General features: G+C 41.6%; 1 protein-coding gene across 1 annotated transcript; it reads right to left on the bottom strand.

Annotated features, from left to right (window-relative positions):
- Window positions 1–31354: 31354 nt before the first annotated feature.
- On the bottom strand, window positions 31355–110261 carry LOC126184413 (segmentation protein even-skipped-like). The gene is made up of 4 exons (XM_049926797.1): window positions 110099–110261; window positions 51632–51825; window positions 38756–38994; window positions 31355–31574 (listed from the first exon to the last, which is right to left on the bottom strand). The coding sequence occupies exons 1-4, from the start codon at window positions 110259–110261 to the stop codon at window positions 31355–31357; spliced, it is 816 nt and encodes a 271-aa protein (XP_049782754.1).
- Window positions 110262–144179: the final 33918 nt, after the last annotated feature.

Raw genomic sequence — 144179 nt, 5'->3', positions numbered from 1 at the left:
TTACTATTCTTAATTGTTCAAAATCATTAATTCAAGTTAAGGTAAAATCTCTTATTTCTAAATTGCGTAGATTCAAGTTGCTTTGGAGATGATTGTTGAGGTAGCCCAAGACTAAACTTATTTTATTTTATTTCGTAATGCTTCAGAAACAAAGTTCACTATTAATTTCAGTCACTAAATTAACTTCCAGTTTTCCGGTTTTATTAATTCTTTTGCTAAATGAAGTCAGTGTGTAGCGAAATTTATTACTACTTACAAACATTCAGTTTTCACACAACACGTGTCAACCTTCAGTTGCCAACCTTTCTGTTTCAGTTATTATAGTAGTTGTCCATAGGATTGGCGACCGTAATTTTCCCCAAATCTCAAATATCTAATTAACGCCAGTTAATTGTTAGCGTTACGACCGTACATTTACTTTCTTTATTAACTTTACGCTTTTTCAAAATTAATTTCCACCAATTTCATTTGCATTTTTCCTTTCATATAGATGTAACCCTTCCTCCCACTTTACCGACAGATTAACTTCGGTGACGATTGCTTTTCCCAAATTTCCATTAGGTACACGCGGTTTAATTTTCCACTGTCGTTAAAGTCGATAAGTGACGGGGGGAGGTTACAGTGTGACGTCAGAGCAGTTTCGGAACTTATTAACGAAAGGAAGGCGTATTATGTGAAGCACACAGTCTTCTGTGGTCGTAAAAACTTCAGTGGAGGTACAGCCAGATACATAACTTCCGTCCTCAGCAACTACTTCGTGAGACATAATAACTGGTTCCGCATTTCTGGTGCGATGTGTAGACCGATCTTAATTTTTAATCTGAAAGTTGAGGGATTGTTGTAGAATGCCCGAAGACCACAAACTATGGAAAAAAGTTCTCTACATAGTCTTGGTTGAAAATAACAGTCAATATGTAAGCCGTGGCCATGATCCGTATATAGCAAGGAATGCAGTGAATGAATTCACGGCCATCAAAAAACCGTTCTAAAATGTTGGAAGGCATGCTCTTTTTCCTAAAGTTGTACCTAAACCAACTTCAAAACTTCTTAATATATACTACTGATTTTTAAGACTGAGATACGCGCTTGTCGCGTAAACCTTCCATCTTAGGGATATTTCAAGTTTAACACACAGTCTTTACTGACTGAATAAAAGTACCTTCACGGTTCCGTTAACGTATATTTCACACTTGTGCAGGGAGACGTGAAAGTGACTGTGCAACCATTCTCCCAAACGCGGATCCAGAAATAATCAGCTGCGCCTCTGAAATATGAAAGGCAATTGAAAGATCTGCCTGGTGATCCAACAGGTCTTGTATTAACTTCTCTTTCAGGAGCATAACATCTGAAAAAACGATTATTTGGTGTAGTATGTGGTTACTTATAAATTTCAGCGAGGAACACATTAAAGAATATTCATAACATCCTTCCACATCTGTGGCGTTAGGGAAATACGTTTTATTTGAGCATAGCTCAACTTAATTACATACTTCCAGTTTTTTGCTCTTATGTCGTAAGTCACACCTATAATTCTTAGAACAGCTCCTTTTAGTTCTTTTCTAATTCTTACTGATCACTCACTAGTCATTGTGATGTCGAAGTAGTCAAAACTGGCTCCTTCAATGACGCAAATAAGGTTCAGGATATCACTTCCTGAAGTATCACATCAGCAAATTTAACTTATTCGAAAATCAATGTTCATTTTACAGAAGGTAAGAACAGATAGCTCCTCGAGGGCTTTAAACAGTTTTTCAGCCAGCGATGCTATTCATTTTTGAAATACAACCTACGACCAGCTTAGAGACAGAAGTGATGACACTTTCTGCAGGGCCTGACCATCATTTTGCAGGAAAATGCTCAAGCACGTACAGTGCAAGCTGTTACTGATTTGTTTGACTGATGGGGCTGATAAGTGCTATACCACCTACTGCACTCCCCTGACTGAAGCCCTCGTGAGTTCAACTCAATTTCCTAATGGTTCAAATGGGTCTGAGCACTATGGGACTTAACATCTATGGTCATCAGTCCCCTAGAACTTAGAACTACTTAAACCTAACTAACCTAAGGACATCACACAACACTCAGTCATCACGAGGCAGAGAAAATCCCTGACCCCGCCGGGAATTGAACCCGGGAACCCGGGCGCGGGAAGCGAGAACGCTAGCGCACGACCACGAGCTGCGAACTCAATTTCGAAACTGAAGGAAACATTTCACGGCATTCGCTTCAAAACTGGTACAATTTCGTCGGGCAATAGACCGCGCCGCTCGAACTGTCAACACAACTGGCTCTGCTAAGAGTATCCTACGACTTCCACATCGCTGGCAACGGGTTATATACACAATGCTGGTGACTACTCTGAAGGTCAGTAAAACGTTGAAACATGTATCTATTTTGTACGAGCTGTAAATAAATAAATAGTTGCCACTATTAAAGTTCCAGTCCTCGTATGAGTCACGTACGGAAGAAATGCGGCAGGTGATAGCATGCGAACTAAGCCACCGCGTGCATTGAACCCAGCTGTCCATCGTGCGGCTGTAGTAGCGGCAGTAGGAAGAGATAACGACGCAAGCGAATTCAGTAAACCTGTTTCGGTGGAGAATGAAAGAGACATCGGACAAGTTATTAAGAAAGAGGGGAAAGACAGACAATTTGTGCGAAAAGGAGTCGTCAGCGATCGCAGAAGGGCGTGACGCTTTGTTTTACAGCATAAAGCAATATGAGCGGGAAAACTTTGAAGAGGGTTATACGACCAGAGACTTAATAAAAGAGAGAAACAAAAATGGAAACGTCGGAAAGACGGCGTTGTCCGAAAATGAAAAGGAGGTGGAAGTAGTTAGCGCCACGCAAGATGCGCGAGCAGCAATTTTAGAGGAAGAGGTTGGTAAGAGAAAGGAAGGCGCAGCGCAAAGCACGCCAGCTGCCAATGTTAGGGAAATTGGTGCAAAAAGTAGAAACGTGGTCGGTATAAACAGGGATCTGGAGGAGGATGAAATCCTCAATACTGTGGATGAGGCGATCCTGGCTGACGAAAAACTCGTCCAAGTAAATATTGTTGATAGTCGTGAGAATATAGATTCAGATGAATATATTCGAACCACTAAAATCCAAGACGATTATACTAAATATGAATTTAAAGTTGACGTCATCCAAAGTGATACTGAAGAAACGCCTGTGACTGAAAATGAAATAGAAATTTTAGGAATGGATCGGAAAATTGAAATTGAGAAAACTAATGGAAGATCAAAAGAAGAGCTGGCTCGTTGTCTAAGAATAGCGTTGATGCTAGATTCAGACAGTGAATGTGAAATAAGTGATAGTTCAGACAAAAGAAACGTAGAAATAGATGAAAGAGAACGAATCATAACGGAAAATATATCTGAAAAGAAAAATGAGGTATTTTCTAAACAAAATCCGGCGGTAGATACCGAACCTAAAAAGATAGAGCCACCTGACGATACGATACCGAGGCAAGATTTGATTAGAGCCGTGAAAGACTTCGAAATCAGAAAACCGAAAAAGTCACCAGACCATACGATACGGTGGAAAGAGTTGACAAGAACCGTGCAAGACGTAGAAATCAGGAAACCGATGAAGTCACCAGACATAGGTGAGTTGCCTGTAAATAAAAACTTACTGCCACCACAATCATAAGGCATGGGGCAGGTTTATTGCGGACTTTGAAAATGTAATGAATTACCTACACAATGAAACTACAGAATTTACATCCGAGGAAATTCTACTTAATTATAAGAGCAAAAGTATAATTGAAGAAGCCTTCCAATTTCCACCCCACGTAGAACTAGATCTGAAAGAAAAAAAAAAGACTTGGTAAGAAAAAGAACGAAAGAAAAAGCGGAAGCCAGATGTAAAAGGCACGATAAGGGCCTTAAACTGACCAAATTCAAAAATGGTGATGTTGTTCTCTAAAAAACTCACGAAAAATCTAGTGAAATAAACCAGGAAATTTCTAAGTTCAAATATATTTATAATGGTCCCTTTGAAGTGGAAGGAGCTACACACACTAATGCCTATTATCTTGTTTATCCTAAGTCAAAGCAGCCATTGGGTGTTCGTAATATTGTAGATTTAAAACCTTATGTCCACAGAAATAAGTAATAAGGGGCAAAATTGAAAAAAAGCATATGTATTTGGTCGAATAGTATTTTACTCTATATGTTCTTTTTCTTGATGTTGTATTTGCAAGTGTTGTTATGTTGGGTAAAACTTTTCTGTTATCAGACTACTGATGCATGTCTATAAGTTTCAGATTCAGTATAACATAATGGGATATAGATACATTACATGTAAACCCCAGGACTGCAATAATGGAATATTGCAGTATAATCAGAAGGACTGCCAAATGTGTCAATAGGCAGATAAAGTGTTGATGTTGTAAATAACACAGGATTGCCAAAAGTGTCAACAGGCAGACAAGTGTTGATGATGAAGATAACGAAGGACTGCTAAATACGTAAATAGGCAGGCAAAGGGTGAAAAGTTGATATAGTGCATTCAGTATTGTGTTTTCTTAAAGACTTGCATGTGTATTTCCAGCAGACAAAACATAAATTCTTAATGATCACACAGTGACAAATAGGTTTAAGGTAACCATGTGTAATGAAAACTGTGTATGTAAACTATATGTAAATCCCTGTATATACAGTCCATTAAATTTCGGGCATGCAGCCGTGCAAATAAAATTTCCCCCACTGATATTTCGGCCGCGTATCGTCCGGCCATCCTCAGAGTGAGTCACAAGACTGACGACAAGATGCCAAGCGCGGCCTGTTATGCTCCACCGCGACGGTAATGCGCATGCGAGTCACAGATGCTGGTCGGCGGCAAAGAAATACGGTTACACATGCGCCGCCTGTGGCGAAGGCTTACAGACATTCGATTCGCTTATCGATGTATGATCGGCGGCGGTGACACCATGACGACTTCTCTGCAGTTTTTTTACCCCAAGAGTCGGATTCCGTGCTTTGTCCAAATTAAAACCATTATCTCTATTTATTAAATTATTAGCCAATATTATCTCGATTGCTTCCTTGAAGACAGATTCCCAAAAGGAATAGATGGATGTTAAAATCTTCACATCACTGAAATTCATGGAATGCCCTGTATCAATACAATGTTCGGCCACAGCTGACTTCTCTGGCTGTAATAAGCGTGTGTATCCTCGATGCTCCACACATCTCTCGTGAACGGTGCGTATTGTTTGACCCATGTACGACTTCTCACAATTTCCGCAAGGAATCTGATACACACCAGCTTTACGAAGCTGTAATTCGTCCTTCACAGAGCCGAGTAAAGCTGTAATCTTCGTGGAGGGCCGGAAGATAACCTTAACACAGTGTTTCTCAAGAATACTGCCTATCTTCGAGAAAAGAGCTCCCACATAGGGCAAAAACGCACTAGATCTGAAGGAATTACTGTCTTCTTCCCCATCACATACCTGCATTCTAGGTTTTTGCATTGAATGCTCTATGAATTTGTTGCGGAGAAAATCCATTCGATTAAAAAATGCTCTTGAGGTATGTGAGCTCTTCTTGCAAACTGTCTTTATCGGATATACAGTGCGCCCTATGCATGACGTCTTAAGGACACCTATGGTCTGTGAAGGGCGATAGCAGCTACTCGCATGAAGATATAGATTTGTGTACCTTGGTTTCCGGTGTACGGCATGTCCTAATGTGCCAACAACGTTACGGCGAACGACAACAGCCGTCCGTGACAGATTTGTCCGTCGGGTGACATCCAATGACTAGTGATCGTTTGCCGTCACTGAGCCCTCCTGCCTGGCCCATTCTGCTCTTAATGCTTCTCTACTGTCAGCGCCGGCCGGTGTGGCCGTGCGGTTCTAGGCGCGTCAGTCTGGCAGCGCGTGACCGCTGTGGTCGCAGGTTCGAATCCTGCCTCGGGCATGGATGTGTGTGACGTCCTTAGGTTAGTTAGGTTTAAGTAGTTCTAAGTTCTAGGGGACTGATGACCACAGATGTTGAGTCCCGTAGTGCTCAGAGCCATTTGAACCATTCTACCGTCAGCGCAATATTCCTCAACTTCTTTCATATTGGCAGTTTCACCTTTCGTGACATCTAGTGGCCAATTCTGCATTACTTTTGATCAGATAATGTAACTACTATTTTCAGTTCCTGTCCCCCGCTTGGTAATCAATAAAAATGAGCCATTCTGCATCCAGAAAACAATGGCCGCAATCTTTCCTGAAAATGAAGCTGACTCCATCCTATACACTACAGGCGTACCAGCTTCGACAAAACGCATGTGATTGCTGTTACATTCCTGCTGTGTTGTAGACCCACGCCTCACTGACAATAACAAATTGTCGGAAAAAATCACTCAGATGTTATTAAAGGTCCAAACCTTGCTGAGAAGTTCGTTTTTGTAATTGCTGTTGCTCAACAAGAAGCAGTTGCTTCATCCGTCTTGCACAAGCCGTTGTCATGGTTAACACTTGAAGTAAAATAGGCCTTGATTTTGACCAGCTCATATAGCGTAACACGTAGAGCCATAGCTTGTGAAAGAGGAAGATAAGTCGCAATCCGGATCGACTCCGCGCAGCGGAATAAAGACCGTAGCTTGTCGACCTACCAACATGAGAGTGGTTTTTAGGCGGTTTCAACGCGTGTTCAGGCAAATGCTGGGCTAGTACCCAGTTTCTGCCTTATAAAATACGACACACAAACAGTTATAATACGATCATTCTCAGAACCATGTTTACACAATTCACTGCAGAAGTGCGTGATATCCCTAAGTCGCTCCAGGCAAATTCCGGGATCCAGAACGAGATTTTCACTCTGCAGCGGAGTGTGCGCTGATATGAAACTTCCTGGCAGATTAAAACTGTGTGCCGGACCGAGACTCGAACTCGAGTTCGAGTCTCGGTGCGGCACACAGTTTTAATCTGCCAGGAAGTTTCAAATGCCGGGATGTTTCCTCTGAAAGGGCACGGCCGACTTCCTTCCACGTCCTTCCCTAATCCAATGAGACCGATGACCTCGCTGTTTGGTCTCTTCCCGCAAACAACCCCAACTGCAGGGGCGCACACGACTTCATCGAAAGGAAGGGCATCTGTCCACAAAGTTAAATAAAATAACGTTTCCAAGTCTTAGTAGTGAACTCCGTACTAGAAGGGATTAACGCTGAGAAGTATAAACTATGTAGTATTTTTGCTCTTTCGGTATGTTCATAGCGGCAGCTATTTCACTCACATTTAACTGTCGAAATAGTTCAAATGGCTCAGAGCACTGTGGGACTTAACATCTCAGGTCATCAGTCCCCTAGAACTTAGAGCTACTTAAACCTAACTAACCTAAGGACATCACACACATCCATGCCCGAGGCAGGATTCGAACCTGCGACCGTAGCGGCCACGCGGTTCCAGACTGAAGCGCCTAGAACCGCTCGGCCACCAGCGGCCGGCCATTTAACTGTCGATCGTCCAGTACGATACTGAGTACTTTTTCTTTGAGTTTCAGCTGTGGTAGTAGTCTTGGGATGTCCTTCACATGAGTAGTAGGACAACGTTCATATGGCCCCACCCTGCATTGTTGCCAAATTTATTCAAGATGGCGGCGATAGATGTGGGAACATCGCAATGAGGTCATGGTGGGAAGTTCAAATTTTGGCAGGAAAATAGGTCAATTGGGCTACCTCCACTATCCTAACCCCCTCCCCTCCCCCCTCCCTTCCTTCCCCATAAAATGGTGGGAGGTTCAAATTTTAGAGGGAAAAAAGGGCACTTGTGCTACCTCCACTAACCTTCATCCGACCACTACCTCTTCCTTGGAATTCAGTTCTTAACTGTCGAAAATGAGGAATTGTGCACCTTGTAAACCATCACTGACTTTTTTTTGTATGTCCATCCTTGTAATATCTGGTTACAATGACTTCAGCTGTTCAATGTGAAATGGAAATTAAAACACCTGGAGCCATCTCTTTTGCGTTTAATTTATTTATGCAGCCAATTTCGGTGTTCTGTTACACCATCTTAAGGCCCCTTTACCAACGTAAAATGGGTGGAATCCCGTCTCGTGTGCTGTTATAACAGGAGCAGTATTAAGCAACCAGTACCCGTAGATCTCTGGTTTACACGACACTGTCCCTTTGTTGATCATTGGGAATGTTGTCCTGATACTCGTCGGTTGATGAATGAAGGGATAGTGTCGTGTAATTTCGAGACCTACGGACACCAGTTATTTAATACTAACTCCTGTTATAAGTACGCATGTGACTGGATGCTTCCCAACTTAGTTACTCAAGATGGTGTAATGGAACACTGAAAATGGTAGTGTAAATGCAAACAGGTGTTTTAATTTTCATTTCATTGACTTTGGTTGAATAATAATAATAAATAAAGAATTTTATTCCATTTTATCCATTTGAGATACGTGTACACAGCACGAATATTTTAAATTAATATACAAATGGTCCTACTCTGTAGATACGCTATAGCTTTTTCAAATAATTGCACACTATGAATCAATGTACTAAAAACAAAAAAATCAGTGATTACATAGCAATGACGGAGCAAGGCCGGGCAATTTACATGTTGCCCCCCAAAAAACGAAAACAGCACTTTCCGTGTTTATATATATTATGTTGTTGTTGTTGTGGTCTTCAGTCCTGAGACTGGTTTGATGCAGCTCTCCATGCTACTCTATCCTGTGCAAGCTTCTTCATCTTCCAGTACCTACTGCAACCTACATCCTTCTGAATCTGCTCAGTGTATTCATCTCTTGGTCTCCCTCTACGATTTTTACCCTCCACGCTGCCCTCCAGTACTAAATGGGTGATCCCTTGATGCCTGTGAACATGTCCTACCAACCGATCCCTTCTTCTAGTCAAGTTGTACCACAAACTCCTCTTCTCCCCAATTCTATTCAGTACCTCCTCATTAGTTATGTGATCCACTCATCTAATCTTCAGCATTCTTCTGTAGCACCACATTTCGAAATCTTCTATTCTCTTCTTGTCTAAACTATTTATCGTCCACGTTTCACTTCCATACGCGGCTACACTCCATACAAATACTTTCAGAAACGACTTCCTGACACTTAAAACAATACTCGATGTTAACAAATTTCTCTTCTTCAGAAACGCTTTCCTTGCCATTGCCACTCTACATTTTACATTCTCTCTACTTGGACCATCATCTGTTATTTTGCTCCCCAAATAGCAAAACTCCTTTACTACTTTAAGTGTCTCATTTCCTAATCTAATTCCCTCAGCATCACCCGACTTAATTCGACTACATTATATTATCCTCGTTTTGCTTTTGTTGATGTTCATCTTATACCCTCCTTTCAAGACACTGTCCATTCCGTTGAACAGCTCTTGCAAGTCCTTCGCTGTCTCTGACGAATTACAATGTCATCGGCGAACCTCAAAGTTTTTATTTCTTCTCCATGGATTTTAATGCCTACTCCGAACTTTTCTTTTGTTTCTTTTACTGCTTGCTCAATATACATCGGCGATAGGCTACAACCCTGTCTCACCCCCTTCCCAACCACTGCTTCCCTTTCATGCCCCTCGACTCTTATAACTGCCATCTGCTTTCTGTACAAATTGCAAATAGCCTTTCGATCCCTGTATTTTACCCCTGCCACCTTTATAATTTGAAAGAGAGTATTACAGTCAACATTGTCAAAACCTTTCTCTAAGTCTACAAATGCCAGAAACGTAGGTTTGCCTTTCCTTAATCTTTCTTCTAAGTTAAGTCGTAGGGTCAGCATTGCCTCACGTGTTCCAACATTTCTACGGAATCCAAACTGATCTTCCCCGAGGTCGCCTTCTACCAGGTTTTCCATTCGTCTGTAAGGAATTCGCGTTAGTGTTTTGCAGTTGTGACTTATGAAGCTGATAGTTCGGTAATTTTCACATCTGTCAACACCTGCTTTCTCTGGGATTGGAATTATTATATTCTTCTTGAAGTCTGAGGGAATTTCGCCTGTCTCATATATTATATATATTTTTATTCCACTTCAAAATGGATGCAATATTTCCGTCACACACTATAGTGAACACTGCAGCTCCACCCAGTGTAAAATTTTAGGTTCGTCTCCCTTACTACTTTGACATCGACAGGGGATTGAATCCCAAGCGGGAAACATTTACTGCTCCGAGATAATATTTCCAAATTAGAATGAGCCTCTTCACAATCAGTCACTGACAAATAGCCCAGTTCCTTCAGAGCGCGTGGGGCGCATCTGTTTCACGGGGTGGGCGGCTGGTGGCGTGAATATAGAATGCAGTGCCGCGTCCAGTCAATAAAGAAGGGGGCTGCGAGTAACGATGTGTGTAATCCGGGAGCAGCCGGCTGACCCCGCCCGTCCCCGGGGAGCCGCGCAAGGTGCATTGTTTTCAGCACCTCCCCCTCCCCCGTTCCGGCCGCCCCTTCCGCGACACACACCCTTACATTTAACGATGCAATTTTCAATATGGCGAGAAGCAAGTTTAATGGCTAGTCACTCCCCCGCGCCCACGCACGTCACTCCGCCAATAACTGCTCGACATTCCATCAACGACCGCTTTAGTGGAGGACATTATACACCTACTCAGCGTGATTTGTAGTCATGTGTGCTGCGAGACACTTTAATCTACCGCTTTGGCGCGTGTTTACGTGGACTGTTATCGTTGTCACTCACGCGTACTGGCTCGGCTTTATAGCATCGGCTAGTCTCAGCAGTCCCCTACATGAAATCTCGTGCCCAGTTCAGTGTCACTGCTTCCTATGTATATACATTGTCCAGAACCAAAAACTTATTTGGGGTGGTAAAGATAAATCGGGCACCGTGTACATGAGAGGTGTAACTAATCAACAGCGAAAACTGACACGTGTGAAAATATACGTTACGATGAATACTGGCTGGCAAACGAAAAAAAATGGTTCAAATAGCTCTGAGCACTATGCGACTTAACTTCTGAGCCCATCAGTTGCCTAGAACTTAGAACTAATTAAACCTAACTAACCTAAGGACATCACACATCCATGCCCGAGGCAGGATTCGAACCTGAGACCGTAGCGGTCGCTCGGTTCCAGACTGTAGCGCCTAGAACTGCACGGCCACTTCGGCCGGCCTAGCAAACGAGCCGTTCGCGATATATTAGTGAAAGTGGGACTGTGAGCAAAGGCTGACTTCACTATGAAATAGTGTTGTAATTATCAAATGTGAAATGTGAACTTTTAGATTAATTCCCTATCTACACTGCCTGATAAGATACTGAAGCACCGAGAAGGGGAAGAGGAAACTAAACGAAACTTCACAAGTTTAGAGAGTATGTGATGTTATTTCGATGATTACAGCATCGAGGCAAATTTGCATAAAACTTAGCAGTATAAACTCACTTATCAGGATGATGTTGCACCCCCGCTGGCCTAGATGCGTGCACTTATTCGGTCGGGAAGCGTGTCTTAAAACCATTGTATCCTCTTCTGAAGCAAACTGTCCCATAACTGTTGTAAATGTTCCTTGATATCCTGGATAGTGGTGCCGTGACGGAGTTGACATCCAAGATGGTTCCACGCATGTTTTATTGGAGACACATCTGGGGAGTACCTCAACATCACGAAGACAATTCAAACAGACACATGCTATGTACGCGCAATAATGATCCTATTGAAAAATATCAACACGATACTGTCGCATGAGAGGAAACACATGAGAACTCAGAGTGTTCGTGACATACCATTGTGCCGTCAGAGCTCCCTCAGTCACTACCAGCTGTGGCTGAAGGCATACTGATGACTCCCCACACGATGGAAATGGAAAAGCCGTGTGGCTAGGGCCTCCCGTCGGGTAGACCGTTCGCCTGGTGCAAGTTTCTCGAGTTGACGCCACTTCGGAGACTTGCGTGTCGAGGGGGATGAAATGATGATGATAAGGGCAACACAACACCCAGTCCCTGAGTGGAGAAAATCTCCGACCCAGCCGGGAATCGAACCCGGGCCGTTAGGTATGACTTTCCGTCGCGCTGACCACTCAGCTACCATCCCCACACGATGACACCCGAGTATCACCGCTGTACCTCTCTAAAGAATTGAAAGAATGGGTCCTCTCCCCAGGTCGCTGCCATACGTGCCGACGATGGTCATCCGGGGTAGTGTTCAAGCCGTGACCTATTATTGAACACACTGCGACGCCATTAATCAGTGGTCCATTCTTCACGGTCGAGGCACAACTTCAAACCCATCCGTCTGTGTTGTGGTGCAAACGGCAGCCTATGAGGGAATGGTAATACCCTAGTCCGTCTGTTGCTAGTCTCCGACCAATGATGCGAAGTGACACTGTCATTTCTTGTTTCCGGATGGCGGTTGCAGATGTGAAGGGGTTTTGATGTGCTTGATGCACAATATGGCGACCGTTCCTCCTGGCGGTCAGATGTGGTCGACGAGAGCGATGTCTTGTTCCCATACGGTCCTATTTCGAGCCACTGTCACGTTCGAATGCCCCACAAATCCGGATGTATTACGATTCTACAAATGGAGTTACACAATTAGACTCCTTTCTAACTCTTTCGGCTGGTGATAACGCTGAATCACACGCGTACGCGGCATCTTAGTGTCTTTCATAGTGCTCACTCAACATCTGACGCTGTTCACTCCCCATATACATCTTACCAGACCTGGTAACCATACTAAACACGAAGAACAGTAATGTATTGTTATGACGGTTCTACTTGTCGCAGAAATCATCCGACCTCAATATTCCCGCTTTTTTTATCAGTGGCCATCTCAAAAGTGAAGCGTTCAGTAATCTCAATCATACAGTTGAAGAACTCTAGCAGCAACTTTTACAGTCTTGTTGAGCTTTATGAGATGATTCAGAGGTGTTCGAAAGAACTGGCAATTCACCTTAGAGACGGGTGCAATATTACTCCAAATGCTATCTTGAGCACCTAGATGATCCGACCTCGCGCCTCTGAATTTTTCTGTTTGAGGCCATCTCAAAAGTGAAGGGCTCAGTAATCCTGATGGTACGGTTGAAGAACTCGAGCAGTAATTTGTACAGTCTTATTAAACTTTACGAGATGGTCCAGGAGTGTTTGAAAGAACTGGTAATTCACTGTAGACACAGGTACAATTTTGCATCGAAATTCTACGACGACGTGTGGAACATCTCCTTTCACATGTACGAGCTACAGTTAATTGCAACATGTAATGTGCTGAAGCAGTATTATATTCATTGTTGGTATAGAGCGTGGGTGAAATTTGAACCCAGTTAGATGGGAAGTTAACCGTAAAGTACAAATATCCAATGCCTTTGTTCTAACTGGGACAATATTTCATGCTGCAGTCAATGGCGGCTCGTACCCGTGCACTCGCAATTATCTCTCCAACGCTCATTTGTGGACCTATGTTTTCTGGAAAGTTTTTGCATTTAGTAACATATTCTTTCACCCGTGTCGGTTTCCGCTATTAAGTGTGATGCACCCTCTACGTAAAATGTGAACCGAACTCCACTGACAAAATTTCGTAAGTTGTTCTGGGATATTTTCAGAGTACTTTCATACAAGTGACTTGGGGTCTCCATTGATGCTTTAAAGAGTAATTGCGATTCCTTTGGATTTTAACCCAACTCTGATTCGAAATCTGGTAGAAAACTCAAAGAGATTCTGATCGTATGGAAGAATGCACCAGTGGCAAGACACAGTCAATACCTTCAGTGCGTGATACCAGTGGTAATGTTATTGATGATAGTGCCATTAAAGCCGAGTAACTAAACACGGTTACCCGAAATTCCTTCACCAAAGAAGACGAAATAAATATTCCAGAATTAGAATCAAGAACAGCTGCCAACATAAGTAGCTTAGACATCTTCGGTGTAGCGAAGCAGCTTAGATCACTTAATAAAGGCAAGCCTCAGGACCAGATTGTATACCAGTTACATTCATTTCAGAGTATGCTAATACAGTAGCAATTACACTCCTGGAAATGGAAAAAAGAACACATTGACACCTGTGTGTCAGACCCACCATACTTGCTCCGGACACTGCGAGAGGGCTGTACAAGCAATGATCACACGCACGGCACAGCGGACACACCAGGAACCGCGGTGTTGGCCGTCGAATGGCGCTAGCTGCGCAGCATTTGTGCACCGCCGCCGTCAGTGTCAGCCAGTTTGCCGTGGCATACGGAGCTCCATCGCAGTCTTTAACACTGGTAGCATGCCGCGACAGCGTGAACGTGAACCGTATGTGCAGTTGACGGACTTTGAGCGAGGGCGTATAGTGGGCATGCGGGAGGCCGGGTGGACGTACCGCCGAATTGCTCAACACGTGGGGCGTGAGGTCTCCACAGTACATCGATGTTGTCGCCAGTGGTCGGCAGAAGGTGCACGTGCCCGTCGACCTGGGACCGAGCCGCAGCGACGCACGGATGCACGCCAAGACCGTAGGATCCTACGCAGTGCCGTAGGGGACCGCACCGCCACTTCCCAGCAAATTAGGGACACTGTTGCTCCTGGGGTATCGGCGAGGACCATTCGCAACCGTCTCCATGAAGCTGGGCTACGGTCCCGCACACCGTTAGGCCGTCTTCCGCTCACGCCCCAACATCGTGCAGCCCGCCTCCAGTGGTGTCGCGACAGGCGTGAATCGAGGGACGAATGGAGACGTGTCGTCTTCAGCGATGAGAGTCGCTTCTGCCTTGGTGCCAATGATGGTCGTATGCGTGTTTGGCGCCGTGCAGGTGAGCGCCACAATCAGGACTGCATACGACCGAGGCACACAGGGCCAACACCCGGCATCATGGTGTGGGGAGCGATCTCCTACACTGGCCGTACACCACTGGTGATCGTCGAGGGGACACTGAATAGTGCACGGTACATCCAAACCGTCATCGAACCCATCGTTCTACCATTCCTAGACCGGCAAGGGAACTTGCTGTTCCAACAGGACAATGCACGTCCGCATGTATCTCGTGCCACCCAACGTGCTCTAGAAGGTGTAAGTCAACTACCCTGGCCAGCAAGATCTCCGGATCTGTCCCCCATTGAGCATGTTTGGGACTGGATGAAGCGTCGTCTCACGCGGTCTGCACGTCCAGCACGAACGCTGGTCCAACTGAGGCGCCAGGTGGAAATGGCATGGCAAGCCGTTCCACAGGACTACATCCAGCATCTCTACGATCGTCTCCATGGGAGAATAGCAGCCTGCATTGCTGCGAAAGGTGGATATACACTGTACTAGTGCCGACATTGTGCATGCTCTGTTGCCTGTGTCTATGTGCCTGTGGTTCTGTCAGTGTGATCATGTGATGTATCTGACCCCAGGAATGTGTCAATAAAGTTTCCCCTTCCTGGGACAATGAATTCACGGTGTTCTTATTTCAATTTCCAGGAGTGTATATACAACCGCGCGCTCATCGAAAGATCCGTACGTGAAGACTCAAAAGTTGCGAAGGTCACGCCAATATTCAAGAAAGGAGACAGGAGTATACCGCTGAATTACAGACCAGTATCACTAACGACGATTTTATGAATCTGGTATATCGACTGCATTCGATAATTATGAATTATCTCAAAGAAAAGATTTATTGGCAAATAGCCAACATGGATTAAAAAAATATCGTCCTTGTGAAACACAGCTAGCTCTTTATTCTCGCTAAGTGCTATCGACAGCGTATGTCAAATTGATTCCATATTCTTAGGTTTCCAGAAGGCTTTTGACACTGTTTCTCATACGGGACTTCTACTTAAATTGCATGCCTACAAAGTGTCGCCTCAGTTGTGAGGCTATATTCATGATTTCCTGTCAGAATTGTCACAGTTCGTAATAGCTGACGGAAAGTCATCCAGTAAAACAGAAGTAATATCTGGCGTTCCTCAGGGAAGTATTACACGACCTCTGCTGTTCCTAATCTCTACAAGCGATTTAGGAGATAATCTGGGTAGCCTCCTTAGTTTGTTTGCAGTTGATGCCGTCATTTCCCGTTGAGTAAAATCATCAGAAGATAAAAAACAATTGCAATATGAGTTAGACAAGATATCTATAAGGTGCGGAAAGAGGCAATTATCTGTAAATAATGAAAAATGAGGTCTTCCACGAGAGTACTACAATCAATTCGTTAAATTGCAGTTCTATGATTAATCACAGAAACCTAAAGGTTGTCAATTCAACTAAATACCTCCGGATTGCAACTAGAAAGAACTTAAATTGGAATGATAACTTCGTTAATGTTATAAGGAAGGGGAACCAAAGATTGCGTTTCATTGGCAGAACACTTAGAAGATGCTACAGATCTGCTAAACAGAGTACCTACACTATACTTGTCCATTCTCTTCTGCAGTACTGCTGCGCTCTGTGGGAACCTTAGCAGGTAGGATTGTCGAACGACATTGAAAAAGTTCAAAGAAGAGCAGCTGATTTTGCATTATCGCGAAATAGGGGACAGAGTGACTCGGATTTGATACGCGAGTTGGGGTGACAATCGTTAAATCACTGGTTGCGGCAGGATCTTCTTATGAAATTTCAATTACCAGCTTTCACCTCCGATCGCGAAAATATTTTGTTGGCGCTCACCTACATAGGAAGAAATGGTCGTCATAATAAAATAAGAGAGCTGAGAGCTCGTACAGAAAGATTTAAATGTTCGTTTTTCCCGCGCCTTGTTCTAGAGTGGAACGGTAGAAAAATAGGTTGAAGGTGGCTCGATGAACCCTCTTCCAGGTTGAGTAGTCATGCAGATGTGGATGTAGAGCTCCCTCTACTGTCGTATCTGTGTTAGACCCAAAACAACTCCAAAATTATGCAAATGTCAGCAAATCAACAGTTTAGGCTGTTTCATCATGACGGATCGTCGGCACACTTTGCACTCGATATTAGGAACCACACTGATGTATAGTTTAGCCAACGATGAACTGGTCGCGGTGGTCCTGTTGAGTGCCCATCTCGGTCCTCAGACATGATACCAATGGAATTTCTATTCTGAGAAGTTATGAAGAGACTAGTTTACAGGGCCTACACGAACCTACTTGACTGGATTATCCCAGCCGCAGACATAATGGATCAAAATCTTTGAATTCTTGAGCGTATAAGACAGTCGATATTGCGTCGCTCTACATTTTGCTGTTATACTGGTGGTTACCACTGTAATCATGCCTGTAAGGGAAACGTTCTGCATTTGCTACATACTGTACTGTATACTGACAGAACAGATTATTACAAAAGTTTACAGGTTTCGTCTGAAAGTTGTTACATCACGCTGTATTTTCTGTTTTAGGCTTTTGTGATTGCGTATCACTGTCTTTTTCACTGTATTGAAGATATTTTCACAGAAACGCAGGTGACTAGGATAACAAAACCCAATAAATCGTAACTATGTTATTTAGGGAAGATTGCTATAGATGAGCCGGCTCCTTCGATGGACCGCCTCGATTTGTCTGTGAATATTGACAGTAGGCGCACACTACCGGTCATTAAGTGTACCCTTGTTGCCAAAGATTCGTCACCTTAGCCATGAGCTGTTTCACGAAGACACAAAGCAACAGTGAAAAAGTATGGGATTTGCCCTATATTCTTGTAATTGACTAGTGTTAGTGACTGAAACATCGTACTGATATGGTAATACAGATTAAATTTCTGCAACCCTTATCAGAAAGTACTACCAATGCACACCATTTCGTCATATTCGCAATGTAAAGTTACGTTCTGTGGACGGAGACTAGGTATTGCTAAGCGTTGCAATGGGAGTAGCATTCAATGGTCAACGTCTAATTTTGTCTAAACTTAGGTCTAAGTACGTCACTATGAACAAAATTTAAGTAATGGTTTTCATTGTGTTTTCTAATAGCATGTAAAGGTTTTGATAACCAGTTTCTTAAAAAAAAAAAAAAAAAAAAACTTCGAAGGTGACATTTCTAGTTTTATCCGCCTTGGTTTCGGATGCATATTATTTGGTTTCGGATGACTCAAAAACTCCTAAAATAAAATGCATGAAAGGTATTGACACTTCTTTAGACGTGTACAGTATTTAACAGCTATTACACTATTTCCCATTCAGGGAAGCTGCCTGGGACAATGAAGGAAACTAGTCGCCTTGACTGGGCCGATGACACATGTTTTTATTTTTCAAATCTTTCATTAACGATGAATATTTATGACTTCTGTGTCTCCTACAGTGAAACGTAAAAGATGAAGTTCAAGTCATACAGAAAATAAAATATTTATTACAATATCCGACAATATCATTACACCTTTCCTTAGGTGGCCCATTGACATCAACCTTCCTCTTATCTGCAACAAACTATCGGAGACCAATAGGCCCTTGCACCAGAATACTCACAAAATATCCCTGTATAATCTACAAAATCTTATCAGTGGAATACAGGTTCAACCTGTATAAATATAATGACTTTTCGATGTGTTTGGAAAATCAAACGACGTACAACTGACACTAAAAAGATTGGAACACATTTGTACCATTTTTCATGCAGATCAATATTTAAGAAACTATAGTTACTTTCCTGTAGCTCACAAACGCCAGTCAGAAACAACAAGAAAGAGTAACTATTTTATACGCAAATAGACCTCATTACACAGATTTCGAGGAGCTGCTCCCTCTAAGCGAAGTACATTGCTGAGAGCACGAAAAATGTCATCCATGAACCAGGTAAAATAGGATAGTAACGTGGAAAACCACATACTTCCTCCTGGCTTGGCTAGGCAACGCTACACGGCGAATGAAGTTCAGCAAACGTCGCATAGTTTTACTTGAACATGAGCTTCGCGCGTCTCCCTCTTCCGACATGCGCCACGGTTACATTTTCAGCAATAGGCTATTTGCTAAGGCCGTTACTACAAATTAAAAAGTTTCGCGCTAATTATTGACTCAATCGTTGGCGAAATGAAAATAAATCATCGTATGGCATTACTGGCAGGGAGACCCCTGACGCGTTGTCTTTCTATTTGTCGCCACCTCGGCGACTTAAGCGCCGGTAAAGCTAAGATGAAATGATTAGAATACCGCAAACACTCAGTCCACGATCGACGAAAATCTCAGCACTGTCCGGGAATGGAACCAGGGGTCCCACAGTCTAGCGGCAATGACAATAATCACTTTTTTCTTTTTTATCGTCTCTTTGTTTTTCTTTCTTTCTCTTTTTCAGTTAATCACAATTCCGTATGTTATACTTCAAAAATGGCAAAGAAAAGTATTCATATTAGCAGTATGTTAAAGACATCCCGTAAAAACTACGGAATCACAAAATAAATGCCACGACCAGGAATCGAACATGGACCAGCGGGTTAGTAGGCTAATGTCTTGAGCGCTTTTCTCTTTCTTCTTCTTCTTCTTCTTCTTTTTTTTTTTTTTGAAAGACGCTACCCCCTGTTTTCTGTGGAACTATTTCCTTGTCTAGGTAAGTTTAGTCCCTCAAAAAGATGAAACGAAAATCAAAACTACCCCTAGTTGGCAAGGCCACTTTTACCCTATCGCGAAAAAAAATAATAAAATAAAATAATTGAACTGTCCCTCTTCAGGCGTTGCCGCTAATTGTTCCCGAAAATTCTCCCACGGCGATAGGCTCAAAGGGCCTTGCATTAACAGTTCGCCTTAAATCTACAGAACAGAAAAGACTGCCTGAGAGACTTTTTTTGGCATTAGTGCTGCCATATGTCAAGTTTGAACTGCGCTTTTTGGACTGCTTACGATAATCGCTTATATAGTACTAGTCTAATTTCTAATTGTCTTCTCAAATAATGTCACAAGAGCGAAGAAAATCGGGATAAAAATTTCCCGTAACATTTTATAGTCATCTTAAATTGATGCACGTTGAGAAAAAGCTTAATGTTGCTATCGGTTCTTCACCGTGATGCGGATTTGACCTTTTCATTTGGCATTTTTTGTAGGAAGATTTAAAGATGTGCCATTTCATTTATACTGTTAACAATTTATCGTAATATTTGATGTGGTGAAATTTAGAGACAAGCGATCTATTATGTTAAAGCTGTGGATTTAGAAAACCCCTTAATATTCAAGATATCAAATATAATTTTATTGATTATTAGTTTAGACTTATCTGCCAGCCATCTACAGATCTGTATGTGGAAAATGTCATCTAAGAAGTACATAAGTGTAAATCCAAAATATAAAAGTTCCATTACACAATACATACCATAACAAAATACACTGATTAATGTACAACTGCCAAACGGTGGGACACTTTGTCGTAATTTGTGTGAATAGGATCGTTTGTTATGCAGTCCAGTGGAACAATGATGTAAATTATCATAAAACATATTACAATCATGACAATAATATTATAGTGCAGGAATACGTAACAGGGAAATATAAGCTGAGACCACAATCCTTACCCAGAATAGAAGTCGTAGTCATATGTAATACACGCTGACAGAATCAGACAGTTTACATATGAGGACGTAGACGTCATGCTTGCCACGTTTTGTTTCCGTAAAGTAACGCCAGAAGCAGTTATTCGTGTGGAATCTGTAGAACCAGATGCCAGTTCCATACGAGAAACTACTACTATGTAACTTCCATATATGAACATAAACATCCTGTGTCGCTCATGACATAAGCTTCGGCAGACAAAGAAATGCATGTGCTGCGACGGGCAGAGCACTGACCGATGCTATGTTTCAAGGCCTATAGGAAAACAAGTTCCACCTGATGGCGCTAATAACTAATTTTTTTGTTAGTGGAAATGAAGGACAATTAATGTAATGATAACATGAATAATTAATTACACAAAAGGAAAGACAAAATATGTTTGATATTTGATAACTGAGTGCCATTAACAAGGCGGAATGAAAGTGTTGGAAGTACCATGTGTAAGTTTAACGAAGTATAATTACACCAGTTCTTTCAGTATTGATCTCAAAATTACGGCACATTGACGAACGCCTTGCTTTTTAACGGTTACATATTGCATTATCATAAGAGAAAGTACTATGGATTTCTGCCTGTATTCTCCTATGCTTTCTTATTTGTTTATAGTTCAGTTGAAGTGTAATTATACTTTGTTGAACTTACATACATAATATATATCTTTACTGGTACTTCTAACACTTTCATGCCACCTTGTTTATGACACTCAGTTATTTAATATCAGGTATATCTCATTCTTTTGTTCTGCATTATTAATTATTCATGTTACCATTATTGTTATTGTTCTTCAGTTCTGCCAAGTGAAAAATAAGATACTAGCGTTATGTGGCTGAACATGTCTTCCTGTAAGCCTTGAAACACAGCGTCGTTAACTTTTGCCTTCCGCAGCACGTGCATTTCCGTGTCTACCGAGGTCTGTGTCATGAGCGACGCATGATGTTTATTTTCACTTATGGAGGTTACTTAGTACTAGTTTCTAGTCAATCATGACCTCCGTGTCCACATATATAAACTGTCTGTTTCTATCAGTATGCGTTATATATGACGACCTTTACTCTGGGTAATGCTTGTAGTCCATCTTATATTTCCCTGTTATGTATTCAGCACTACAATATTATTATCATGATTTTAATACGTTTTTGAGATAATTTACATATTTATCCGTTGGATTGTCTAACGAACGATTCTGCTCACGCAAATTATGACGAGATGTCCCATCGTTTGGCAGTTTTACACTAATCAGTGTATTTTGTTATAGTATACATCGTGTGACGCAACTTTTATATTAACAATTTACCCTTCCGTACTTCTTAGATTCCATTTTCTATCTTACAGATCTGAAGATGGCCAGTAGTCAAGCCGAAACAAGGAATCAATAAGATTATATTTTCGATCTTGACTGTTAAGGGTTTTTATGAAACCACAGCATCAACTATTCACTATTACCGGAAAAGTAACGTCATATCTGAGAACTGGTTGAAAATAGTTTAAATAATGAATGACAGCGAATGACATGTATTACGGGACGGACGAGTTCACGTAGCATGCATTCTTTGACACATCTCTTTCACTGATCAAGACGTCTGCTGCAGCGTAACAGCTTCAAGGGTATTAATTTTTGTAACCAAAATGGAATTAAAAAAACTGGCCGTCCTCGGTGGCCGAGCGGTTCTCGGCGCTTGAGTCCGGAACCGCGCGACTGCTACTGTCGCAGGTTCGAATCCTGCCTAGGGCATGGATGTGTTTGATGTGCATAGGTTAGTTAGGTTTAAGTAGTTCTAAGTTCTAGGTGACTGATGACCTTCGATGTTAAGTCCCATAGTGCTCAGAGCCATGTGAACCATTTAAAAAAAAAGAAAACTGTTTCTCTCTTATTTTATTACCACAATTATTAGCACACGAAGTTTCAAAGAGATACGAAAGCAGATAAAATGACAGGTAAAACGAGAAATTAATAAATTTGCTGAGATGTTGTACAAGAGACGCTATAGGAGAGCAAAAGATGGAATGAATTTCTGCATGGTGTAGAGTGTGGACAAAACAATACTGCCAGTAGAAGTAAAGAGGTATTGATAAATCAAGTATACGTAGAATATGGACCGTGGAATGTAACGAATAGCGTAATGCGTAAAGTGAAGAAGGCTGTGTTAGCATAATGAATGATGTAACGTAACTGTCTTTCTGATAAGATTATAATTTTAAAATAACGTTTCACACAGCAGTTGCCACACTTCGGATACCTTTAGATTGTCAAAACGTTTCGCGGGAAATTGATATATAGTTTCCTAAAAACAAATTACTCAGCAACCAAATTTACAGCAACGAAAAGATTTCGACGGTCACATGGAAACTCGATAACCATCTCATTTTAATAATGGATAATTGAAGAGATTTATCGATTAAATAACTGCTTATAGTTTACATTTATTAAAAGTTGCTATAGAACTCTTGAGTGATTAAAACCTTATTTATGAAGTAGCTGACCTGCTGCACGTTGAATCGGCGATGGGGGGAAGCAGAGTGAATTACTGCGGGTTGTCAAGAGCCGAGGGTGCGAACAAAGCGTTGTGATCGCTGTATGAAAACCAGTCTGCGGTGTTTACGAGGGGAGAAGTCGCCCACCAGCCACGAGCAAGGGGTACACACGCAGAATGAAGCTCGCCCCTTTGCCACCCTAAAGTCGACACCTGTTTCCCTTAAATCTCTCGTCATGCCCTTCCGAGTCCCAGGATTAGCAACAATGTTTGACGCGCTTCTCCCTAATACCTTGAAAAGAACATAGAAGTGTAGTGTAATTTATGCCCTGTGTTCTCGCCCGCAAGGGTTAATGGTATTTTTGCAGTAGTTTTCCTCGATTAAAGTATATCTCTTTTAGCCCGCATCTCATGGTCGTGCGGTAGCGTTCTCGCTTCCCACGCCCGGGTTCCCGGGTTCGATTCCCGGCGGGGTCAGGGATTTTCTCTGCCTCGTGATGGCTGGGTGTTGTGTGATGTCATTAGGTTCGTTAGGTTTAAGTAGTTCTAAGTTCTAGGGGACTGATGACCTAAGATGTTTAGTCCCATAGTGCTGAGAGCCATTTTTGAATATCTCTTTTGTTACTTTGTCATTTTACAAATTTACGAATATTTGGCTACAGTTTTCCTGTGCTCTAAACTAATTCGTCTAAAATTACGTACTGCCCTTTCAGTTTTTCAATGTCTTCACTAATGCAAATCGACAGCAATCCATAAAGACTAGAAAAATACAAGGCAAGATACTACTTGAATATTTTGTGAGCGATTAATTTTCCACACACTGTATTTTTGTATCATTATCATAAAAAACTTTCGGTTGTCGCTTCATTTCTTTCCTGCGTGAATTGTATAGTTTCTTAATGGCTACTTCGATTAATTTTACTAACGTGAAAGTTTACAATCCTTTCTCACTCATTTTCTACGCAATCACTTTTGAGACTTGTGTAGTTTTGCTTATTTTATGTTGCATTTAACCGGAAATTTCGTTGTCATAGCAATTTTTGCATGATAACGTCGCTATCACAAGTGTGGTACCGTTGCCACTCGGATTGAACAGCTTAGGCATTGTTTACAAGATCATTTAGCCATAATGTGGAAAGCATAGCTCGTTTCACCCTTCATTCTCTCCGATTTAGCGTATGCCTATGATGAATTGTAATTATATCAATTTAGTGATTTCTAACATTGAGCAAGTGGTCACCCTAATTACAGATAGGCATGGAATACTTGATTCTGAAACAACATAGTAGGAACAGCGTATATAACACGTTTGTTAATATGGTATGGTGTTTTTACCACGAATAAAACGTGATTTGTGACAGTTCTTAATATTTCAAGAACAAGAGAGCTGTTCCTAATTTCCTGTCCGCAAAAATCTCCAGTTCTTGTACGTTAACTGTTGTTTCCTCGAAACACACATACATTCTTTCAGATTTTTACCAATGGGCAGTTTCATCGTGACAAGTAATCTGACTAGTCACCCGTTCATTCGATTTTGATAGTTTTCACGGGTTGCTTCAAACTCCGATCTTCCCGCATACACGCATGGATTACAAAAATTGCAATGTCTTGTAACCGTGCTATAATATCTATATTTTGTAGCTCAGTTTATCAGGCATATTCAGACTGCATTTCTTCGTATCATCTCTCAGTGGCAATTGCGCAAACTGTTAAATGCACACTACGTGCTATATAATAAATATTTCATATCGTTACACCTCTTTGTCAGTCTAACAATCGCTGACTACAAAAAAGGGAAATTGTACACTGGAAGAGAGAATGATTTATGCTGCAGACTATGACTGATCGAAGGTATTCATTCTGTGTTAGCGTTCGTAAAGAAAACAAGCTGAGTTTCGTAGCTTTAGAAAAGCATCTTAATTAGTATTGTGGACTTCAGTTTACTTACGGTTACCGCCATCTTTGAACTCAAAATTATACAGCACTTAAGCATCAATTATATGAACTAGTAATGTTGCGGATGTCTGCTTAAATAAGTGTTACTCTTGCTCGTTCTTTTTCTATAGAAATACTGTAAGTCTACGGTTAAGATGTCTACAATAAATCGTCAAACGTTAGACAAAGTTCCATCGCTGAGTGCAAGTTGGCTTTCTTTCATAAAGAAATGCAGTCTTGTTCTGTATTATAGTCTGCTCTTGCGTATTCGTAATAAGCAAGTTAATGAACAGTCTTAATCATCTCCGAAAGAACACTGCAGTATAGACTAACTCTTTTGTTAGTGTGTTTCGGTGACATTTTTGATATACGATAACCCATAAGTATCTACATCAAAATCTACACCATACTTAGCAAGCCACCTAATGGTGTGTGGCGGAGGGTACTTTCGGTACCACTATGTGATCCCTCCAACCCTGTTCCACTCGCGAATAGTGCATGGGAAGTATAATTGTCCTTAAGCCTCTGTATTGGCTCTAATTTCTCGAATTTTCTCCTCGTGGTCAATACGCGGGATGTATGTGTGGGGAAACAGTATGCTGACAAACTGCCTATTGGCTTCTGTCTCGGGTTCTTCGGCCGACGTTCATCTAATGATTTTCCTGACGTGTCGCCAGCACGAGTGGGTGGCATTGTCAAAGCTTCACCGTCCATTGCCGGTGGTGAACTGGAGGCGAGCTCGCGGCCGCAGACTATATGTACCTGGCGCGCCAACGTCCGAGGGCTTCTCCGCGGTCATTTCCGGTGCGGTTCTCCTCTTGCTACCTACGACGGTCGTTCGCTGCAGTACGGGAATCCAGGATCCGTTTACCTTAAGGCTTTCCTCTTTCTTGTTGAAACTGTTCGCGTGTTTTTTGGATTTCTACAGCTTCTCTGAATAAGCGCGTATGATAGTGCTTCTCTACAGCCAGAACTTCAGTATGTTGTCTGACTCCTCCTGAAAAGTGCTGTCCCGAAATTTCAGTAGTAAATCTCTCCGTGCCGCACCACGCCTCTCTTGTAACGTCTGCCATAGGAGTATGTTTAGCATCTCCGTAACGCTCTCTAGCCAGCTAAACGATCCCGCAACGAAATGGGCCTCTCTTCGTTCTCTATCTCCTCAATCAGTCCTACTTGATAGGGATCCAAGATAGATGAACAATACTCAAGACTCGGGCGAACAAGTGCCTTATAAGCCACTTCTTTCGTGGATGAGTTACATTTCCTCAAGATTCTTCCGATGAATCTGAGTCTAGTGACTACATTTTCCACTATCTGTTTTATATGGGTATTCCCCTTAAGGTCGCTCTGGATAGTTACGCATAAATATTTACGGCAGACGCTGTCTCCAGCTGTATATCGTCAATAATGTAGCTGTTCAGTGGTGGATTTCTTTTCCTGTGTATGCGTAGTATGTTACATTTATTTACGTTCAGGGTCAACTGTCAGGGTCTGCACCATTCATCAAATCTCTGCAGGTCGTTCTGCAAATTCTTACTATCTTCTGGCGTTGCTACTTTGGTACAAACAACTGCAGCATCTGTGAATAGCCTTAAAAAGCACCCGACGCTTTCTACTAGATCATTTATATGTACTGTAAACAGCAACAGTCCTATCACACTTCCATGTGGTACTCCGGATATTATCTTTACATCTGTCGATGTAGTTCCCTTAAGAACGACGTGTCGAGTTCTGTCTGCAAGAAAGTCTTGAATCCAATAGCAGGCCTGCTCCGATACTCCGTAAGCTCGTATTTTTTTCATCAAACGGCAATGCAGGACGGTGTCAAATGCCTCACTGAAATCAAGGAACACGGCATCAACCTGAGCGCCGTTGTCCACTGCGCTGTGGATCTCATGGAGGAACAGAGCGAGCTGAGTTACGCAGGATCTCTGTATGCGGAATCCATGTTGATTTTTATACAGGAAATGTGCATTTTCCAAAAACGTCATAATTCTTGAGCATAAAACATGTTCCATAATTCTACAACATACTGACGTCAACGATATAGGTCTATAATTGTGTGGACCTGTCTTACAGTCTTTCTCAAAAACGGAAATGACCTACGCTTTTTCCAGTCGTTAGGTACCTTTCGCTGCTCAAGCAATCTACGATAAATTACTACCAGAAGGGAAGCAAGTTCTTTTGCATAATTTTTATAGAATCTTATAGGTATCTCATCTGGTCCTGAGGCCATTCCACTACTAAGCCATTGTAGCTGCGTTTCAATTCATCAAGCATCTGAAGCTCAGTTAATGGTTAGCGAATAACTATGCAGAGGTTATTTTGTAGAACCATTGTGTAATTTGATCTTGTTTATCTTGGTTAAACTATAATTATTGGATCCAATTATGTGTCCTGTAGGAGAACAAGAATTTATTCATAGTCTCAAACCTTGGCCATAAACACTAGAGTAACTAACCTCGGATTTCCGCAACAGATTTCTTGCTATTCGAAAGCACTTCTACATATGTTACTTGCAAATCTCTGCAAAGAGTGTGACATACCAAAGCTTTGAATTGCACCATATACCAGGTTAGTTTCTGTTTCTTTTGCGGATGGACAATGTAGGTGTGTGTGTGTGTGGGGGGGGGGGGGGGGACAAGGCATAAGAAGTTACGACAATTCTCCCCTAGAAACCGGTAAGGATTTTTTAAAAGTAAGTTTTCATTGGAAATTAGATGTCTGTTTTTGAATGTTTGGAAAATTACATGTTTCAGCATTTCCGTTATTTCCCCCCGTGAGGGAAACAAGCCCTTGACTATCACTCTGAACTTCTTTGCATACGGTCGATAGCCGATGTAGCCCACCCTGTTGTTGATCCCACTGACGTGAACAGCACTCCAGTATTTCTTCAACTATCTGTAATTGGCAAACTGTTTTAAGTTTAACAACAAGTACTGTGGCAATGTGAGATAAGTAGTTTTCATTTGAGAGCGATTAAGTAAAGATTCCTCTCTCTCAAAAAAATTAAGAGAGTAAAGTAGTTTAATAACGATTGCTCCCTCTACATGTCGGCAGAAAAGGTGCCTCTATCTTTGCGGTCTTTTCGCTTTACCGATATCAGCCCCTGTCAGGAGTGGGAGAGACCAGGTTACTATCGTCTATACGTTATATTTTCAGACTGTTCAGCCTTATGTAGTGTATTTAACTGGTGGAGAAAAGACCATCAGAAACAAATTAGTAACTTTGTTTATACAAGGATAGAGGAAGAAATCGATCGTGACCTTGTTAAAGAAACTATGAGTAATTTGATTCTACTTTTATTTAAGTCTTAAATCATAAGTCAGTATGGCTAGACAGAATTTTGACTACGTATCATTTTGCTTCCTCGAGGGTTTCAGCACTCACGTACTGTGAAAAGAGATGGAAAAAACCCTGCATGAGAAGTTGATTTCTGCACATAGTTCCCTGTATTGCGACTTTTTTGAGTGACATTAACCATGATCTGGTGTTCTGTTTTTGCGTAATGGAATATATTTGTAATCAAACGCTTCAGTATTGTGTCATGATAATAGAGTATGAAACTACATAGACTTCTATAATTGTCTATGATTACTATTGCTGAACACTATCAAGCAGACTGCTGCCACATTTCCACTGTTATGACAACGTTCGTGTTCTCTTTCTTCTACCAAAGTATCTGTAGATACTTTTTTGTCAAATTTTCTGTTACAGTGTAGCGTACATTGGGTTTATGGATGCATGAAAACCTTTTAAGTATCCCTACTCCCGTTAAATGTTAAACGCATTAACTGTATGAACCATATGTAATTTAACAGACATAGAGAATACTGTCACATGTTTATTCTACTATTTTCAATAATTATACCCACACATAACAGGTCTGAGGTCAAGGAATATAATGACCAAATTTGTAGTATTAAAGAGCCATGTTTATTCACTCCCATTCGATTTATGGCTACATCAACTGAACTCAATATTCGATAATTACATTCAAATCCAAACAACATTAAACAATACTTGTCCCATGACATTCATCATAAATACATTCCCACAATCACATACTCAAGGAAAATGAATTTTCTTATCAAATTTCAAAGCTTTATGGAACACAGAAATATTAACTTCCAAATTTTTGATAGTCAACAGTTCACTTCATTTGTGTCTTCCAAATGTGAACAGTTGTCAATTTATTTTACTGTCACTGCCTCATTTTCCAAGAATCTATTCTAGGACAGGAAAATGCCACCAGAGAAAAGAATAATCTAAATCCATTTAAATGTATTTTGACCTGCAATTATCGCAATTAATATTACAACTACACAGTAACATTATTTACAGTATGTAAATGATATAATTGTAAAATATAGTAACATATATCAGAAGGTTCATTTAATAACAAATACAATGCAATATATTCTTTAACACACATATCTAATGTCCATTCTCCTCCTCATCACCATTTTCAATAGCATAAATGCAAAATTCAATAATACAATAAAACAGATACAAAAGATTTAATGCTAGAACTTCTTATCGTAAAAGCATCTGTAAGAAAGAACTGTAAAATAAAAAAAAAGACCACAGGAATCTTAAATCATAATTTAATATCTTTGGCACATTACTGAAATATGACAACGCCATATATTACACAACTTACACGATGATTATCCCTATGATGTACATAATATAGAGTCATTTACGTATTATCTTCTTTCTATATACAGCACAATCAATGAACAGGAAAACTCGAATGACGTACTCTGATAGAGCTCATATGGACAACTCGGTGTGCTTCAGTCATAGTAAGTATTTATAATAATAAAATTAAGCAGAGAAGTAAAAAATACATAGAAGTACTGTTGTTCAGTACAAGTACCATATTGTCACGTTTCGGTGGCATTGAAGTTTTACAGGAGAGACTAATTCCTGTGAAGCGAACTTATTCAAACTGGATATATAAAAACAGACAAGCATCCATAAAGAGAACTTGGTGAGACAAAGCAGATAAGGTCCGCTATGTAGCTATGTAGTTCTCATAACGATTTTCCTTACCTTTAGCGACAGAGACGATATTCGCATTCGAGTGTAGATGGGCTGTGGACAAGGTTGGAGAGGCAGTTACACATAGGAAAGTGTCGAAATCGCTATTTTTAGCTTGATGTCACTGTAGAAGGTCGTGTTTACAACATTCACACTCTCGCTCTTTTATATGTTTCTGCTTTCGCGAACTGTATTAATTTCCTTTTCTATATAGGCGTGATTGTATCCTCATCACTCCTTGCTTACCATATAAAATATAAGCCTATAAACATATGTTACAAATTCTTACATATATTTCAACGGAACTATTATACGAAGAAGTCCTTTGTAAGGTAAACTTGAACAAAAAGAATCCACATGAAGGTACACAATACTATACCCTGTGGGCCTAGCGAAGCAAAGCTTCCCTAATGGTAAGAAATACATTCAGCAGGAGATAAAACACCGCGTATTTTTCTGAGCACGGTTTATGTTTAGACGAGGCAGTTTAACACACAGGATCGCAGCGACAGTAGAGCAACAAGAAACCTGTTTTTCATAGATTTCTTTCCAATAAGCGTCTTTCAGTAGCAGTGTTGTATCATGAACACACGCACAACTTTCTAACAGACTGGAGCAAAGTGGGACAAACATTTTGCTGTCCTAGGAAACCATTTAGTGTTCGTTATTGGCAACTGCTGAGCATCAAAAATGGCCCAAAAAGCACTGTTGAAGAATTAGTCTGCCAACAGTTCATCACGTTTCACCAGACGTCTACCGCTTCCCGACACCACCGAATTGTGGAAGATTTAAATACTTATTATGGTGTGAAGCTGCTGCGCATAGAATGCCATCTATTGCCACTCCTATGTTAGATCTTCGAGAAAAACTGAAACGCTGGAATGTATCTAACCGTTGACTGACATCTGTCGTACGAGTTGGACCAACAGTAGTACTCATCTCAGTGCAAGGGGTCTTCAGAGTAATGCGAAATTCGGTAAGCGGGGCGCTTTTGCTATACTTAACGTACGAGTTCCGTCTTTGACCAGTTGGACCTATGACTTCTACATTGAGAATTTCACAAAAATGGATGCACAACATCTTCAGAGATGTTATCCTCCAGCTTTCCGGAGGAAAACTTCGTGGTTAGACTGTTGAGCCTTGTTGCAAGCGTACATGCTGTAGAAATAAAGGAAATGGGTAAATGACTCACTGGTTCCACGATGGAAATATAATCTTGAAGGAAACCTCAAAAAGCAGACAGAACGTTTTTCCTTTATGGTTGTAACTGAGTTCCGATCAGCTACCACCCTTCTACAGTGACGTCATTCCAACAGATAATTACAGTCCGTTAGGAATCGAATCATTGCTTTGGTAGAATACTCTTCGGTAAAATCTTTGCAGTCCACAACAAATACCATACTCTCAACCAGCCAAGCGGGCAGTATTTTCCAGCAGCAGGTCCGAGCTATGTCTAGGAATTTGCCAGAGACGCTGCCCTGAGTGTCCTTATCACACACGCGCCGCGAGACACCGCGCTGGTTCCCGCGCCTTACGTGCGGTCGCGGTCGCGGTCGGCGTGCGGCGTGACGTCACTCTTGTAGGGCTGGAACAGCTTGGGAGGCTGGCGCGCCAGCTGCGTGGAGCCGGCGCCAGCAGCCGCGCCAGCCACAGCCGCGCCAGTCGCGAACAGCGGCGGCGACAGAAGCGGCGAAGGCGACGGCGACGCCGTGGGCAACGAACTCGCCGCCACGCAGTTCACGATGCCGCATCTGCCACACACGTACAGCCGCGCTCAAAACAAAATCTAACAGGGATCGCTGACAGTCCACGTTCCAGCTTGACAACTTGGCTTATTAAAAGACACACTTCACACAATATAAATAAAGATATAGTATCTAATAGTAGAAGCAAAGGTCGCTTGATGTGAAGTTGTTAATTTCATGATCAGATTAAACAGTTACTATCTGTCATCTTTGAGATTCTCAGATCTACAGCATACGGTAAAAACAACGTCAGAGTAATAACGTGCATGATCGTACAACAATTATACACAAGGAACCATGTTATCTGAATAATAATAATTACACGCTTCTCAGAAATAAAACTACACTAAGTCTCGTCGACATAATGTGAACATGCTCGAAGTACGATAATACATTATCTGAATAATAATAATTACACACTTCTCAGAAATAAAACTACACTAAACCTCGTCGTCTTAATGTGAACATGCTCCAAGTACGATAATACAGCCCAACACTGGTTTGTTAAACATATAAAACTTGCTAAATAAAAGATCCATGTGACCAATATGGGGTACATGAATAAAAACAGGTACATCAGGAAAGATGGTGCGTCGACGATAATTCAGGAGGACTGAGCCGATGCGCTTTAGAGCCCAAGTTAAGTAGTTAGAAGCTTGGTCGCCAGGCAGCGCCACCGCACTAAGGCGGCGTCGTGTACACGATTATTTCGAAAATTGTACAGACCAACTATGTACATGTAATGCCTGTATATAATAATTATAGACATGTGTATATTCGATTCTATGCCTGATTATATGCTTGTTCGTGTTGTGAGTCGTGACAGTGTTTATCGTCCAGTTGGAACTACATTCCTCTTTATATGTTTGTATGGTCTTCAAACTAATCGTATACACATCGTCGCCTTAGTGCGGTTGCGTTGCCTGGCGACCAAGCTTGTAACTACTCAACATGGGCTGTTAAGCGCATCAGCTCGGTGTTCCTGAGTTGTCGTCGACATCATCTTTACTAATACACTATCATCTTTACTAATATACCTGTCTCTGCTCCTGTACTCCTTATTGTTGCCATAGATATTTTATTTAGCAATTTTTATAGGTGTGACAAACCAATGTGGGTCTGTGTTATTGTAACTGGAGCATATTCTCAATATGTCGACGAGACTTACGTACAGTTCCTAGGAGATATATTCTTTTTATTATTCAGGTAATATAGTCCCTTTTGTACAACATTGTAAGAACATGCAGATTACTACACTAACATTGTTTCATCCGTACATTGCAGAACTGAGAATCTGAAAATGATAACTAGTTACTGTCGAAACTGGTCATAAAATAAACAATGTCACATCAAGCGATCTAGGTTTCTCATGTTACAAATTACAATATTGACTGCCCCAACATTATGTGTAAGTTATATAAAAATATAATTAAACGAAAATGGGACTTGGAAATAGAAAAGTGAGAAGAAAGAGTGTGATACACCCGAGAGCATAAAACACACAACGAGAAAGTGGAGACTTATATTTTATTGCCACTTAAAGAAAATAGATAACAAGAGGCGGACAAAAGATTTACAGGAGTAGAGAATAACAAAGACATACAAAAGAGATTAATTAACGGAAAAGATACAAAAATTTCAAGGGTTTTCAGAAGAAAACACAAAAGAAGAGACGAGGGTCATGAAAAAAAGAAAAAAAGAGAACAGCATTGAACAAGAATAAAGAAGTATTGGGAAGCCAAACAAAGGTAAAGAATATGTCGTCATCAAGCAGCTGTTTCACGTGGTCCTGAGTTAGCCAAATCCGAATAATAATAATAATAATAATAATAATGAAATGAAATAAAAACAGTAAACTGCAACTGTGGAACTATTATTTCCATAAAAATAATTTATCAGCTATGAAACCACAAACAAAATTTCTATTCAAAAATAGCGGAAAGTTTATGAAAAAAAAAACCTTCCCTGTGTGGTGTTTGGCATTTAAAACAGCATGAATTCCGTTGGGAATCGGTGAGTGATCTCTGGGGATCGAACCGAAAGTTTCGCTAAAATGCATATAACAACTGTGTAATTTCCGTTTTTCTCTAAAATTTATCCTAATAAATACTACACTGACTAACTACTAAAGGGAAGAGAATTGCTTTCTGTTGCTAATTTTTCAATTAGCGGGATCTTTTTATGAAGTACACGCAACAATATTTGCTTAAAAAAATGTTGGGAGAATTGAAATTGAGAAGAGTTCTTCTGAATACATTTTTTTGGGCAAAAGACCCATGATACGAGTAGAAGCGATGTCAAAGTAGTAAGAACATTAAAATAATAACGTGTAAGGCCAATATTGGTCTTTAGACACCTTGAATCCTCCTGAAATTCGAATTACACAAATTTTGAATCGTAATCTATGGAATTTCATACAAATTTTGCAGACAAACGTATCCAGTTCAGTTTGCTTAAATATACTGAGGAACGCAGTAGACACTTAACTATTTTTCTAGCACAGATCATAATGGATCAGCAATATGCAAATCCACTGATTAAGGAGTTATGGGACTATGTGTTGTTGCATCAAAGTATTCGCGAAACAGTCACTGAAATTCCCGAGCAAATAATTTGGGGCATTATCAGCCCAGTAAACGTAAGTTCCATAGGGAACAGTATCTGCCCCACGAATTTCACTTAACGTAAGAGTCATCCCTCCTTTCAGTGTGACAGGAGAACCCACTAAAACCAACGTACGACTGCCTAACTATCACAAAACAGTATCTTCCAAAATTTTCCCAAAAATACGATCTATTTTATGCTGAGAGATAAGAAGACAGTGGGAGTGGTAAAGAGACGGAAAAGTAATAAATACTGGAAGATAGTACAGAGTGACCGTGTTACAGAAATAGCGAAGGAGGCAATGGTGATGCGAGAGAGAGGGACACAATGACGATCGAACGTAGTTGACAGCGACAGAACCGTGCTAAGGAAAGAGTGAAGGAGGCAGTGCCGGGGGGAGGAATAAAGAGAGAGAGGAAGTAAGTGCACATCGGTGAGAGCCAATGACAATGAGAGACAGAATATGTGACAATGACAACGAGGAAGAGAGAGACATTGACAGTGAAATGAGGCAGCAGAAGTAGGAAGGAAGAAATGAGACATTAGCAGTGATAAGGACCAAGAGGGAGAGGGCAACAGTGAGACGCGACTATAGTAGTGGGACAGAACGAAGGGAACTGTGACTGTGACACAGGAGACAATGGCAGGGAGACACAAAGAAATAATCACAATGATCTGGGCTGAATCATTGAGTGGAAAAGGCCAACTGGGAGTGACTGAGTATGAGCGACTTACAGTGATGGACTAGTGGGTGTGTGCGCATTACAGTTGGGCTTGCTTGTGGGAGTTTGAGGTGAGTTTCATATTTTAAAAAAAGCACGAATATGCGGGTGAGTTTCATATTTAAGGGGACGTTTACTATCTTTTGGTTCAAAAAATCGTTCTTTTTTAATTGCATTTTTGGATCCATAAAAGTGTTTAGAATTCACCCCTGAATACGAAACGGAAATGTTTGTTAGTCGCCGGCCGCAGTGGTCGTGCGGTTCTAGGCGCTACAGTCTGGAACCGAGCGACTGCTACGGATGCAGGTTCGAATCCTGCCTCAGGCATGGATGTGTGTGATGTCCTTAGGTTAGTTAGGTTTAATTAGTTCTAAGTTCTAGGCGACTGATCACCTCAGAAGTTAAGTCGCATAGTGCTCAGAGTCATTTGAACCATTTTTTTGTTTGTTATTCGCGGTTGAACAAACAAATGCACCTGCTTGAAATCGACTTTTTTCACACACCAGTTTTTTATTTTCTTTCGGAGGACGAGTTATTGTACCGGTGCTTGGGAGGGAACACACAAAATTCAAATGAAAGTTTGAACGCGTGTGTTTGGAAGTGAGCCCCCAACCATTTGCATTCTGGTGCGAAGACTGTGGAGATTGCGACTTTCCTGCCAGAGAGCAGCTTCAACGAAGGGTATTCAGCAATTCTGAAAACCTTGACAACCATGGACGTCAGCCCGGGACTCTATTCGACGCAGTCCGTCAAGCATTCGGGCGACCACCGGATTCAAACGGCCGAAAACCTCTTGTCACCGGCCGTACGAGCGGCTCTGGAGCAGCGCAGGATAGCCCGGATTGAGCAGAACGCCCTCTATGAGGAAGAGGAAGGACTAGTTTATGGACCCAGAATAGCAGATTGAACGTAAGTTGCATAATACTGCATTTACATGTAGTCAAAACTTCAGACGCGTTTTTCTCGAAGTGACTTTTTTTATCGCGCGGTAGGTTAACTTCAAATCTACCGAACCGATTGGGATGATTCTTTGTTTCCGACGAAGCTAACTATATTGTCTAGGAGTTGTACCACTTTTATTCCGATCCATCAAATATAAATAGTTTTACTTGGCCGACAAATTCGAAAAAATTGATGAAAAAAACTATTTTTTCAAATGGCTGCCATTTTGTTTCCTATGGTCCAAATAACTTAAGCGAGGTACAACTCCTAAAGAATCTTGTATGCTTTGATAACGTCAACTCAGTTTTAATTACAGACGAGCCGGCTTTCTTTCGTTCCGACGGCACTTCTGCCTTTGCTCTTCGACTTTTCCGGTCGAAAAAATTTCAGTGTAGAGAAAATATCAATAAGCATATTGACCAAATTTGAGATTGATATCTATAACACAGTCGTAGAAATATTGGAACACGTGAGGCAATACTGACTCTACGACTTATCTTAGAAGAAAGATTAAGGAAAGGCAAACCTACGTTTCTAGCATTTGTAGACTTAGAGAAAGCTTTTGACAATGTTGACTGGAATACTCTCTTTCAAATTATAAAGGTGGCAGGGGTAAAATACAGGGATCGAAAGGCTATTTGCAATTTGAACAGAAAGCAGATGGCAGTTATAAGAGTCGAGGGGCATGAAAGAGAGGCAGTGGTTGGGAAGGGAGTGAGACAGGGTTGTAGCCTATCGCCGATGCTATTCAAACTGTATATTGAGCAAGCAGTAAAGGAAACAAAAGAAAAGTTCGGAGTAGGCATTAAAATCCATGGAGAAGAAACAAAAACTTTGAGGTTCGCCGATGACATTGTAATTCTGTCAGAGACAGCGAAGGACTTGCAAGAGCAGTTGAACAGAATGGACAGTGTCTTGAAAGGAGGGTATAAGATGAACATCAACAAAAGCGAAACGAGGATAATGGAATGTAGTCGAATTAAATCGGGTGATGCTGAGGGAATTGGATTAGGAAATGAGACACTTAAAGTAGTAAAGGAGTTTTGCTATTTGGGGAGCAAAAGAACTGGTGATGATCGAAGTAGAGAGGATATAAAATGTAGACTGGCAATGGCAAGGAAAGCGTTTCTGACGAAGAGAAATTTGTTAACATCGAGTATAGATTTAAGTGTCAGGAAGTCGTTCCTGAAAGTAGTTGTATGAAGTGTAGCCATGTATGGAAGTGAAACATGGACGATAAACAGTTTGGACAAGAAGAGAATAGAAGCTTTCGAAATGTGGTGCTACAGAAGAATGCTGAAGATTAGATGGGTAGATCACATAACTAATGAGGAGGTATTGAATAGAATTGGGGAGAAGAGGAGTTTGTGGCACAACTTGACAAGAAGAAGGGACCGGTTGGTAGGACATGTTCTGAGGCATCAAGGGATAACCAATTTAGCATTGGTGGACAGCGTGGAGGGAAAAATCGTAGAGGGAGATCAAGAGATGAATACACTAAGCAGATTCAGAAGGATGTAGGTTGCAGTAGGTACTGGGAGATGAAGAAGCTTGCACAGGATAGAGTAGCATGGAGAGCTGCATCAAACCAGTCTCAGGACTGAAGAGCACAACAACAACAACAACAACAACACATCGCAAGAAAAAGATTCTCAAACAACATGGTTTTTTTCCGGTCAATGATAGTAAACCTCCCCTTTAAAAAAGCACAAATATGTTCGCATGGGTAAATTTTCGGGAAAATTTTTAAAGGTAGTGAGGAAGGTAGAAAGAGGTAGCTGGTGCCCCACATTTCAGTCACAGTCTTTTAAATAAACAGGAACATATTCACATTTTTATGCTCCTATAGGAGCATTTTTCTGCTGGTTAAGAATTGCCAAATTACTTTAAGGGGGGTAGGACGTCAAACGGGCCGACTTGGAGCAGGAGAGGCATCTCAGGACATTTTAATTTCCAGTGTCTATACTTTTACAAATAAATTCATAAAACTTTGTCAGCATGACCAGGAAGGATTCAGAATTTACACACATAGCAGTGGAAGTTCTAAAACATAACGAAGTAATCTTTTTTTACATGTGAAATTTCATCCTTTTTTTCACTTACTAATGGCAGCATTTGTTGCTATAGGTACACTTTTCTTCATAAGTTAGAGAGATTCTTCGATGAATTTTGCACAGCATACATACCATACTCACAGGTGTATGAAACTCTAGGATTTATTTAATTTATGAGAAAACGAATGAACTGTTATATTTTAAACTTCATGTTTAGAAAAAAACACAAATTTTATAGATAATTACCTCAATTTTTACCACAGTTTTTAATAGATTTGGAAAATTCTAGAGTTTCATACACCTTTAAGTATGGTTTGTATGCTGTGCAAAATTCATCGAAGAATCTCTCTTACTTATGAAGAAATGTGTTCCTATATCAACAAATGCTGCCATTAGTAAGTGAAAAAAATGATGAAATTTCACACGTAAAAAAAAAAATTACTTCGTTATGTTTTAGAACTTCCACTGCTATGAGTGTAAATTCTGAATCCCTCCTGGTCATGCTGACAAAGCTTTATGAATTTATTTGTAAAAGTATAGACATTGGAAATTGAAATGTCCTGTGGTTCCTCTCCCGCTCCAAGTCGGCCCGTTTGACGTCCTACCCCCCTTAACTTGTTGTTGCAAGAGGATATTACTGTTCTTGCCGTTGGATCAGTGCATACTGGTGTAAGTTTCCTTGAAACAGCTATCGGTTGAAAATTAGGAGCTTTTTTCCACCAATGTTTTCAAATCTGGCTTGGCGAAGCCAAGTGGTCCCCACGGCAGTCTCTTGCAGTGCAGAGTGAAGAAATAACTGAGGGAGTCAGTGGGAATGGCAGAAGCCAGGGATGCCGTAGGTTAAGCACTAGCTGACGCGGCTTACCTGCAGCTGGGCGAGCCGTCGCAGTCGTCCTGGCGCTGCGGCTGCGCGGGGCTGGGGCTGGGGCTCGGGCTGGGGTACGGGTAGGCGTAGCGCGGCTGTGGGTAGTACGGCGGGCACGGCACGTACATGGCCGCCTGCAGCAGGCTCGCCGCCAGCGTGGGGTCCGTGTACACCGCGTACGGCCACGCCATCGCCATGCGCTGCCGCTTGTCCTTCATGCGCCGGTTCTGGAACCACACCTGCGCCGACACATCCACTTAGCACTCGCGCCAAAATAAATCACCAAAGTACGAGGTCTTTGGGAAAGATTACTCCCATTTCACAACATTACATCTTCTACAACTACCAGGCGTACCGGTATGAAATGAGCGTTAAGATACAAATGTGTCGATAGGGAACATTTGTTGTGAACGAGCCTTAATTTTTTTTGTTTGGTTGGTATGACATCTGTCAAAGATATTTAGTATACATCAACTCATGGAACAAACAACATCATATGTTTTCATCGCGTTAACAATGTCGAATTTTGTACCAGAAAGGGATGTTTTGCTGAAAGCATTAATTTTTTTGTTTTCATTTGAAAAAAAAAGTGCTGCAGAGTCGCATTGAATGCTTGTCGAGGCACATGGTGATCATGCTCTATCAGAAGCAACGTGCAAAAGATGGTTGCAACGGTTCAGAAATAATGATTTTGATGTAAGAAATGAAGAACGTGGAAGACCACCAAAAAAGTTCGAATACGCCGAATTGCACGCAATATTGGATGAAGATGATACTTTGAGTCAGAAGCAAATGGCAGCAACGCTAAATGTTGCACAACAAACAATTTCCGACCGTTTGAAAGCTATGGGAAAGATCCAAAAATGTGGAAAATGGGTACTACATGAACTGAATGAAAGACAGATGGAAAACCGAAAACCCATTTGTCAAGTTTTGCATGAAAGACATGAAAGAAAATCAATTTTGCATCGAATTGTTACTGGCGATGAAAAATGGATTTATTTTAAGACTCCTATACGGGAAAAATCATGGTTATTCCGGGACAACCATCAACATCGACTGCAAAACCAGATCGATTCGGCAAGAAGACAATGCTCTGTGTTTGGTGTTATCAGAAAGGTGTGGTGTGTCATGAGCTTCTAAAACCCGGTGAAACTGTGAATACTAATCGCTACAGACAACAAATGATCAATTTGAACTATGCATCGATCGAAAAAAGACCAGAATGGGCCAGAAGACATGGCAAAGTAATTTTTTTACACGACAATGCACCTGCACACAAAGCAAAACTGGTTCAGGATACAATAAAAACACTTGGCTGGGAGCTGCTACCTCACTCGCCGTATTTACCAGACTTAGCCCCTTCCGACTTTCATTTGTTTTCATCAATGGGACACGCATTGCCTGAGGAACACTTCGATTCCTACGAAGAAGTCGAAAATTGGGTGTCTGATTGGTTTGCTTCAACGAAGATTTCTATTGCCGTGATGTCCACAAATTGCCAGAAAGGTGGTCAAAATGTATAGAAAGCAATGGTCAGTACTTTGAATAAAATAATTTTACTTTTCTATTCAAAATTAGTGTTTCATTTTCACAAAAAAAGCTCATTTCATACCGGTACACCTGGTACATCTACGTCTAAATCTGTACTCCGCAAGCCACGTGGCGGTGTGAGACGGAGGGTACTTCGGGTATCACTATTTGATTCCCCAATCCCTGTTCCATTATCGCGTGGGCAGATTGATCGTCGGTAAATTTCCGAACTAGTAATAATTTCTTCAATTTTCTCATTGCGGTCATTTCGTGAGACGTGTTTGGGAAAGAATAACATACTGTCCGACTCTTCCTGGAACGTACTCCCTCGGAATCTGAATAGTAAAGCTCTCCGCGATGCATAACGCCTCTCTTATAGCGTCTCTCATGAATTTCGTTGAACATATCCGAAAAGAAACTCCCTGGCAGGATTAAAACTGTGTGCCGGACCGAGACTCGAACTCGGGACCTTTGCCTTTCGCGGGCAAGGTTCGCAAGAGAGCTTCTGTAAAGTTTGGAAGGTAGGAGACGAGGTACTGGCAGAAGTACAGCTGTGAGGAGGGGGCGTGAGTCGTGCTTCGGTAGCTCAGTTGGTAGAGCACTTGCCCGCGAGAGGCAAAGGTCCCGAGTTCGAGTCTCGGTCCGGCACACGGTTTTAATCTGCCAGGAATTTTCGTATCAGCACACTCCGCTGCAGAGTGAAAATCTCATTCTGGATATCTGTAAGGATTTCCCTCCAACTAAAGGATCCTGTAAAGAAGCGCACTGCTCTTCATTGCGTCTTGTATATCTTTTTTATTAATCCAACGTTCTTTATTAACCAAGACTGACACACTGGGTATATTTTAACTTGCGTATCGAAACTGGAAGTTCACGTTGGCGCCAGCTGTAGGCTAATGGTGCATGTGGTTGAAGTAGAGGGCTCAAAATGCCTCTGAGCACTATCGGACTTAACTTCTGAGGTCATCAGTCCCCTAGAACTTAGATCTACTTAAACCTAAGTAACCTAAGGACATCACACGCATCCATGCCCGAGGCAGGATTCGCCGGCCGGAGTGGCCGTGCGGTTCTAGGCGCTACAGTCTGGAACCGAGCGACTGCTACGGTCGCAGGTTCGAATCCTGCCTCGGGCATGGATGTGTGTGACGTACTTAGGTTAGTTAGGTTTAATTAGTTCTAAGTTCTAGGCGACTGATGACCTGAGATGTTAAGTGGCACAGTGCTCAGAGCCATTTTGAACTTAGCAGGATTCGAACCTGCAACCGTATCGGTAGTGCGGTTCCAGACTGTATCGCCGAGAACCGCTCGGCCACTCCGGCCGGCTGAAGTAGAGGTCTTCCTGCTGCAGCTAGCTCACTCGTTCATTAGCCAAAGTGTATCGAGTCGAGGTGGAGATAACACAACAACAAAAGTCATTTTCCGTTCTCAGTTTCAACAGGTGCAATTCTGTCTCAACCGTGGGGTGTGATTTTCTTGTGAATGAGCTATCTCCGCACTGGAGCGGCCGTAGATTAAATGTTCCAAATGGCTCTAAGCACTATGGGACTTAACATCTGAGGTCTTCAGTCTCCTAGGCTTAGGACTACTTAAACCTAACTAACCTAAGGACATCACACACATCCATGCCCGAGGCAGGATTCGAACCTGCGATCGTAGCAGCAGCGCGGTTCCGGACAGAAGCCACCGGCCGTAGAGGTAGTATGGATTTTGCGTAGTACCATTGACTTCCAAGGTCGTATGTTCTGACGGTTTGTTCGACTCTGTCTACGTGCCTTCCCTTGGAACAACTTAGGGTGAAGTGCAACGCCGCATAATGACAGCAGTGAATGCACAACTCCAGACACGCTGGGAAACGTATGGGACGTACTTGACTATCAACTGCATGTCTGTCGTGGGCTCGGAGAAGTGCGCTTTGAACTTTTTTGAAAGGTAAATGAAAACGTTGATCCTAAACGTACTTGTAAAAAGTAGGCCAAATCTGTATCGCATGAATGTGAAAGGTGCGCTTTTATAAAATCAGGTGGATCTTTCGAAAATACAGATTTGTAGTCCTATGCGTACGATAAAGTTTTCCCCAACTTAATATCTTCTTTCATGTAGAAGATACATTCTTGTGAAATGGAATTAATCATTGTGAAACACCCTGCTATATCCATTAAACTCACAACATCCTATCTGTAAACAACACATGCACCACAAAGATACAGGATATATATATATATATATATATATATATATATATATATATATATATATATATATATATATATATACTAACACTATAAGAAAGGAAAGAAAGGAATATTAGGGTGTAACGTACCGTCGACATCGAGGTCATCAGAGAAGGAGCACAAGTCGTGTTAAGGAAGGATGGGGAAAAAAATCAGTCGTACCTTTTCATATGAACCTTCCCTGCATCAGCCTTAAGCGATTTAGGGAAATCATGGAAAACCTAAAGCAGGACAGTCGGGCAGATATTTGAGTCTTCGTCCTCCCGGATGCGAGTCCACTGTGCTACCTCGCTCGAACAAACACTACGAAGAGAGCAGCGACACAGCTAATTTAGTTAGAAACATGACCAGCTGTCCATCGTTCGTACTTTACTAGCAATATTACAAGTTAATCTTATACACAACATATGCGATAATGATACTGATGACCGAACTCATAAAGCATAAGTTATTTTGAAGCCTTACTGAGCTGTGTGCGTCGAACTTCAAACTGTACTAGGCGTGTAACTGCTAGTGACGTGTGTAAGTTTATTTTATTCCCTCAAACGTCATGCGTGGATCAAATTTCGCCTTTTTAAAAAAAGTAACGAAAGTTCTGATAAAGTTATGGGACAAAATTTGTGATTTTTCGTAAAATTTTACTGGCTTTTCTAGAATGAGGGAATACATAAATGATTACCCCAACTGTGCTCTGATGTCTGCGTTAGGGACGTATTTTTATCAGCATCTTATATTATTCGGAAAGCTTTGTTTCAGAGAATACCTAAGGAAGTGAACATTCAGTATTCTTGAGAGATAACTGTTTCCTGCTCAATGAACTCTGGTGACTACACCAATCCACATTGTGGTTCCAAGTAAGATTTAAGTGGAAAAGGTTTCTCATTTAACTTTTCGTTCGTGGGTATGGTGTGTTATTTCTACATAAGAAAAAGTCTCTGGCACATTGAAGCTTGGAGGCGCTGCCAGCGACTATGCACCGTATAACAGAAAATACCTCGTACCAACATTAGCCATTTGTTGTCCTGCTAATTTTGTGATATGTATGAGAAATGTATCATATACCTCGAGAACAAGTCCTCTAAATTTATCCACCAAAGTTTCTTGAGTACCATAATTACACTTTTGTATGGACTACACCGACTTAGTACCATCCTAGGAGTGCACTTTTGGTTGTGAAACTGCATGAAAACGATGCCTGATAAGTATTTACGTATTGCAATGTTTGTTTCGTTTTGGAGGAGGAGGAGCAGGAGAAGGAGGAGATTAGTGTTTAACGTCCCGTCGACAACGAGGTCATTAGAGACGGAGCGCAAGCTCGGGTGAGGGAAGGATGGGGAAGGAAATCGGCCGTGCCCTTTCAAAGGAACCATCCCGGTATTTGCCTGAAGCGATTTAGGGAAATCACGGAAAACCTAAATCAGGATGGCCGGAGACGGGATTGAACCGTCGTCCTCCCGAATGCGAGTCCAATGTGCTAACCACTGCGCCACCTCGCTCGGTGTTTCGTTTTGAGTAAGTACAAGAAATAGGTGCACATAACTTATTTTTTTCTGGAAACATCAAAGGGCTGCTACGCTTAACGTACTCATTGGACATACAGATCCAAGTTGGAAATGACTACTGTCCCCATTCTGTGAAAATGTTTCGAATTTAGGTTAGAACATTGGCGCCCTTGTCGACCAAATTCTGAAAATTAAATTTGCTGGCTGAACACCAAGCACAGCCAACTCGGAGGCACTTTGCGACATAACGGCAAAGCGTAGTCTGCTAAAGTAAAGTTCCAAGTTCGAATGGCGAGCGGCAAACATTTGATGTGACAGGAGCATTCATCAACGCGTACTGCGCTGGAGGATGAACCTTTCATTCGTCGTTATGTACAATCTTTCCATTCATAAACTTGGCTCTGTGAAGATGAGTTCAATAATAGCCCAAGGCACGTGCTTGTTAATAGTTTCAGCTGTTTACATTATTTAATGGCACTAAAACGTGGAAAATCGAAAGAAATCTCAGAACTACAACGAAAACTAGCAGAGAGGAGATGGGAGATACAGCAACGTCAAGACTCGCTGATCAAATATGAAATTGCCAGATTTATCAGCAATTGTAGATTACACATTAGAAAGACAACAGCTTGACTCAAAAATATAATCTAAATGTTTAGAATTAAAATGTAATATTCAAGAAGCAAACTACCTCAACTATACTCGAAAGAAGAGTCTGAAAGTAAATTAGGTGTATTGGGAAAATAGAGTAATTATTTAATAATCGAACATTTTAAGTGTATTAGTAGCAATAGTAGTAGTAGTAGTAGTAGTAGTAGTAGTAATTTTATTCATTTGTATATCAGGTTTACAAGGATATTGGGAATGTCTTGGTATTTCAATTCAAGAACAATAAAAATAACATAATTCTTATATATAGGCATTTATATACATACAGATCTAATTTGACAAGAATGGAATCGGAAGTTTGCCGTAGCCTTATAGCAGGAATCATCCCGGTATTTGTGTGATGCAATTTAGAGAAACCACATAAAACGTAAATCACATTTTCTGGGTAAAAGCTAAAGTCCCAAATTTCCCGAACACAGCTCTAATATGTTTCAAACCGTCCTGCGTCACTCGGTTTGTCCCTAGTGTACAATACTGTTTTACAAAGAAGTTATTTAATAATGCAAAAGGGTAGTGTAACACTGCATATTCATTTCTGATTCCCTGTCACTGTACACTCTATACACACATTGCTTCATAATGTTACACTGCACTATCGGCTGATTTCAGGACTCTAGCGACGATCTCTGGTTTCCATTTTGAGTAACGAAACTTCTCATTTGCTAGTCTGAAAAACTGAGTCAGCATCTCTCTATAACAGCTGAGATGTATAGCCCAGAAAGAGGATAAAGTGTTGGTATTACATATTGCATAGCTATGGAAGTACGTTTTTCCATATAAGAAAAATAGGAAGGAATAAACATGCTGTGAAACTGTCATGTGAAATGACAGATGTTTTATTAACGCTGTTACTACTTATATGTCTTAAATTTTTTACCAAGCTCCTACTCTGTGTTGTGTAAGCAATCTTTCAATGTATAGACTGTACTGTTTAACAGGTTGTTTTTAATTGTCGTTTTAAATAAGTTTGTTTCAGTAATGTCTTTAATCTCCTTGGACAATTTATCGTACAGTTTTATTAAAGTTCACTCTAGTTCTTGTTACACGGCCATGGACAGAGCGGTTTTTGCAATAATTATCAATGTTTTTTTTATGTGTGCAAGTGGTTGGTAAATGTACTCGCACAGTGTAGTTAAAATCCCCAGCGTTTTGAACAGATCTTTACAATGGACTCCATTACCGCTTTTGGTTATTATTCTGATCGTCCTTTTCTGTAATTTGAAAACGGTGTTTACATTTTATGCATTTGTTCCCAAAAGGTGTCAAAGTCTGTAAATCGTGTACAGGTTTTGTATGGCATCTTACAACAATATTGATGGTTTGAGTTAGGTTGTTTAGAGGAACTCATGCGATAATGGTACAGACAAACAAGTTTACTGCAAAGGAAGTAGCACATTTACAGACGTGGATTCACAACCGACTGAACTGACCGGTTTCAATGACAATCATATTCTCTTCTCAGTACTTACTACACAAAACTTATATATAACAAGAAAATTTTAAAAATTAAATCATACAATTCTCAAATTAGTTGTCGGCTGCTGAATACATAGGCAACACGTAACGCTGTTTTTTTCTGATATCTATTTCGATCAGAATCACACCTAGATTCGTATGCTCTTTTTTAGGAACACGCCGAATTTCTGATGATATTTCTTGCATAACGGAAGTAACTAACTGATAAATGTCTTACTGAATTAGTGATTAATAAAGCACATGCTAGATATTTTTCCCATAACAAGAACGTATTTAATAGGCTTACATTCCAATCTACAGACCTGAAGACACGTATCTATAACTGTAAAGGATGCAAATGGAAGTCGAAGGTATCGTGGAATACACAGATCCTCTTAATGAGGCTATCCGGCAGAACGTTTATTCAAATCCTCATCCAGATGGAGGCTCTCCTCGGTTTTCCTAAATCGCTTAGCCCGAATTCCAGGATCGTTCCTTTAAAAACATACGTCTAATTTCCTTCTCCATTCTCCCCCTAATCCGAATCTGCCCTTAGTCTCTAATAACATCTTCCTTGACGGGACGCTACACCCTAGTTTTCTTTCCTTTTCTTAAAGAGATGTTTAAAAGCTTCTGGATTTATGAGTTGAAAGAAACAGACAAGTGTCTGTAATGCAATATAGCTTTCCTTCTAACAACAGAAAACCCGAGCTCGTAATATTTCCAGATGGGCTACAGGAAAGGAACAAACATTAAAATCATTCACTAGCATGTACTTGAGAATTAGTTAATAACAGAGATTTACTGATTTACTGATATCTAGTGGCGCAGTTACAAAAACAGAATAACGTTGACTACTTTCATAATGAATTAAAGAGAGATTGCCTTTTTTCTAGTAATCAATTATGGTTCTGCTTTAATACCCAAATACGTTTCACCACAGTTATGACATCCTCAATGGGTCTTCCCTTTTCTTGTTCCTGAAATATATACACAGAGATTTATTCATGTATTTCTGTATACATACATAATTTGTGTAGGGTACATACGTATTTCAGGAACAATAAAAGGAGATAAAATCCTCTGAGGATGCCACAGTTGTGGTGAATCATCTTTGGGTATTAAAGCAAAACAATAATTGTGACTGGCAAATAGGTGGACCCTCTTCAATTCATTATTATTTTTGTGCAAGCATGGGAACAGGTTAAAATTCCAATATGGTAGTTGACTACTTTCGTTATCCGTCTGCAAGAGTTAACGGAATGGAATGATTTACACAATATCTACGCCATTTATTGGTAATCACGAACCTTGTAAACGCTTTGTAATACAAGCTTCTGCTATTCTGCTCTGTTTACCATGAAAATAATTTCCAAGTGTTTGCAGATAATTTTACTTTTGCGATCTTAATTTTCACAGCAATGAGAACATAAATACTTATACTGGAAAAAGTGTTGGAAATATCTGCTGGAACTGATAGATGACTTAAAGCTAAAATTAGGGCAGATGCTTCACTGCTGTTGTTAGGAGTGTTATAATGCGAGATACGTAACCTGTCAGAGCTTACGGTGCAAGTTTCGTCACTGAGTCGGGATCGTGAAGTAGCATTCAATTAATACCCACACTTATCACAGGAGGGTCTGAATGGCTTCTTGCTCAAGCGTTTTACTTCTTGTTGTAACCTGTTACCATAAAACAATTATCACTTTTCTCGGCTGCCGCATACACGGCGTAAAACACCGACAACAGCTGTCTAAAAGGTTGTCTTCTACGGCCAATAAAAGCTACTTTTTCGGATAACATTTTATAATGTAATGGCAGAGCGGCAATCTCGTGTTGTGTGTGTGTGTGTGTGTGTGTGTGTGTGTGTGCGTGGGCGCGTACGTTTGTGTGAGCGATTGTCCAGTTATTGTGTAATGATGGCAGTAGGGGCAGCAGGCACACCGAAACTTTTATCACGGCGATGCTAATTGTGCCAGCTGAGTTCGCGGGTTGTAAAATCCTTTAAGAGCCATCAAACAAAAATAACAACATTAACACACACACACACCCACACACACACACACACACACACACACACACACAGACGGAGAGAGAGGGAGAGAGAGGGAGAGAGAGAGATACTGGAAGAGAACAGGGCGGCATCCCTTTGAACCTTTCGGAAGCTCGGTCCGTGCGGTTTTATTTCACCTTTCGCCCCCTGCCTTTCTTCTACACACAAGTGGTGCGTCCCAGGCTACCGTTATACACTTCACTTCACTCCACCACCGTGAAAGTTGACTAGTTTAGAAAGAACATTTACCGTCCAAGGGGAGCTTTATTTCGACTCTCCTTCCTCTTACTTTAGTTCCTATCAGAAGTTACCAGCAGTAATTAATTTTGCTTCGATGAAACACCACCCGAACAGGAAATTCATGCAGTACTCGTTTACAGAACTTCGTGAGTCTTCCGGTTGGAAATCCTTCAAGAGACAACTAAAACTGTTCTTTGTATTGAAAAATGTGAGGTCTATCATGGTAGGGCGCGAATTCGGATGACGTTCACTTTCATAATTTGTATAAAACCTCAAAAATAAATTATTGTAATACCTACAACGTATCTCAGAATTCATCTGCGGCAGGAACTCATTGATATCTTCTACCTAAAAACTTTAGACAACCAGCTTCTGTAGAAAAAAATCCAATTTTTGTGTCTGTTGTGTGGTCAAATGGAAACTCTACGAATCACATTCAGGATATTGAACGACAGCTTCATTATTCATTGCGAGAATAGAGGACAAAATAGTTAACCATCGTTCGGCTAGGCCTTGCTCACTACTTGGTCTCTCACTTGTGACCGTTTCGGCATTGTCCAGCCTAAGCATAAATGTTCTCTATTATTATCAAATAACACTCTAAATAGCATTACTGTACCATTTAGTACACAAAAAGTCTTCATTCTAGAAGTTTTTTTTAGCAAAGAAAACATTAGGTCAACGGTTCTAGCGCTGAAGTAAACCACCGGATTGTATAGTAAATACACTGATGAGTGGAGCAAAGACGGATAAATGCAGTAGATTTTATGAAATTACACGATTTCCATGAAATACAAGAACCAGGCTGTGCTGAGTTATTAATGTGGCATTTGATCCTAACTAAAAATCATGTGCGGAATATTCATCACGTGACACAGGTGACTGCAGTTTTAGTCTTTAGTTTCTGTCGTGAAGTTGCTTTACCCAACAACACTGTTACTATTACAAGATAATTCCCTTAAAATAAGACCTTCCGATATCACGGCTTTCTTACTGAAACATCATGTATTAGGCCATTAAATTACGTGTACATGGTGACGATTATTGAACTATGTGAAAAAAACGTAAATGAGATGCAAACTATGGCGTGCACGTCACTACAGATATTCGTATTTAGGTTAGGACATGTTTAATATGCCTGTCATCATTGGCGATGATGTGTCGCAGAGGAGTAGCGAAGTTCTGCATGACCCGCTGAAGTGTTGGAACATCGATGCTGTCGATGCCCTCCTGAATGGCTGTTTTCAGCTCAGAAATGGTTTTGGGGTTATTGCTGTACACTTTGTTTTTAATATATCCCCACATAAGAGTCGCGTATGTTCAGATCCGGAGAATATGGCGGCCAATCAAGGACCATGCCAATGGCCTCTGGGTACCCAAGAGCCAGAATGCGAGCCCCAAACTGCTCCTGCAGAACATCAAACACTCTCCTGCTTCAATGGCGTCGAGCTCCATCTTCCATGAACCATATACACTACTGGCCACAACAACCACCTCTGGCCGTAATAATGGCCTTGATACGCCTGGGCATTGAGTCAAACAGAGCTTGGATGGCGTGTACAGGTACAGATGCCCATGCAGCTTCAACACGATACCACAGTTCATCAAGAGTAGTGACTGGCGTTTTGTGACGAGCCAGTTGCTCGGCCACCATTGACCAGACGTTTTCAATTGGTGAGAGATCTGGAGAATGTGCTGGCCAGGGCAGCAGTCGAACATTTTCTGTATCCAAAAAAGGCCCGTACAGGACCTGCAACATGCGGTCGTGCTGTTTCGCAGGGATCGAATGAGTGGTAGAGCCACAGGTCGTAACACATCTGAAATGTAACGTCCACTGTTCAAAGTGCCGTCAATGCGAACAAGAGGTGACCGAGACGAGTAACCAATGGCACCTCAAACCGTCACGCCAGGTGATACGCCAGTATGGCGAAGACGAATACACGCTTCCAATGTGCGCTCACCGCGATGTCGCCGAACACGAATGCGACCATCATGATGCTGTAAACAGAACCTAGATTCATCCGAAAAAATGACGTTTTGTCATGCTTGCACCCAGGTTCGTCGTTGAGTACACCATCGCAGGCGCTCCTGTCTTTGATGCAGCGTCAAGGGTAATCGCAGCGATGGTCTCCGAGCTGATAGTCCATGCTGCTGCAAATGTCGTCAAACTGTTCGTGCAGATGGTTGTTGTCTTTCGAACGTCCCCATCTGTTGACCCAGGGATCGAGACGTGGCTGTACGATCCGTTGCAGCCGTGCGGATAAAATGCCTGTTATCTCGACTGCTAGTGATACGAGGCCGTTGGGATGCAGCACGGGGTTCCGTATTACCCTGCTGAACCCACCGTTTCCATATTCTGCTAACAGTCATTGGATATCGACCAACACGAGCAGCAATGTCGCGATTCGATAAATCGCAATCGCGATAGGCTACAATCCGACCTTTATCAAAGTCGGAAACGTGATGGTTCGCATTTCTCCTCTTTACACGAGGCATCACACTTTCCTCATGTCAGCACGTTGTAGGTTGCGCCACCGGCGCCAACCTTGTGTGAATGCTCTGAAAAGCTAATCATTTGCATATCACAGCATCTTCTTCCTGTCGGTTAAATTTCACCTCTGTAGCACGTCATTTTCGTGTTGTAGCAATTTTAATGACCAGTAGTGTATTGTCGAAATTAGGGTCACATTGGATAATGGGGATGAAATCATGTTCCAAAACCTTCACGTACCGTTCGGTAGCCATTAAAGCGTTTAGTAGATCTGAGAAAAATCGAGAAACGTCCAGTGAAATCTTTGATAAAATCAGTGCATACTTATTACTTTCGATATCATCACTGTAAATAAGCAGGACGAGAATTCACCCTGGATTTCCTGATCGGATGTACTCCGTCGTGGGAGGTGCTCGAACGAATGTTCCTACTACGTCCTGCCGTTGTTCCTACTATTACACAAAAATTAGTGTCATCAGTGTTCAGGTTTTTGTCGACGGAAAAATCCTTATAAAAGGAACAATACATCATGTAGAGGAGATTTGGGGAATGTGATTGACAGTGTGTCGTTGAAGCAAGCATTCTGGCCATCGCGTGATTAGTAAAATCACGGCAGTGTTATTCCAGGGCGGCCGGATAGCACCTGAACACAGCTCAGAGCATGCGCTTGATAGAAATAAAAGTGCAGGGAAGGTAAATTACCTTGATAGTGGACTCCGGTAAGTTGAGCTGTGAGGCGAGCTCGCAGCGGCGCGGCCTGGACACGTAGTTCTCCTTGTAGAACTCCTTCTCGAGCCGCGCCAGCTGCTCGCGGGTGAAGGCGGTGCGGTAGCGCCGGATGCTCTGGTCGTTCCCGCTGCTCGTCGCCGTGCTGCCCGTCGACATAGCCGGAGTCTCTGCGATCAGAAGACTTGTGTTCGCTGCTGTCCCCACAACTACTACTTCAATTGTCCTATCATAGTGCCACTGAACGCTCATTAATACTTCTTCCAATGAAGCGTAGGAAACATTTGTAGTATACAACCCTCACAGTTCAGTGAGAAAGCCTCTGAAAGGGTCGGAGAAGAGCTAGTGGTAAATTGATGTTCTGAACTAGTCCGTGAAGCGTGCGAATGGTGCAGCTGGCAGTGTACCGACAGTGACAGGTGGGGATCTGGGTTTGAATGCAGGTCATCCGCACAGTTTTAATTTTACGCTCCCAGTCAACGGAACAAACGCTGAGTTCATTCTGTTCACAGTAAAATAATTGATCGCCAACAAACATACATTAATCAACCTCACCATGTGAGACACTACATTACTGATTGAGATTACTGCATGTTTTGTTTTAACTGAACGGTTCCCGTGAGATCACCGAAGTTGCGCTGTCGGGCGTGGTCGGCACTTGGATGGGTGACTATCCAGGCCGCCATGCGCTGTTGCCATTTTTCGGGGTGCACTCAGCCTCGTGATATTAATTGAGGAGCTACTCGACCGATTAGTAGCGGCTTCGGTCAAGAATACCATCGTAACGACCGGGAGAGCGATGTGCTGACCCCATGCCCCTTCTATCCGCATCCTCCTCTGAGGATGACACGGCGGTCGGGTGGTCACGATGGGCCACTTGTGGCCTTTAGACGGAGTGAAGTGGTTGTTTTAACTGACTCGACTGAAGCGCACGAAGCTTCTGCAGAAATAGGTTAACCACAGTATGGTTACAGGTCAGCTTTTATTAAATCATCGCCGTCGTTGTGGTACCGCTCAAGGAAAGTCAATGCACTGTCTAAACGTTTGGTTTTGTGCACATCCGTCAACATTTTCGGTACTCAACGTGAGCACAATTTTCGGTAATTCAAGTTGTCGGTCACAATGCCATACAAAACACTGCGAGAAACATTTGGAAAGTCATCCCGCAAGGAGGAAATCGTAAAGCATCTGTTTCCTCTCACCTTATTGTCCACTTCCTGCACCAAACTTTCATTAACGACCGAAGGACGCCCACTCCGTTGTTAACCATGCACATTTGTGGGGCCATTTTTAAATGCTCTCACCCACTTTCGTACCATTCCATCACTCATAATGTTTTCTTCGTAAACTGCACAGACCTCACGATGAATATCGATCGCTTTTAGGCCTTTAGCACTAAGAGATCTTATAACAGCCCGTACTTCACAGTCGGCGGAACTCACGATTATCGGAGGCATCTTAAACACTCAGTACACAATGGCATCAGTGCGTAGATTAAGGTACAGGTTTTCATGTAAAAATAAAATTATTGAGATATCTTAGCACGTATTTTTTTAATTTCAGAACGGTACTTACTTAAAAAACAAGCCTCGTAGGTTTGCGGAACGTGTTAAGAGTGCGCTGTACGAGACGTGATCCAAAATAAATGAGAATTATACGGTTACGCATTTTGTACTTCACAGAACATTTACAAAATTGCAGCACGTTTATAACAGTGTCCAGTGAGCATTTGTTCCAGCGCCTAACCCAGCTGTGTAGTGCCTCAAGAGATTTTTTTCATCTTTTTATGTTCCGAAAATGCTTCTCCTTTCCGCGTGACTGTTACGGTCGCAGGTTCGAATCCTGCCTCGGGCATGGATGTGTGTGCTGTCCTTAGGTTAGTTAGGTTTAAGTAGTTCTAAGTTCTAGGGGACTGATGACCACAGATGTTAAGTCCCATAGTGCTCAGAGCCATTTGAACCATTTGCTTCTCCTTTAAGATTCTTTTTATTGATAGGAGACGAGAAAAAGTTACGGAATCGACGAGTAGGGGAGGTGCGAAAGTGTTATTTTGTTTTTCGCCAAAAATTACACAACACTGTCGCGTTGAAAGATACAATACCTTACCATCGCAATAAAAGCCATAGTCCCACCAGTGCCTCAGGTAGTCATTATAGTGCCAGAATGTACTGTTGCTGGTTCCTTGGGGAACAAATTCATACTCGCATATCTGAAAATAAAGCAATTTTGCTTTCACGTTGATTCTCACCAGTTTTAGTTTATTCGGCCGCAGTGATGAACAGGTCTTCCACGCTCTCAATTGTTGCTTGGCTTCTAGTAGCATATCCATAACATCAAGACTCGTCGTTTGCAATAATTATTGACGTCCTTTCATGTTTGCAATTTTAAAATCGCCGAACTTTCACAACAGTGTTTAAAAAATTAAGGACTCCAACATAACCGGAGGTTCTGCACCGATAATGGTTGGTCATTTTATAGCAGGGCACCTACCGGGAGAACCAGCCACTACCGCCACTCCGCCTGCAGATAACGAATACTGCCGCTCTTTTCCCTACCAAATATCCATGTTTTCGCATTATAATTTCAATGAAAAACAGGCTTGAAATACTCAGAATCTCACAACAGGTGACCCAATGAGACTGAGTAGATCATGGGGAGTTAACACTATTTTTGTATCCGATATAATGTACTGTGAGAATAGCGTGGTTTTCAGTTTAATAAAAGAATAAATATCGAGTTACCGGCTTCTAGAAGCGTTCAAAATACGCTGTTGACTGTTACTGACTGATTCGTGTCTTCTAAAACCCTTTTTTCAACTAAGACTTCCATTGTGGTCCATATAATTTTTAAGAAACAAAGTTAACGTTCATCGACAAGTCGATATGGAGGTAATTCTGGACGAAACGGTAACTTGGATGGCTAAGTATTGGGAAGAAACCGTCGATGATCGTAGCAGAGGAACAATTGTGGCATGGGATCGTTGTATTACGGAGCCAGCCGGAAACATAAATAAATATGGTAAGAGAGTACACTGGTGCGCAAAACTTAAGGACGAAAATAACTTTCTCATGTTGTGTCACTGCTAAGTAACATATCTTCATTAAGGTTGCACCATGCATAGAAAACTGCTACAGTACAGATCAGAAGGTAACTGGAGGACGTACGAAATGGGATGAACAGAAAAGACACTTTTATTCAAAGACAGTAATTACACTGAAGTCTTCGCGATTTATTATGGTCCCCTGGACATTACAGAAGGTGGATTGTGGTTCTTAATAGTGTGTGTGTGTGACCACGGACGACAATACATGCTCTGCACCTTGCTCCCATTTTGGCCACAAAGTCGGTAAGGAATTCTTGTGGTAGGGCGTTCCACTCCTCTGGACGTACCCTCATATGACGAGAGGTGGCCAGCACCCAGGAATATTCTCGAACATGACCGTTTATGGTGAGGGAAGGCGTAATGTTGCGTGGGCGTGCTGACCTCCAGATCTCTGGTCACGGTACACTCACGGTTCAACGTTATTGTGACACTGTATTTCTTCCCCATGTGCTTCTTTCCCCGGGAGCATTCAACCCTGATTTAATTTTTATGGGTGACAATGCGGACCGCATCGAACTTCGCACGTGGAGGAGCTCTTGGATCGAGAGAATATTCGGCGAACACACTGGCCTGTCCGTTCCCACTACTTAAGTCCGACGAGCACGTGGTGGGATGCGTTGGGGAGAAGTACGAGGGGCGTTTGAAAAGTCCGTGCAAAGTCCGAGAGATGGCACCACCCGCGCGTATCGAAGTCATATTTAGTTAGTAGCATCTTTGGAAAGAATGCACACCAAATTTCAGTCATACTGGTCTATTTCTTTGTGTTTGGCATTCGTGTGAATCAAGGAAGTAGAGTGATTGTCAAAAAATGGACGAAAAAGAATTTCGTGTGGTGATTAAACATTACTTTATGAAGGGCAAAACGCCTTAGGAGACTAAAGATAAGCTTGATAAACATTACGGTGACTTTGCACCTTCGATTATCACGGTTTATAAGTGGTTTCAAAATTTTCAGAGTGGCCATATGGGCACAAGTGATGCTGAACGTTCTGGACGCCCTGTGGAGGTTACGACTCCAGAAATCATTGATAAAGTCCATGATATGGTGATGGATGACAGAAGAGTTAAGGTGCGTGAGATTGTTAGTGCTGTGGGGATCTCGAATGAACGGATACATAATATTTTGCATAAACATTTGGACATGAGATAGCTATCCGGAAGATGGGTTCCGCGATTGCTCACGCTTGACCAAAAACGGAATTGTGTGAAGTGTTGCAAGGATGGTTTGCAGCTGTTCAGGAAGAATCTGCAGGACTTCAAGCGTCGTTTCGTCACTGTGGATGAAACATGGATGCATTACTATACTCCTGAGACCAAACAACAATCTAAATAATGGGTTACCAACGGAGAATATGCACCAAAAAAGCGAAGACCATTCCTTCGGCCGGAAAGGTTATGGCGACTGTCTCTTGGGATTTGCAAGGGATAATCCTCATCGACTATTTAGACAAGGGTAAAACTATTTCAGGTAAATAATATTCATTGTTATTGGACCGTTTGAAAACCGAGCTACAAGAAAAATGCCGGTGATTGGACCGCGAAAAAGTCCTTTTCCATCACGACAATGCACCAGCACACACCTCAGCAGTTGTGGTCGCAAAATTAATGGAAATATGATTCCAACTCGTTTCACACCCCCCCCCCCTATTCTCCATTCATGGCTCCCTCGTACTACTGTTTGTTCCCCAATTTGAAGAAATGGCTGGCAGGGCAAAGATTTCATTCAAACGAGGAGGTGATTGCAGCAACTAATAGCTATTTTGCAGACTTGGACAATTCCTATTATTCGGAAGGGATCAACAAATTAGAATAGCGAAGGACGAAGTGATTAAGTCTAAAAGGAAACTATGTCGAAAAATAAAAAAAAGGTTTACCCCAAACACGTAAGTAATTTTTATTTTTGCACGGACTTTTACAAACGCCCCTCGTACTGTGCGGCAGAGAACGCCTTACCAACATTGTGGCCAGCAACGGAGCACGTTGCAGAGCTGGCAGTGCCGTCTGTGGCGATCACACACATGTCCCGCCTTTTATTAATGTCCACTGGATCATCATGAATCGTGGTGACTTCAGTGTGATTACTGTCCTTCAATAAAAGTATCATTTCTGGTCGTCTCACTGCGTACTTTTTTCAGTTACCTTGTGTACCACAGTGCAGCATTTTTTTCTACACATAGTCTCAGTTTAATCGAGCTATTCTACTTGGTAGTAACATGTCAAGCGGAAGTTACTTTGTAAACCAGCGTAGTTTCAGCACGGTACCTCCCCAACAGGCAGACTGGAGGAAAAATTAAGAGTTCATTACCTGGACATCGTAGAAATTATTACAGACGGAGCATTATTTCAGTTGGAGAATGACAGGAAAAGAAACGACCTTTTTCTTCTTAAGGGATTATTTCAGTATCCATCACCGAGCGAGGTGGGGCAGCGGTTAGCACACTCGACTCACATTCGGGAGGACGACGGTTCAATCCCGCGTCCGGCCATCCTGATTTAGGATTTCCGTGATTTCCCTAAATCGCTCCAGGCACATGCCGCGATGGTTCCTTTGAAAGGGCACGGCCGACTTACTTCCCTAATCCGATGAGACCGATGACCTCGCTGTCTGGTCTCCTCCACCACAACAGCCCAGCCAGTCAGTATTCATCCTAAGGTTCAAATGGCTCTGAACACTATGGGACTTAACATCTAAGGTCACCAGTTCCCTAGAACTTAGAACTACTTAAACCTAACTAACCTAAGGACATCACACACATCCATGCCCGAGGCAGGATTCGAACCTGCGACCGTAGCGGTCGCGCGGTTCCAGACTGAAGCGCCTAGAACCGCTCGGCCACCCCGGCCGGCTCATCCTAAGGGATACAGGAATACTACAGGCAATCTAAATGAAGGTAAGCTGCTGTTGCATAACGGCGTAATCGACTCGTATTCAGGAAACGGTGGTTAAACTGCCCGTCTGCTCATCCACAATTACTTTTTTCGTGATACACCTAAATGACTAAAGCTAATACTCTGGGACGGTTCCTCTGAGATGTCAGAAGTGATTTCCTTCCCCAGAGAGGGCTTGAAGTCCGTTTATAATGAGCTCGTAGTCAACACGACGTTAAACCCCAAGCTTGCATCCTTTTCCTTTCGAATTCAAGTTACTACTCATTGCTTCAGCACAGTCAGTTTTATACTTACCGATCAGTTTAGCCTCCAAATACATTGTCCAGTCACACTAATGTGACCGCCTGTCAAAAGCCTTAATAATTAAATTTCTGCAGGTAGAGAGTCAATGAGGTTCTGGCAAATGCCGGCAGGTATGTGGACCCAGTCCGACTCCAGTACCATAGCCAGCTGCGCCAGGTTTCTCGGTTCAAAATGGTTCAAATGACTCTTAGCACTATGGGACTTAACATCTGAGATCATCAGGTTTCTCGGCTGAGGATCCAAGGTTCGAACGGCCCGATCGATATGGTCCCACAGACACTTGATTGGGTTTAAATACGGGGAGTTTGGTAGCCACGGGAGCACAGTACAGTCATCCTAGCGCTATGCGAAGCACGCACGTACACTGCGTATTGTGTGACACGTTGTACTGTCCTGCTGGTTGATGCCATCGTGCCGATGAGAAACAAACAACACGTAGTGGTGGACACGGTCCCCAAGGATAGATGCATATTTGTGTTGATCCACTGCGACTTCCAGAATGACGAGATCACCAAGGGACTGTCACGAAAACATTCCCCAGACAATAATTAACCGTCATTCGCCGTAGACACTGTCGACGATTGTCGACGTTTCACGCCGTACATGCCAACGGCCATCTGTCCCATGGAGCATAAAACGTGATTCATCTGAAAAGGCCGTCTGTCGCCACTCAGTGGACGTCCAGCTGCGGTATTGGCGTGCAAATTCCAGCCATCGTCGGCGATGGACGACAGCGTGGGTGTATGAACCAGGCGACTGCTTCGTAGGCACATACGTAGCAACGTTCGCTGAACGGTCGTTGAGGAAACACTGTTGGCCACTCCTTGGTTCATCTGGGCCGTCATTCGCTCAGCAGTTGCACATCTATTCGCCAGTACAAATCTCCACAGCAGTCGTTCACCCCTGTCATCTATAGCCCGTAGTACACCACAGTTGCCTCGTCGCCAGTTTTGGAAAGCACCATTTTGCCAAGCACATTGTACTTTAAACACGGCTGCACGCTAACAGTTTACTAACGTAGTCGTTTCGCCGGCCGCGGTGGTCTCGCGGTTAAGGCTCTCAGTCCGGAACCGCGCGACTGCTACGGTCGCAGGTTCGAATCCTGCCTCGGGCATGGATGTGTGTGATGTCCTTAGGTTAGTTAGGTTTAAGTAGTTCTAGGTTCTACGGGACTGATGACCACAGATGTTAAGTCCCATAGTGCTCAGAGCCATTTGAACCATTTGCTTCTCCTTTAAGATTCTTTTTATTGATAGGAGACGAGAAAAAGTTACGGAATCGACGAGTAGGGGAGGTGCGAAAGTGTTATTTTGTTTTTCGCCAAAAATTACACAACACTGTCGCGTTGAAAGATACAATACCTTACCATCGCAATAAAAGCCATAGTCCCACCAGTGCCTCAGGTAGTCATTATAGTGCCAGAATGTATTGTTGCTGGTTCCTTGGGGAACAAATTCATACTCGCATATCTGAAAATAAAGCAATTTTGCTTTCACGTTGATTCTCACCAGTTTTAGTTTATTCGGCCGCAGTGATGAACAGGTCTTCCACGCTCTCAATTGTTGCTTGGCTTCTAGTAGCATATCCATAACATCAAGACTCGTCGTTTGCAATAATTATTTGTAGTCGTTTCGGAAATGCTTCCACCTTGTTCCAAAAGCCAATGGTTACAGCCTTTTGGACGTCAGGTAAATTGCTCCGTTTCCACATTACAACAACGACTGCACTGTTTTCCGCGTCCCCCCGTCACCCTTTACATGTCCTCCACTGTCAGTGCTGCCACCTGCGTCAGTGAGTGGCTATAGCACGTTGTGGTCGAACATAGGAGGTGGTCATTAATGTGGTTGTACCGTGTAAATTTGAACAGCGGTAAAGCTGGAAACATGGGCAGTATACAGGGTGATCAAAAAGTCAGTATAAATTTGAAAACTTAATAAGCCACGGAATAATGTAGATAGAGAGGTAAAAATTGACACACATGCTTGGAATGACATGGGGTTTTATTAGAACAAAAAAAGTTCATAAAATGTCCGACAGATGGCACTGGACAGCAAAACGTCAGTGACTGCGCGTGACAATCGTGTATAAAAGGAGCTGTAATGAGAGAGAGAATCAGATGCGCCAGCAGTCGTAGCATGTTGACATTACCTGAAAAGGCGCTTTTAGTTAAGCTGTATAATAAGAATGGGGAATCTGCTAATTCAGCGTTACGATCCTATCACCATAGGAAGGGGATTCTAACGGATAAAGGTCCGCAGCTGTGGCGAGAATGATTTCGAAGTTCAAAGCCACGGGTTGTTTAGACGATAGACCCCGTAGTGGCCGATCGAGCACAAGGCGTAATGCTGCTGAGACAGTTCAGGAAGAAATGGAGACTGTAGCTGGTTCGTCTATGCACGGGGAAGTCAGCGCTCGTGCAGTCGCACGTCGCACCAGCATTCCATACACTACTGTCTGGTTGGCACTGAGGTGTACCCTCCGATGCTATCCGTACAAAATCCATCGGCATCATGAACTGTTACCTGGCGATTTAGTGAAGCGGAGGGCACTTGCGGTGTCGGCGTTTCAAAAGATGGCGGAAGATGACGATTGGTTGAGTAACGTGTTGTGGACCGACGAAGCTCATTTCACGCTCCGAGGGTCTGTCAACGCCCACAACTGCAGAATTTGGGCTAACGAAAATCCTAGAATTGTCGTTGAAACTCCATTGCACGTCGAGAAAGTCACGGTATGGGTTGGCTTTACCAAAAAAATGGCTCTGAGCACTATGGGACTTAACTGCTACGGTCATCAGTCCCCTAGAACTTAGAACTACTTAAACCTAACTAACCTAACGACAGCACACAACACCCAGCCATCACGAGGCAGAGAAAATCCCTGACCCCGCCGGGAATCGAACCCGGGAACCCGGGCGTGGGAAGCGAGAACGCTACCGCACGACCACGAGATGCGGGCTGGATTTACCACATCTACCGTTATCGGGCCTTTTTTCTTCGAGGGAATGCGTGATTCTGGTTTTGTAACTGCTACCGTGACGGGTGAGAGGTACGCCGATATGTTACAGAATCGCATCATCCCCAGCCTGGCTGATAAAACACCTGCTGGAACGTACGATGTTTATGTAGGATGACGCTCCAGCTCACATTGGTAGACGCGTGAAAGATCTCTTGCATGCATCGTTTGGTGATGATCGTGTGCTCAGCCGCCACTTCCGTCATGCTTGGCCTCCCAGGTCCCCAGACCTCAGTCCGTGCGATTATTGGCTTTGGGGTTACCTGAGGTCGCAAGTGTATCGTGATCGACCAACATCTGTAGGGATGCTTAAAGACAACATCCGACGCCAATGCCTCACAGTAACTCCGGACATGCTTTACAGTGCTGTTCACAACATTATTCCTCGACTACAGCAATTGTTGAGGAATGATGGTGGACATATTGAGCATTTCCTGTAAAGAACATCATCTTCGCTTTGTCTTACTTTGTTATGCTAATTATTGCTAGTCTGATCAGAGGAAGCGCCATCTGTCGGACATTTTTTAAACTTTTGTATCCTTTTTTTTTGTTCTAATAAAACTCCATGTCATTCTAAGCATGTGTGTCAATTTGTACCTCTATATCTACATTATTCCGTGATTTATTCAATTTTCAAACTTATACTGACTTTTTGATCACCCGGTATTTGAGAGACATGCCGCAGCGAGCATTAGACTAGCAATATTTATTGAACAGTGTGTAGTAATCGTCACTACGAGCACTCGTCTTGCAACAAGACAGGATGAGCGCACGTCGGAGGCGGAGGCCGGGTGCGGCTTGAGATTTCATAAGCGCCGACAGCGTCTGCCGATGTTCAAGTACTGAATGGCCACATGGCGGTGTGATTTAGTGCGGCCGGGATGAAAGCGGCCGCGCGATAAGGCTGAGTGCCCGGCCAGCCGCCGGACAGATACTAGTAGCTAGCCGCCGTCTTTTAGCGGGCATTATACCGCCACCATTCAGCTACCTGCCGTGCCGACGTGTCTTAATGCGCCGCCGGGCCCTTATCGCCCGCTTCTTGTACAGTATATATTCGGGCGGGGCCCGCGCCCGTGCCCGACGCAAGTACCGCTTGTAATGCAGATAAGCCACATGTGTCTCCTTAACTAGGCGGGAGGTGCTACCCGTCTGATAGTTAGCTACCGGAAACACTTATTTACGGCCGCGATTTGGAGGAACATCTGTGCGTTCTCCGGAGCAGCGGCGCCGACCGCAAGCGACAAATGAGAGGTCTGCTAGTTCCCTAGGCGCTTCACATGCCGCTTCCAGTCCTCACGTACATTATGATCTTTTTTTGTCTACTGCAGTTCTCGTTCTCACATCTTATTCTTTTTCCTGGTCTTTATCCCGCTTCTTCACGGATTCAGCCTGTTAATTTTCGGATTTGGCAATATTCACGTTAGATCGTGGTTGTATGCCCTTCACGTCACCACTCCTTTCCCCCGAGACGAAATTTGTGCACCCCAACAGTCTACGTCTGTTGTTATCCGCTGTAAAAGTGTGCAAACGTTTTTCTAAATGTATCGTGTAACTGAGGCAGGACGCGAGTACAACTCTGGTATTCACCAAGTCGGATGTGGTAAACCGAATATAAACTACATCCAGGCTGACCAGCACACCGACGCCGTCGTTAATCCGTCGGGTGGATTCGATTCGGGGCCGGCGCGGCAAACGAACGCGTGCAAACGAACGTGGCTATCCGGGCGGGATCTCCCGTTCCCACATACAGTGAATTTTCCGCTTCTTAGGAAGCAGGATTTCTTTTCGTTTTATGCTTCAGCTATCCTGAATCGACACGTATGAGGATGGGTCCCAAGTAAATATAATTCGTCCTCTGAAGCAGGCTCGGCAGAACAGGGAGATGTCAAGTGGTTGCCGACCTGTAGGCGTTAGTAATCACGTCACATGTTTTCTCTGTACATGTAAATTTTTAAAGTGCTCAACAGACGTGGGTAGATACCACTGAGGGTGTTTCCGAACTGGGGGCGTCTTAAAGGGACCCTTTGCCGTTTCATTCACACATGTGTCAATGTCGCACTCTTCCATGATCACGCCACACGAGGGCTAAAAATAGGAGAGCTAGAAAAGCATCTGCAGTCTTTGTTGCTTCGGATTGCGTTCAGATTTCTTGGAATGGTTTTAAACGGTGCCTAGTGTTCCACACCGTTAAAAAATAATTTGCGGTCACCCCGCTCTCTAAAGCGATGCGCCCACATTCAGTGGGGCTGCTGGTCCACGATGTCTTTAAAGAAGGGTTGAAGAGTCCGTGGGGTGTTAGCCATGTCAAAGACTGTCAAGGACGTAGTCCTGTTGTTCACTGCACAGTGAGGTGTGGTTTCGACCTTTTTTTTTCACTAGCTGCTTATATTTTATGACTCACCGTCTAATTTCTTATGGTGGGTCGTATGTTGCCACTTAGCCGCTGTGACTGGGTCCGGGGTCCGGAGTGACTGAAAGTAACACCACACCGGCTCCCGTCCCCACTCACACCGTTGCCCGTGTCCCGCCACGTGGAGGCGGGCTCTATTTGTTTAGATCCATTTGATATCTTTTTTCTGTGTGCAGCATTAGAAAAACTTATAACTAATACAAAATCAAGTAAGATATTAATAAACGAAACGAAATTAAATATTTAGAAAGAAGGAAGGGAGAGAACTGAATAGAGAAGGGACTGCGCAATGTGTGGGAATCTGTGACTCAAGAGAAGGGGAGGTTTCATTGACGGCCAAACGAATGAAGTCCAAGGTGAACACTGGTCGCCGCACGTAGCTAAGATGGTGAAGGGTTGACTTCCATAGAGAAAGTGGTAGGTAGCGTGAAGCGAACCTGTCGGAGCAATAGCTAAAAGCAAGCTCTATGAGGCAGTAGAGAAATGGGACGCGCCCCATGCTGGTGGTCAAAGCACTCATTGAAGAAGGAGACATGGGTGGGTGGCCGGGCATGGCAGACAAACTGCATGTGTATCCACTGAGAAGAACATCACCCCAGATTTAGAAAAAAATATCTGAATGGTGCGAGAAGTGGCAGTTGACACTAAATAACGGAAAGTGTGAGGTCATTCACATGAGTACTAAAAGGAACTCGTTAAACTTCGGTTACACGATAAATCAGTCTAATCTAAAAGCCGTAAATTTAACTAAATACCTAGGTATCACAATTACGAACAACTTAAATTGGAAAGAACACATAGAAAATGTTGTGGGGAAGAATAACGAAAGACTGCGTTTTATTGGCAGGACACTTAGAAAATGTAACAGATCTACTAAGGAGACTGCCTACACTACGCTTGTATGTCCTCTTTCAGAATACTGCTGCGCGGTGTGAGATACTTACCAGATAGGACTGACGTAGCACATCGAAAAAGTTCAAAGAAAGGCAGCACGTTTTGTATTATCGCGAAATATGGGAGAGAGTGTCACTGAAATGATACAGGATTTGGGCTGGAAATCATTAAAAGAAAGGTGCTTTCGTTGCGACGGAGTCTTCTCAAGAAATTCCAATCACCAACTTTCTCCTCCGAATGCGAAAATATTTTGTTGACACCGACCTACACAGGGCGGAACGGTCACCACGATAAAATAAGGGAAATCAGAGCTCGTACGGAAAGATATATGTGTTCATTCTTTCCGCGCGCTATACAAGATTGGAATAATAGGGAATTGTGAAAGTGGTTCGATGAACTCTCTGCCAGGCACTTAAATGTGATTTGCAGAGTATCCATGTAGATGAAGATGCATTGTGTCACCTCCTGAAACCTTTTCGTGTCGATTCCGAGCGACGTTGTGTCTGAAATGTTTTCCTCGGTCACAAATAAGAAACCGCGTGATTTTAACGCTAGGCATCGCTGTTATAACCTCATCGCGGAGACATCAAAAGAAAGGGTCAAATGTGAGTAAGAGGGCGTCCGATAACCTTCCCACACTGTGACACGTCCACGGTGGCTTTGGGCAGAATTGCCATGAAATTTGGTGTCAATGTGACATCATTAACACACCTTACACCTCACAGGAACATCTGGGCTCTGGATGTATCGACATCTCGTTCTTTAATGCGTCGCCGAGCCCGAGGACGACGTCGTCGGGTGCCACGCTTTTGCTTCATTATAGAGAAAGATACTAGGCGCCTTTGAGCCCAATTTCAAACTTACAAGTCGCAATGGGAAATGATTATGGGGTCTCGAAAATGTGATCCTTTAATTCTGTTGCGCTGTGTACTTCGTGGGGCAGGGTGGGACCCTCCAGCACAACGCTCCCAATCAGACAGCGCACGAGTGTTAGGTAGATTTTGGCATAAAAAAGTGAGAATGCTTTGGCACCAATCCTACTCACTGGGTCAGAACCTTTGGAGCTTTTTGCTCCTTCCAAAAGGTGAAGCGACCTAAAAGGGATTTGTTGTCAATGCGTAGAAGCTGAACGAAAACCGCCTAAAGAGTGAAACATTTTATGTACACTGGAGATGGAGGGGAAGGAAAGGAAAGGAAAGGAACTGATGATGTCAGCTGCATCCGGACTTATACAGCATCAATGGCGACGAGAGAAAATGTGTGACGGACTGGGATTCGAACCGTGGATTTCCTGCTTACTCGGCACTTGCGTAAACCATTGCGCCAATCAAATCCAGTGATCATCGACATCGCGCGTACTGTCTCGGGACTCCTCCTGGCCGACCTAGCGACACCTATCCCATGTCCTCCGTGCTCGCTACTTTGAGATTCCGGCATGAGGTCGAACATAATTGTGCGTCCGCATTGAAGGTGGTGGATTCATTGCCATCGAGGCGGATCAACTGTGCGACTGCGTGGTCTCTCTTCTTTCGGATCACTCGTTCTCGTGTGTGAAACATTTTTATGAAAACTAGTATTCCAAACGAATGATGGTTGATTAAACTTACTCAAGGAAGGCACCTAGCTGGAGAACTCGTAACAACCAACCCTCCGCTCGCAGAGAAGAAATTTTAGTTACTTTTAGTTTCTCCTTCGAAAGCTTTCTCGTGTGTACTGTACTCCTATGCACTGCGTTCATACTCTCAAACAAATTTAATTTCTTCAGTTTTTACTTTGCTTTCCCAACTTTACAGCTGGAACGGTCTGCAGTGAAAGGGCGCCTCAAGGAAATATGGACTGTTGCTCAGAGTACACAGATTCAGAGTCAGAGTATGGTTCAGCACAATGTTTGTCTCGTTTTCCGTGTGAAACATGAAGCGCAATGACTATGTGGCGAGCTCAGGTAGGGGAGAAATAAGAAAAAACTCGATCGCGTGTTTTACTAAGGAAATATCGCGGAATTTTCCTTGTGCTATTCAGGAGAACCACGTAAAACCTAAATTTGGGTGGCCACACGGGATTTGATTTTCGCTCTTCTCAGAAGCGTTGTCAATTCGGCATATCGGCATTGCGCTCCTGTTTCACATGGCTCCTAATGACCTCGTTCTTGACGGGACATTAAACCCACATATTTCTTCTTTATTTTCGAAGTGACAGAAGGGGACGATTAATTTACACTGAAATAAGTTGCAGATATGTGGAGCATATTGTATGTAGTGCACAGCCTTTCGAACTCGATGGCATACATTTATATCACCGAGGAGAGTTGAATAAGTAATGCAAAAATTTTTTTTTGTTAGGAAGTTGATTCCGTTCAGGAATCCGGTACTCCATATTATTCCCCACTGTTTTGGCTACAAAACCTTATTTTCCAACATAATCACCGTTCAGTACGACGGCCTTACGCCACCTTACTGGAAGGGCTAGTAAGCCCGCATGGTAACACTCTACTGGTCGACGTCGGATCCAATGTCTTGCTACATCAATAACCTGTCTATCATACATATACTGCTTCCCGAGGAGTGCATCTTTCACTGATGAAGTCGGAAGGCGTGAGGTCGGGGCTGTACGGCAGAAAAGGAAGAACAGTTTGTGTGACTTTTCTGCGATGATGACAGACGCCTCGCCCAACGACACACCATGCTTTTGTTCACTGTCAGGTCTCCGTAGACATTCTGCAAGCGCCTATGAATATCTATGATGCCCTGGTTTTCCGCTAAAACAACTCAGTGACAGCTCTCTGCCTGGAACGCACTTCCATCACAGACGCCATTTTGAAAACTACGTACAGCGCCGCCACCTATCGGAACTTCATAAAGCTATCGTGGCCGAAGTAGGAGCATTCCACGATGTCCCACAGCAAATTCCGAAATTTTTAACCAATATTGGGCGAGAAAAAAATGTATTGCATTTTTTATTGAACGCCCCTCGCAGAAGTATTAGACGACCAAACCGATTTCGAGAAATCAGCTCTGTTGCTTTTCGCAATGCTGGCTACTATATCTTTCGTGCATCTGTCTTTTTTTTTCTATTGAATGTCCGAGATAGCACACATTGTTCCCCTCTTCTAGAGCGTCTTGTTGAAGTTTCTCATTTAGTCTCCATCGTGTTACCAGCTGTGTATACCATTACCTTCACTAACTTAGTTTCCTTTTCCTGAATGTGCATATTATATCCGTGTGCTAGTACAGTATCACTGCTACGACATCTACATCTACGTCATACTCTGCAATCCACCTAATGGTGTGTGGCGTAGGATACTTTCCGTGCCACTAAATGAGTCCTCCAACCCTGTTCCACTCAGGAATAGCGGGCAGGAAGAATGTCTGTAAGCCTCTGTATCGGCTCTAAGTTCTCGAATTTTCTCCTCGTGGTCATTACGCGAGACGTATGTGGGAGGAAGTAATATGTTGGCCGACTCTTCCCGGAAAGTGCTGTCACGAAACTTCAATAGTAAATCTCTCCGTGGTGCACAACGTCTCTCTTGTAACGTCTGCCAATGGAGGTTGTTGCCCATCTCCGTAATGCTCTCGCGCCGGGTAGACGACCTCGTGATGAAACGGGCCGCTCTTTGTTTGATCTTCTCTATCTCTTCTATCAGTCCTACCTGGTAGGGAACCCAGATAGATGAACAGCACTCAAAAACTGGTCGAACAATCGCCTTATAAACCGCATCAGCGAACTGTATCATGCTGATTTTCTATTCGTGAGAAACAACTCCAGTATCAACTCCTGTACATCCCCCGTTGCGTCTTCGATACACATTGATGAGCTAAAACATTATGTGAAAAAGGCTTTCAAATATCGCTACCAGTCACAAAATTTGTTGACAGCTAAATTATTTATTTAACGACACTTTTAGGGATGGTACCTCATATCAGGCTATATTAACATTATAAAAACATTTAGCACGCGTGCCATCAGATATTAAAGTTTCTTGGCATGACCGATCTGATTATCCTAAGGAGAGAGAGAGAAGGATAACGTAGTGCCGCGCAGGATTAGCCGAGCGGTCTAAGGCGCTCCAGTCATAGACTGAGCGGCTGGTCCCGGCGGAGGTTCGAGTCCTCCCTCGGGCATGGGTGTGTGTGTTTGTCCTTAGGATAATTTAGGTTAAGTAGTGTGTAAGCTTAGGGACTGATGACCTTAGCAGTTAAGTCCCATAAGATTTCGCACACATTTGAACATTTTTTTGATAACGTAGTAAATGGTTCAAATAGCTCTGAGCACTATGGGACTTAACAACATCTGAGGTCATCAGTCCCCTAGGACGTAGAACTAGTTAAACCTAACTAACCTAAGGACATCACACACATCCATGCCCTAGGCAGGATTCCATCCTGCGACCGTAGTGGTCGCGCGGTTCCAGACTGCAGCGCCTAGAACAGCTCGGCCACTCCGGCCGGCTAAAGTAGTAATATGCGATGTTAGTTTGTGTATTGGTCTTCCGTTCACAAGAACACTTTTTTTATATATAAAAAAATGACTCACTTTATTGTTGTGGCGTGGCAGTTTTCTTGTGATGTACTGAGGCCCCATTATTTCCATGGCTCTTTTGGACTTCTTTACCACTGTTCACAAACGTCGCAACAGTGTCTTTAAAGCACGATACACAGGATGATCACAGCAGTCACGACAAGAAACTTTAATATCGGTATACACTTGTGTTAAATGCTTTTTTAATGCCAATATAGCCTGATGACGAGGTAGCACCTCGAAACATATCACAAAATAAATAATTTAGTTGTTAACATATTTTGAGACTCGTCGCAGTATTTGAAAATCTTTTTATATTTTTGAAATAGTCACGGTCGATTAATTGTCAATGTGGCTTAAAATTATTACAGTATGACCACTACTGGTCGTTAAACTGAATGGAGCCTGGCGGTGTTGCAGCCACGTGAGGCGGCAAGGGAAGTATATATGTAGAGGCGAATGGAGAATCACTCTATCGAAGAAACAAATCGCAAATAGGGAAATCGATCCACATAAGCAACTTAGACAAGGGGCAGATTGTTATGACCCGGCGCCAGGGAACGAGTAACTCGGAAATGGAGAAGCTAGTTCGGCTATTAGCTTGCTGCTGCGGTGAGCATCTATGGAAAGTGGCTGGAGGGCGGTGAAACCATGTGTAGGCGACAAGGTGTTGGACGTCCACTACTCATCACACCTTGTAGAAGTCGGAGACTTGCCCGCCCTGTAGAGCAGGATAGGCGACGGTCTGTGGCAGATATGACAACAGAGTACAGTGCTTCACAGCAGACGACCTCTACGTGTTCCCTTGCTGACGCAACAACCTCGTCAACTGTGATTTCTGTGGGAACGGGATCATCAGACTTGGAGCGTGGATCGTGTCGTCTTGTCGGATGAATCCCGTTTCATGTTACTTCAGGTCGACGACCGTAAACGGATACGCTATCAGCCAGGAGAACGGCTGCTCGATACATGCACCTCGCCACCTTCTCACAAGGGAACCTCCCCATCGCACCCCCCTCAGATTTAGTTATAAGTAGGCACAGTGGATAGGCCTTGAAAAACTGAACACAGATCAATCGAGAAAACAGGAAGAAGTTGTGTGGAAGTATGAAAAAAATTAGTAAAATATACAAACTGAGTAGTCCATGCCGAGATAGGCAACATCAAGGACAGTGGGAGTCAGATAGCGCCGAGGTCCCGTGGTTAGCAAGAGCAGCTACGGAATGAGAGGTCCTAGGTTCAAGTCTTTCCTCCAGTGAAAATTTTAATTTTTTATTTTCAGTTTATGTGAAAAACTCTTATGTTTTCATCACTTTTTTGGGAGTGTTATCACATCCACAAGAAAACCTAAATCGGGCAAGGTAGAAGAATCTTTTTACCCATTCGCTTACAAGTTAGGTGGGTCGACAACATATTCCTGTCATGTGACGCACATGCCGACACCATTGTCGTATAGAATATATGAGACGTGTTTTCCTGTGGTGGAATCGGTTGACCTATGACTTTGCGATCAAATGTTTTCGGTTCCCATTGGAGAGGCACGTCCTTTCGTCTACTAATCGCACGGTTTTGCGGTGCGGTCGCAAAACACAGACACTAAACTTATTGCAGTGAACAGAGACGACAATGAACGAACGGACAGATCAAAACTTTGCGAAAATAAAATTTTCAGTCGAGGGAAGACTTGAACCAAGGACTTCTTGTTCCGCAGCTACTCATACTAACCACAGGACCACGACGCTCCTTGATGTTCTCCTTGATGTTGCCTATGTTGCGCATGGACTACTCAATTTGTATATTTTACTAATCTTTTTCATAGTTCCACACAACTTCTTCCTGTTTTCTCGATTGACCTGTGTTCAGTTTTTCAAGGCCTATCCACTGTTCCAACTTATAACTAAATCTGAGGGGGGTGCAATGGGGAGGTTGCCTTGTCAGATGGGGGAAATGTTACATTATGGATCGTATTCACCTGGGCTTCCAAGGGACTTGTGGTCGTAAGCGAAGGCACCATGAAAGCTGTGGACTGCGTGAACATTACTGAGGACCGTCTGCATCCTTTACTGCTTAATGTCGTCGCCGACAGCGATAACCTCTTCCAGTAGGATAACTGTCCGTCTACAAGACTATGTTATAGTGGTTTGAGGAGCGTGAGAGTGAACTCACGTTGATGTCTTAGTCACCAAATTCGCCTGATCTGAACCAAATTAACACGTCTAAGACGCTATTGGGCACCAGCTCCCCACCCGCAAACCACCGGTCGGTAATTTATGGGAATTGCGTGAACTGTGCGTAGATATCTTGTGTCACATAACTCTCGAAACCTACCAAGTATCTGTCGAATCCGTATCACGCAGAAGTGCTACTGTATTGCGTTCCAGAAGTGGACCAAACGTTTTTAAGCTGGTAATCATAATGTTTTGGCTCATAGGTGTATAAATGAAATATTAGCGGTTGCAATGAGCTTTCCTGATTTTGCCCTCTTGTACCACTCAGTCCGTAGCTTGTGTTACATAAATAAAAAGTATTCCTCTTCTATCTCTTTAATTAATACCACATTTTCTGTGAATGAAAAATAACCATTTTATTCGATTCGACAATAGAAAGAGTTTCTCAAATCTGTGGGTGTGAAGTATGTATCCTTTTTTACTAAATTTGTCCTCTATAAAAACTGCAGTTCTACAATTAACTTCTCGCATTTCAACTGGTGTTTCATTAGTAGATCCTAATAGATTATGGTCACTATCAGTGTAAGTATATGGACAACTTTTACTGTTCTTAAATTGATTTCTTGAACCATTGTTTTACCAAAATACGTTAATATGCTAAGATGTGTACTCAAATTCGTATATTTAGTTAATGAACATTGTTCACAGCTGTCGTAGGATAAGTATAATGATATGTAACTTCCGTTTGCTGATCGACCTCTAACAGCACCCATGAAATGCCACGATTCTTGAGTTTCTGGTATCAAGATGAATTCACTTTAATATTTCAGTCTAGCTTGGTGCCTATAGAGATAAGTGTCCATGTATAGATCTAGATGTCTTGGCGTGTTTCATACGTTAGTTCTAACAGTTTTCTGGGAACTAACAACTTTCATCCCTAGTCATATGCTGCGAAAAGAAAAAAAAGAAAAGAAAAGAAAGAAATAGCTGTGTTTCAGGCTCCGTTGCCCCGCAAACTCTCCCAACTGGGAGGACGACAAAATTGTACAGGAAATATGACCATGCCTTTGAAAAAGACTATGAACTTCAACCGAAGTGTGTGCTTGCTGATTGCTTTTCAACTCAGTTTAATAAAAATCTAGCGCCTATGATGCAGAGCAGCAATAATTGGCTTTTTACACTATTTGTGAAATTTCAGCTCTTACAACACCGTTCTAAATGTTCCGTGACTGTCGACACACATGTGTCTTAGGTGTTCATGAGGGTATTTTTGATCCGTCGTTGCAACTAAAAAAATGCGTGATTTTTTCACCAGACGCGTTTCGCTTTATTGAGGTAAAGCATCATTAGTGGTCTGTAATTAAGTTTATTTACATTTTGATTTGCTTTTTAGATCGAAAACAGTTCGTTAAGAATAGATTGGTTTGTACATACGGTGATTTATCGGCTGATTTTCCGCTTACATCGGGAAATGCCGTAAGTGAGAAAGCAGTCGAAAAATCACCGTAAGTACAAACCAACCTATTCTTAACGAACTGTTTTTCGATCTAAAAAGCAAATCAAAATGTAAATAAACTTAATTACAGACCACTGAGATGCTCTACCTCAATAAAGTGAAACGCGTCTGATGAAAAAATCACCCATTTTTGTAGTTGCAACGACGGATCAAAAATACCCTCATGAATTATAAAGCAACTACTAACTCTACGGCCACACAAATGAAGAATCTTAGGTGTGTTCGAGTGGCGTAGTACGGCCGCATCACCATGTTATATAAGAAGCAGTCAAAGGAAAACGAGACAGAGGGGAGAAAGTAAGTAATCTGTTTATTATTTCAAAAGTAATTGCCATATCTGTTAATATATTTATCGCGCCCGAGACGGTCAATGCCTTCACGGAAAAATGTTTGCAGCTGCCTATGGAACCGTGATTATACTCAGGCGTGCACCTCTTCGTACGAAGCAAATCAACGGCCACGAATTTGTTTCGTCGGGGCTCCAAAACTGTAAAAATCGCTCGGGAACTGTGTGGAGGAAGTGCACTTCTGCAGCCTAGACGAAGCAACCTTGGCAACAAGTGAGCCCGCCCACTGTCGATTTTCTTCGATCTGGGTGCAATCATGGTTCCGTAGGCAACCGCAAACATTTTTCATGAAGGCATTGACTATCTTGTCACACGGATAAATGTATTGAGAGTAATGGCGATTACTTTTGAAGTGATAAACAGTTTATTTACTTTTATCCATCTGTCTCGTTTTCATTTTACTGTCCATTTATTTCACATTATATGAAAAAATGTACTTCTCCTTAACAAGCTGAGAGATCCATATAACGAAGAAAAGAATGCACATTCTCCGTTTCTAACTATATTACAGAAGCACACACAGCCGTAGAAAAGTAGGTTGGAGATGGGGTTAGGGGATATGGTTTGCGTACTGATAGAACTAATAATGGCACCACACTAAAGTAAGGAAGCTTAGTCTGATGTTTCGTCGACATCAAAACATTAGAGGTAGAGAATTAGCTGGGATTGGGTAAGAATAGTAAATAAAAATTGGCCTTCACCTTTTTGATGAAATGATCCTGGCATTCTCGTGAAGCGATTAAGGGAAGCACGGAATATCTAAAGGCGGATAGTCAGACGAGTTCCTGATGTTGGCTTCGCACTCTTTTTTTTTTTCACTGCATTACCTCGTTCATTTGTTCCTTTTCGTCATATATTGATGTCATCGGCATCTTAATTTGTGGATTTGGTAACGTTAGTCTAGTGTTATCGTATGTGAAAGCGTGAGAATATTTTTCTCAATGTTCCCATATGGTGTAACTCAGGTGGATCGTGAGTAGCACCCCGGTATTCACCAAGTAGGATGTGGGAAACCGCCTAAAAATCACATTCAGGCTAACCAGCACACCGGACCTTGTCGTTAATCCGTCCGGAGTATTCGGTCCGGGACCGGCGAGCTTCGCCGCCTCCAGTAAGCGGAGTGCTAACACGCTCGGCTATCCGGGCGGGGTGTACAGTTATGGTGCTCTGAGCTAAACTAAGGTATCAGCAATTCTTTACTTCTAACGTGAGATATAAAATAATGCAGTTATCAGAGTCCGTGTAGGCCTGAGCCAACTTTCAGTCTAGGTGCAGAACTCGCCAGAGCTATACAGGTTGAAAGAAGATATTTTCTGGAATCTTTACTTGTTACAGACTTAACTGGAAACAGGAGGCACACTTATTACTTCATTGTTCGTCACCTTTTCTTACACTGGTAATTGTAGGTGTGAAACTTCCTGACAAGTTTAATCTGTAGGACCGGCTGGGATTCGAACCCTGAGCTTGACTTTCATAGGTAACGACTTTTCACCTGACCCATCCTCACAGTTCCCATCCGCACCACTGGGAGGAAGTATGTATCTTTAACTCTGCAATTGTGTGCACTCTGTAGCTACGGAGGAATGCTCAGATCGCTCATCATCGCCAGTGAAAGCCACGTTAAGGACTCGAATCTTTGCGGGATACATAGTTTGAATTTCTCAGGAAGTTTCATATCCATTTTCTGTGGGAGAAAAGCTGACGATAAATGAAGTAATAAGCATGTCTCCTGTCTTCAGTTAAATCTGTAACAAGCACTGTATAGCTGGTAGGATACTGCCCGCCAAACGCAAAACATCAAGTTTGGAGTGCCAGTCTGTTATTCAATTTCAATACCAGAACATTGTCACTGTGGAGTCATGGTATCGTTCGTTTATAAACTTCTGTTATAAGTTGTACGGTAAAAGCAATTAACAGTATAAAATATTCCACTAGTGAATAATAATATACGATTGTGCAGCCTTATACCAGTGTGGACGGGATATCTGCTCAACTTTGAAAGGTGAAATAACGAATCTTCTTTTTCCATACTAAAGAAATCGGAAGTCCCAAATAAAAGAGGCCTGACCGTTACTGGCCGCTACGCCTGCCGAATCAGAAGGCAATGTTCCAGCTCTACGTCTGTTTGTGCGGTGTGCTGTAACCGTCCAAGTATTTACACTCCCATCAAAGAGCTGGTGAGAAAGTAAACACGTTTAAGTTAATGACTTTATCTAGCCAGTCATTGTTTGTTGCAGCCGATAAATCACTGTGTCACGTGTGTGTGTGCTAACACTGAGGGTTTCATCAACAAGGTACGTAAGAAGAGTTCTACGAACAAAAGTAATGTTTGAACAGAATGTTTAACTTCACGGTCGTGAATGTTCATATTGCGTTGATATTTCTAGACCTTTTTCGTTAATCCTTGATGAAATCAGAATTGTATGACCACTGAATTTCCTTGCATTTTGCTGTATTTATACGTAGTCTGTCACAAACTAACAATTTATTTGGTGAAAACTGTATTAAAGGAACGCGTACACTCACGCATGCATAGACGTACACAGCCACAGACAAACACACACACACACACACACACACACACACACACACACACAAACATGCAGAATTTAATTATATTGCTTTTTGCTCTTCTGCATTTCCTTCGTTCTTTCCGCAGCTGTACTTCCAGTTCATTTCTGCGGACTCCTGACAAAGTGATTGTGCTTGCTTTGCTTTGCCTCTTAATACTCTGTTCGCGGTTTGGAACAATTACAACTATTGGTGCGTTTTCATGTGAAGTTTGATGATTATTCTGACGAAATATTATCTTACATGAGAAGTCTACGTTAACGATTGGTAACGAGCTGTGATGCCAAAAACCACTTGTTGCGGAAAATCCATGAAGTCTCTAGTTATTGCCATTCGCATAGAATTACTTTGCAGAGGAGAAAAGAGAAAAATGACTAACTATTAATGTCATTATACCACGGCCTATGTGTCTAACTGCAGAATCTTGTCATCTATAACCTCTGTAACTTAACTGTACTGTGGGATGATAATTATTACGTTTTCCTAGTTACTATTGAAAGAAGTAGCAGCTTTTACAATTGTTAACTCGATATCTTTCACTTTGGCATTGTTTTATTTCATATGTGTATTTGAAATATGTCTCCCACCTAACAGGTATATTTCTTTGTTTGTTAATTAAGCCTAGTCATAAAACTGAAGTTTTTTATATAACTACTTTGAGCTATGAAAAGTTATACTCTATCAGTAGAGAAAGTTCGCTACAGTTCTGTTTCTGTATATGTTACCACCGATTTTCATTCAGGAAAATATAACGTCAAGCTTGAAAGGACATGAGTGTAGCGCACTTCTAATAAGGTTTACCTAGCGAAGTGGCTTTCAAGGGGTTCACTTCTACCTGTCATCACCGATTTAGTCAAAATTTTATGGAATATGCGAGGCTTGGCCAGAAATGGAAGTGACAAAAGTGTGAGCTGTAGATGGCTAAGAGTCTAGAGAAAATAGCAATTTGGCGCGGGTCGAGCGAGTCATGAGCCATTTACGTTAGCTTAGTTTCCAGGGAGCGGTTAACAAAGCGGAAAGAGTGCCGATCGCTACTCCGGTGATAATGACGTCAAGTTCCTATGCAGAAACATTTTTTTATTTTCAATTTTTACGTTACTTACACTGCATATAAACCGAATTGTGTACAAATTAATCCACTCGTATACAGCACAATACACTATAAAAATTTTTGGAAAATTATTACCAACACTCTACGTATGCCTACAAGAAAGTACTGGTTCTTTTGCACAGAGGATTGAAAACATGGTGGATGAATATGCGGCAAAATACAGCTATGTCGTTCTTACTTCGTCAGAATCTGGTAACCTAATATGATGAAACACACCACACAGCAAAACAAATTTGTTCCCTTAATTGACTCGTGGGAAAACAAACATATCCACAATTATACGACAAGATTTTTCGAGATGTTCAATAGAAAGAAGGAATGCCATCGTGCAGTATTAATTTGGTTCCCGTCACACTCCGCTACTGAAACCCTGCGATGTCTGTTTTATTGTCAGGTAGAGAATTTGCTCAAAAGGCTCTTACCTTGTCGAGAAAGAAAAGGGAATCACTTTCAGAGAAGACAGCACCAGAATGCATTCCGTTGTGCACCCCCAGCTACACTTGTCAATATTTGTCAAAATGATGAGCTACGAGTTGTTTGCTGCCAAGTTGTGCTATGAAAGGAACCTTTTATGAATGTAAACCAAACTTGTTTTTCTATAGAAACTTTAAAACAACCATGCAACTGTAAAGATGCGGCGTTTATAACGAGTGCAAGCTGCTGAGAAAGTTTCTGCTTCCCCTGTTTTATGATCATTATCACCCTGGCACGTGTAAATCATCAACTGTAAAATAATAAAAAATGTGTAATTTTATACACGAAGTTCTTGTGTATGCTTTAAATCCCTGACTGGAAATTAATTTCGAATCCCGAATTTTCCTTTGCCTTTATTTTCACGCCTCTTATGAATATATTGATACATACACCGTAGAGAACATCATTTTTGTTTATTTATAATGTAAGTAATATAAAAACTAAGCTTAAGAAAGTTCTTGTAGAACTTCGCAGGACCCTCATATGACGGTTCCTTACCCTTTCCGCTGCACCAACCACTGCGTGGGAACTATATAGCATAAATGACTCATATCTCACCCGACATGCTCCAAAAATGATATTTTTTCTAAACTTCCACCTTCATTTCTGGCCCACCTCCGGATATAGAACCTTCCAAAAATTTGGACGAAATCAGTGATAACTAATAGGCACAGTCCCCTTCTTAAACGGAATCGATCTTGTTGTCGATGGATCGATACACCATAAACCATATATCGAACTGAGATCATATTTCTCAAACTTGATTACTGTAATCAAAAAGTACTTAGAAAAAATGACAAAGGAAATATTTACACATTTTTGTGCTAAAGGATAAATTACAGATCACTAGATGTAGTCAGCCCGAGTGTGGGGCAAATATTATTGTGGAGGAAACTGCAGAGGTCAAACAAACATTTATTAAATATAATTGACTCTTCAGCTGCTTTACACATATATCGATTCAAATATTACTCTCTGTTTTAACCAATTCTTTTTAGTTTATATTTTTCTCCTAACAGAATGTAATTTCATAAAACAAATTGAATGGGCAGCAACCATTTCGACACGCAGTAAACTTCTGTGTGTTAAGCTGATTGCAATTATGATCAGTTCATCAGATACGTGCAACACACTTATGAGAAAAAATAGAGATTTATAAACTTGTAGAAGGTAGTGAAGATAACAGAAAGTCTTGCCGCAGAAGGAAGGTCGAAAACACACACGAAGAAAAATGTGTTTTCCAGGAATAGTAGCTCGGAATGGACAGTTTGTTTTCAAGAAACAAGCATCTTCACTAGGATCTGTTATAAGGTCTGATATTGGAATGTAGAACTTCAAATAACTTGCCTGTGAAAGCACCTGGCGTGTTACGTATAAAACAGCATTTCAGCGTCGCACAAGTGATGGGGCCGTGCAAATGAGTATCTATTGCTGTGGCTGTCAACACAAATTTTATCTTAGTACAACGACGGGATCGAGCGAGGCGGCGCATTGGTTAGCACACTAGACTCACATTCGGGAAGATGACGGTTCAAACCCACGTCCGACCGTCCTCATGTAGGTTTTCCTTGATTTCCCTAAATCGCTTCAGGCAAATGCCGGGATGATTCTTTTGAAAGGCCACGGCCGATTTCCTTCCTCTTTCTTTCCTAATCTGAGCTTTTGCTCCGTCTCTAATGACCTCACCGTCGATGGGACGTTAAGTATTAATCTACTCCACAACGTCCGGAAAATTTCGGTAAACTCGGGAGTCTATGCATGGAAGTGACAGTTGCGTAATCGTCTCTACTTGGTCGACTTGATTTAGATTCATCATACGTCTGTAACCCATTAAATTTAATGACTCAGATAAATTGATCAAGGTGTATTTTCTTTACAACCAGTTTTTCATCTAGAAATCAATATGAAATGTAAATAAAAAGCTTAGATATCATTAATAATCACACGGGTGAGCCAATTTCCTCTAGTCAGTAGTAAAACATCGTAGTACAAATGGCTCTGAGCACTATGGGACTTAACATCGGAGGTCATCAGTCCCCTAGAACTTATAACTACTTAAACCTAAATAACGTAAGGACATCACACACATCCATGCCAGAGGCAGGATTCGAACCTGCGACCATAGCGGTCGCGCGGTTCCAGACTGAACCGCCTAGAACCGCTCGGCCAAACCGGCCGGCCAGCATCGGTATCAAATTACTATGGAAATACTACAAATATTTGCATACCCTTTCGTCGTTGCTTGATATAGTTTTCATACTGACGAAAAAAAAAACTAACTCTGAATGTTTTATAAGACAAGAGAGCATTCACAGTTTTTGGTGTCAATCACAAAAATAAAGAACATTAACAAGTTCATTACTTTCACCAACATCAGAAAATATCATAGTGTAATCAAATGTGTAATTATGTCCGTTACTTCTGTGTCATACCATTCTATCGTACAGTTTACTTTGATAACAATAATGTAAATTTTTATGACTGACACACTGGGCTCTAAAAATGTAGCTAATCTCCAATAGGTGCAAAAAACAAACAGTAAATAATGCAAACCTTTTATTTTAATCTCGACTTCTTTCTGAATGCTATCAGGCAGTGAAAACTATCGTGCAGTTAGATATATTACAGTTGTGAATAATATAATTAACACGGCAATAAGCTTGTTGACTGAACAATGATTTCCACGGAAAGCATAAAATGTTTGCTGCATATCGTAATTGTACTTAAAGTTCCGCATTCGGTAAATTATATAGCATTGCATTTGAATTTCCTTATCGCCTCCTTTCGACCGTGTTCGATGTACTGTCTAGATGTAGCAACAAGTAAGCACCCACAAACATTCTCGAACATGATCGTTTGGTAGTCCATGTGTTATGGTGTGAGGAGCGATACTATTGTATTCACACACTGATCTCCAAATCTTCGAACCCGGAACTCTCATCGGTCAGCGTCATAGTGAAACTGTACTCCTTACATATGTGCGTCTTTTCGAGGGTACATTCGGCTCTGACTTCATTTTTATGGACGACACCGCGGAGCCGCATCGAAGAGTGCTGGTGGCGAAGCTCTTGGAACGGGAGAATATTCGGCGACCGCACTGACCTGTGTGTTCCCCCTACTTAAATCCCATCGAGCACATAGTAGGATGTGTGCGGGAAACGTACGGCAGCACGGCCATACTCTGAAACGACCATCCAGCAGTCCAGCAGTTGTCAACCGGGCAGTTGGCGGAATGGGACGCCCTACCATAAGAAAGCCTTACCAACCTTGTGGCGAGCTAGAGTACACGTCTCAGAGCATGCGGAGCCATCCGTGATCACGCACCGTGCTGAGAACCATGTTCCGCCTTTTATAATGTCCAAGGGGCAATCATGAATCGCGGTGGCTTCAGTGTGAGTACTGTCTTTCAACAAAAGTGTCATTTCTGTGCCTCTCACTGCGTATTTCTTCCGTTACCTTGTGAACTATAATGTAGCAGTTCTTTCTATATACGGTCTAAGTTTCATCGAGCTGTGTTACTGGACAGTGACAAATCAAGCGAAAGTTATTTTGCCGGCCGGGGTGGCCGAGCGGTTCTAAGCGCTACAGTCTGGAACCGCGCGACCGCTACTGTCGCAGGTTCGAATCCTGCCTCGGGCATGGATGTGTGTTATGTCCTTAGGTTAGTTAGGTTTAAGTAGTTCTAAGTTCTAGGGGACTGATGACCTCAGGCTCAGTAGTTAAGTCCCATAGTGCTCAGAGCCATTTGAACCATTTTTTTTAAAGTTATTTTCATCCATAAGTATTGCAAAAGGTTGAAAATATGCCATTTCATGTGTAGGGCGTAAAACTTGCTCTATACAGAAACGAATGTGTCCAATCCATCCAAATTATCTATGACATGGAAGATATGATACGCAGAAACCAATACAATTGTTTTGGGAACAACGAATGTTTGTAAAAGTAAAAGTATACTACAGTTTTGTGGTAATTTTTATAAACTGAAACTGTCCTCAGTCAGAAGGCTGGTTTCAACACTGTAGTGCTTTACCAGACATGGCCCTACTGCCTACTGACTAAGTTGCCTGGTTACCGAGGGATTTAAGCCGAGAATCACCGCATGTCATTTGGCGTTTTTCACATTAGCAAACCATTGCCAGATACGAGCCTAAGGCTGATTTTATAATAAATCTGAAATTCACTGAAATAAGACCATTTTCTTCAGCTTAAAGCTTTCTTATGTTGCGGTGTCGTCTTGACAGTACCACGTTTCGGCTGTGAAGAATATCTGCAGCCGGCCGGAGTGGCCGAGCATTTCTAGGCGCTACAGTCTGGAACCGCGCGACCGCTACGGTCGCAGGTTCGAATCCTGCCTCGGGCATGGATGTGTGTGATGTCCTTAGGTTAGTTAGGTTTAAGTAGTTCTAAGGTCTAGGGGACTGATGACCTCAGAAGTTAAGTCCCTTAGTGCTCAGAGCCATTTGAACCAATATTTGCAATTGTAACTGTTATTTCACTTGTGCAACAGTATTTGAAACTTCTCTGTGGAAGAAAACTTCAACATGGTTTAAACCATATCGATAACGGATTCACCGAAACTTAAGGTAATCGCTTTTTCATGTGCATCATTCTACACACGTTTCGGCCTTGCACACTCCGACGGAAACCTAACGCCATCGTAAATTTAAATCTGATTTTGTATAACGTTCCATTAAATCGATAGTTTTCATACAGTTCGGACGATAGGCGATGTGCATGCACCGAGTTGCAAATAGTGTTAAATATAGCATTCATTTAAAGAAGAAAGGAAAGTTTTCCGGTAATACCGTGTCCTAGACAATGTGGAATCCAGTATGTTCCTCTCTAGATGTACGCCAATCAGGAGCAGTTCTACAGAAGTGAATGATCCTAGCGAGGCTTTACCAGGCGACTCGGTTTGAATACCAGCAATGTCGCGCAATATTGTGTACCAAGAAATTCCTGAAAAATAATCCATGTTTTTACTGCAATAGCACAATTTGCAGAAGTTATATTAAGTCTTAAACGGCTTGTGTCAGATTCAGTATCATCGTCTTGCAATACTACTCATTTGTTGAATGGCTTTGTTTCGATTTCAGGTTCTGCTTGTATATTCATGCACCACTTGAAAATTTTTGAGAGCTGTCATCATCTTCCGAATTACCGGAATACAATAAATCCTTTCGCGTTTCAAATCAAGAGACGTATTTGACATACAACGGAGAAACGCCGTAGCCTTCTTTATACAAATTTTACTTATGGGCATCAGAGGAGAGGAGATTAGTTAGCCAAAAAAATTTCAAATTCAAAAATATTGGACACAAAAAAACTTTCCATGGTTCCTAACACTTAAGTGTTCATAATTTTTGTGTATGACTACTTCGATGCCACGACAATGAGACATGTGCTTAACTGCGCAAATGATTCAAAAATACGGGGAGGGTTGCTCAGCGAATAATGGAAAGAAGTATGTTGTGATTGCAGAGAATGGACGCCAAAAAGGAATGAGAAGACAGAAAATAAGGACGATATAGTGGAAGATTTCACGGTCTGTATTGGCATGCATTTTGATTTTAGTGACAGAGTGGCTGAGAGTAAAGGCCCACGTGGGGTAAAAACCTACAACTAGTTTTTGAATTGACTGCCATTGTCTCAGAAGTTGACCACCAGGTGTCAGGCTTGTCTTATTGCAATTTATAGATCCGCCAAAGTTCATCCCGGCAGGTCACTCCAAAGGTGAGAAAATGAGGTAGATTTGTTTTTTACTACTTACACACTACTTTCCTGATATTTCACCTGAATATTGTATGATGTAGGATTTGAAAAGAAGAACCAACGAAAAACACGTTGAACTACTGCATTTAAACTTCACTTTCGCGTGGAAATAGTTGTTCCAGTATCTCCCAAAAGTCAACAACGATGCGTTTGTCAGAAAGTGGCGAAATGGCGCATATCTCCGCAGGCGTTTTGGGGTAAATCCCCACAGCTCCAAAAATGTGACGGCAATTCTTTAATGATAATCCTCGCAAAAGATGTCATTCAGCACTCACTGCGTGAGATTATGTCACATGAAAATATAATTTCGCTGTCTAAAATAAAGATTTAGGGCAACTTTCTGACAAAGAATTGAAATCTGTGCTGTTAGTGCCAATGCCCAATAAAGAACAAATGGAAGAAGAATTCATGGGGAAAGAAAACCTTGCTGCAAAGAAGAAAAGACGTGCCAAAGAAGGAAAAGAACTTGCTATAGAAACAAAGCGACGTAAGGTACGTTGCTTTACATCCGTGCCAAAAAAGGGATGAAAACAGATCAAACAGCCAGTTGATTATTATTCAGAGTCCGATTCAGACTTCTCACGTCATGACATTTGATCAGATACAGATATGGAGTTTCTATTTGGCAAAGAAGTATTCGAAGAAGAATAAATGTAAGAGACTGAGAATTCAAGGAAAAATCAGAGGACCTAACAAAGTTAACTATTTACTAGGTATCTAAATAGCTTAGCCTCAGTAATTTAACTCTTTCAAGTTACTCTACTAATCATCCTGTAGTGGAGGAGGAAATATTATTTTTATACAAGTATTTTGAAGTATTATGTTCAAATTTGAGAGACATTTCAGTTCAGTATTTTTTGGTTTACTTGGTTACAATACAACAATTTTATAATGTTTTTTTCAAGTCTTTTTATTACGCATTTTCTATCCATGTTTGTCTCAGAGGGAACAATTGCCCCCCATTTTGCGGAACAAAACCCTGCAAGTTTTATTTTAGTTAATTGTAAATATATCTTTAATTAATAATCAGAGAGAGCTGGAATTTGGGTATCTTATATGTAACAACCTAGTCCATGATTTCAATTTGAAATCACTAGCAAATCTACTCCTTATTGACCACAATAATAGCATAACTGAAAATTTCTGGGCTTTACCCTCACCTACCCTATGGGCATTAGGCCGTGGTCTAAGATACGTTTGTGTACCTAGCGTTTCACTTCGTAATGTTGGAACCATCTTCCGTTATAAAGTAAACTAACACGTCTTTATAGCCTCTGAGGATGTCTAGAACACTAGGGGGCGAAACTTTAAGCACTTAATTCTGCTTTAGACCAAGGTATAACGCTTATATAATGAAAATCAGCACGTATGTGAGGATCTCAGTTAATACTGATAAATGGACATGGGCGAGGAGCATAACGCGACGAGCTGACGGAAAACGACTGTGGAAATTCTCTGCTGGATCTTTCGAAATAAGAAAGGAACTTAACAACTAATTTATGAATGAGAGTAAATACGTTAGGAAACATGCACGATATTCATGGAGGGTCTTAATACGTAGCGAAGTGTGGAAGAGATTTTTATCAAGCAGTGGGTAAGAAATTTTGATAATCACAAGAAAAGATGTCAGTCTACAGAACTAACAAACGGCGTCGTCTTATGTGTACGGTGTAAGTGCTTTGCGGCCGTCATTTAACATTTTATTGATCTCAATTTACCGTATAGGAGGACCGGGCACAAACTGCGGCTTACCATCTTTCGTCGTCATGGGACAAAAACGTTTAGATCATGATAAACATCAATCAATTTTTATTTATTTATGACAGAGAATCATGAGGGAGTATGCAACAAGTATTTCCTTAAGTACGTCATCTTTGTTTGACCTTTCACAGCCAAAACCTGCGGGCTCTTGGAACTGTAAGTTCGAGATCTCGCAACCTCAATCGTTATTAATGTCATAGAAAACCCTAACCTATTTACTGGAAATTTCATGAATAAAGGAGATGTCAAAAAGTGAAATAACAGTTAAAGGGAAGCGGTAAATGAGTAAACTCTTCTCTGAAATCTTCTGTTAACTATAGATAATCCATGTCACGAATTAATTACAGAAGAATAGACAAACTGGTAGGAACTTGTGTTGGGGAAGATCAGTTGGGGCTCCAGAGAAATGTAGGAACACGCGAAGTAATAGTGACCCTACGAGTTAGTTTAGACCATAGTGTAAAGAAAGATGTTAACAGCATTTGTGGATTTAAAGAAATCTTATGACAGTGTCGACTGGACTACATTCTTTGAAATTATGAAGAAAGCAGGGGTGAAATATAGGGGAGGAAGTTTATATGCTGGCTGCACAGTAACGAAACTGCAGTTATAGGACTCGAAAGGCGGGAAGGGGGAACAGTAATTGAGAAAGGAGTGAGACAGGTTTGTAACCTATTTCCGATGTTATTCAATCTGTATATTGAGTAAGCAGTAAAGGAACCCAAAGAGAAATATAAAACGGGAATTTAAGTTTAGGGAAAAAAAATTAAACCTTAGAGGTTTGTCGATGACACAGCAATTCTGCCAGAGACGGGAAAGGAAGTGGGAAATGGCTCTGAGCACTAATGGACTCAACATCTTAGGTCATAAGTCCCCTAGAACTTAGAACTACTTAAACCTAACTAACCTAAGGACATCTCACACACCCATGCCCGAGGCAGGATTCGAACCTGCGACCGTAGCAGTCCCGCGGTTCCGGACTGCAGCGCCAGAACCGCTAGACCACCGCGGCCGGCTAAGGAAGTGGGAGAGCAGTTACAGAACAGGTAGTGTCTTTGAAAGAAATTATAAAATGGAAATCAACAAAAGGAAAACAAGTTTGATAGAACGTCGCAGAATTAAATGAGGTGACGCTGAAGGAATTAGATTAAGAAATAAGACACTAAAAGGAATAGATGTGTTACGCAATTTGGGCTGCAAAATAAGTGATGATAGTCGAAGTAGAAGATGGAGACTGTTAGTAGAAAAACAATCATTTCAGAAAAAGGGCAATTTGTTAACCTCTAATATGAATTTAAGTGTTAGTAAGTTTTTCTGGAGGGTAGCATTTTATGGAGGTGAAATATGGACGGTAAGCAGTTCAGACAAGAAGAGAATAGAAGCTTTAGAAAAGTTATGTTATAGGATGTTTTATTGCCGCCGACCTACATAGGAAGAAACGATCATCATAAAACAATAACGGAAATCAGAAGCCGCACTGAAAGATGTAGGTGTTAGTTTTTTCCGCGCACTGTTTTCTAATGGAATAATAGAGAATTAGTGTGAAGGTGATTCGATTAACCCCCTACAAGCAACTTAAGTGTGATTCGCAGAATAGCCATTTAGATGTTGATATAGATGAATGCTGAAGATTAGGTGGGTAGATAGAGTGACTAATGATAAGGTGCTGAATCGAATTGGGGAAGGAATATATTTATGGCGCAAATTGACGAAAAGAAGGGGTTAGTTGGTAGGACACACCCTGAGGCATCAAGGAATATTCAGTTTGGTAATGGAGAAAAGTTTAGATGATAAAACTTGTGGTGAGATTCCTAGGCATGACAACAGTAAGAAGGTCCAAATGAACATAGGTTGCAGTAGTTATTCAGAGATGAAGAGGCTTGCACAGGGTAGATTAACCTGGAGAACTGCATCAAATCAATTCTCGGTCTGAAAACCACAACATGTATGACACATCTGAGGAAGTAGTTGGGAATACACTATGTGATCAAAAATATTCGGACATACTCAAAAACATACGTTTTTCATATTAGGTGCATTGGGCTGCCACCTACTGCCAGGTACTCCATATCAGCGACCTTAGTAGTCATTAGACATCGTGAGAGAGGAGAATGGGGCGCTCCGTGTAACTCACGGACTTCGAACGTGGTCAGGTGATTGGGTGTCACTTGTGTCATACGTCTGTACGCAAGATTTCTACACTCCTAAACATCCCTAGGTCCACTGTTTCCTATGTGATAGTGAAATGGAAATGTAAAGGGACACGTACAGCACAAAAGCGTACAGGCCGACCTCGTCTGTTGACTGACAGAGACCGCCGACAGTTGAAGAGGGTCGTAACGATTCATAGGCAGACATCTATCCACACTATCAAACAGAATTCCAAACTGCATCAGGATCCACTGCAAGTACTATGACAGTTAGGCGGCAGGTGAGGAAACTTGGATTTCATGGTCGAGCGGTTGCTCATAAGCGACACATCAGGCCGGTAAATGCCAAACGATACCTCGCTTGGTGTACGGAGCTTAAGCATTGGACGATTGAACAGTGAAAAAACGTTGTGTGGAGTGACGAATCACGGCACACAATGTGGCGATCCGATGGCAGGGTGTGGGTATGGCGAATGCCCGGTGAACGTCATCTTGCAGCTTGCGTAGTGCCAACAGTAAAATTCGGTGGCGGTGGTGTTATGATGTGGTCGTGTTTTTCATGGAGGGCGCTTGCACCCCTTGTTGTTTTGCGTGGCACTATCACAGCACAGGCCTACATTGATGTTTTAAGCACCTCCTTGCTTCCCAGTGTTGAAGAGCAACTCGGGGACGGCGATTGCATCTTTCAACACGATCGAGCACCTGCTCATAAGGCACTGCCTGTGGCGAAGTGGTTACACGACAATAACATCCTTGTAATGGACTGGCCTGCACAGAGTGCTGACCTGAATCCTATAGAGCACCTTCGGAATGTTTTGGAACGCCGACTTCGTGCCAGGCCTCACCAACCGACATCGATACCTCTCCTCAGTGCAGCACTCCGTGAAGAATGGGCCGCCATTCCCCACCAAACCTTCCAGCACCTGACTGAACGTATGCCTGCGAGAGTGGCAGCTGTCATCACGGCTAAGAGTGGGCCAACACCATATTAAATTCCAGCATTACCGAGGGCGCCATGAACTTGTAAGTCATTTACAGCCAGGTGTCCGGATACTTTTTATCACATAGTGTGTTTTGAGAAGCTAGTCTATTGTTTCTGAGTATCCTTAAAGGCAAGCACGGCATGATGCAGGAGAGCACTGCACGGCAGCTGACGGAGTTGCCAGCTCCCTGGAGACGGCCTGGGTGCGCGCTGCGCATTGTTCCCACACCGCCTGCTGGGAGGGCCGGCCTCGCGGTCAGACGTCACCCTCAACGCTATTTGTACACACGTAGCACTTCCTCACCAGCGTGGCCTTTCTCAGAATGGGTTTTCACCGTATATATGATGTGGAGGTGGCCACTGGGCCGTCCCCCAGTGGCAGCGTTCCAGTCATCCATTGACATACGCTGATCAGAATATTCTTAATCTGTATATTTGTTCTGTTGGCCGTTGCTAAGTCACTAAACGTCACCTGTTTCGAACGATCCTCAAGAGAAATCACGTTCATTGCAAAATATCCAATCGAATGTCCTTAAAGGGGTTAGGACGTCAAACGGGGCGGCTTGGAGCAGGAGAGGCACCACAGGACATTTTAATTTCTATTGTTTATACTTTTACAAGTAAATTGAATTCATAAAACTTTGTCAGCATGACCAGGAATTATTCAGGATTCACACTCGTAGCAGCGGAAGTTCAAAAACATAACAAAATAATTTTTTTACATGTGAAAATTCATCATTTTTCACTTACTATTGGCTGCATTTGTTGCTATAGGTACACTTTTCTCTATAAGTAAGAGAGACTGTTCGATGAATTTTGCACAGCATACAAACCATACTCACAGGTGTCTGAATCTCTATAATCTATTTAATTTATGAAAAAATGAATGAGCTGCTACGTTTTAAACTTTATGTTTAGAAAAAAATCAAATTAGTTTTTAATAGATTTGGAAAATTCTAGAGTTTCCTACACCTGTAAGTATGGTATGTATGCTGTGCAAAATTCATCAAAGAATCTCCCTTATTTGTGAAGAAAAATGTACCTGTAGCAACAAATGCCGACAACAGTAAGTGAAAAGATGATGAAATTTCATACCCAAAACAAATTTATTTTGTTATGTTTTTGCACTTCTACTGCTATGAGTGTGAATCCTGAATCCTTCCTGGTCATACTGACAAAGTTTTATGAATTTATTTGTAAAAGTATAGACAGTAGAAAATAAAATGTCCTGTGGTGCCTCTCCTCCTCCAAGTCGGCCCGTTTGACGTCCTACCCCCCCCCCCCCCTTAATTCACTACAGTTTTGGAGGGATAGAGATAGCGGCATGTACGGCTTGTGAGTTACCGGAGTAAGGTTTTTCTTTCATAAGTGCGATGAGTGATGCAAAACAAATACATAAAAATATTGTAACATCTCGAGAAATGGTGCTGGAACATAAAAGTAGATGCTAGTTAAGACTGCGGGTAGTATTTGGCCTCGAACGGCACCTGTGCAATGTCATGAATACGTTGCAGTTGTCAGTTGTGGTCAGAATCGTTCCATGCAGTTATAAGTGCATAATATTTGAGCTCAGTGCATTCGAACGTGGGAAAATTGTTAGTGCTTGTGTGGTGGGTGCTTCGGTAACGAAGGTAGCCAGAGTTTGCTGTTCAAAGAGGCGCCGTATCGAAATTTATACCGCACACAGAGAAGCCGGAAGAAAATCGTACGCGAAGTCACAACGCGAACGGAATTGCGTGTGGAGTGATCTTGACGAACTGTCACTGAAGAGTACTGTGACGGGAAATATGAGTACGACAGCTGCAGTCACTGCAGAGCTGAATGGCGCACCCTCGAACTCTGTCACCATCAAAACAATAGGAAGCTCCAGGTGCAGGGAATTCCGTTGCGACCTGGAATCCCAAAACCACTAACCAATGATTCAAATGGCTCTGAGCACTATGGGACTTAACTACTGTGGTCATCAGTCCCCTAGAACTTAGAACTACTTAAACCTAACTAACCTAAGGACATCACACACATCCATGCCCGAGGCAGGATTCGAACCTACGACCGTAGCGGAATGATTCAAATGCCCGTAACAGGAAAATGTGGTACCGGAGCCTTAAAACCTGGAATATGGAGCAATGGAAGAATGTCATTTGCTTGGGTGAGTCGTGCTAATACTGTTTCCAACTTCTGGCAGAATTTACGCTGAATGCGTGAAAGAGGGCGGGGGTTCGGTGATGATTTTCGCAGCCATATCGTGGCATTCCATGGTCCCAATGGGCATTGTGCGAGGTCGCCTCACTGTCAAGGATCATGCGATCATTTCATCCGATCAGGTCCTTCCCATGGTACAGTGTTTGTTCCCCTAAGGTGATTCTGTGTTCCAAGAGGACAGGACCGTTCTTCACACATATCACATGGCTTTGAGCTGCTTTTGTGACTACAAGGATAAGTTTTCGTATCTCACCTGTCCACCACAGCCACCAGATCTCAGTATTACAAAGCCTTTGTGGTCTGTTTTGGAGAGAAGAGTGTGTGATCACCATCCACCTCCATCATCATTACCAAAGCTTGTCAATATTTTGCTCGATGACCGGTATAAGATTCCCGTGAAAACTATAAAGGACGTGTATTTATTTACTCCGATACGATTAGAAGCCGTTTCGAAAGCTAATGGTTTTCCTAGCTGTCTTGGGATTGGAAATGCGTCGTGTTTTTTGTGTTTCCATATTTTTGTCCACCCCCTGAACTTCTTGATAATTATACGTTGTTACTTGAGTCATCATCAACAGTCTTCTAATTCGCAAACAAGAATATGTGCCAGTTGTTAATCAGTAAAGTTAATTAGGTTTTGCACCACTATGTTATCCCATGATGGCCTGGTTCACACTTTACCTCTCACCAACTTCTCCGATCTACGCGATTTTCTAGATTTATATTCAGCAAATTTGAGATCCGTATCACGCAACAAGCGCAATAATCCAGCCGTACAATAAAACGTGCGCACTATAGACAAAATCGTTGGCCAATTAAGATTTGCGTTACTACTACCACCAATATTTTGTCAAGATGATATAGCGACGTTCTAGATCCCAAGCCTAGATACACCGCCAAAATATGTTATACACACATGAAAGAAACACCATATATAATTGACAGAGACTTCATGTTACTGTTCATTATCTATTGTCATTCCTAAACAAGCAATCATATTTCTTATGGAGCTATTTAATTTTCGTTTCGTTTTGTTTATTGGCTGTTGCTTAGTATTTTTAAAACAGGTGGTACATTTTAAAAATGTAATCTTTTTTTAGGATTAATTGTTGCGTACTACAAAAATATATTGCCTTAGCAAAGATATTAATACAAATTAGACAACTAGGGTGAGCTGAAAAGTAATGCCACCAAATGTTTTGTGTGAAAACTCTAAAAGCTTTTTAAACAAAACAAATTTTGTTAACATTCTACATCTATATTCTTCATGTCAACGTATTTCTCAACATAGTCACCCCGGCGACGAATAAATTTTTCCCAACGAGAGACCAGTTTGATGATATCGTCATTGTACAAGGTTTGACTTTGCTAACGGAGCCATAACCTCGCTATCAAAGTGAAGTCTTCAAAGGTGTTCTTTGAGTTCTGTAAAAGTATGAAAATCGATTTGGGCCAAGTCGGAACTGTATGGAGGATGGTCGATGACAGTGAACACAAGACGCGAATTGTTGCGGATGTCGTAGCACTAGGGTGCCATGGTGAAGGAGAGGCTGCTCCATGTGTGGACGAACTCTTCCAAGTCGTGTTTTCAGTTTTCTGAGGGTCTTGCAGAGTTTATGGTGTTGCCTTTGGGCGTGAATTCCAAATTCACCACACCTTCGACACCCCGGGACACTCTGAGCATGATTTTGCCTGCTGATGGCATGGTCTTGAACATTTTTGGCGTCAGTTATCCTTTGTGGTTGAACGCCATTGATGCTATCTAGTTTTGGGGGGGGGGGGGGGGGTCAAAACGGTGAACACAGCTTACATCACCTGTCACAATGTTTTTAAGGATCCCTCAAGCTCGAAACGCAAAAGAAATTGTTGACAGATATCCAGCCTCCTTTGTTTCAATAGGAGGCACGTTTTCTGTAGTTAGAAAATTGTAAGCTGTTTCTCACGCACCCACATAGTTACGTTATACACCCTCATGTTACACGCTACAGTTTGGAGTCTTCTAACAGCAGAGGGTTGAATCTTGCGTCAGGGAAACGGGAAAATCGACTGAGTAATATGGATGACATGTAACACTTCAGCCGATATTGAGAACATAAAAAATTAGAAGCATTACTTTTCACCATACTATTGTAATAAAGATGATTTAAAAAAAACTATAAATTAGTTAAAAGTGTAGAAGTGGTTTGAGGGAAGAAAGGGGAGAGAATAGTGTGGGAGGAAGTTCGATAGTCTATCTATGAACGCCAACCGCAGTTGAAGGCCTTGGAATAGATTATCAAGCTCTAGTGTCTTCGGTTGGTCGCATCACATTCTAGCTTTGCAGTCTTCCACAGTGATGGCGATTTACCAGATGACCGGGATTCTTATTCATGCCGGAAAGGCATTGCTTATAATTTATGTGCTATATCCATGATTCAATTAATTGCAGCTAGCCAGTTAGTTGTGTAATTCTGCTTGTGCTTGTGCTATGTTAGTATTAGCATTTATAATTTTTACATGAATATGTGGCTACACTAACTTGTCGCTGTCCGGAAAAATGTATATATTTCATACGTTCAAAATGACGCAGGGGGAAGAGTAGCCGGTCATAGTCTAATCTACGTACGTATGGTGAATAAGTGTCTGTGTTTAAGTGTTTGTACTCTCTTTCTTCTTTTTTACTGAACTAGCCAAATAATTGTCATTTAAAATGTCTTTTGGACATTCGCTGTCATAAACCAAGCTGCATTACATTAAGTAAATGTCCCTTCCGTCATATGCTGCACTCCTCAAAGTGGAAAAATTAAACTGAAGACGTTTAAAACAATTATAATGAAACTAGTTGCAGTGTATCTTTTGGCGATCCGAAAACTACTTGTATCACCTAGAGTCGCTTTAAGTTATGATTCATGTTTTTACAGGCATATAGTTGCGTTATAATCTACAATAGGAATATTGTATTCCTTAAGATTTCATATACTCGTCGTGTAAATGCAACATATATATCTCAGGTCGTAGAAGAACTGTCCGAAGTGTGTGGCACTTAGCATTCTACGAGAAGATTTTAATGCACGGTGAATGAAACGATATATTTAGATATTTGACAAATTTGCTTCTGAGCTCCTATTATAATTATTTGCTGCGATTGTCCTAAGTTACGAAATAACTAAAAACGGAATAAAAGATATCTTAAGGTTCTATAAAGTCGTATATAAAGTGTACACAATGTTATCAGATGTATAACCAAGGAAAATGTTTGAACTTTGTTTCTGGAAGACCGTAAGAAAAAAATGTTCAAAGGTAACGCCACCGTACGAAGTATATGACTAAATGATTTAAAGAAATAAGTACGATGTCGAATCAGAGACGCAAAATTAGTACCCACTCTTTGAAATTCTGAGAATGAAACGTTGATGTCGTTAGCAGTGTATTTGCTTAGTGTTAAGATTTATATATTTTATAATATTTTTCCATTGCAAGTTTCACGAGCTATCATCAGAAAAAAGTCCAGTTACTTTTTTGATGCGCAGACTACATTCTAAATTACATTGATCTCCTTGGAGGTTTTTAATGGTTCGTAATTTCAGCTATAATTCTGACGTCTGTATTGCACTCGTTTCCTGTTGTGTGAAAATATTTCGTATTATTAATTTCAAATTCGTTCTCCTAGTATTCGTACATCACATGGATCGTAAAAATTTCGTTGTGTTCGAATGGCGACCCTTGAAATCCAGTTTTTTTCTTTCTTTTATTAGGTTTCATTAGCAGAATATAAAAACTACTCGGTGACAAGTGTATAATTTGTAGATGTACGTATGAAGCATAATGCTCTAAAATGATAGTGTAAAATAATCGTTGCATAAAGAACGGAAGTTTTTCTGTATTAGTTAATCTGTATCTAAATTTACGTTATTTATGTAGTGCGCTACAGACAACAAAGTAAACATAACATTATTAAATTTTCTGGAAATAATTCTGTTGGCGGAAACTAAAAAACACTTCGTAAAATCCTGCTTTTTCTTCTTTTGAAGACGTCCAATCACCGGCATTGTCTTATGAACGAGTGAAACTACAGTAACAACGCATCGGTTCTCTCGAAGCACCAGGCTCATTGGTAATGAGCGGGCCATCAACTCACAAACTTGTGAAGGAAGCACCAGATCTATTCGGCATAATGATTCCCTTCCGCGCAGTGTATACACTATGAAATGATATATAATTAACGCATCTGAAAAAAAAAAGAGTTCCGTCAACCTGGAATGAAAATATGCTAATAGTACTGCCATACAGTGAGCTAGCTTGTAAAATATAAAAACTTTTGTTTATTGTCTATGTACTTTCCTAGTACCCCATACCTGTTAATAGACACTATGGCGAATCAAAAAAAGTTTCAACTTGTCTGGATGTATTTTTGCTCCGCACAGTATTAATCACTCATGGTGCACGAAAAGATTCTTCTTTGGAATTGTAAATGAGTTTTAAATAATTATTCTGAAGGAGCGGGACACTATTTACTGGTCAGTAGCAGTTTTAATGTAGAAAAATTTCAATTTCTTTCCCATTCGGCTGAAGTTCTTGAAGACAACTCACCTTCTAGGGTACTACCTAGGCTGGGCCTTTCATATATCCTAGTTTACATCACCATGCAGCTACAAATACTGCAGAGAAATCTGTAATCGAAAGTTCCAAATTGATCTCCTTGGAGGTTTTTAATGGTTCGTAATTGCAGCTATAATTCTGACGTCTGTATTGCACTCGTTTCCTGTTGTATTAAAAAATAAATTTTCCACTATTCTGTCGTAACGTTTCAGCCCTTGTAACACTCGGTCAACGTCAACAGGAGAATCGAAAATGCCACCGATTAATTAATGTATCTTCGTAATGGAATTTACCTCTCTGTAAAGATGGACATTAGGGCAGAAAAATCAGTGGCGTACATTGTTAATCTCATTCAGTACTTATCACTGTGGTACAGTCCTTATTGAGCATTTAAATTTCTACAGAACCTCATATTCTCTCACTAGAGACTAAACAGAATTGAGTCCCGACTGCTAGTTCCGTTCTATGTGGTACCTGTTTTCATCGCTTGAAGTTCCAATTTGTTTTACCAAATACAGTTTTCCACAGCTATATTGACTTCGATGCTGATGTTAAACATCTATAATATTTAATTTAATTTGGTTAATTGCTTGTTTTGTATTATCTGTTCGGTAGAATTGGACTGAAATGTCAGTACTGATATTGTTTTCCTTTAGTTTCCCTAATTTAATTGAGGGGAATGGTCGGGTGACTCCTTCGAGATGCTGAGACGGGTTCCCAGCCTCACCCTTTTTCAGCTCATCTAGAGTTCCGTCTCTGTGTCGACGGAACGTTACACGCAAATCGTTGTCTGATAGTACATTAAGTTCCTTCAGTCATGATAGAAGTTACCATTTCTCTATTAGGTATAAACCGAATCCTGACTGAGACATGATATTGTCTTAAAGGGACTAGTTCGTGAATACAAAGGAAATATTGAAAAAATTGTCAGTTTTACAAATAGTGTAACTCAAAGATTGGAGATGTAAACCCATGTGATTATTACCGTCTTTTAACAGATCTTTTGGGAAGAATTTAATGCACAAACTACAGCTTTTGGTCTCTTTTTTTAATTGTGTTTTTTGCTTCAAGTGAAATAAAGCATGTTAATTGTTTATGTACAGCATAGGTACACGAATCTCTAAATAAAAAGAAAGCAGAAGCCAGATTTTTTTCTGGAAGTCTCTTACACTATCATGTTTAAAGCAGACTCTTAAAAAGATGTTGCTTTCATAAATTATCGTTCAAAAATTTTTAATAATGATCATCAATAGTTTCAGTAATTATCTCATAGTTTTTCTTTAAAAAGGTCTTTAATTTTCAAATTCAAGTCATAAGAAAAGTCTACTTCTCGTCATGTGTGTTTTAAGACAATATACAAAGTTTCAGCGCACTGTATTTAACAGTTTTTAACCAGTGTGTACTAGAACATCAGAAAACTAAATTTCCAGGAAATTCAAGTTAAAGTTGTATCTCTAACTACCCTGCGTAACACTTATGCGTCTCAGGTCCCCAGTCATCTTTTTCTGGTATTGTTCTCTCTCCTTTTTCTTTTTCAGACCTCTTATTATTGCTTCTTTGGTGACCTACCCAATGATTTCTTTGTTTCCAAAAGTCTCCTGCGGTCTATCAATTAATAATCTTTGCATATTGAGTCCACCACGCACTTTCATCAATTCCATAACCTTAAACCCTGGCACTGCACTATCATTGAACACCTATTTTCAAGGTATTTAGTCCTACCAGAACAGTTGTTGGTAACCATTCCCATATACCGTTGTTAAACTCTTATTTGAGTACTGTGTCCTACCGTGGAATTACTTCTCTAATAATCTTGGGTGACTAAGACATTAGAGACTAAAACTCACAAAAAACAAACAATAGAGAAAAATTCTGTTTTAGCAGAGCTGTCTGCGTGACATAGAGGCATCGTAATGAGTGCAAAAATTTTTAAATTCCTCTAATTTTGGGGCTTCTTTCGGTATAGTTTCGTTGAAGTAAACTTTTTATTGTGCAGAAAACTGCAAAGAATTTTTTAAAGACAAAAATTATAAAAATCGTTTTTTTTGCCACTATTCAGGTACTAGTCCCTTCACGGAGCGTAATTGTCTGTCTTAAACTTTTCTGCATTTTTTCAAATTTGATTTATTTTTAATTATTTCTCTTAAGATGGGCACCTTTTTTCCTTTGATTAAATATTCAGCCAGCTGTATCTCGCTCAACCATTCAGTCACTGATATCTTGGAAGGGCAGACTTATGATTCAACCATTCAGTCACTGATATCTTGGAAGGGCAGACTTATGATTTGGAAACGAATAGAATGTAGTATTAGCTGGCAATTAAATCGCAACCGGTGTTGACATCATGTGCTTTCTTATTAGAAGTTTATTTTTACCATCTATTCATGACGACAGAAGACGAGCACTATTTCAGTGCTATCATAAGACTATTTTACTTAACTTCTTACCTTGAGTCATGGCCTCAGCTTTGCAGCAGGAAGCACAGTCATGCTGCACCAATACAGTCCGCACATGAGCAACGTTTTCCCTCCTAGTTGTGGCTGGTGCGATCATTCAGCAATTCTATACCAGACTCTCGTGTAATAAGCATCAGCTAATAACGAACCTCGCCACCCTCTCAATTATTCGCTAACCATATTTCATCAGATGAAGTTGGCACAATCCCCACACTCGCTAGTATTACTGCCAAGCGGTCGGAGCCGCTTCTTCTTTGGCAGCATACAGCTATGAAAGATTTCTGTGTGACTCATTATTCAGTCAGCTATATTCTTCGCAGGGCTCTTACAGAGATAATTGGAGGCAATGATAATTCAGAACTGGCAAATTATGGATGGGTTGGATTTTTATTCGGGTTGACACCGAAGGAATCCAAAGTCCGTCAGATATACAGTCTAATTCTCTGAATGATTAGCACGTCACCACCCAACTGGAAACGAGAAATCTAAAGACTTTCAGTTGAGAAAGAAACCAAGAGCATTTTGTTTCGAAACAAAAAATGGGATATGGCTCATTCATGAGCCAATTTCTCGTTTTACATCCGTATAATACTGCTACTGAAGAATTATACACCTGTGTTCTGAGTTCAGATTGACTAAATGCATACATCCTTCTGCTTGGCTATCAGTTAACTACGCATCTTAGAGCGAATCAGCACTTTTTTATAGTTCAGCATAAGTCACCGTGAGAGTGAGGACGAAAGAGCACAAAAATATATAGTGTTTGCATTAAGACGAACATACTAGGCGGATGGTACATTTATCTGCTGCCCTTGCGGCCAAATTTGAAAGGAGTTTAAATCTCAGAACATTTTTAGCAAAATAAAATGCGAGAAACTGGGAACCCGTAATTTTTCTTAATAATTAGACGAAGATCTTAGCTCCGAGAGGAGGTCAGGTGGTCTCATATAACAACAACACACAAGATCACACCGTGTTTATTTTACATTTGTCCAATCTAGACTACAGCAACAACTAACAAGAAAACATATTGTTTCCGCCATTTAAACGACGAGCGCGATAGCCGTCATGTCATGGCCACTCAGAAAAAAATTTGAGCACATTCCGGACACAGAATACAATTTATTTAGAGCAATGTCTAATATTTTTTGTGACAAATGGTGTAATGCATCAGATATTGGTGATCAGGGGATAAAATGCCCACGAAATCTTATATAATCGAACCAATAGCTTTATAAAAAGTGGATCTCCATATGAAGCACGCATTTTCAGGAGCTTTGGGGCCGTGTAAAAGAGTTTTGGAGGAAATACTTTTTTCTGGGAAAGAGGATCATCTCATTAAAAGAAAAAGTTGCACGGACAACAGGGTACTACAAAGAAGAAAAGTATCCGCCAATAACGATTCACAAAGCGCAACGCAGTATTTAAAGCAGGGAGTAAAGTGTTTTTTAACCGTTCGCTGGTACCCTGAATGTGCTTATCTAGTACCTAATTCTCGGCTTTCCCTCAGAATATTCGTATATCATATTCTGAATTCAGCGATGCAGCAGCATCTGTCTAATGGAAAACAGTTGTCATCGAAAAGGTGAGAGAGTGTGGTTTCTTTAAAGTGACAGAAGGTTTTCCCTAGGATTACAATGAAATACATGCCAGTATGTACTCTTTGTGAATAGCAGTGAATAAACTTGTTTATTTATTATGTATTTTAAGTCTGGCATAAGGTTACAAGTGTCACTTAAAGGGCTAACGTCATGTCATCCGATATTTTTCAGTATTTGTTTGGTATAGATTACAACAGGTGTTTTTTTACTAATAATCGGGTAAAAAACCGCAGTATCTATTAGCATAGTAACAGAGGTAAATTTTTTCGTTTTTAAATAAACCTTTTTTTAAAGAACGAATAATTTTTATTCCTAAAACTTGCATTCCTTTGAAGTATTGCAATATTATAAAAAATGGTAAATGCAATCAGTGCTATTTTAATAACAATGCCGACAGAAACTAGAAACAAACAAATGGCTGGAGAATTGGTACAACACCGCTGTGACAGTATGTACCTGTTATCACGAAGCGTTTAATAGACGGTAAGCGTGTACATGCAGTGTGAAAGACTTCCCCCGTGTGGTCTATATCATAGTTTCTCACTGTCGTTGTCGACATTAGTTGTATTACACAATGGCACCACCCCTAGACTGGAAGTATTTTACAAAGTAAGATATCAATGAAGTACAATGCTCCATTTGCTGTAAAAGATTAAAAACGGAAGGAGGTACAACAAAGTTCCGACATAATTTAAGGAGAAAACTTAACAGGTCGTTCACAGTTTACAATAAAAATAGAAAGCAGCTGCTCTGCTGCCTGTGTCCACACAGCAGGCATTTATCTGCTTTTAGCCCTTGAAAACAGACAAATTAACACGAAAAATAGAGTTCTTCAACACCAGTTTTCGCCCTTTACCACTGACTACTCGTAATATCCAAATAGTGGTATGACCTCCGATTAAAACATGATTTTAGAACAGAGTTTCAAAAAATTAGAATCAGTAGAAGGATACTTGTGATTTTTCGTGGTAGACAACAACTAATCACTTTTCGAGAAAAGCAGTGAACGATGGACGGACTACGTTTTTCTGTTTGCTTATGTCATTTAATATTTTGGTTCTATGTGTCTTGAAACTGATGGAGTGAAAAATTTTCAATCTTTGTTCGATTACAGGAACTAATAGGATTAAAATAACGGAAATCGTTTATTTCAGAAACAGGTTATTTTGGGCGGCTTTAACAATCCGGTAAGACTGGCGTTGAAAAAAACGTTATAACTGAAAACCGGTTGTTTCAGCGATAACCGCCATCGCTAGTCCCGAATGCGAGTCCAGTGTCTTAATGGTTGTCATATTCTTGAAATTGTAAAATTCACTCCTTCAATATTATCGGAGCAACAGATGAATTTAAATTTTTAGACAGCATACACGCTGATGTCGAGTGTATATAACACTTCGGTTACAACGTAACATAGCTGAAGAAGAATTCGAGAAGAAAGTAACTAAAATACTAAGTGACAGTATTTAGTGACACGAGCAGACTCAAAAGGGACGAGAGAGGTTCGCCGGTGTTTGTAGACGATTATAAGTAATTATTGACGGGCAGTAAAAGCGTTTTAGGTGTTTCTGGGAAGTTTTAAACTGTCAGCGCAGGTAGGAGCGGAACAGCGGGGCGTCCGTCATTTGTCGGGGAGATATATGGGCCGCAGGCAACATTTGGAGCTGTTGACGCGGGGGACGGAGTGGCGAGGCGTGTTCCGTTGTAAGACAGGAATTCCGACGCTTGATTTATTGGCTCGCCGGAGGTAGTCAGCCACCTACAACGTGCCGCGCCGACGCTCTTTACTTCACTCTGCTCTTCCTTTTCTATAAATGATCATTTGCTGTTGGAACAGAACCGAAATATACTGCTGCGTACTGCTGTGCTCGAGTTTACTCCAGCTGCTCTACTAAACACCATAAAAAACAAAGAAACGCTTTCGATAAAAAGTGTCAGCTTACACCGTATAATCACTCATACAACTGCAGTAACTGCTTTAGCAGTTATTTTGAAAAGAAAAATGCTTGTCTGAAGCCCGACAGTAGCTACTTCACTCACAGGAACATCATATTTGGTACAGTAGTGCACTCTAGCAACCAGAAAACATCACTCTACATGTTTCTAATTATGGAAATGCGTTTCCGCTTTGAGCAAACAGTAATTCTTGTTCTTTAACACACATCGTCAGTGGGTTCATCTATTTTCTTACAAGGGAACCTCCCCATCGCACCCCCCTCAGATTTAGTTATAAGTTGGCACAGTGGATAGGCCTTGAAAAACTGAACACAGATCAATTGAGAAAACAGGAAGAAGTTGTGTGGAACTATGAAAAAATAAGCAAAATACACAAACAAGATAAGCAATATCAATGACACTGTGAGCCCAGGAGCGTCGTGGTGCCGTGGTTAGTGTGAGCAGCTGGGGAACGAGAGGTCCATGGTTCAAGTCTTGCCTCGAGTGAAAAGTTTACTTTCTTTATTTTTGCAAAGTTATGACCTGTCCGTTCGTTCATTGACGTCTCTGCTCACAGTAATAAGTTTAGTGTCTGTGTTTTACGACCGCACCGCAAAATCGTGCGATTAGTAGATAAAAGGACGTGCCTCACCAATGGGAGCCGAAAACATTTGGTAGCAAGGTCCTAGGTCAACCGATTCCTCCAAAGGAAAACACATCTGATATATTCTATACGACACTGGTGGCGGCATGTGCGTCACATGATAGGAATATGTTGTCGGCCCACCTAACTTGTACACTTGGCGAACGGGTAAAAAGATTCTTTCCTTCCTTACCCGATTTAGTTTTTCTTGTGGATGTGATAATCACTCCCATAAAAGTGATAAAAACATAAGAGTTTGTCACATAAACTGAAAATAAAAAATGAAACTTTTCCCTCGAGGGAAGTCTTGAACCGAGGACTTCTCGTTCCGCAGCTGCTCACGCTAACCACGGGACCACGGCGCTCCTTACGTAACACTATCCTTGATGTTGCCTATCTTGCTCATGGACTACTCAGTTTGTATATTTTGCTTATTTTTTCATAGTTCCACACAACTTCTTCCAGTTTTCTCGGCCGGCCGGAGTGGCCGAGCGGTTAAAGGCACTACAGTCTGGAACCGCACGACCGCTACGGTCGCAGGTTCGAATCCTGCCTCGGGCATGGATGTGTGTGATGTCCTTAGGTTAGTTAGGTTTAAGTAGTTCTAAGTTCTAGGGGACTTATGACCACAGCAGTTGAGTCCCATAGTGCTCAGAGCCATTTGAACCATTTTTTTTGAACCTGTTTTCTCGATTGATCTGTGTTCAGTTTTTCAAGGCCTATCCACTGTGCCAACTTATAACTAAATCTGAGGGGGGTGCGATAGGAAGGTTCCCTTGTTAGCATCATATCGCACCCCTGCAAGAAAAGTGACACAAGTCGAAAAAGAGCATCTTTATTTTATGTCACTGAAAAATGCATGCAAAGTGCCGCAACGTCCACAAAAAAATGTGATAGAATTTGCGGCCAACAGTACTTACTTGAAATGTAAAAGAAACTTACACTGTTTCAACAGAAGTTTTATAGAATTAATTCTTTAAGTCGAGTTTCAACAAGTACTGCATTTTTGAGTTGTGTTCTTGCCGCGGTGCGATACTGAGGATCACGTGGCTGTCTGTCATTTGCAGAACCGCTGATGTTTTGCTCCATTTCGTCTTTCGGAAATGCTTGGCATGACTGAGTTTTGCATGTAACATCAATATGTGATAATGAGAAAATAAATCTACCCACTGGCGTTGGTGAAATATCACATCAACATGTTTGGGTGTAAAAGAAGAAGAGCTTGTATTAACGCAAGGTAGATAACTGCACATTTGAAAGCAAACAAGGACAAAATGTGATCCAATTACAAGATGAATAACTGAACGTATTGGCTTAAAGGTAAAGCAGTCATCAACCTGAAGTTTGATTTGTAACACCACAGAGCATTATAAGGGATGGTCTTATTGCACGTGGTTTGCCCTTGCCTTCCTCCAATCTGAAAATCGTCTCGTGCATCCAGTTAGTGCAGGGGTCTACAGTAGAAAATGGAATAAAAAAAAGAATTTTATTGTTTTACATCTCCAAGTCATTTCTGTTTCTGAAAAAGTCACAGTAAGTGTCAGAAAAAATCCAAAGAATAACCAAGGATTAAACTATAGACTATTATATTTGTAGTGCGTGTTTTATCCGCGCAGCCACTCATTACGCGAAGTTAGGTTGGTTAATGCCAGGCAAGTCACGTGACTACCACACGCTCTGTTTACTTCATCGGCTCTTCAGCGCACATGAACCCCAGTTTGTTCTATCAGAGATTAAGTTACCGTCATCTCGTCAGAACGAATCAAAAAATTCACCCACTCCTTCTGCGTTGCTGGCATCCGGCTCTGGAACAAGCTACACTGCACTCTGCACACAATTAAATGCCCTGTTGCTTTTAAGACCAATATGAAACTCTTCCTCCTACGAACTTGGTAATGTTTCCCAAAAAATTAACGTATACGGCCAGTGTCCCCTTGTCAAAGAGTAAAACAAATACTCCCATTTTCTGCCCTTTATGCTTCATGCCCTTTTCATTTCTAAATCAGTCACGTCACTTTCTTTTCCCCTGGTTTCATTAACTGTGTTTTACCACGTTTCTCTGCCTCCCCTCTTGCACCTCTCATACTACGCCCATTGCTGCTAAGCCCCATAATTTAAAACTACCTTCCAGTAACTTTTCTCTATTGTTTTACTCATGAACTATTGTAAAATCTGTTTATTTTTTCTATTTCTGTACGATATTAATTATTAAATGTTTTATAACGTTGTATGCGGCACTAGATGGTCTGTAACTTATAACATGCTTATTGTAATGAATGTAATGTAACATATTGAGAATTTCTGGTTACATGTAAGACAGGAACTGATTGTCCTATTCTTGCGAAGTCAAATAAATTACAAGCCTTAGACGTGCAATCTGTCAACACAGTCATGTGGCCACTTCGATATTAGTGAACAATAACTATCTCCTTTCCCCTGATGTCTTCTTAATCCAAGTGTAGAAGACAGGCATTGTTTTTATGACATTAGGAACTATGTAACCGAAGTACAATTAAGTGAAGTAGAAAACGTCGGAATCTCCGCGACGCTTTCCGTGGATGATTATGTTGTATACAGTGAAATCACAACGCTAGAAAATTGTTGCGAAATGCAGGAAGACCTGCAGAAAATCGACGCTTGGTACAGGGAGTGGCAATTGACCTACAACATAAGCAAATGTAACGTATTACGAATACATAGACAGAAAAATCTTTTATTGTATGATTATACAATTGCAGAACAATCATTGGAAGCAGTTACTTACATAAAATATCTAGGAGTATGCGTACGGGGCGATCTGAAATCGAATGACCACATAAAATTAATCGCGAGTTAGACAGATGTCAGACTGAGATTCATCAGAACAATCCTCAGGAAACGTGGTCCATCAACAAAGGAAGTATCTTACAAAGCACTCGTTCTACCAATACTTGAATGTTGCTCGTCAGTATGGAATCTGTACCAGATAGAGGAAATAGAGAAGATCCAAAGAAGAGCAGCGTGTTTCGTTACAGGTTCATTGATTAAGAACGAAAGCGGTACAGAGATGATCAACCAACTGCAGTTGGAGACGCTGCAGGAGACGTATTCTGCATCGTGGTGTGGATTATTTTTAAATTTCCGAGAGCGTACTTTTGTTCCGCCTACGTATATCTCACCAAAAGACCACGGAGACAAAATTAGAGGGATTCAATTACACACGGAGGCAATTGTACTTCCCTCGAACTATTGGCAACTGGGACAGGGACAGGAGGGGGAGTGAGAGTGGTACATAAAATATCCTCCGCCACACACCACAAGGTGGTTTGAAGAGTATAGATATAGTAGATGTAGACATACGTTTGCCAAGTTTCATTAATTCACAAGAAACTTGCAAACGGTGACAGCCATGACGAACTAAAAAGCTTTCGAATTGTGCTCTCGGTATCAAATATGTAAGGACAGATTATTAAGAAGTAACGCTCTGTCGACGATTATGTCATCATAGACTAAGCACAAGCTCGTATAAGACAAGGATTGAGAGAGAAATTACACACGTCCCTTTCCAAGAAACTATTCCGACATTATCGTAATCTATTTACCGATTCCTGTAACCAAAACAGTCTTTAATCGCAAATTTTTTCTTTATTCAGTGACCGCTTTAGAAAAGTTAGGTTATCATTAGATTAGCTCTTTCAGGAGACGTAATCGAATGATGATCTATCTGATTGAAACCGGTCACTAAACAAGGAAAAAATTACGATCAAAGACTGTTTTAGGTTCCAAAAGTTTTTAAACATTGGATCGCTATGTTCTTCATTGGGATCATTCACTATTTATGGACGCCATACCTGACCTACATCACTATAGCCGGACTTGTATTTGATCTCCACTCCTCCAGTGTGTGTATAGAGCGCGCTAACCAATGCGCCACCCCACTCGGAACGACGATAAACGCCAACAAAGGAAAGTTAACGATCGCTAGATGTTTTTGCGCTGTAAATAAACACTTCACGTAAATGTGGTTCCTGGAACACAGTAAAAAGGGAGCACTGGAAAATGGTAAAGAAACAATAACCAATGTTGGACTACTGCGTAAATTACATAAATTCGGGGAGTTCTCATCAAAGTAAAAGAAAAGAATATAAAGAGTATAGCTACGATGACAACTCACAGGCATAACGATTGAGAGTAGCGTAAATGAAAGCACTAGCAGGTGTCCGCAAAAGTTGGTTTATGAACGATTCGAAGCTCCGGAGTTGTGCATTCCAACAATGTATTAGCACCGTGTCGTTAAACAAAGTTTCTACGTTTTTTGTTATTCCGTCCAAATCATAGCTCCACTGTCAATAGTTTAATAACAATCATATAATCATTGCGTATGGTTCTATGACCTCGTGTGCGATTATAAATTCAGCGGTTGTGTATTTACCAAAATTTTTGTTTTGTTCTTGCATAATGTTCCACGCACTAAATGGATAGTCTCCGACCATGCAGCGGACACGACTTCGTCGTTTCAGAACATAAGTTCTGGCGATGAAAAGTACACAGTTGTTAAATTTCCTGCATAAGAATGCATACCATAAATATCTGTTTAGATTATCGGCATAAATTTTTAAGAATACTGACAATGTGATAAATTAAAAGTCTCTGTATTGTATATAACGAATACCATACCTGTTAACAAATAGTAAATGATCCTTTCCCCGCAGTGTCAATACGATCTGATAATTTCTAATTAAAATAGTATTGAAAGATTTGGCGATAGTCTTTACAGTACAGTTCATTTGAAGAAAGAGTGTATTACTCGCAATTGTTTCAATAACAATCTCACGAACGAGATTGCCTCCCACTCTTGCCCTGTTTTACTTAAATTATTTTGAGGTGAAGGGCGAATGTAAATTTAAAATTATTAATTTGCCGTCAGTAGTTTCACATACATTTTCGGAAGTTTTACCTAGACGTAGAACATTACTAAATTATCTCATACAAGCAAGCGGTAATCATACCGTAAAATGTGAACAGTTAAGTTCGCAAGCAGATGATGGCAAGTATCGGAACGTCGGGACCATTTTCAGAGATTCCCGATTTCTGATATTAATTAACACTATAGATTTCGGGGCTTAATATCAACTTCCCGAAATTTTGAAACAATCTAATCAATACAAGAAATTCTAAACTGCTAAATACACAGTCGTGCTGAAACGGAGTGCTGATTTTAGGTCGAAATTCAGATTAAATCAGTGACTTCCACCCCTTTGCCTGTATATAAAAACAATGGTTATGCACATGGAATATTATCTGCTATACATCTTTAAATTTAGTGCTACTTTGCTCATGTTTCGACAGCGCATGTACGTTTATTTACGATATTAAAATGAAGCAATAAAAAAAGCTTCTCTTGTTAAACCTATGAAAGTCATATCCTAATTAATAACATTTTAAGATATTTATTGCATTTTTGCAAAGTTGAAACGTTTTTATTAATGCAGAGAGGCTAAGAAATGTGCAAAATAAAGTGGCAAATAAGGTAGTATGTTTGTATGGCGTACTTTGATATTGTCGTTTGTAGACAGCTAGATTTCAAGATCGGAAGAAATCACAGCCCCGTAATCGGTTGTTATGGACGTTCTCGTATCCAGAGAGACAATAACTTAGACATAATTTACTCAGGTAATCTTTTCTCTTTTTTTACGTATAGGTAATGCAAGCAGTAGCTAGCGGTTACTAAGATTATTTTAATTTTTTCTTCTTTCTGCACATTTCGGAAAACTGGTAAATCGAAATGTTTGTAAATTTGTGCAACATTTCAATCTGCACTTAGTCGGAGGAAGGTAAAAATTTCTAGATGTGATGACACTAGGTAAGCCGTCACCGAATTCGCTGCAACTCAGAAATCGGAGTGCAGCTTTTGTGGTTCGACCACTGCCTGGTAACTTCGTAAAACGGGCGTTTTCAATAGAAAGTAATATAGAGGTAAAAAGACTAAAAGCTGAATCAACACCACTGAGCACTGAGTAATCAATGTTTTAGTTATATGCATAGAAAAAGGAAGTGCATTCCGAAACCTAGCCAAGCTCCGTACCTTTTGTTTGTGTGCCTACCGACGACACAGCGCTACTACGTTCCGGAGAGTCGCCTCTTTTGTTCATAAATAATTCGTAATTTTCCCACCAGAATTTTCCCCACATTACTAATGTGAATGGAGTAGTAGGCTTGAGCACTAGTTCAGCTCAGCCGATATTTTTTTTTTGATTTAGGCAGAAATTAGAAATGAAAAGATTACAACTAAAGACGGAGATCATGTACAGATAAAATTTACTTGGTCTTTTACTGATATGGTGCTGTGGTCTCATTTAACGAACGACGCAATCGTTTATTACAAAAGCTGCTTTTCAGGGTGTATCGAACTACAGATGTAATATCGTGCGATTCATGTTTTCACAAACAGCAGACTCTCTTAGCCATACAATATTTTCCCCCAAATTTAGATGTGACCTGAAAACTAGTGTCAGGAAGAAGGTTAAGTAAAAGCTGTAAATATAAGAGCCATTTTTGTCTGATTCCTAATCCTGTGCTATAATCGTTGTACGTCTACTATAATCATGAAAAGACGACATAGAAATAAAACAGTTTAGAGTGAATAAAAATTGCAATAAGAGTCACAATATACCTTCTACGGATTTCGCTTTGGAGCTCCGTAAAGCAAAGAAGATAGTTGCCCATTGTTGCGGTTGATACTCCAAGTTTAAAAAAATCTTTCCCTGGTCATGATTTATGTCGCGCAGTAAATAACTAACAACATGCAAATTATGCAGGCACCAGTGAGAATCATTTTGAATATGCAGACACTCGACGGTTAACATTTTCCCCTCGGAGCGACAGTGCATGCACAGACGAAAGAGACGAAGCCAAGATTAAAATGTGGCACCACGCTCGGGAATAACACCCAACTAGACGCAAATATGTAAAGCACGTTAAAACGATAATAAATTCTTTGAACGCTTCGTGAAAATGCAAGTACAACGTCATTTATCAAGTGAATCACAACAAAAATTAATTTTTTGTGATAAATACCTTTATACATAAGAATGATTTCACTGTGAAAGGCTTGTAAAGACTCGGGAAATGCCCACCTCCCTAATAATCTGAAGCTGTGGGCTGGACGACAAACCGTAGCCAGATGTGAACGCACCTCGCTCCGCGGTCCGACTATTGACAGCTAACAACAACCCACTAATTCTCCGCAAATTCGTTGATCTCATTTTCTCATTCCCATTCTTTGAGGGATGCGCACAATACCGAAAGCAGATTCTGAAACGGATATAGACCACACAAGTGTCATCACAGAGACGATTCAACAGACGCAAAAATGACCATAAAAATGCAGCACCCGGCAAAAATGATATTAAAAGACTACACCTACGGTAAGCCCCACTGACATAATAATACTGACACTAGTAAATATATTTGAATTCTATATAACACAGGAAACAAACCAGCGTCATGGAAAAGCTGCAGAATCATAATGATAACAAAACCGAATAAACCTACAATCAATGCAAAATCATACCGACTAATATCATTGTTAAATACCATAGCCAAAACATATGAATGATCGTAGCAGAGCGGCTCAGAAGATATGTCGGCTACGGAAAACATCTATTCGGCTCACTACACTATCTCGGGAGCAGTTAACGGAGGCCGCTGGAGCCTAGTAATTTTCGCGAACATACAGCGAGCCTTTGACAAGACGCGGCATAAAGGGCTACTTCACAAACTGGTACACCTCAAAAACACCTATTAGAAAATTCGTCACTCTGTCTCGCCTAATACGTGTGTGATGCATTGACCGCACAACCTGCATGTGCGGCGTGTTGCCTATAAACGCGGCACAAGGAGGAACCGACTGGAGTTTAACTCGTACAGAGCTCTGCGTGATTTCTATGGTCCGCGCCACTGCAGATTTGCCGACCATCCGGAGAGAACCAATATTTGGTACAGACGTTTCTCCCAAGTTATGAGTAATTTATCTCATTGGTCACAGCTCCAAGAAAGCAGACAAGCAACATAGAGACATAGATGTCCCAGAATTATGCTGTGTTTCCTTCGGCATCCTGAAATGACAATACGATGAACTTTATTACACAGCTGTGAGAGAATATGTGAATTAAACAGTGATATTCACAGTAGAAACGTAACTTCACGCGTTTACTGCACGCTGAAGCAGAATTCCCACAAGTAAATATTTTCCCTTTATCATGATATTATATTTTTTCAGCAACATTATTTCAGTACATAGCAAAAAGGACTAAGCGAATGCGAAATATTGCGAAGTTGCGTAAGCTGGGCATACCCTTGCAATCACAGGCTCTCGACTGTAGAAACATCGCACTAGCTACCGAAAACGTGAATAATAACTAAAAAATTCGTTCATTATATTATTTACAGAACTATCTTAAAATATGTGTAGTAGGCGAAAGAAATGAAAGAAGGCTATGGGAATGGGTGAGAATAAATAAAAAACAGCCGAGTTTCATAAGAAATGTCATTAGAGTGTACCACGAACAACCGACTGTGAAAGATTTCTCGATTGTTCATGTCATTGCATGCTAGAATTTTTGTATAAATTTCGGAAAGCTAAATACAACGTTTTTGAAAAGACTACTACTGAATTATGACTCCGTAATACAGGATAACCTAACAAGCTGTGCTATGTGTAAAATACGTTGCTAATTAGCTTGGTGGAAAAATAATGTTCATGTAAGGCAACATAAGAATAAAAATAATAATGAAAACAAAAAAATATAAAGCTACCAGCTGAGTTGAAGGACGAAAATTTTCAGGTAAAATGTCTCTGTTGACTATTTAACTACGAGCAATTTGAAGAGTATCTTAAGGTGGAAAGAATATAAATTTCGACCAGCTTCTGACAAAACATAAAATATTGACTATTTTCATTGTAGCCTGAAGTCAGTTTCAGTGATACTTGTTTACTTGGGAAGCAGTGTGCCACGCCCCTGCTGTAAGAAGCTAGCAGAACGAGGCACGTTAAGACTGAAACCTGAACGTACCTTTGATAGATTCGGTTTTGGCGACTGGCGGGCTGGTGTACGTGGGCGGTATGACGTCTACGACGACGGTAGGCTTTCCTAGATGTGCAGCCGGCGGAGGCTTGATGTCTTCCGAGGAAGACACGACCAGCTGGTGTTCCATCACGCGGAACGACTGCTGCATGCTGCGACGAGCTGGTGGCAACGGCTGGGCGCAGGACACTAACTACGTGCTCAGCACCGCTGGGGGAGCCGTATTAGCGACCCGTAAAGAGACGCCTTCCCAATTGGTTGGGACGGACGCGCTCCGCCATTGGTCGGCGGCCGGCAGGGGCGGAGCCAGCGGCCACGCCCCGTACTCTCCCCTCGCACCCCAAAAACTACAGCTGATGCCGAGCCATCAAGGAAAATGATGACCAGGAAATCGCCGAGATTGATGCGGGCGAGGCAGTTCCTATTACTTTCTCCCTCTTCATTCCCGACCCCCCCCCACCCCCCCTCTCTCGCTCACCTCCTCTCATCCTATAATCTACTGCAGTGCGATGTTATTGGTTGTACATTCCCTCCGCATTCGGTTAATAAAGATGGTTGCTCGAATTGAGCGTGAAGATCATTCCTTGCGACCAATAGACGTGCCTGTCCCATACCATACCCTGATTTAAACACCCAGTTTTCGATGTTTTCCGATCTATTGCTTCACGAAGGGTTTTCCGAACAAGCTATTTTCACGTTCGCACATTCATCGATTTTTTGTGACTCTGCGAATGATCTGAATCCCGGTCAGCTCTTAAGGATTATTAGCGGGCTCGCGAGTCGCTACTTACTGTGACGATCACTGGCCCCGCAAATCAATCGTTTCCGGAAACCAAACATATCTGCGTTTCCATGTGGCAGCAGAGTAACGTTAAAACGAACCTATTTTTTCAGTTTTCAAGTTCTGTACAAGGTGTTCTGGCACAATCTTATGCATCGTGAAAAATTTTCCGTGCAAACGCATATAATCGCATTTTTCTTGATCAAATACTGTCTCGAAATAAATCTTATTTGGCCAAGATTTTTAGCAACATTATGTTGCTAAAACGTCTTTCCTATGCTCAAACTCTCACCACACTCGATAGTGTCTATTTACACGATTACTGCATTGCAGTTGCTAATCGTATATAGTGAAATGCTGTTATTTGCCACATTTTCCGTTTTCACTCCCTTTATGTGAAAGCGTTACTTTATCCAGAATTTTTCCTTTTTGTTTTTCAGACAGAGAAATGGTTCAAATGGCTCTGAGCACTATGCGACTTAACTTCTGAGGTCATCAGTCGCCTAGAACGTAGAACTAATTAAACCTAACTAACCTACGGACATCACACACATCCATGCCCGAGGCAGGATTCGAACCTGCGACCGTAGCAGTCCCGCGGTTCCGGACTGCGGTGCAAGGGTGTTTTACTGCAGCAGATATTTTTCCGTATGAATTTTCACAAACTGCTAGACAGATGCAGATGCAAAAGAAGTCGCTATTTTAATTAATTTTCATAGTTAAACGATAATTGTATCTAAATGTGATGCAAATCATTCCTGGCGTAGTAAAAACCTGAAAGCTTCTTTCTTTCGAGAAGACTGTAAAGTGCGTCAAGAAATAAATTTCTGTTTTCGTCTTCGTTAAAGTTGTCCCCTAAACTTCTTAAATGGACTCTATATTGCAAGCTTGATATGTACGAGTAGCTAATCGGCATATACTCGTATTTTACTTATACAGTTAGATCCAGCGAGAATGTGGACGCAAGACAGCGGTGCATTCGATCGAGAAGTGCGTCGTTCTGGTTGATATTTGCACAGGCGAGCTGGCTTAACGGGACAGCCCATCTCCACTTGAATGCAAATATGAACTAGGATTTTTTGAGAACACAATGTACCCTTTTAGCAATCTGTTCCATCTATCCCACAAACTAGCTTGATGGTGATATTATGCAACGAAATGGCACTCGAGAACATGGACAAATACTTTGCAAATGGTATCATCTACCAACAAAATAGACAATTCCGTTATTCTTTCAGTGAGATGCAGACTTCTATTGCCTTCGCGACATTACATCTATATGCGTATAGTCTAACCGCTTCATATCATCTCGTGCAGTGCTGCGTGATGCTAGACCACCGCGGCCGGCTCAGACAGAGAATAATATGCCTTTTATGATCCAGACATAAGTAATGATGCTGAAACATCTCGGATGTTTATGGACTCAAAAATTTTCCCTCTTATCGCGTGTATGCATTGACTGGTAGGAGAGATCTAAATGGAAATATATATAAAAACAGACAGTGAATAATTCCGACCTGATTATATATATATATATAATCAGGTCGGAATTATTATTATTATTATTATTATTATTATTATTATTATTATATATAGTTCAACAGAAAGTACAAAATGAAGCAAAGGCAGAAGAAAATTACAGACTTGGTAATCACGGTCACGTACGGTGCAAATGTTGGTGTACGCATAAGATCGCGAACCGTACATGCCTTATGTCTTTCAGGACAGATTTTAACGTACTGTACTATTGTTTTGGATTGTGTCTACCTTAAAAAAACAATAAAGACACCTTCCATCTCTGATCACACCGGTGCATAGGCAGTTCAAAGCTTTGGACGTAGTCAATCTTTGATCCAATACAGCAGCTAGTTTCTCGCTGGATTTAATCGTCTCCGCTTCTCAGGTAAGCCACACTCATAAAAGTTACCGTATGCGTGCAATCGTTTCTAACAATGTAATATATGAATTACGAAGTAAATGGTTGGAATTTGATGTAGTGGAATCACGTATCATACTAACCGACAACACCATTTTTCCAAGCATATTTTCTGATGAAGTCTTACGCACGGAAAGTACAGAAAATAGCTGGAAATTCTTTAAAATGACTGTGTAATGTATCACGTTGCCATTTTTCTCTGAGCTAACGTGCAGTTGCTCTGAAGAATTTAAAAAAAATCAAGTTTCATTGTAGTTCGAATATCACGCTAAACTGTAAATCCACACAGAATTGGCGAGGAGACCCGGTTCTCAGGCCAGACCAAATAAAGGGCTAACAATAATCCATCTACTAAGGCATTGTTATGTTGAAAATAACATTTTGTGATAGTGACAGCTTTTGTTTTACAGTTCAACCAACAAAGTCACCAGGTAATCAGTCACTAAACGCTGTGTTTGACAGTATCGACGTATTTCCGTGGATTAACTTCAAATTTGGGTAACAATCTTGGATTTTAGGTTGTCAGTAAAGATCTCAGGAACGCAGCTTCATTAGATGTAGAATAATTAAATAGGCTAATTTTTTTTCACATAACATGGGATGGATAATTCGCTCTTAGGTCGTCTGAAGTTAAGGTTAAGCATCCGAATCATCGAGTGACTAATTTTTAAAAGAATAGTATGTTGTTGTGGAATGTTTTTTTGTTACTTGAATATTTTAGATTATAGTCACTAACACAACTATTGTGCATATAACAGTGCACTTTAACGCGTTGATTAGAACGGTATTTTTAAGTTGAATATGGAAGTAATGTAATAACAGCTTTACTGACACTACAGCGCGATGTCAGTGCCTTGATGTGAAACATCATCGACGCCATTTGTGATACAACAGATCAGTCACAATTAACTGTTAATACAGTGTAGAGAATAAGCATCGCAGAGTCTCTTTTCTTTCTTGATGCATCCCTGAATTTGTGTCTTTTCGTCATTCAAAGAGTACGGCGCATGAACAAATGCATAAATAAACGGACCCATGTTTGTAACACAGACTTTTACAACTGCACAAACGTTATACATGCCATATTGCGTGTCAGAAAATACTTAATATCAGTGTTATTTACATCGTATCCTCTCTGTAAACTGAGTTAAAATATTTTAGTTGTGTGGTGCTTTGCTCTTGTCTGCCTTTGTCTGGTGTCGTTACTCTGCTTAGACACAGCTGGATAAGAAATGCAACGTCATGAAGGAGTCGTTAGAAAAAACGTGAGGTATTCGCCACAAATGAATAATGGAGCCAAATATACGGCTGGAGACCCAGAGTAATACATGTAGGCCTATATTACTGCGAAATAACGGATATTTTGAGGGTCCAACCCAAATTACAACAAGGAAATTTTTTATGCCAATCCAGTAAGTCAGGAGAGCACTATTTTAGCCTGGATAAGTGCCAGTTTTTGACATTATGACATGTAGTCGATACGAAGAATGGGACGCTGGTGAGAGTTTAGCGCTCCGTCGACGATCAAATCATTAGAGACAGTGCATGTTGTCGAATTGGGGAAGGATTGGGAAGGAAATAGGCCGTGCTCGTTCGACGGAAAATCACGGAAAAGTGAGATCAGGTTTTTAACCTCCGTACTCGCGAATGAGACCATTGGCTTCCACTGCCCCAGCCCGCTCATTAGGCCGCTTCGAAAGCCACGCTGCAGCTACATACGAGGGCGTGCTGCAAAGTAATGCCTCCGAATCATTTATTCTGTGTTCAGTATCGGTTGAGGTACTGCATGTAATGCATATTACTCCGTCGACCTTCCCGCTTCGCTGAAGAAAGCTGCTACCCATTGCCACTAGAGTGCCCCGAATTGTAGCGTGTAACATGGCGGTGTTCGTGAGAAACAGCGTGCTGTAATTGAGTTTCTAACCACAAAAAATGTCCCTCCAATTGAAATCCGTAGAAGAATGGAAGCTGTGTGGGTGATGACATCAATAGGGTGTTTGGCTTTTCGTGCTGAGGACACCTTTTTGACCCCGAAAACAAGAAAGTATCGCTGGCCGGAGTGGCCGTGCGGTTCTAGGCACTACAGTCTGGAACGGCGAGACCACTACGGTCGCAGGTTCTAATCCTGCCTCGGGCATGGCTGTGTGTGATGTCCTTAGGTTAGTTAGGTTTAAGTAGTTCTAAGTTCTAGGGGGCTGATGACCTCAGAAGTTAAGTCCCTTAGTGCTCAGAGCCATTTGAACCATTTTTGAAGAAAGCATCAATGGAGCTCCGCCACAACGGATCGTTTGACGCCAAAAATTTCAAGACCATGTCATCAGCAGGCAAAGCCATGCTAACAGTGTTCTGAGATGTGCAGGCACCACCGTAAGCTCTGCATGGTACTGCAAGGCCCTCAGAAAACCGAAAGCACGACTTCGAAGAGTTCGTCCACACATGGAGCACCCTCTCCTTCAGTGTGACACTAACAATAAAGTAATGAGACTGATTTCCTTTGCAAGATGTGGCAACCCTGCAGGCTTGCGTAGGCACAATATCTTTGACCTTGGTCTATAAGCTGCTTCTAGTCAAAGTGGCACATCGATGCAACTGCTCAGTCGTGAGTTGTGCTGTAATAAGTTAACACGTGTTTGTGTCTCTCGACACGGAAATGGAACCGCGTAATATTGCGCAACGGTATCCCATTTCTTTTTGCGTTAAATTGGGTGAAAACGCGACAACTTACGGTAAGCTTCAGAAGGCTTTTGGAGAGGAGGTTATGTCAAGAGCTTACGTTTTTCGTTGGCATAAAATGTTTAGTAAAGGCAGAACGAATGTTGAAGTCAGAAGTGAAATGCATGCTTGTGTGCTTCTTTGATTCCAAGGGAATTCCGAATGAATTGTTTATAAAGAGTGGGTGCATCCTGGACAAACAGTTAACCAATATTACTACAAAGAAATTTTAGAAAGACTTCGTAAAAAAGTTCTTCGTGTCCGTGCCAACATTGCTGATAATTGGATTCTGCAATACGATAATGCGCCATCCCATACTGATCTGTCAGTACAGCAATTTTTAACCTCAAAACAAATTTCAGTACTACCACAGCCACCTTATTCACCAGACTTTTTTCTATCTCCAAGAGTCAATACGGCGGTCAAGGGACACCATTTTCAAACAACAGAAGATGTCCAAAAAGCTGTGACGAGGGTCTTGGAGGATATTACAGAAGACGAGTTCCAGAAATATTACTATCAATGGCAGAGGCAGTGGAAAAAGTGTGTGCAATCAGAAGGGAACTACTTTGAAGGAGACAACACTAAACTTGACTAAAACGGCAAGCAACATTTATCCGCCGAAGGTCCGGACACTTGAATGATTTCGTCCAGAATACCGAGCAGCATACATAGCACACGCCCGTCGGGCATTTTGATCACAATAGCCATACATCAACACGATATCGACCTTTTCCGCAATTGGTAAACGGTCCATTTTAACACGGATAATGTATCACGAAGCAAATACCGTCCGCACTGGCGGAATGCTACGTGGTGCCACGTACTTATACGTTTGTGACTGTTACAGCGCCATCTATCATAAAGCGAAAAAAGTGGTCCAACTATAACATTAATATTTCTTTACGTACTGCACGAATATGTAATAAAAATGGGGGTTTCTATTTTAAAAAAACGCAGTTGATATCCATTAGACCTATGGCAGCGCCATCTAGTGGGCCAACCATAGCGCCATCTGGTTTCCCCCTTCAAGCTAGACAAGTTTCGTTCTTTGTAGTTTTTTCGTTTGACGCTTATTTCGTGAGATATTTGGCCCGGTCACCAAGGAGGTATATAAACTACATAGAGTGGCTATCTGTGAGGTAACGGTGCTCCCAGCGGCAGCAAAAAGCAACACCGGCCGCCATTTTTTGAAACGTCTACATGTCAGTATTTTTACATTTGGTGTATAGTACTGGCGTTAGAAGATCACTGTTTTCCGGTTGTAATTTGTTTTAAAAGCCTTATTGACCGATCGCGAACCATGCCCAGTGTATGTGCAGCGTACAATTGCGCTAATAGAAGTTACAAAACAACTGGAATATCATATTTCAGGTGAGTATCTAGATGAGTGTTGCATTTAGCGTCTTGTGCATCATTTTCGTGTTTAAGCTGTATACAAAATGTAAATAAACTACTGTATACACGTCTCTTTATTTTTAGATTTCCTCTGAAAAAGAAAGAGCTGTTAAGTCGGTGGGTAGCCAATATGAGGCGAGATAAGTGGCAGCCAACTCAATATAGCTACATATGCTCGTTTCACTTTGAAGATAGATACATGTATAGTAAAAACGAGAAAAGGCGACTTCTGCCAAACGCAGTACCGACAATATTTACGTTTCCTGACCATCCGCAGAAAACAACTATAGTATAGAGACAACCAAGGAAACGGCCTGTCACTGAAGAATCAGCTTCCTTATCAAATGAACCAGGTAAGATAGTTTTCCTGTTATTTATTTGCTATATGGGTTATGTGTGAATTTTACTATTAATCAACGTATGTTTAAAGAAAAATAAAGCTTAATGATAATACTTCATTTTTGTAGGTGAAAGAGTGAATCAGAATGATCATACAGATCGTTCTTATTGTTTGCCTAGCCCCAAAAAATTGAAACAGAATTATGAGGCACTATAGAAAAGGACCGAGAAGCTGAGGAAGCAAGCGAAACATGCATGGTAAAGTGTTTCAAGAAAGAAGAAACAAATTGTGACATATAAAACAGTGGTTGTAGGCCTAAATAAGAGACTTCAGGACTGTGCTTCTGAAGTGATAGGATGTGACAAAAATAGTGATATTGTGAAGCACTTTTTTCAATGCAAAACAAATGTTCAGTTCCTGAATATCCAAAAGAAATAAGACAGTTTGCCCTTACACTCAGTTTTGAATCCTTCAAAGCGTATAATCATTTGAGGAAGTCTGTTAAATTACCCCATCCTCGAACACTCCGCAGGTGGGCAACTACAGTAAATGGCAGTCCTGGATTTACAGAAGAAAGCTTAAAAAATTATCAGATGAGGTTCATCGTAGTTCAGGAGCTATTTTAGCTGCACTTATGTGCGATGAGGTGGCTCTAGGCTTAATATGGGATGGTAATAAGGTCTGGGGTTATGTTGACTTAGGGCAAGGATGTGAGGAAAGTAATGATAGCCAAATAGCAAAAGAGGCACTAGTGTTTATGGTCACTGGAATTAATGAGTTGGAAAATTCCTGTTGGCTATTGTTTTCTTAATGGTTTAACAGCAAGTGTGAAACTTAACTTACTGCAGCAGTACCTCCGTAAATTGGAGGAAACTGATGGAAAACAGTTTTCATTGCAATAAAATGCATCAAAAATAGTTTTTATACTGCTCCAAAGGGTGTATTCAAATTGTTAACAGTGGCAGAAAGGGTTTTCAGGGACTGTCAAACCTTAATATGGAAGAAGAACTTCCTTCTGTAGTTGTGTGTGGAATTGTTCAGAATGTTGGGTAACAGGCCGAATATATTTACTCCATTTTGACCATCTAATGGTACCAGCTGAATTTGGAGAAGAGTCACATTACTCTTTTCTAGTCATGATGCTGTTAAGATAGTATTTTAATTGTAGATTACACCATTTGTGCAAAAACCAGGCCAATGGAAGAAAGAGGGAAACATATTCGGCAAATATATACAAACTTTAATTGTTTAAGGGACAATGAAGTCCTGCGCTGTCAATTGATCGTTTTTGGACCTACTGAACTATTTAAAATGGTTTTTGACATAATCTATATGTCATTGCAGCGAAATCAACTGCAACATTTCGTAATAAACTTTTCAATTAATCGATGTCGGAAGTGTGTTTCATTTCATTTAGCCTTCATCACTATATGTTTTACAGTAGAGAAATCAGATCATAAGTGGAGATTGGCCTTTTTTTTACGCCATGCGAATAAACAATAACAACATTCAGTATTAGCAGACGACGTGTAGGCTGCACCTTGACGTTACAAGACATGGCGGCTCAGTTTTCAAGTTTCTTCAAAGATGGCGGTGCCATAGCCAGTCTATGTTGTTTAAATAGGTCGTTGCCGGTCACTATCAATGGACCATCCTATATATATATATATATATATATATATATATTTGTTTTATTCAAAATGCTTTAAGTGTATTATAAAAATTTGGAGGCATTACTTTTCAGCACTCCCTCATACTTACCCCATAAGAAACCATCCAGCGCATGGCGAGAAGTACTTTGTACCAATATTATTTACTCCGTATTCTGTTTCCATACGCGTTTGAACGGAGGAGGAATGGTGGTGCTAATACACCATGTAACCTCTATTATCTTTTTTCGCAGTCAGTGTATGGAATACACTTTACATTTGAGAAAGTAAAATATTTGCACTAGTATCTCAAATAATGACTCTCTCGATTTACCTGGACTATGTTTAAAGAGAGTCCGCCTTTCTGCCAATGCCGAACTGTAATAATGACCTTTTATTGCTCCAGTGGCGCGTCACTGAATTCCTTCGACGGCTTTTGTCAGGTTGACATGATAAGGTTTCAGTACACTATAGTAGTATTGTGGGATAGATCGTAACAGCGTCTTGTATGTGGTTTCCTTAGCAGAATCGCTGCTCCTTCCCAGAAGTATCTATTTATACTAGCGTCAACCTTAAATTAAGTTTCAATTTTTTAAGTAAACATATGCAGCCGAAAATGAAGCGCATACGCGACAGAGCTACGAGGTAACAATTATATAACGGCCAGCGAAGTCTCGATTGCTGTCAGTAGCACTCCATTAGTGGCTGAAAGTTGTGGTGGCTCTTATTCTTTCATCTGTCGACCGTGATTTCTGGTCAGTGATAAAATTTCTTAATGCTCAAATCGTAGTGCGCATTGTAATATTCATTTTCAATGCAGTCAATCACTTGTTCCGGACGTTGGTTATTATTCTGAAGTGAAATGCGTTAAAGGGCATATTCACTTACTAAGACATAAAGTTTTGCCTAGCTGATTGTCTTGATATTGACTTCGTTGTCTTCTTTAGAGGCACCATAAAGTCCGCAGCCTGGACTAGTACGTAGAAAATTAACTGACGTAAGCATTGCGAATGGCTGGTAAATATCAAGTTACGAAATGAAGTGAAGCTTCTGAACTTTTAAATGTTTATATTCTGAAACTCTTCACACATTATAACAGTACAATTTAAATTAATAATTTGAACAGTAAGTCTGGTTTCTGCATCCTCTCAAAATGACGTGACCACCATTCACCACAACTTGCCGCAAAGTCTGCTCACGATGAAGAAATACAAAGATATTATAAAAATCAAAGAGCTTACACCTTTGTCAAAGATAATAGCTTGTACATATTTAGCAAAACTTAATAGAACTGAATTTACAGCATTTTATGTTAAATTTTCAACATTGTTCTAAAGACGTAGAATATAAATATTTAAGTACGAAATAATTAATTTTAGCTGACATAATATTTGTATGAACTTTTGTAGACGAAGAGATTGATACCCGCTGGTACTGTAGGATTCACAATGTGTGTTCGGCTTGATTACATTACACGATGGAAAGTCATCGTCATCGGCGTCAGGTGCACGGGCCTAAGGTCATGATCAATCAGAGTCTGGCTAGTGTTGGCCATTTTGAGGAGGATCATGGGCCTGAAGAGGATCATGGACCTGTTATGGAGAACCGGGGCTCCATGATTATGAATCTAAGCAGATACTGCGATCCTTGTTGCAAGACACTGTCACTAACCACCAGCTGTTCAAGAAAGTGTGTGTCAGGTGGATGCTATACACAAAATGAATCGCTTAGGAGCAGGACTGACATTTCTGCAGTGGTGCCACGTTGACGGGATCGTCATGGTCGATGGGACATGGACTACTCACTTCACCCCGAACTACAAGCACTATTGGCGTCACAGTGGATCTCATGTCAAGACGAAGTTTTTGTTGGTAGTGAAAGTGATGTGCATGGTTTTCTGCTCATTGACTTCCTGCCCAAAGAAAGAGTAAAGGCTGACCGTTGCTACGAAAGAGTGCGAAAAGTGCGACGGGCCGCTCAAAACAATAGCTGTGGAAAACTCAGTGGAGGTGTTGTGCTGTTCCATGATAAGCTCGCCCACATACGGTGCACCACACAACAACTGTTCTGAAAGAGTTCGGTTGGTGGCTGTTTGATCAGCCACTGTACAGTCGTGATCTTTCCGCGTTGATGAACTTGCCGTTGAGCGCCCCTAATGCACACAAATACAATATTTTCTTGCACCTGTAGTCTGGTTAGCATTTTCACAATGACGAAGAGTTGAAGACGACTATAGTATGCCGATTCCATTCACGGGCGTCAAACTTCTATGGCACAGGAATATAAAAGCTGATCCTAGGAAATGAAGGCGTATCAATTCTAGTGGTGATTATATCGAAATAAATCATCATCATCATCATCATTTAAGACTGATTATGCCTTTCAGCGTTCAGTCTGCAGCATAGCCCCCCTTATACAGTTCCTCCATGATCCCCTATTCAGTGCTAACATTGGTGCCTCTTCTGATGTTAAACCTATTACTTCAAAATCATTCTTAACCGAATCCAGGTACCTTCTCCTCGGTCTGCCCCGACTCCTCCTACCCTCTACTGCTGAATCCATGAGTCTCTTGGGTAACCTTGCTTCTCCCATGCGTGTAACATGACCCCACCATCTAAGCCTGTTCGCCCTGACTGCTACATCTATAGAGTTCATTCCCAGTTTTTCTTTGATTTCCTCATTGTGGACACCCTCCTGCCATTGTTCCCATCTACTAGTACCTGCAATCATCCTAGCTACTTTCATATCCGTAACCTCAACCTTGTTGATAAGGTAACCTGCATCCACCCAGCTTTCGCTCCCATACAACAAAGTTGGTCGAAAGATTGAACGGTGCACAGATAACTTAGTCTTGGTACTGACTTCCTTCTTGCAGAAGAGAGTAGATCGTAGCTGAGCGCTCACTGCATTAGCTTTCTACACCTCGCTTCCAGTTCTTTCACTATGTTGCCATCCTGTGAGAATATGCATCCTAAGTACTTGAAACCGTCCACCTGTTCTAACTTTGTTCCTCCTATTTGGCACTCAGTCCGTTTATATTTCTTTCCCACTGACATTACTTTCGTTTTGGAGATGCTAATCTTCATACCATAGTCCTTACATTTCTCATCTAGCTCTGAAATATTACTTCGCAAACTTTCAATCGAATCTGCCATCACAACTAAGTCATCCGCATATGAAAGACTGCTTATTTTGTGTTCACATATCTTAATCTCACCCAGCCAGTCTATTGTTTTCAACATATGATCCATAAATAATATGAACAACAGTGGAGACAGGTTGCAGCCTTGTCTTACCCCTGAAACTACTCTGAACCATGAACTCAATTTACCGTCAACTCTAACTGCTGCCTGACTATCCATGTAAAGACCTTTAATTGCTTGCAAAAGTTTGCCTCCTATTCCATAATCTTGTAGAACAGACAATAACTTTCTCCTAGGAACACGGTCATATGTCTTTTCTAGATCTATAAAGCATAGATACAATTCCCTGTTCCACTCATAACACTTCTCCATTATTTGCCGTAAGCTAAAGATCTGGTCCTGACAACCTCTAAGAGGCCTAAACCCACACTGATTTTCATCCAATTGGTCCTCAACTAATACTCGCACTTTCCTTTCAACAATACCTGCGAAGATTTTACCCACAACGCTGATTAAAGAGATACCTCTGTAGTTGTTACAATCTTTTCTGTTTCCATGTTTAAAGATTGGTGTGATTACTGCTTTTGTCCAGTCTGATGGAACCTGTCCCGACTCCCAGGCCATTTCAATTATCCTGTGTAGCCATTTAAGACCTGACATTCCACTGTATTTGATGAGTTCCGACTTAATTTCATCCACCCCAGCCGCTTTATTGCACTGCAATCTATTGACCATTTTTTCCACTTCCTCAAATGTGATCCTATTTCCATCATCATTCCTATCCCATTCTACCTCGAAATCTGAAACATTACTGATCGCATTTTCACCTTCATTGAGCAACTCTTCAAAATATTCCCTCCATCTGCCCAAGGCATCCACAGGATTCACCAGCAGTTTTCCTGACCTGTCCAAAATACTTGTCATTTCCTTCTTACCTCCCTTTCGAAGACTGCTAATTACACTCCAGAATGGTTTTCCAGCAGCTTGACCCATAGTCTCCAACCTGTTTCCAAAGTCTTCCCACGATTTCTTCTTCGATGCTGCAATTATCTGTTTGGCTTTGTTTCTTTCTTCAACATAACTTTCTCTGTCTACCTGGGTTCTGGTATGTAGCCATTTTTGATACGCCTTCTTTTTCCTTTTACAGGCTACCTTGACTGTATCATTCCACCAAGCTGTTTGCTTCATCCTACTTTTACACACTACTGTTCCAAGACATTTTCTAGCCACTTCTAGTACTGTGTCCCTGTACCTTGTCCATTCCTTTTCCAATGACTGTAATTGACTACATTCAACTAACTGGTACCTTTCTGAGATCGCTGTTATGTACTTGTGCCTGATTTCCTTATCCTGAAGTTTCTCCACTCTTATCCTCCTACATATGGACCTGACCTCACAATCCCAATTTCACTGCAGATTAAATAATGATCAGTGTCATCAAAGAATCCCCTGAATACACGTGTGTCCCTCACAGCCTTCCTGAATTCCTGATCTGTTATTATATAGTCAATGACAGATCTGGTTCCCTTGCCCTCCCAAGTATACCGGTGAATGTTCTTATGTTTAAAAAAGGAGTTTGTGATTACTAAGCCCATACTATCTGATACATTTCTGTAGGCATATCTGTTGCCAATAAAGTTTTTAGTGTATGTACACTAAGTGATCAAAAATATTGAGGCACCTATTAGTACCAGTGGACGTTAATATGGGGTGTGTTCACCATTAGTCCTTATGACGGCTTGAGCTCTGCTGGGGACACTTTCAATGAGGTGCGTGAATGTCTGTGGTGGAATGACAGATTATTCTTTCTCAAGAGCCGAAATCGGAGAAGACAGTGACGTAGGACGCTGCTGTCTGGAGCGAAGCCGATGTTCTGAATCATCATAAATGTGTTCCATTGGGTTCAGGCCGAGACTCTGAGAAGGTCAGTCCTTTCAGGAATATTATTCTCCACAAACCATTTTCTTACAGATGCTACTTTATGACAGGTTTCATTGTCATACAAATACAACCAATCATCATCTCCGAACAGTCCCTCTACTGTGCACGGTACATAATGCTGCAAAAGTGTTCATTTACTTAGGCATTCAACATTTTCTTAAACGCAGTAAGGGGACGACACCCTAACCATGAAAAACATCCCCATACCGCAACACCATCTCCTCCGCGCTTCTGTACTGGTCCTGCACACGATGGTAGGTTAAGTTCTCCAGGCATCCACCAAATCCAGACCGTTCCATCAGACTGCCAAATGGCAGAGTGTGATTTATCACTCCAAATCACTCGCTTCCAGTGGCGGTGCTCTTCACATCACCTCAAGCGTCGCTTAGCTTTGGCTACAGAAATGAGTGGATTATAAGGAGCTGCTCGAACTTCGTACCCCATTATTTTTAACTCCGTACGGGCAGTCATCGTTCTAGCCAGACTGCTGACAGCACTTTGGAACTCACGAGTGTTTCCTTCCGCTGATTGCATGCTAGTATTTTCAACCAGCCTCCGGAATACTCAATGGTCGCTGTACGTGAGTACATGTGGTCAGCCTGGTCTTGATTTAGCTGTGACTGTATCTTCGCGTTTTCACTTCACAGTCACATCATCAAGAACTGATTTGGAGAGCTTTAGCAGGGTTGGAATGTCCGTGATCTCTTTGTACTCGGGTGACATCCAGCGACTAGTCCACGTTAGAAGTGGCTGAGCTCTCCAGACCGACCCATGCTTCTGTACTGGCAACGCACTGCTGCTCTCATCTTTTACTTTCCCCTCTTTGGGGAAGTGTGAGGGGGAGTTTTTAGCCTTTCGGCTTTTACTCCCCTGTGGACGTGTGTGTGTGATTTTTCTATAGTTTTTAAGGTGTCTGTGATAATGTGATGATTGTTGTGAGTGTGTCTGGTACTTGCCTGGGGTAGGCGAGAAGATTGGTGTTATGTGGGAAGCAACAGGATTAGGGATTGTGTGTTGGGATTTTCTCTTCCACTTAGTCGTCGAAGATCGTCATAGGGCGCTTGTGCTTATCGCGGGACATGTCATACCGACCTAGGGAGTGGATGAGTGCGTTTCCGGATCTGGAAGAACCCTCATAGAAGGCCCTTGCCAGATCCTGGAAACGCTCTCTCAGGAGTGGGATTTCGGCTGCGGCGTGCAGGTCGTCTGTGGGGAATCCAAGGGGTAGACGCAGTGCCCTTCTGAGGGCGCGGTTCTGCAGCCTCTGGAGTTTGTCCAGGTGCTGCTTCGCCGCGTATCCCCAGACAGGGCACGCATACTCCATTACTGGCCGGATCAGGGCCTGGTATACATTTACTGCTACTGGGCAGGGAAGGGAGCTGGTTGTGTTCAGGATAGGGTATAGGATGGACATTCTGGCGCAGACCTTCCTGTGGACCTCGTCTATGTGGGGTTTCCACGTAAGACGAGCGTCCAAGGTTACGCCAAGGTACTTGGCGGTTCTGCGCCAGGGGAGCTGGTTTCCGTTTAGGTGAAGGTGAAGGGGGGGGGGGGGGGGGCGTTGAGGAGGTTCGCGCCTTCCGAGCCTGCGGGTAATCAGCATTGCCTGCGTCTTCTCAGAGTTGATGGTGATGCGCCAGCGACGGGCCCAAGTTTCTGTGTCATCTAAAACCTTTTGTAGCCTACGGATGACCAGGTCCTTATTCGCGTTTCTCGTGTAGAAGGCTGTATCGTCAGCGTACTGTGCGGTGTGCACCAGGGGGGCCGTTGGAGTGTCCGCAGTGTACAAACTGTACAATACGGGCCCCAGGACCGATCCCTGTGGCACCCCAGCACGAATACGCCTTCTGGTGGAGGTGGCAGTTTCTACTTTGACGGAGAAAGTCCTATTCGTGAGATAGCTCTTGATCAGCTGAATTATGCTCCCGGGAAACCCTTGTGTGTACAACTTGTAGAGTAGCCCTCTATGCCATACCGAATTGAAGGCTTTGGCTACATCTAGTAGCACTATCCCGCAGTAGCCTCTGTGGTTGAAGCCCTCTGTGGCTGCTTCAACCATTCTCATGATCTGTTGTGGGCAGATTGATGCTGCCGGAACCCAAATTGGAAATCTGGCAGAATTTTCTCTCTGGTAATATGTTCTTGTATGGGTCTTAGCAGGAGGCGCTCATAGATCTTGCTGAGAGTTGGCAAGAGGCTAATCGGCCTGTAGTGCTGCGGGAATAGGCCGATTAGCCTACGCAATACTTCCCGCCTCCTTTTATACTGGCTGGTCCACCTCTCCTGACATCTAGTGGTCAATTCCGCATTACGCAGGGGTGTCCCATACTTCCATACTTTTCATCGTATGCTTTCTTTTTCTTTCCTTTCCTCCCCTCTTTTTTTTAAATGACGTAACTTAATCTCTAGATGACCGTCGTATAGTATTCCACACTAACGATTCGTGTCTAACGTACTGAATTGTATCAACTTTTCGAACAAATGACACATTTAAAAAGGTAATCCGTGATGGTATTTTCATCATTAATTGTTGATGTGGTTCAGTGTGCAACGCCCTTTGCAAGACATTAACTATATCCGCGCGTACTCTTCGTCCCGAAGCCTTCATAGTTCGTAGTAATTGACGAAAAGTCATCGAGTAAAACAGAAGTGATATCTGGCCTTTCCCAAGGTAGTGTTATAGGCCTTTTGCTGTTCCTTATCTATATAAACGATTTGGGAGACAATCTGAGCAGCGGTCTTCGCTTGTATGCAGATGACGCTGTCGTTTAACGACTAATAAAGTCATCAGAAGATCAAAACTAATTGCAAAACGATTTAGAAGAAATATCTGAATGGTGCGAAAATTGGCAGTTGACCCTAAATAACGAAAAGTTTGAGGTCATCCACATGAGTGCTAAAAGGAACTGGTTAAACTTCGGTTACACGATAAATCAGTCTAATCTAAAAGCCGTAAATTCAACTAGGTATTACAATTACGAACATCTTAAATTGGAAAGAACACATAGAAAATGTTGTGGGGGGAGGCTAACCAAAGGCTGCGTTTTATTGGCAGGACACTTAGAAAATATAACAGACCTACTAAGGAGACTGCCTACACTACTCTTGTCCGTCCTCTTTTAGAATACTGGTGCGCGGTGTGGGATCCTTACCAGATAGGACTGACTGAGTACATCGAAAAAGTTCAAAGAAAGGCAGCACGTTTTGTTTGTATTATCGCGAAATATGAGAGCAAGTGTCACAGAAATGATACAGGATTTGGGCTGGAAATGATTAAAAGTAAGGCGTTTTTCGTTGCTACGGAATCTTCTTCCGAAATTCCTATCGCCAACTTTCTCCTCCGAATGCGAAAATATTTTGTTGACACCGACCTACATAAAGAGTAAGGATCACCACGATAAAATAGGGGAAATCAGACCTCGTACGGAAAGATATAGGTGTCCATTGTTTCCGCGCGGTATACGACATTGGAATAATAGAGAATTGTGAAGGTGGTTCGATGAACCCTCTGCCAGGCACTTAAATGTGATTTGCAGAGTATCCATGTAGATGTAGATGTATATGTAGATGTATAATTATGTGCGTGTCTGTCGTATGGACTTCGGGTATCATAGACGACCATAACTGTTACAGTCTGGGATTGGGAGTACCCCGAACAGCAGCCATCCCTTCAGAGGAGTTGTACATGAGAAAGGCGCAGGCTTCGTTTAGCATTCTGCTGGCTACATTCTAAGGAGATGATAGCGTAACCATATAGCACGTAGAATGTCCATTGCTCTTTCAAACATAACTGAAAACTTTTCTTCCTCAGCTTTTCCATATACAGCACTTTTCACCGTCCAGGCATTCCAGTTTTCATTTACTGATTTATTTGATTTACTTTGCACCTACAGCCTAAAAACTAACGCAGGTTTTGTTCGATAATTAATTCTCTCAACTTAGAAAGAAGAGATTCCACTGTTCACAAACGGGAGACGTTCAAGAAATCCCCCTCTTCACCTACATCCTAAATCCATCTTTGTTTCAAGTTAGGCTGGCAGATGACAGGCGGGATATCCTGAGCACAGAAGTAAGGGTCAAACCGAAGCCGAAGGCACATAGAAACGATTACAACTCGAGGAAAATACAGAAGCAGAAAGTAAGTTTCCTTGAAATGATTACAACTCCAGGAAAATACAGGAGCAGAAAGGAAGTTTCCTTTGTGAACATTCCGTCACTTTTTCTGGCTCATACGATCGTAACTCTGTTCGCAGAAAATTCGAAGAACTGGTGGTAGCGGCGACGAGTCTAATGTTGTTATCGACCGGAATGCAGGAGCGCACAGCAATGGCGCCTGGGTGGTCTCAAATGATGGTCGCTGTCATGTCTCACTACTGCTAGCCCGTGAGCTGCGGTCCGTTCCTAGAATGCCATTCTGGTTACTAATGCACTCGAAAGGTCCTGTGTGCGTGATTGTATCCCTGGCGTCTTGTTCCTAGAATGCCGCGCGTCTTACTAACGCCTTTCAGTTGTCGTACACGTGAACTTTTCCATTTTCAAAGATTATAAAGGCGTCCCGTTCTTCGGAGTTAATGCTGTCTGATATGAACGCAGCGAATCCTGAGTTGACTCCAGTTCTGTTTGACTGGTTCAGATAAAAAATGAATGATTTGTTCGTTGCTGTTCGCTTGGTGTGAGGTAACATGTGTTCAACTGATTTATACATCTGCCTTTTTATAAGCGCTGTTACAGAAAACTCAGCAGTGAGATTTCTCGTGAGGGAACGCTATGTGTAAAATTCAAAGCCTGTTAGACGGTTATTCAGATAAACTGACAGTGTCAGATAAGACAAAGCAGAATACTCTATACCGTAGAGTGAATAATTCATTTTGCAAACAACCCTTATGCTGTAACAAAGCCATTTCGAAACCATACCGCTCCTCCCAGGACTGCTAATCCAGCAAGGTCTTCATAAGAGCTTCGAAGGAATTTGGAAACTAGTGGACTGAAATTGTTAAGACGCCACGTAGAACGAGTCAGAATGGCTTAGTCGGTAAGACTATTGCACGTGAACATCAACAATTCGGGTTTTAATTCCTGTCGGGAATAAACTAATCTCAAAGAGCGTAAAACACTTCAAGAAATAGTCGTTTGTTAAATTTTTGAATTTCGGTCACTCCTCCTTAGTTTTACCTGCTAGTCTCTCTGAATTTGGAAACAGAACTGATATCGTCTCTGCACTGATGCCTCATCTACAGTGAGAAGATATTAGCTTCTACATGAGCATCTAGACGTATACTCGGTATATCACCGTTACGCGTATGGCAGAAGGTTCCTTTGATCCTACCATACATTGAGGTTTCTTCTAGTCCCACAAAAAAGTGATTAAGAAAGAAGTAAATTTTTGTACGATCATTCTTCGAGTGTCTTCCACTTCAGATTTTTCAGAATGTCTCTCACACTTCCCCAAATTTCAAAAGCTTCTTTGTCTACTTTTACTTGACTATTAAGTTCAAACCAAGTTCCAACCACAAGTTTCTTTAAATGTGTGAACAGATGAAATAGGCTACTTTCATATGTTATAAATGTGCTTCGGATTGTTCTTATTTTGAGTGATAATAATATTCAAATAGCATTTACAGTGACTATTCTCACAAAATATTTGTTGTTTTTATGTAATTAAAGCATAAAAGTCATTAAATTTCAAGATATTGTCACGTGGTCGAAAAGGCTCTGTTACTGGCTGAAGCTCTGGTGATGTCACAGACTAGGAGCAAGACGAAGCTACATGTGTGTAATAGGAGCGTTAGCCGAAGTTACTAGGTTTTTACGTACTTTTTTGCCAACAGTTTAGCTGGTTAGTGACGGAAAACGCATTTGCAATATTTAAGTAATTCTGGAAAGAAATTTTGTGAAAACATATAGTGGAAACCTTACGAAAGTTGATGCGTTTATGCTCCACCGATTTAGAGCGGTCGTACGTGCAACGACGGACATTCTTTTCCCTGCTCCCTGCAGCATCATCAAACTCGGTCAAAACTAAGGGACTGTAGAACGTTTTGCAAGTAGGTCCGTATCTTATATGTGGTTTGTCGACTAACACTCATGAACTACGACCCTCAGCACAATAGAATTATAGAATTATCCTTGGAAAATCTTAGTGCTCGTTTCCTCGTTTATAATACAATTAGCAGAGAGACCGCAGGTAAAAAGCGCTCTCTGGCGCGACGGATAGAGATTATGACAAAGAATCGGGACTTTTTCAGGTTAGAATCCTGTTATGGTCGTAAAATTTTAAAAGCTTCACACGAAATACGGAAATAGAGCTAGCAGTAATTCATGGTGGCAGTTGTTTCAATGTGGGAAGTATTACATACAGCTTCACTTTAATCGTAGACTGAGAAATGGATAACACAGGATAAATGCGTTTAATGTGCGTACAAACAATTCACTTTTTTTGGAAAGCATTGCTAGTGGTGAAGGTTTCACCATACGCCCACAGCACAACGAGATGCAAGACGATGAGGTTTTGTATGTGGAGAAATATAAAGTAATTATTACATGCAGGTAACACAAACGTAAGGGTTGTGATGTTTGTGAGTGGAAACTAACGTCAGTGTCTGAAACAGTCTCATCTCATCTTTATGTAAAATGATGAAACTCGAAAAGCTTAAACAAAAAGGATCCTAGGTGGACAGTGCGAAGACAAAAAAAGCATTGTTTCCCATAAAGTGAAGAGTGTGTGGTCACATTACTTGAACATGACTGGTGTGAACAGCTATTGCAAACGTAAGCGCATGTAAACGGCAGGTAAAACACAACACTACTCTGTTTCTGGCCAATGTGGTGAAGTTTTGTAATTTTGATTTAGTTTTCATATGACAGTACTGTTGAGTCGTTTTAAGAATAAGTTAAAATATTTTTTTGTGTTAGCTCTCTCGGCATTTGGCCTGGGCGGACGTCACATGACATCTATTCAAGCTGATAGATGAGTGCTCCACTCAGTACGAAACACGCTTAGTTACCGTTCCGGCACCCAGTTAGCAACAGAAGAGCGTATGTAACATAAGATATAACGAAAATTTTCACTATGAGTTTAATTTCGTTGAACGTCGCTGTCCTTCCTTGCAACAGCGGGAAAGCATATCTCGGAGAAAACACGTCAATTTCAGAGTACAAGAGGTTTTTAATTAAGTTAGGGAATCTGATATAGATGTGATGGCATTTTACGGGTACAGTGCAACCAGATTTTACGTATTTCCTTTTCTTTGGAACACTCAGAACAATTTTTTTATAGATGTATTTTTACAGAGTGGGACTACACACTATCTGTAACCCATTTTTCGAAGCGTGAATTTCAAAACAAGATATCACTGTGAATGAGCTTTGCGATATAAGATAAGGAGCAGGGAGCTAGCCAGTGACGTCACAGGCATCATATAACGCAAATGGAGCGTTTTTGCGGTCTTTCAAATTATTTGAATTTCATTTCATTTTTTTTTTAAATACCGAAATTCAAGAGGAAAAAAGGCATGTTATGAGCAAAAGATGACATAATTAAGCATTTAAGACGATTTACAGAGGACAGTCAAATACCGCATTCACAGGGTGAAAGTCTGGGCAGTAGGGCGAATGAATCAACAATTCGTATTTCGAAATCCTCCTTTTCCCATTACCAAACGAACTGTATTGTCAGATGCATTGCCGCGATGAAAGATGATTGTTTCCCTCGTACAATCCAGGCTTCGTCTCTTCTACATTTTATTGGTCCAGTAGACTTTCGCACTATTTGTCAGTTACTACCTCATTCACTTAAAAGCGATGAGTCACTAGAATCTATTTACAGCCTAGAAATCACTAGTCTTTCCAGCAAACGAAAAGAATTTTTGTTTATTTGCGCATGGCCACCGGCTTCCACTCATCTCTTCGGTTTCTGTTTCGTTTTTGGCGTAAAATGATACATCCATGTCTCATACAGTAAGTAAAAACGGTTGGATTATGTTTAAAACAGTCCAAAAGTTGTTGAGAAATTCTTTTCTACATTTTCCTTTGATACGCGTTCAACAAATGTAGCACCCATCTTACGAAACACCCACTTATAATTAATTATGCTCTTACAATATGACTACAAAGGCAGCAGTTTCGTCAGTGTTACATCGCAATTCGTATAATACCGCTTGTGGTCTTTCTGGATGTCTCCATCTTTGGTCTTTAGTTTTGATACCTTCTTAAGATCGACCGCCTTCTGGAGACACACTGTGATGTTTTAGTTTAGCCACATAATTCCTAAGTGTTAAAAGTATAGGAACGTGTTACTTATAATTCTTCACGACACGGTATTCCAGTTTATTTATCTTAACGAAATGATGACTGCAAGAATAACACAACTATTCGTTAGATAAGATTCACGTTTGAGCTACGTTTTTATGCAAAATGGATACACACCTCAAAATGTATGTTTCTGTGACAGCTGTCTGCAGTTGTCTCTATGGCCAGATACAGTGAACAAGGTGGCGAAATTTTTGGGGTACTCAACTGATTTCTAACGGCTATTGTTGGCAGCGAAGCTTGGTAGATATTCTAATGTGTTAATGCGGAACCGATTTACGCTGGAAAAATTAGTTCCAATTTTGGCCACATGGTGCAAATATGGCGCTGTACAACATCTCATTGACGTCACCGGTGCTCATATTGAACACATTGTCTAAGCAGCGGTTAATAATAAAATCAGCATGGTCCCTTCCTCATTTGTTTGTTTCATACAGTTTGCAATTACCCCCATTATTTCTGAATGTGGCAGCTTTTTGTAGGTGAATCGAGTCGTTCCTCTGAGTAGATCCTTTACTAGGAGCTTCTTCTTGCCTAATAGGTCTGCTCTCCTCCAGATCGCTGACACTCAACTTAATATAACACCATGTAAAATTCGCAACTGTGAAATGTGAGTTACGTCTATTATAATAATTATGTATTCCACGCCAACTGTGATAAAGGTCTCATTAAATTCTGTACCACAAAGAAGGTTGATAACGCAAGCTAATGCGGTGAAATTAAACTCGGAGGAGCGGTTGATACCCCCGAAGGAAAAAAACCAGAAGATTTAGGTTTCACGTCCCGTCAACGACTAGGTCATTTTAGACGGAGCACTACTCGGATAGAAAAAGGATGGTTAGCCAGTTGGCAGTGTTCTTTTCGAAGGAACCATTCCACTATTCTCTTTAATTGAGTTAGGAGAGCCACACAAAACCTAAAGCTCGATGGCCTTACGGAGATTTGAACACTCTTTCCTCCTGAATCATGTCCACTGGCTTAACCACTGCGTCATTTTTCTCTGCGATAAACGTAGTCTAAGTTCCAAAAATCCAGCATCAGCCTTCACTTACTTCCCTGGTTTTCACTCATTGACATGTGGACGTAGTATATACGCACTTCAAATGATACGTTGTGGAAGGTAGAAGTCCCTGCCTCAGTACTTCTCTATCTCTCACATCCCTGAGAAAACAAAAAATAGTGCTGTATGAGAAGACGATGATGGTTTCGAACAATAGGAAAGTATGGCGTTGTACACTACTGGCCATTACAATTGCTACACCAAGAATAAATGCAGATGATAAACGGGTATTCATTGGACAAATATATTATGCTAGAACTGACATCTGATTACATTTTCACGCAATTTGGGTGCATAGATCCTGAGAAATCAGTACCCAGAACAACCACCTCTAGCCTGAGCATTGATTCAAACAGAGCTTGGATGGCGTGTACAGGTACAGCTGTCCATGCAACTTCAACACGATACCACAGTTCATCAAGAGTAGTGACTGGCGTATTGTGACGAGCCAGTTGCTCGGCCACCACTGACCAGAAGTTTTAAAATGGTGGGAGATCTGGAGAATGTGCTGGCCAGGGCAGCAGTCGAACATTTTCTGTATCCAGAAAGGCCCGTACAACACGCGATCGTGCATTATCCTGCTGAAATGTAGGGTTTCGCAGGGACCGTATGAAGGGTAGAGTCACGGGTCGTTACACGTCTGAAATGTAACGTCCACTGTTCAAAGTGCCGTCAATGCGAACAAGAAGTGACCGAGACGTGTAACCAATGACACCCCATACCATCACGCGGAGTGATACGCCAGTATGGCGATGACGAATACACGCTTCCAATGTACTTTCACCGCGATGTCACCAAACACGGATGCGACCGACCAGCATGACGCTGTAAACGGAACCTGGATTCATCCGAAAAGATGACGTTTTGCCATTCGTGCACCCAGGTTCGTCATTGAGTACACCATCGCAGGCGCTCCTATCTGTGTTGCAGCGTAGAGGGTAACTGCAGCCACAGTTTCCGAGCTGATAGTCCATGATGCTGCAAACATCGTCGAACTGTTCGTGCACATGGTTGTTGTCTTGCGCACTTCCCCATCTGTTGACTCAGGGATCTAAACGTGGCTGCACGATCCTTTACAGTCGTGCGGATAAGATGCCTGTTATCTCGACTGCTAGTGATACGAGGCCGTTGGGATCCAACACGGCGTTCCGTACTACCCTCCTGAACCCACCGACTTCATATTCTGCCAACAGTCATTGGATGTCGACCAACGCGAGCAGCAATGTCGCGATACGATAAACCGCAATCGCGATAGGCTACAATCCGACCTTTATCAAAGTCGGAAACGTGATGGTACGTTTTTCTCCTCCTTACACGAGGCATCACAACAACATTTCACCAGGCAACGCGGGTGAACTGCTGTTTGTGTATGAGAAATCGGTTGGGAACTTTCCTCATGTCAGCACGTTTTAGGTGTCGCCACCGGAGCCAACCTTGTGTGAATGCTCTGAAAAGCTAATCATTTGCATATCACAGCATCTTCTTCCTGTCGGTTAAATTTCGCATCTGTAACACGTCATCTTCATGGTGTAGCAATTTTAATGGCCAGTAGTGTAGTTCGGCTCGAGTTGCATTGGAAATTTTACATCTCTGTCTCAGCCGTCATATTGCAGTAATGATGAAGTAAGCAACCGCTGTAGTGTGACAGAGTGAGCTGCAGCAGCTCGTAATACCAGCAGGCGGACCGCGTCGGCAGCAGACGGCGGCGCGACATCTGGGTGGAGCCGTAGCCGAGCATTTAGTGGTCCCGAGGGGACGGTCCGTCTCCGCCCAAATGAGTCTGCGCTCTGGCTGACGCTCTTATACGACGGCAGCCGCCACCCCTCAGCGTCTTCTTCTGCCTGCAGTGAAGCAATGTAATCGCAGTGGGATTAAGGAATCACAATGTTTTGTTAGCTACAATGAAACTTTCACCAGATTTCACGTAATGCATGGCCAGCATACTTCCAAATCAATACTGTTATACGCAGAAAGGTTGCAACGCTAGAGGACCGTAGCGAAATGCAGGAAGACTTCTAGAGGATCGGCGGTAGGTGCATCGATTGGCAGTTGATCCACAAAATAAACAAATGTAGCGTTTTGCGCATAAATAAGTGGATAGATCCATTGTTGTATGATTACACTCTTACACAATAATCACTGGAAGACGTCACATCCATTAAATATTCTGGAGTATGTGTAGGGAACCATTCAAAGTGGAGCAACCACGTAAGAGAAATTGCAGGTAATGCAGACGCCAGACTGAGTTTAACAACGTTAGACCGTTACTTGAATATTGATCTACATCTACATCTACATCTACATGGATACTCTGCACATCACATTTAAGTGCATGAGAGAGGGTTCATCGAACCACCTTCACAATTCTATATTATTCCAATCTCGTATAGCGCGCGGAAAGAACGAACACCTATATTTTTCCGTACGAGCTCTGATTTCCCTTATTTTATCTTTGTGATCGTTCCTCCCTGTGTAAGTCGGTGTCAACAAAGTATTTTCGCATTCGGAGGAGAAAGTTGGTGATTGGAATTTCGTGAGAAGATTCCGTCGCAACGAAAAACGCCTTTCTTTTAGTGATGTCCATCCCAAATCCTGTATCAGTTCTGTGACACTCTCTCCCATATTTCGCGATAATACGAAACGTGCTGTCTTTCTTTGAACTTTTTCGATGTACTCCGTCAGTCCTATCTGGCAAGGATCCCACACCGCGCAACTGTATTCTAAAAGAGGACGGACAAGCGTAGTGTAGGCAGTCTCCTTAGTAGGTCTGCTTCATTTTCTAAGTGTCCTGCCAATCAAACGCTGTCTTTGGTTAGCCTTCCCCACAAAATTTTCTATGTGTTCCTTCCAATTTAAATTGTTCGTAATTGTAATACCTAGGTATTTAGTTGAATTTACAGCTTTTAGATTAGACTGATTTATCGTGTAACCGAAGTTTAACGCGTTCCTTTTAGCACACATGTGGATGACCTCACACTTTTCGTTATTTAAGGTCAACTGCCACTTTTCACACCATTCAGATATTTCTTCTAAATCGTTTTGCAGTTTATTTTGATCTTCTGATGACTTTATTGGTCGATAAACGACAGCATCATCTGCAAACAACCGAAGACGGCTGCTCAAACTGTCTCCGAAATCGTTTATATAGATAAGGAATAGCAAAGGGCCTATAACACTACCTTGCTCATCAGTCTGTGACGCGTACCGGATGGGACCGATAGGTGAAATACAGTGTGGTTATAATGAAACTTGAGAGGCCCCCGAGTTATCGTATGACAATAAAACTTTGTGGAAGCATTTGTAAGGACATGCGAGAGAGAAATAACGAATAAATCATTTTTATTTCCACATGAGAGGGTGACATACAGAGTTTATGTTTCAAGTTATAAACGTTGCTAAGTGTGACGACAGTCTGCATCCACGACAGCCTGCAACCGCAGTAGATACCAGTTCAGAGTTGTTCGCAGCACTTTTCGAAAGGGGGATCATGGAATGTTCAGCTGTCGTGGCAGAGTTCGTAGACTGCTTGAAGATCGTACATTGCGTCTAGAATTCTCGGCCATGGCAATCGTAATTTCTTCAATAATTTGTGGTGCAATCGGCCGTCGGCCTCTCCAGTCAGCAGTTCCTAAATCTCCAGTTAATTAGAACTTACGAATCGAGTTCTTCAACCCTGGTGCGGAAAGGGGACCTCCCTGTACTCCTTTCATACGTCGATACTCACGAAGAGCAGCAGCTCTATTGCTTTCGTTTTGATAAAACATATTATTTTGAATTGCGGGCAACCGCAGCCAAATGCCACATTTTTGCAAGAAGGCAAAAAATATCGCTCTGGCTGTAGAATTCTTTTTATTAAAACCACGACCGGTTTTACGCCATTTTTGGCGCATCCTCAGGTGATGTAAATTGTGTCTACAACATTATTTTGCGCTATCCTTCATGTCACTGATAAATGAAAACCAGCTAGAATCGCTTGTCAAAAAAGGGAGGGGGTGTCCTATATTATCAACTGGTGGCAATGTGAACACTGAAATCAGAATGCGCCTAAATTGGCGTGAAATCGGTCGCGATTTTTATAAAAGAAACTTGCTGCAGCCAGAACGGTGTTTTTTGCCTTCTTATAAAAGTTTGACGAAACAATTTTGCTCATCTTGTCCAGACCCATGCTGACTGTCTGCGACGGTAATGCTCACGGATGCTTGCGTTTCAACCCTACGTCGCCGTGTCCGTACCGGTGCCTAACACTACTAACAACCAAAATTCTGCAGCACACAGTCTGAACATCATTCCTATAGAGTTATTTTTTTTATTTAATAAAATTGCAGCCAAATAGCCATATACAGTTACTTTGCTTAACATTTTACATTTACATTTTACATTTTTGCATATTCATTTATCGATTTCACTCTTTCACTGCACATTTCTATGTGATATCGTTCAGAGGCTTCGTTACACAGTTCACATACACATGTTGTGGTTGGGTTGTGATAAGTTTTGTTTTTGCAAATTAGATGATGAAAGCTGTCAATAGAAAATCTAGTTACGACATGTCGCAGCTCGAAGTTTGGTGCTGTCCATGGGCGGTTCGTCATTGCTTCGGTGCCATAAAACTCCGGACATACTTTTTCTCGTTTGTCCTCCATGATCTTCAGTTGATTTCTGAAACCCCTGGTGTGTGGCACCATATATCGAAGTTTGATGTCTTCAATTAGGAATCTCCCTCTCGCTAGCAGGCACACTAGTTTAGAACTTGTTGTCTTTGAGAGACCTAGTGCTCTTTTTAGATAAGTCGATTTTGCCTTTTCTAGTGTTTCTAGATTTTTTTTCTGTCAGGTGGTCCCAAATAACCTCCATCTCATAGGCCAGGATTGGCAAGATTTTTGCGTTGAATAATTTCATGGCTGTTTCTAGACTGAGTAGGCGGATGTTTTTGATGTCCTGTACTGCTATTATCGCTTGGACTGCACGTTCTGTTGTATGTTTTGTGAAGCATTTGGCTGTTGGTTGCAATGTCACACCTAGGTGTTTAAAGTCTGATGAGATTTTTATTTTTTGTTCTCTGATGTTGATTTCCACATTCTTGGGTGTTTTTTCCCCTTTTCTGAAAATCACCATTTCTGTCTTTGTTATGTTTATGTGTAGTTTGTGTTCACCGCACCATTTGCCTGTTTTCTCAATGATTTTCTGCAGCTTCTGTATATCTGTTGAACCTACGGCTATGTCGTCAGCGTATGCATATACGTATACATCTTCTTCATTTTCTCCAATTCGGAGTACTGCTTCAGTGGCAAGGATGTACAGCAAAGGGCTCGTTGGGTCACCCTGTAAGACTCTGTTCGATTGCAGAATGAGGTTCGAAAAAGAGAGGTTGTTCCTATTGAGTTGGGTACCCATATGACAAATGGCTTTCCGTCTACATAGGCTTAAGTAACGAAAGAAGTTTAATTATAACTACTCTTTGAATAAGATCCAAAGAAGACCAACGCTATCTGTGACACATTCCTTTAGTGAGCGCGAAAGCGTTGCGGCGATACTCATCCATTTTCAGTGGCAGTCGCTACAAGAGCGCGTTGTGCATCGCGATGTGGTTTACACTTAATATTACGAGGAAGTGCTTTCCTAGAAGAGTCAGTCAATATATTGCCTTCACCTACTTATTTTTTTCTTCCAAAGCTTTTCTACTTTCTGATGCTAATACTGGATCCCCTATTTCTTCCCTATGGACTCTTGTTTCTTCTTCTATCGCGTCAGCAGGCAAGTCCTCCGCCTCATAGAGGCATTCAATGTACTCCTTGAACCTATCACCTCTCTTCTTTGCGTTTAACAGAGGAATTACCATTGCGCTCTTAATGTTACCACCTTTGCTTTTAATTTCACCGAAAATTGTTTTGACTTTCCTACGTGCTGGGTCTTTCCTTCCAACAATTATTTCTTCTTCGATTAATTCACATTTTCCAAGCAGCGATTGCACCTAAGCTTCTCCTGTCTATCTCATTCATAAGTGAACTGTATTTCTATATTCCTGAATTTCTCTGAACATTTTTGTGCTTCCTTCTTTCATCAATCAACTGAAGTATTTCTTCCGTTACCGATGGTTTCTTTGTAGTTACCTTCTTTCTACCTATGTTATCTTTTAACTTCTGTGATTGCCCTTTTTAGAGACGTCCATTCCCCTTCAACTGAACTGCCTACTGAGCTACTCCTTATCGTAATATGTATAGTCTTAGAGAACTTCAATCGTATCTCTTCATTCCTTAATATTCTCGTATCCCAGTTCTTTGCTGATTGATTCTTCCTGACTAGTCTCTTAAACTTCAGCCTGGTCTTCATCGTTACTAAATTGTGGTCTGAGTCTGTATTTGCTCCTGGGCACGCCTTACAGTCCAGTATCTGATTTCAGAATCTCTGCTTGGCCGTGATGTAATCTAATTGATATCCCCCTTACCTCCCGACCTTCTCTGCGTATACCTCCTCTTCTTGTGATTCTTGAACAGAGTATTCGCTATTACTGCCTGAAATTTATTGCAAAATTCTATTAGTCTTTCTGCTGTCTCATTACTAGTACCTAGCCCATATTCTTCCGTAACCCATACTTCTACTCCTTTCCCTACAGCCGTATTCCAGTCCCCCATGACTGTTAGATTTTCGTCTCCCTTTATCTACTGAATTAGTCGTTCAATATCCTCATATTCTCTCTCTGTCTTTTCATCTTCAGCTTGCGACGTCGGCATGTATACCTGAACTATCGTTGCCGGTGCCGATATGCTGTCAATTCTGATGAGGACAAAACTATTACTGAACTGATCACAGTAAAACACACTCTACCCTACCTTCCTGTTCATAACGAATCCTAATCCCGTTATACCATTTTTCTGCTGCTGTTGATATTAACCTATACTAGTCTGGCCAGAAAGCCTTGTCTTCTTTCGATCTCACTTCATTGACCTCCACTATATCTAGATTGAGCCTTTGCATTTCCTTTTTCAGATTTTATACCTTCCCTATCCCGTTCAAACTTCGTGCATTCCACGACCTGACTCGTAGAACGTTTTGCTGTTTTCCTTTCGTTGGTTATTCAGTCTTTTCCTCATGGTCACCTATTGGCAGTCCCCTCCCGGAGGTCCGAATGGGGGAGTATTTATGAATCTTTTACCAGTGGAGAGATCATCATGACACTTTTTGAGTTACAGCTCACGTGTCCTATGGATACATGCTATATGTTTTTAACGCAGTGGTTTCCATTGCCTGCTGCATCCTCATTCCGTTGATCATCACTTCCGCCTGTAGGGTAATTTTCCCACCCCATGGGCAAGAGAGAGCCCTGAACCTCTGTCCGCTCCTCCGCCCTCTTTGACAAGATCCTTGGCAGAATGAGGATGACTTCTCGTGCTAGAAGTCTTCGTCCGCCAATGCTGATGATTTTTATTCGAAATTCAGCGGTGGCAGGGTTCGAACCTGGGACCGAGGACGTTCAGATTAACTAATCAAAGACGCTACCACCTTTTTTTTTCATGTTGTTCGCTATTCTTTGTTGCATTTCGTCGTAGCGGGTTTCACATGACACCCGTTGAAGTTCGTCGTTGATCCCTTCACTCAGTTTTTTTTATTACAGAGAGCAACTAGCTCTCCGGCCTAACACGCTGAGTTATCGTACCGGCACCCCTAGGCCATGGGCCTTACCCTACCTACAACTCGCGAAAAGACCATGAAGATTAAATGAGAGACATTCGTGCTCTTACAAAGGCTTACCAACAATAGTTCTTCCTGGGCACCATTGACAACTGAAACAGTGAAGGGGGAAAGTAATAGTGGTACACAAAGTACCCTCCGCCAACTATCATCATGCGGCTTGCGTAGTACAGATGCATAGTGTAGATGCAGAATATGAGAGCACATCACTGAGACTGGAAGTATGGTTTCCAGAGGATAAATTCCGACTTGAGATCAAAAGAATCAAGTCTCGAGACGACTAATCTGTTTTCGATTTGATTAGTGACACACATTTGGCAGTCCTAGGACCGACAACTCTGTCTGACATGCGAAGGACTTCCAGCATCAAACAAGTATTTCTGACAACTCGCAAGTGTCGCATAAAACTAAGAAACGTTTGATAAAGCATGAAATAATGAGTGACGCCATAAAACAGAAAAAAATGAAAGTTCTACATGGATGAGTTACAGTAGGATCCTGGTCTTCTTCGAGAGAAATTGTGAGTCGTAGATGTTGTGAATTGGCAGGAGCCAATTCACGGAGTTTAGAGGAAGCCGAAAAGCACGCTATTAAGCTCACGCAGGCTGGCGTGAGGTCTGGAACAGGTCAGAGAAATAAGACTAGCAAAACAAGAGTAACTGGTAGAATACTTAACTTTAATCCACAAGTGGTGAACATCTCTCGTTACTGTACAGGCTTCACAATATTAATTATCAAATGCTATGGCGCCTTGGTAGGTCGTAGCAAATGACGTAGCTGAAGGCTATGCTAACTATCGTCTCGGCAAATGAGAGCGTATTTGTCAATGTAGCATCGCTAGCAAAGTCTGCTGTCCTACTGGGGCGAGTACTAGTACGTCTCTCTAGACCTGCCGTGTGGCGGCGCTCGGTCTGCCATCACTGACAGTGGCGACACGCGGGTCCGTCGTATACTAGCGGACCGCGGCCGATTTAAAAGCTACCACCTAGCAAGTGTGGTATCTGGCGGTGACACCACAGTAGATTTGTCATGTCATAACACAAAAATTCAGAGTGCTATAGGATCTTACAGACTGCTTAGTTGCTGCCTGCTAATGAAGAACGGATAAAAAGTGAGCACCACACGTGCCTACGTCCACATGACTATTCTGAAATTCACAATTGAGTGTGTGGCAGAGGGTTCATCGAACCACCTTCAAGTTATTTCTCTAGCGTTCCATTGACGGAAAAATTGAACACTTAAATCTTTCCGTGCGAGCTCCGATTTCTCTTATTTTATTACAGTGACTACTTCTCCCTACGCAGGAGGGCGCCAACAAAATATTTTTGTATTTGGAGGAGAAAGCTGGTGATTGAAGTTTCGTGAGAAGGCCCTGGCACGACGAAACACGTCTTTGTTTTAATGATTGCCACTCCAATTCGAGTATCATATCCGTGGATCTCTGTCCCGTATTTCGCGATAATACCAAACGACCTGCCCTTCTTTGAGATTTTCGATACCCTCCGTCAATCTTGTCTGATGCGGATCCCACACCGGCAGCATTACTCCAGAAGAGGATGGACAAGCGTAATTAGGCAGTTTCTTTCATAGACCCGTTACCTTTTTATGTGTTCTGCCAATAAATCAGTGTTTGGTTCGCTTTCCCCGATGTATGTTATTGGGATCTGTGTGATTGAGTTATTCGTAACTGTAATCCCTAAGAATTTAATTGAATTTACAGCCTTTAGACCAGTATGATTTATCCTCCGATGACTTTATAAGACGGTAAATAACAGCGTTATCGGCAAACAATCTAAGAGGGCTACTCAGTTTGTCTCATAAATTGTTCATATAGATCAGGAACAGCAGAGGGCCTATAACGCTTCCTTGGGGAACACCAGATATTACTTCTGTTTTACTCGATAATTTTCTGTCAGTTACTACGAACTGTGACCTATCTGAAAGGAAGTCACGAATTCGGTCGCACAGTTGAGACGATACTCCTTAGACACAAAATTTGATCAGAAGTCGCTTTTGAGGAACATTTATGAGAACATTTCTCGTGGAGAGCAGCGATTTGGCAAAAAGTACTTTAAAAATGAGCACAGTCTCGACCGCAAAAAACATTTATTTTGTGGTATCACTGGACGTTCGTGGAGTTCAAACAGCCGCTACATTACAGCCACCGCCTACCATCGTGTAATGAGGTCTTAAGATAGTCAAAAATAAACCGAAAACGGTTACTCCAAAATAAATATTTTTTTCGTTTTCTTTCTTTTTTGCGGCCGAGACTGTGCTTGTTTTTAAAGCGGTAAAACGCTTCCAGAGATCTAAAACTGTGGAAACTGTTTGACATCTCCTGTCAATAGCAGTCACCAGTGGGAAGTGGGAAAAAAATGGTTCAAATGGCTCTGAGCACTATGGGACTTAACATCTGAGGTCATCAGTCCCATAGAGCTTAGAAGTACTTAAACATAACTAACCTAAGGACATCACACACATCCATGCCCGCGGCAGGATTCGAACCTGCGACCGTAGCGGTCGCGCGGTTCCAGACTGAAGCGCCTAGAACCGCTCAGCCACTCCAGTCGGCTGGGAAGTGGGAAGAAGCAGTCGTTCATACTCTATAGTTTACCTGAGAGTAATGTTATGATTAAAAAGTAAAACATAATGTGTGCAGCTTAATATGCTAAGTATTCTGATCTGAATTCTATTCAATAATTGTGGACTATTTCAGAAGGCTGACTTTGTCCCAGACAGCAAAGGAATTTGCCACCGTTTTTCTGTATTACATCAGCACAAATAGTAAGCAACCTTTCTCCTAAAACCTTTTAAAACCTAACCGATTTTTTGTATGCATTCATAAGTGAAGGTTGTAGCAGACACAAGGACCAGCCAGAACGCATGTTACAATCATGACTACACTTGAAATAGAAACAAGAAAACTTCATTTGGATCATAAACACCCACGGGCTTCATTCATCAAATACTAAAATGTTCATGTTTATCAAATTAAGCCTCTAAGCTATTCAGTAGTCTGTAAACGGACAAATTGCACCTGTACAGCCAAACAAATTATGTGTACGTTATCTGTAAATTGTCTCGTTCCATTTCCTTTCGAAAGAAATCGTGCA

The sequence above is a fragment of the Schistocerca cancellata genome, chromosome 4 (assembly GCF_023864275.1).
Source record: "Schistocerca cancellata isolate TAMUIC-IGC-003103 chromosome 4, iqSchCanc2.1, whole genome shotgun sequence".
Classification (NCBI taxonomy): Eukaryota; Metazoa; Arthropoda; class Insecta; order Orthoptera; family Acrididae; genus Schistocerca; species Schistocerca cancellata.
Note: the sequence above shows the minus strand (reverse complement) of the source record. Positions and strands in the feature narration are given on the sequence as shown.

Excerpts from the sequence above, each read along its gene's own strand:
- LOC126184413 (XM_049926797.1), bottom strand. The coding sequence starts at position 110,261 with ATGCAGCAGTCGTTCCGCGTGATGGAACACCAGCTGGTCGTGTCTTCC. Across the intron at positions 38,995-51,631 it reads TACCGGAGTCCACTATCAAG|GTGTGGTTCCAGAACCGGCG; the intron begins GTAATTTACCTT and ends GTGTCGGCGCAG. Across the intron at positions 31,575-38,755 it reads GACGGCTCGCCCAGCTGCAG|ATGCGGCATCGTGAACTGCG; the intron begins GTAAGCCGCGTC and ends CGTGTGTGGCAG.